Source organism: Nipponia nippon, unplaced genomic scaffold (assembly GCF_047370975.1).
Source record: "Nipponia nippon isolate SJK-2023a ecotype South Korea unplaced genomic scaffold, ASM4737097v1 scaffold_21, whole genome shotgun sequence".
Taxonomy (NCBI): Eukaryota; Metazoa; Chordata; class Aves; order Pelecaniformes; family Threskiornithidae; genus Nipponia; species Nipponia nippon.
Window position 1 is genome coordinate 2,566,649 of NW_028262338.1, and position 121,896 is coordinate 2,688,544.

The following is a 121,896-nucleotide window of genomic DNA, read 5'->3' on the forward strand; positions in this document are numbered from 1 at the left end:
TCAGGTCTCGCAGGCATACCTGAAGTAACCTCTGATGCTGGCTTGAGGCTACGCGGCAGCGTGTGCTCAGCGCTGGCTGCGGAGCCTGCCTTAGGTGGTCGGTGCTGCACCTCATATCAAGGCACAAGTCAACAACCTTAGCATCAGCTCATATGTGTCTTTGAAAAGTACCTAAAGTCTTTCAACAGTGCAGTTATCCTCAGGGATGTATCTTGTGAGGGTGAAGGAGTGGTGAAAGCCTCCACAGAGGTCTCTGGGGTGCATAGCCCCGTGCAGTCCCATGTTCTGCACCGTTCTGGGCTCTCCTGTGCTGCAAACCGGCCTCGCTGGCAGCGCTTCACACCCACCCAGGCATTGCTGCTCCTAAAGTCATAGCAGTTTCCAAGCTGAGAGATGAGAAAGCTGCCATGTGCTGGGGTGACTGCCCCCCAGAAAACCCTGCAGTCCCTCTGTTTTTGGAAATGGCATACCCATCTGGCTTCACTCTGCCAGCGGGGTGCTGAGCATGCAGCCCTCCAGCAAACCCCGGCTCCGAAAGCAGAGGGGCTCAGTGCAGCTCGGGCTGTCCCCAGCCAAATCAAGTCCCTTGGAAGAGGAAAAACATGCAAGTGCCTGTGCAGCATCTCTTTCTGGACCTATTGTAAATGTCACAGCAGTGTCTATAAGTGGCCTAACATATAAAAGATCAGGCAGCAAGGGGAGGGAAGATGACCTTTTGCATTTTGCCCAGAGCAGGCAAGGGTAATGTAATTATAATTTCATGTAATTCATCTCCTGACACTGTGTAATAGCTGAACTTCACTTGGCCAAGCCAGGGATGGACCGGAGAAAGACAGGAGGAGGGGAGCACCTCAGCCCCCAGCTGGGACAGCCGCTCCCGGGCAGAGCCCCCCACCCTTGCACGGCTCATCTGCCGCTGCGAGGGTCCTTGGGCTGGCCCGGGTGCAGATGGAGCCTCTCCTCCTCGCGGGAGGCTGCCAGGGCCGTTAGCTCAAAGCTGCTGTGTTTGGAGGCCAGCAGCTAAAATGCTTCCCAGCCCGCGGGAGCATCTGGCGCGGCCGGGGCCGCTTACTCTGCCAGCCTCAATCTGCTCCTCTCTGCGGTTTAAGCTCTCCTCCTTCCCCTCCCCACGTTGTTTCCTGGGGTTCTGCTTTTCAAATCGCACCAAGCATGAAACCTCTTTCTGGCGGCAGGGGGAGGCGAGGGGCTGTGCCCCCCAATCCCAGAGCCGAGGATGGAGCAAATCCACCCCCAACAAAAAACAGTCCTACCGGTTTTACCATTAAATAAGGCTTTTCTCTTGTCCAAGCACGCTGTACCTAAAGCCCGCATAGTGCCAGACTACTGTTAATTAGTTCCTTGTTAATTTGCTCTGCTGTCCCTGGGCTGAGGTCTGCTCTGGCTTGTCCACAGGGAATGGAGTGGTGGACCAGAGCACTCGCAACCCCTCTGGGCCGGTAACGGGGAACGCCATGCCCGCTGCACGTAGTGCGGGTTTGGGCAGGTCGTGCCTGCGGGATGGTTTATTAGCAGAGCAGATATCATGTTTTTAGAAAGAAAGTTACACCTATTTAAAAGCTGCCGCCACCTGAAATTTATTTTTCGTCACTAACTGATTAAATTCTGCTAGTCGGAGATTTTATCCCGGAGAAATCCTCCAGGAAGCTCTAATAGCAGAGTCAATCTTTATAACATCGGGAACAATAAAACAAGAGACCTCATTTTGCTGCCGGTTTTATCTGTGGGTGCGTGGCTCCGCATGCCTACCAGCCCCATTATCATCCCAGCACCCAATAGGAGTCATTAAATATTTATTTAAAAGGTTTTCATTCCTGAACGGCAAAATAGAAACCAGCAAAGATTAAATGGTTTTGTTAAGATAAACAGTCTGGAGGAGAGAGCACCATGTTGCATGGCTCAGGGGACCAGGCAGCGGGATGCAGGGGCTGGGTCTGGATGCTGCGTGCTCCTGCACTGCTCTGGGGAAGATCCCGAGGCAGAGTTTTGTTACCGGATGAATACGGTGTTGGGTGATGCTGAGCCCAGAGGAGCTGTGAGATCTCCATGAGCTGATGTGGGGACCTGGCGCCCAGCGCTTGCAGCATGATGGCCACGGTTTGCCGTGGTGGTTTGCCACTGGAGGAAGAAGCAGGGATACTGGTTAGGGGGTTTTATCATAAAATCTGCTGCACTCTGGACTCTCAAAGCCCAGAAAAATGCCCCAAGTCCAGCTACTGCAAGAGAAATGCCTTCATCAGCATTGGGCTGTATGGGCAGTGCTGCTCTCCACAAAGGCTCCATCAGTGAAAACAGTCTCACCAATATCAGCCTCTAATTCATCTCCCCCATCTCGCCCCACGTGCCTCCTGCAGATCCATTATGGCAGTCATCTTGAAGCCCTCAGTAAATTTACTTTTTCTTACTAAAAATTACCCTGATCTCGGTTAGATGAGAGAGATCTGTCAGCGTTTCCCACCCTTCGTGTGCTCTGGGTTTGCCTTCCTGGTGGCAGGACATTCCCATCTTTCAAGTTCTCTGTTCCCCGCATTAAAAAGTCTTTTGTGGTTTCTCTGCCTCTTAAAAAAAGACACTTACGGGCTCCCCTCCTCCAGCTTTCCTGTAACAGCAGCTCCGACAGGCAGCAGACCCACGCGGGTGGAACGGCAGTGCCTCGGCATTGGGATTTGGCACCATTGGTGCCGTTAAAGGAATTCGGTTTCCATCAGGAGGCTGGAAAGTGCACACCACATCCTTTCTGCCAGGAGGAGCTTCTGAGTTACATCCCAGCCCATTTGAACATGTAGAAAAGCATGCTGGTGTTGGGGTGGGGGACACGAGCAGCTTCAGCACTGGCGAGGCAGGAGCCAGCCCCACGCTGTTTGCACCCCCTGAGCCCTTTTTAGTGCAGAAAGAAAAACTCATGTTTTCCACCTGGCTGCTGACAGCCAAACTGATTTGCCTTTCCAAATCTATATCAACACCTAAGGCTTTTATCAGGATTATTTTTTTTTTTGAGCAGGCTAAAGGGGAAAGCATAGCGGTTGAAACAACACGGCACCTCCCATCTATGGATTGAATGTAATACTTACCCTGTTATTTTATAACATTAAAAAAGGAAGCGTCCTACTTATTTCTGAAGCATAGATTTTTCTGCATGATGAACGGGAAGGAGTTTTTTTGGTCAATGCAATTTAATTATGCTACAAAGCATTGAAGGCCCGCGCTGCCCTCCCCTGCCTCCCACCCCCCTCAGCTCGCTGGGGAGGACGGGGGCACACCGGCCAGTTTGGCATCATCCTACAAACTTCTCTCCTCCTGCTTGGATTCCTCCAATTTTCTTCATCGTTGCATTCTAGAAGATGGTTTACCAAATGCCCTTGATCTGCCCTGAATCGAGAACTTCCATGTCACACAGAGCCGATCCTGTCCCGCATGGGCATTCGCTCCTCATCGCAGCCACCGTATCTGCGGCAATTTGGGTGGCCAGGTCCCGTGCAGGTGGGACTCCCCAGCTCCATCCCAAGCTGATCCAAATGTCCATTCAATGTAGGAGCCTGGCCCCCTCGTCCCAGTGAGATGTTGGTCCCAGCTGGCCTGGACCGTGAAGTCCCCGAAGCCTGTTTAACCTCCAGCAGAACTGGCAGCGCTGGCATGAGCAATGTGCACGCCAAAATCAAAGGGCGCTTTGAATGCTACGGAGCATTTACATTCAAAAGTCTTTGAAAGGTTTGGGATTTATCTCCATCCTGGGAGGGAGCCTTATTAGTGGCCTTTGGGTACACCGCTCCTGAATAATGAGGACAATCCTGTCTCAGGAAGATAAATCCCAATATAATGATGCCATTGTCTTTCCTTATTGTAACTCTCCGTCAGCCCCTCATTTAACTGCTGTTTTACCCAAAGATTTTGACAGCCTGTTGTAGCACAGGAAGGATAATACAATGCTTTTTAATTGCCACCCAATCTAAAATTAGCCCTTTCTTCTGTGGCTAATGAGCCACCGCGCAGTCCTTTGGGGACGATGGTTTGAGCGTGGCCGGTTACGTCTCCTCATCCTCATGCTGGATTTCCCACTGCTTTTCCATGTCCTGATGGGTCCGGCACATCACCCGACCCCCCCACAGCAGTGGATGCTCTCTGCTCAAATCCCTCATTTCCTACGCCTGCCCGCTTTGCATGGGAAGAGCAATCAATGGGGAAAGGTTTTTGCAGCTTTGCAAATTCTCCTACAATTATCGCATGAGAGAGAGTGGCTGAGAGAAACAACCTCGGTACAGAAATACTGCTTGGAAATAAATTTGTGAGAATATATTTCTGCCGTGACAGGTACAGGGAGCACCAGAGCTGGACTAAGCAGGCGGGCGGCTCATAGGTCATTACGAGTTTGAATCAGTTACCAGGGGGATGCGAAGGGAGCTGGAGATGGATGTATTGTAAGAAAGTTTTCTAGAGAGTATTTGAGCAATTCAACTAGATGCCATGGTTGGGATTGGCCTGGAAGTTTCCTAATGAATTTCTTTGTCAGGAGGAAATTGGGCTGTTGAGTGGAGGAATGCACAGAATAGAAAAGCAGGCTCTTTCTGTTGAAAATCCACCAGTGAAAAATCCCCATAAAGCTAAAATTTCTTAACCTTTTGGTGTGGATTCCCCCAGGAGCCGTAGTGTGCCATCTTTGTGTCTGTAATTCTCCTTGGGCGCTCGAGGCAGCAGCAGGAGCATCCCTGCTCTGCAGAGGAGCAGTGCAGTGCGGGGGCAGAGACCTGGCCCAGCTCAGTGCAGTGGTGTGGAGGGAGTTGGGTCTGGAAACCGCTGCCATGCTGGGATGTGCAGGAGCTTTCCTTCACATGGGGCATCCCCAAGACCTTTATTCCTAGGCTAACAGACCTGTGACACACATGTACCAGGCAGCAGCATCCCTGAGTCGAGGGCTCACAGCTCCCAGGCACTGTGCTGCAGTGCTCACCTTGCTGCCAAAAAGCTGTGTGTCCCCTAGGAAATTTTGGAGAGCAATTTCTTGGTATAAATTTTCCAGCGGTTTGCAATCAGCAGTAGACAGAAGCCTCTGCCTTGCACGCTGTCCCTGTGGGGCCAGCAGGGAGGAGCACTCACAGATGCTGGACCAGTATCTGGAAAGGGTACAAACGCTGGGGCGTGTAGCTGTTTTCCTCCACTCTAATTTGCTGTGCTGATTAATTTTGCTTTTTCCCCAGAGATTGGTGTCCCAATAGAGGAAATTCAGAGCAGCCTTGCAAGGATTCACACCGTTCCCAGGAGTGTGTCTTGGACTCATCAACAAGGTACATCCCCCGAAATCAAATGATAGTAGTGCTGCAGTTATTTCTGTTATCTGTGTAAATGTCCTGGTCTTGCAGGAAGAAAAGGTCCTCAGCCATTACGTGGCTTCTTGGTGTTGGGGTCCAAAACCTGCTGAACCTTTGGAAAGGGTTGTGTAGGCTTTGTGTGCTTTGGGCTGAGACAGTAGTTGGTTAAAGGAAGATCCCTCAGGACTCTGAGCTGCCTTTGGTATTTATTGTAGCTCTAGTGCTTTCAAATTACTCCAAAGGTCTAATTTTCCTGCTTGTGTCTCCATGATCCAAATGTAGCAGGGACGGGGTGATCAGCAAATAGCCACAAGTGATGACACGTGCCTAGCGATGGCTTTGCTGTGTAGGTACTCACAGGGTAGGTGTTTGTGGTACCTGACTGGTACAACGGACCCACAAACCAGTTCAAGTAGTGAGATAATCTCCGTAGCTCGGGGCACAAGATAATGGAGCAAATGGTGAATCCAGATGCCTGCCCTGCTGGGGATGCCATTAGCCAGTGCAGGATTTGTTGCTGCTGTGGGAAGGTTGGGATGGACCCCGCAATCCTGTGCCTGGCTCTGTTTGCACCCGTTTTGCTCTGTCTGTGCCATGAGCACCGACCGTGCCATGCTCTGCCGTGACCAGGTGTGACACCTTTGATACCAGCTGGTGTCTGGACATACAGGACAACATTTCTGTTGAAATGGACTGCCTGTGTCCTCCTCACCCGTTTCAAAGTTAGAGCAGAGTAACTCGTGCTGAAGCTGCTGGCGGCTGTGGCGTTACCCAGAGCTGGATGCTGCAGTGCTCCCTCTCAATTAGCATGGCCATTGAACCAAAGGCTGGGCTGTGCAGCCACCTACAAGCCCGCAGAGCAGCAGGATGTGCAGTGGGATGCATGGTGACAGCGGGGGTTTGGCTGGTGGGGCCTGTGGCCAGTAAAGAGGGTTTGCAAAGGAGCTGGCTACTGCAGCTCTGCTGGCCCGCAGTGATCCTGCCGGGGCTGGGTCTGCCAGCAAGTGCTGGAGGACACGTTGTGCCCATTCCTACACAGCCCCCATGACATTTGCTGCCTGTGGTGGCCACCCCGTCACTGGAGCAAGCGGGACACAGTAGTGATGTGGTTTTCCTAATTCCCGGTAACCTGCAGGTGGGGATGCTGGTACCCAGGGTCTGCTTTTCAGCTTGCCCCTCTATCGAAGAAGCCATAACCTGTGGTTCTCATGACCCCACGGTGGCATTGATTTGCCGCCAGTTTCCACTGGAGCAGGCACACGGCACTGCTGGAGATCTCTGCTCAGGGTAACACGGTGGAGGGATGCTGCAGGAGGGTGAGGAGCAGCCACGGACCCGCAGGCACAACCTCCTCTCCCTGTCCTGCTCGCTGGCTGCAGGCACAGACTGAAGGACTACAGCAAGGCGTAGTTTTGCACGAAGCTGCCCTGCTGCCAGCGCAGGCAGGACGGGTTCATGTCAAGGAGCCAGCAGCTTGGAGAAGTTTGTCCTTAGGATGCAGGAGCAGCCTGGAGGCTCCTCCTGACTCTTTTCCCCTGTAATGTGATGCTCTATGAATATTGTAAGAATGAATATAGTTATGCCCTGAAAAAAGAAAACTCATTTATTTATGAGGCTATTTGATTTCCTCTGAAATGCCTCATCTAGCAGCCTCCCTCCATTAGAAACCCTCCGAAGCTATGCAAGAAAAAGCCATATGTTATTATTTAAATTAATAAACCAGCTGCAAATTTTTGCTTCATTTTACAATATGTCTATAGAAAATATCCTTCCATGGACCATTTTTCCTGTGATTTTCTTCCTGAATATTCCTAATTATGGCCATAATTAATTTTAACGAGTCACCCACCATCAATTCCACAGTCATTTGTAAGTGTCCCGCAGCTGACTTAAAAAAAAAAATTCAAAATGATGCCTTCCTCTGGCTGCCTCTTTAATGAAACCTGGAATTACTTAAAGAATTGGCACTTGGCCCCAGCGACGCAAAATTGCCTGGTCCTCAGTCAGAGCCGATGCTGTCTGCCCGTTGATGGATGGCATCATTCAGTGCTTTTATAGGCACAGCGAAAGAGGCCAATCTGTCCGGACTGATAAATCTAAATCTTTTATAATATTTCATAGTTCTACCAGACATATGTATGAAGCCAACGTGATGCTTCATTTTCCCAGGGCAAACAGCTCCTCCGAGGCCAGTGGTCAACACCAAAGTTCTTGGATAAACTTTGGCCTCTGGAGAAGGAGGTTGGGAAGGTCTAGGAGGGAGGTTGGGAAGGTCTGGGAAGGAGGCTGGAAAGTCTGGATGGAGGTTGGGAAGGAGGCTGGGAAGGTCTGGATAGAGGTGGGGAAGGAGGTTGGGAAGGTCTGGATGGAGGAGGTGGGTGGAGAAAGGAGGGACAATAACTGCTGTGGAGTCTTTTCTCCATCTCCCGCACTGGGATAACATCAGATATCTCTACAAGAAGAGATTTCAGCTGCTTGTAGACACCCAAGAGCGTGGGAACCCTCAGAGGGCACCTCAGACTAAACTTCGCCATGTTATTCTCATAAGAGCAAGGAAATTAGGTGAAATACCAAGTCAACAGAATTAAGAGCAGGGCTGGCAGGTGGGATAAAAGGGGAGAGAGAGAGGGAGGGAGGGAGGGATTGATCTGCAGAGCAATCCTGCATCTTTGCAAGGATGGTTGCATACAGAGACCCCCCATTACGGCACCCACCTCCCTGGCACCACCCTCTGCCGGGACTCTGGCTCACCGTTCACTCGCCAGCAAGCACAGCGTGGGCTGGGCAGCAGCATGCTGCCTTCAGTCATTTGTTTTAATAAAGAGCGTCACTGATGTCCTCATTAGAGCCTCGCAGCTGAAAAGCGAAGGCTGGAGGCCAGCAAGCGGCTGCGTGCTCACAGGGGCTTGCTGCTGACATTTCGGAGCTAATCAGGCCTGCCACAGCCAGCCAGGGGTTTGACATGGAAGATAAAAAAAACAGGTAGCAACAAGATCCTCTGTATTATGGCATGGCTGATAGCCAGGTCTCTCCTTTAATTCCTGTACGAGTATATTACTGGCATTCCCCTCCTTTGACTTGCCTTGGCTTTGCAAGTACGTCCGGAGCCAGTGCAGGTGGTCGTGGGCTTTGGGGTTGTGGCAGCAGAATTTGGGATGTGTTCGTGTCTACTCCCACGAGTCCATGGGCTATTGCAACTGTATGCCGCTGCTGGGAAAATGAATTTTTCCTGCTGGGGTGCTGCTGTGACCCTCCTGCAGCACATCCCCTCGTTTCACTCCCCCAGCTAAGCTGGCGGTGACCCCAGGTCTGGGTGCAGGAGCGGAGCTGTGTTGGTAGAGCTGTGCAGTGCTGCAGGAAGGTGGAGTTGGGAGGTGCGTAGAAAATCCTGACCTCTTACGGCAGCTATGCCAACCATCCTTGTTACAGCTCCTGGAAAAGCATTTATCGCTGGGCCTTAATCTGCAGTAGCTACAAAAGGGATAATACGTCTGTCTGGGGAGTGCCGGGAGGCTTATCAATGTTTATAAAGAGCAGCATGGAGACGGACAGGGTTCAGAAAGCCCGAGTCTGTCCCCAGCGTTCAAAGAACTGGCTCAAAAATTGTGAAAATATTGAAATATGATCTATTTTTTATCTCCTGGTCCTGCGCTGCTGACTGCACAGGTTATGTTTACAGAGCACTGTGCACAACCAAAACGTTCCTGGCTGTTTCTGAATGATGTGCTGAGGTTTCTCTGCACCCGCGGCTGGCGTCCTGGGGGAACACCCGTCTCTCCTCTTGGGCTATGCATCTGATACAGGCACCTTGGGATGGCAACAGTCCCTAAAGGAGAAATACCCAGGTTAACGTTAGGAAATTAGAAGTAAAAGGAGACCCAGAGCCATGATTTCGCTTTAAATGCTTAATTTTCATTGCATTTGATGGGCATCAGAGGCCCAAGCAGACATCTCGGTGGCAGCGTGCCTGACTCCTGAGCACGGGGATGCGTGCGCATTAGCATCGCGAGCAAGGGAAGCGGGGAAGGGAGTGTATTAAAAGCATTCAATTGACTGAAAAGCCCATGAGGATGTAAAAGACGCTCACTCTTTACACATGCAAGGTTTAGCAATGATGGCATGAAACCGTGAAAAAAATGTTTCCTCTTTACTGCAACTTGAAATGGTGAAATACGGGCTGACCAGCAGCTACGGCAACCGTTTTATCCTCCAATTTACTGCTCTCACTTCTAGCCTGGCCCCGAGAGCCCGGCTCCCTTTGTACCGTTTTTCTATTAGTGGGTTTTATTTGCGGCTGGGAGTTTTGTACTCGCAGAGCAAAACCCGTCTTTGCTCCTAAACCATCCTGCCTGGGCACCGCTCCAGGCCCCTGGACTGAGGTTGGGAAGAGCTGCTGTACCTGGCTGGGTAGTGCCGGACGGTGCAACCGCTGGGGTTCTGCCAGATTGTAGTGCCAGGAGCAGGGGTTGAGCAATGGGACGCTTTACATGGCACAGCCATACCAAGAACAGGTCAAGGAGAGCAACTGGGTCCAGTGGTGCCTCAGTTTCCCCATCCTGTTTCCTCCCAGGGGGTATCACAGGTTGAGGAGGGGTATGAGAAACTCAAAGACCCCATGCTCTGGCACGGGCACCCAGAAGGCACACCACCAGCCCCGGGGGACCCTGGGGACACCTGGGGCTGCCCACCAGAGCAGGGAGCAGTCCTGGTTTTCGGACAAGATCAGTTTTCCAGCAGACTCCATTGAGATCTGCTGAAGGTGCCGAACCTACCTCTAAGCATCACTTTCCAGCCTCTGCGCAGCCGGGGTCTTCTGTGGCTTTATCTGGCCTCATTCCCCATCCTCCCCATCCCCAAAGAACAAACCCAGTTGAAGTTGCCTTGTGCTTGGCTGAAGGCATTTAATCACTGTCTCAGTGTGATGGAAATACGAGCTACTCCTGTGCCAGTCAGGACACGCTCTTCTTGCACGGCCGAAGATGAGCAAGGAGCCATTCGAGCATGAAATAGTTGTCAGGCTTCCAGAGGGTCACAAGATATATGGATTATGAAGTAGAGACTCCCACAGATCTCAGATTATCAAATATAAAGACTGAAGGAGAAGATTGCTTCAACGTGTTAGATCACAGGAGCACTGGTCCTGAATTCAGAGCTGGGCTGAAGCACCAGCCCAAAGGCTGGCTGAGTCCATGGGACTCATGTTCATAAGCTTTGAGTTCACCCCAAATTTAGCCATCCCTGCCCATCCCTGACCCCTTGGTCATCAGAATTATCTTGTGCCTGTTTCTATGTCCAGCTCACAGGAACGGGCAGGTTTTATGCCCGGGTGTATTATGTGGAGCAGAAGCCATCTAAAGGTTAAAGCGCTTGAAGGACTGGAGATCAGGATTAAACAGGACACTTCAGGCAGGTTAAACAGAAACTAATAGGATTAGCGGCATTAGGTTTGACATCGGTGGGAGCTGTCTCCTGCGCGCAGATCAAGGGCCTTTAGAAGAACAGGCAGTCGCCGGGGGGAAGCCCAGCAGCGTGATGGCAAATCCCAAGGTGCCATCGGAGACAGGGAGCCCCTGCGTGCCTGAGATCCAAGGGGATGCTCTGCCTTTGAGCCTCTTTCCTAAGCCCCAGAGATAACAAGTAGCAATGCCATCATGGGTGTTAGTGCTCAGGGGCTGAGGGATCACTGGTATTTTGCCCGAGGTGGGTTTTAATCACTGCACTTGGCTCTGAGCTGTGACATGTAATGACCTCTCACAGGCGATCACTGCACCGTTCCCCTTTTCCAGGTTATAGGAGATGCAGTTGAGGGTCACCTCCCTGTTCCCATATCTTGGTGCCCCATCCGCATCACTGGCGGCCAAGAGCATGGCCCTGGCCAGGAAAGCCATGGCTCGCTGGACCACTTTCCACCAGGAGGAGCTGAGCCACTAACACAGATGATGCCTGTGAGATGCCAGGGCTGCAAGAGCAGGGGATGGGCTTGGTGACCCAGGAGGTCCCTTCCAGCACAGAGTCCCCATGTCCCTGCTGGCCACATCCTGAGGTCGCCCTCAGGCAGTCCCTGTTCCAGATTTAGGGGAAATGGAGAAAAGGCTGTGTGTAAGCCCAGGAGCCAGCAGAGAGGTGCAGGCATGCCTCCCCCTCCGTGTCTCTGCTCTGCCTGTGCCCCCTCTCTTCATTCCTCCAGCCCCTCCAGCTGCCCCTAAAACTGGGGAGTTTCACTGATATATTCTTACAGGTCCTGAACAAGCCTGTTCATTAAACCCAGCCCTAATAGAGACCACGGCTACACACCACCCTCCAGCTCGGTACACGACTGCTTATTCTTTGCTTTCACTGCCGCCCACCAGTTATTCTTCCCCAAAGCCCAGGCTCAGCCCAATTTGAATTAATTGCAAGAGTCAGACATCAGCTGCTTTTATGTAACGCTCCTGTGTAATTCCATCTACTCGTTTCCGCTCCCCCACTAATTTATTCACTCCAGGTTTGTTTAAATCAGCCCAGCTCTTTTTTTTTTTTTTCTTTCCCCTCCACAAGGTCTCTTTGTAAACCGTGTTCCTAATCCAAGGACTTGGCACTCCCCAGGTAGCCGGGGTGAGCGGGAGCGAGCCCCAGGGGACCGTTACAGCGGGGCGAGAGCCTTCGCGTGGGTTGCGCTGTGCTGAGCGCTACTGATGACTTGCCTCCTTCCTTAATTATTTCTATTTTACTGCTTTCTTCTACTGCTTCAGCAAAGAGATAAGCTAGACTTCTGAAACAGACCCCCTTGCAGCATTAACATATATATTTTTTTTTATATTATATATATTCTGATACATATTGAGAATTTTTGGAGAAAAGCTTTTCTTTACAGTAAGATGAAGAATGATCTTATATACTTATTGATCTCCAGGAAGCCTAATACTAATAAAAAATCCTGCTGGAGGAGTGGGAATTGCCCTTCCTCACCTCTCCCCGGCTCCACAATGCTGTGTGCCAAGAGGTGCTGGGACGCGCCGGCGGTGCAGGGCTGTAGCCCGTGGATGCACCAGCTTGCTGGCAGAGCTGCAGTGGCTGCAGAGCACGCTGGCCCCGCTAATAAGCTGCCTGGCTCCGCACGCTGAGAAGGGCCTACCTCTCTCTTACAGCACTCCTTCAAATAGAAAATGGCTCTTCATTTAGCTCTTGTGTTGACAGGGCTCAAATTAAGAGGCAATTCAGGCGGCTCTCAGAGGGAGATGCACGTGAGTCCTTCTGAGGAGGCAGTAGGGCTTGTAGGGAATCCAGTATCCCAAATTCCTGCAGAACTTAGTGGATAATTACCTTGGGCTTCATCTTCACATCACGGTTAACCCCATCTCATACTCATGACCTAATCTAACCCCATCTGCCAGCAAACAGCCTGAGCAGCGTTAGACACGGGCTATCCATCACAACGCTGTAAGAGTCTCCGAGTGGGTTTTGCAATACCTGGGCCCTGCAAGAAGAGCTATGGAGGTATTAGGACCAAAAAATCATCTTATTTGCTTATTGATTTCCAGTAAAATCTAATAATTAGAAAAATAGTCTTGCTGGCTTGTGTGTGCCATGCTTACAAAGGACGGAGGCAAAATCATTCAGAGGATGACAGTGCTTCAATACTCGCCCTGTAATTTCTCTGGGCAGACAGACAAGTCTCCCTGCAGCTGGCATTAGTCTGTGTCTCAAGGGAGAGAGCAGAGAACATAAGCGCCGGGAGGCCGGGGCGTCCCTGGAGCATGTGCAGGGCCAGGAAAGGACTTTTGTGAAGACAGGACTGCCATAGATGGGCCCACGAGGCCAGCGCTGTGGCGTGGGTACCAGTCCCCTGGGCTAGCTGCAGTGACATTACAAACCTGTACGTGATCCTGACAGAGAGCGGCCGCACCGTGCGCTCACCTCTGCCAGCATCACCCGCAGCTCCTGTTTGCACCGGCGGGGAGATGCTGCTGTGAAAATAGCTGGTGCCACGTCTCCGAGCATGTAGGGCGAGGCTGGTCCTGCTGGGAAAGGACCGTCCCTCCAGCGCCGACACAGCGGCGAAGGTGATGCTGCCGAGGATCAGATGTGCCTCCTATGTGAATAAACAGAATATTATGCTCTCCGCTGATTCCTAATATAGCGCCTTCTACCATCTGTAAATAGCACGCTTAAATAGCAGTTTATCAAAAACAAGTCTTGGGGAATTATTTGAAATCAGTCTGTGTAATGAAAGGCATGTGAGCTGGAGGGCTGCATCCTGCACGGGAGCCTGAGAGCTGAAAAATAACAGCAGCATAGAAGTCAAAACACATTTGCAGCACTTTGCTGTTGTTCTGCTACCCAGACTATGAGCAAAACACCCCTGCGCCCCTGGCATTACAGTGCCGGGCACAGTAATGTGCTGTAACCCACAGCTTTGTGCACTTTGCACATGATTGGCAAAGTAATCGGGAGGTTTTAGCAAGCGAGCTGATATTTTTACCTTTGGACAATCAAACTTTGAAACATTCTCATCCCAAACAGCTTGTCGTTTGCTTTCTTTCTGCTTCCCAGCCTTGCTTGCCCCTTCCTGCTGAACTGCACTACCTTTCCTCACGGCTGCTCTGTTGCACTTTGTCCGTTGACTCTTTGCTCCTCTATGTCCAAGAAAGCTAAAGAGGCGTTAATTGCTGGAGTGCATTGCACTTGCTGGAGATTGCAGGAATCTCCCGGGGCTGGCACCCCAGCACGGGCCTGCAGAAAGCGCAGGGCTCCATGCACCACGCGTTAGCCCAGGCAGGGCGGTCATCGCCACCTCCAGCAATGATGGGCACCATCCTTGGCCTCCAGAAACCACCTGTCCTGTTTGGTAAGAAGGGCAAAGAGATAAAGCATCATGGCTAAATAACAGACAGATGGGTTCTCAGTCTCCAGCTTGCGACCGTTCCCACAGTGGTTTCACGCTGCAGGACAAGGACCACGTCTCATTCAGCGTGTGTGCCATGCTCAGCCCCAGCCAGCGGTCCCCAGTATTTATCAGAGGAGCAATAATGGGGGAAGGAACTGGAAGGAACTGCCTGGCATCCAGGCATGCTCCGGGGTAGCAGCAGAGTCATTTGGAGAGAGACAGGCTCTGTGCACAGAAAACACCGGGGAAGGGAGGCTCCTCTCCTTTTGGCTTGAGTTAACTCTTGTTTGGGTCAGGAGCGATAACTTCATCTTGCCAAGTCTTGCCGATTAGCATTCTGCTCCAGTCTGGGTTTCATAAGCTGGTCTGACTTCGTAAGATAAAAAAGCAATAACACTGCCCTCTATTATTTATTAGCAGCCTTTATGTCTCCCGGCAAAAAAAGTCCTTCCTCCTCCCTGGCTTCCTTGCTGGGTTGCTCCGAACAAGGTGCGATGCTGTCGCTCCACAGGCCCTGTCACCCAGGATTTCACAAGGCTCCAGAAAACCCGTCTCATGGCTCCGGACTGATATTCCAGACATGACAGGCACTTGTTCGGCTCCTGTTCTGCCTGCCTGGATGCCCAGGGTGGCCTTGTGCTCCGGCTGCAGGCAGCCTGGAGCAATTCCCCACACCCGTCGGGGGAAAGCATGGCAATTGGGGTACGGCTGGGTGGGGTCCCTACGAGAGCACTTGCCTTTTGCCCCATTTTCAGGGCTATTAAGCTCTTGGATTTAAAATTATTTTGCCTTCAAACTCTAAAATTCCTACTCCAAACAAAGCATGCATTCATTGTTCGACCTGGGAGTCTCAGATGAAGCTGGCTGCTGGATCTGTGCTGGATCCTTTGGGGTCCTGTGGATGTTTTTTGAGTAGATAGGAGTCCCTGGTGTCCCAGCCAAGTTTTTCAGGGGTGTTTGTCCTGCCTGGGAGCTGTGCAGAGTGTCCCCCTCTCTGTGCTCAGCCCGGGCGACTTGAGCTACCCAGCGCGGCACCAGTGTCCCTGCATTGCCCATGGTTTGTGTTGACTGTATCGACTGAATTAATTACAGCTGAGGTTCAATATTGAAATTACTCAGAACTCCGGAGAGCCAAGCTGAATCAATTAGTTTATTAGTGAGAGCCAAAGCCAGCTGAACAGTGAAGGGCCATTGCACCTGCAGAGAGGAGGTAAAGCAGCCACACTTCGTCAGAGATTGGCCCCACGATGCACTTTTAAAGCAACCGTTGTGGTTTTGCCCGACACCATATCTTTGTTTTAGCCCTAATACCCCAAACCTGGCAAGTACATAATTTAGCCTGTTTGCTGAGGCTGAGCTGGCTCCTTGGACAGCCCGGCAGCAGCAGCACTCAGCACCCTCACGTACAGCAGTGCGCTGGGGGTGCCACGGAACTCCAACAGAAGGGAGGCCTTGATGCCTGTGACTCACGTAGGTGATATTTCTAAGCCCCAGATATGGATGTGAATAACAGAAATAAAAATATATCACTAACTAATATAAAGATGTAGGACTCGGGTTAACGTATGGATATGCGCCGTTGACATGCTTCATCAAGCATCCTGGGATTTCCATCAAGACAAGACTCTCTCTAACATGTGAATGCTATATTCATCTTGCTTACTGCAGCATACCCTGGCCATGACACCGGGAATTAAACAACTATTTCCAATTCTCTTCAACTCCAGGTATGTCTCTGCCAGGAGGTATCAGGTAGGAGACTGGCTCTGCTTGCAGTGTGCTTGGTGCACAGCCCATAGATGTGCTAAATCTACCAGCTTTAAAATCCATCACGTTTTCACCGTGACTGTTCTAGCTGTAGACACAGCAGCACCTTTGCACATGCAAGCATCCGGCTGGAGATTCACTGGGTTTTTGCTGGAGAAGCACCTGGAGGGCTGGCTTTGCTGGGGCGTAGCTGGCTCCTTGCAGGTGGCTGGGGGTGTCATTGCTGTAGCAATCGTCACCTGGGAAATGGAGAGGTATAGAAATGTCAGAGCAACGGTATTCTCTCACATTTCTTGAGTAGGTTGGCTCAGTTTGGCATCCAGCCCTGACGTGGAAACCCAGAGTAGAGCCCAAAAGTAGACCCATCTCCAGCCCCATCCTTGCAGTTGGCCATGGCATATGGATGGCACAAGTCACCCTGTGGCAGATGGCCACCATGGCCCATCAGATGTCTCTTGGAGGCATAGAAGAGGCTCAGACCAAATGGGATGGGCTATGCCTGAGGAAAGAGATCCCAAAATGGAGAAGGCTGAGCCCCGCTGAGGTCAAGACTTCAGCTCCTTTCCAAGCAGAGCCTCCTGCTTTGAACCAAAAAGCCTCTTTCCTCCTCCTGAAACCTCCGGGAGCAGAAATTTCCCAACCTGCACGGGATCAGCTCCTAAGCTGTCAACATGTGTCTCACTTAAGTAAGATCTTCACAGGGATGCTCTTTGGATCCTTGCAATTTTGTTTATTTAGTTAGTTTAGTTTAAGATTAATCAGAAATGGGGAAAGAGCCTGAGACACAGAAAAGAGGCCCTAAATAATTCTGAGTGATTGAGAGCACCGTGATTAATGGGATCTGCCGATGCCATTCGGGTGGAAGCAGCCTTCCGAAAAATAGATTTATGTTAAATGGAAAAATACAATAATGTCATTCACAACAGGAGAAAACATGCAGTGGAAGAACCTGCCTTGAACCGTCGTCACATATAATTCAGGCTCACAATGAACAAAACCTAACTTCTCTAAGCTCTGTGTGTTCTGATTCTATATTCATTCATTATATTTGATTATCTTCAGTCCTCCCCAAGTGTAATATATTATTTCTTACAGAATTCACCATGCTTCATATCAGGCATGCTTTAATATTTCATACAGTTCATTAAATAACACATTCAGTTCAGCTCACAATGCCTTATTCATAATCCCATATACATCCCTGTGAAACCACAGAGAAACAAAAAAAAATTGATGTATGGAGAAACAGAAGAGCAAAGTGAAATGGTTCTGTAAAAGGACCCTTTGCAACCCCACCAATTAAAGTAGCTTTGCAAAAAGAGAGAGAGAGAGAAGATGGTCCTGGGTCCCTGTCTGCTGCGTGGGCGGGAGAAGCAGTGATGGGAAGCGTGGCCGTGGGGCATGACGGCTCGGAAGAGGACGTCTGGATTTTCCTTTTGGTCTGGTCACGCTGAGCAGGCTTATGCTTCCTCCCTCCTTCTGCACTCCGGGCATGAAACGGAGAGAGCTGCCTCTCATCTAGTGCTGACCTTGCAGATTTGATTAAAGCAGTAAATACGTATTGCCCTCTCGCTAGAAGCAAGCTAGGAAGATGGTGAACTGATATCCAAGCTTGCTCTGGAGATGTGGACAGCGAAGGCTTCTTACAGGCTCTGGGTGTTTTTAGGCACCTGATTTTATTTAGTTTGGGGTATCTGACTGAACTGACCTCAGCAAGCCATACCACCACAAGGCACTCTGTCTGCCTTCATCAACACGCCGGGTTTGCATCCCGCTTCCATGGATGACAGCTCATCCACAGCTTCGCACCGGGAGCGTGTTATTGCACGGCACCCTCATGCGATACAGGGAGCACAGGTGGCCCCCGCGGAGCGGGTGGGAGTGGGACTGTCGGCTGTGCTGATGCAAGATTTGGCTTGGTGGTTTGCTCTCTAAAGCTCACGTGTGGACCAATCTGAAACTGCAAAGCAAATTTAAAGGCTTTCTTGCAGGCTTCCACGCAGCGAGTAGCATCTTCTCCTAAAGGCGGTTTCCTTGATTTCAGGACAGGACTTTGACAGGAGGAGACCAAGGGGAAATAATTCACTCCAAGCACAAGAAACTACTTTTGGCAGGAAGTTAGAAATACCCAGCAGTGAGTGGAAACTCCTTTCCTCCTCCAGAACATGGCAAAATATTGCAAATATCTCCGAGGAGGGTGAATCTAGCCATTGCATCCATAAGGACACTCTGTCTGACGGGCAAGGGCTAGTGTGCGGCCGAGTCTATTATTTCTTCATGTGATTAAAATTAATAATTTATATAAGGACGAAGTGACTTCCTCATAATTTCTTGTGAGCCGTGATTCCTTCTCGGCAGCACCGGGGATGTTGGAGGAGACACGAGGAAGAAATAATGGGAATGGATGAAGATGCCCCTGTGAAGGGCAGAATGAGAAGCCCTTGTTCTCCTGCTACGCGTGGCGTCTGCTGCCCCATGAATGTCCGAGCTCCGTGCTGGGAGCAGACAGTCGCCCCAGCAATAAATATCCCTAGCTAAACCATGCATACCAAATGAAGATATACATTATACCCAGTCCTCAAGAGCTGCAAATATCATCCACTGTTCCCTACCAGGATTGTTCTGTCCTTGTCAGGAGGACCCCGTGGAGTGCCTGAGCTTAGAAAGGAGGACCTCAGGGGATGCATTATTCAAAGGCCAGGAAACAGCAGTGCACCAGGCTCGGACTGTCCGTGCCACTGATCGGTGTATGTTCTTGGGCATGTCTCCACTCCTGCGTCTCTTTTTTTTCCTCCAAGACCTGCTTTCGCTATTTATGCACAAGCTGTCAAGGCAGGGATGGTCTTGTTCGTTGTGTCGCACCCAGCAGAAGGGGAGCCTGAATCTCTGGAGGCCTCTGGAGGCCTCCGGTTCCCGCTCCCCTGAGATCCTTCCTGATGACAACACGCTAACCTGCCAGCAGCAGATAAGCTGAATCCTGCAAAAATGCTGGTTTGAGCTGTTTGCTTATATACATGTTTATGCTCAATTTTTTTTCTCCCTTTGCAAAGGGAACCTGTGTTCACTGATAATGCAGAAATAGTCGTGAGCGGCTGTGTTTAGACATCAGAGCCTGTCTGCAAAAATCATGCCAGCTCTCCAGGTAGAAGGGCAGAGACAACATCACGCAACGGAGTCGGCCAGTTGCAGATAACTATTAGCAGAAGCAACAGTTTTGTTAACATCTCACCGGCCCAAATCCTCTCCTCGCTCCCGCCTGGTGCTCCATCTGCCGCAGTGGCGGCGGTTTCACTCCGCATTAACGCACTCCCACAAGCAGCTGCTTTGCGGTGGCTCGCCAGCGTGCGGCAGGACCAGTGCAAGGCACTGTGCACGTACAAGCCGGGCAGACGCGGTGGCCCCAGCGGCATGGATGCAGGTGATGCTCCTCGCCTGTGCCACCCTGGCTGGTGACAAGTCCCCAGGGTGCACCCTACGTGTCCTTGTCCTCATTAGCGCCACTTTGCACAAGTGTTTCCTTTGCACAAGTGTTTCCTTGCTCTCGTCATTCTGTCTTTCTGGATCTCTCTGTTCTTTTCAGCCATCCGTTGCCCTGATCCCAAATGCCAGAAAGTGTTTGGTGTTGGGTCTCCCTCTATACAGATGAAAACTTCCCCTGGTGTCTGGCGTACCCAAGAGTTAGGGCTGGGAAGAAGAATTTGGAATGAGTGTTTCAAATGGTGGTGGGTGGGTTTAGCTCCAAACTCTCTTGCTTTCTTTTTTCTTTCCAGTGCAATAATCCTGCCTCCATCAGTGGGCTGGATTTTCTGCCTTTTTTCCTTTTCCTCCTCCCACCAGATTTGCTAGCACAGAAGAATTACAAGAACAGAAGTTGAAGCTAGATCTTCCTCCTTTATTTTTATTTTATATTTTTTTGGCATCCGTCCCTTGCTCTTTTGCCAAGCTGCTCCAATTCCTCTTCCCCAGCGCCCACACTGCCTGCCCAGCCTGCCCTGCGTGGGGGACACACAGCGCCCGTGGAGGACGGTGCCGTGCGTGGTGGCCATCAGCTCCTCCGCAGCAAGAAGAGGGGGCAGCAGAAATACCAACCCAAAACCCAGGGAAAGCACCTGTGTGGGCTTGAATCACCCCCTGATGAGGAGCCACTGAGTCAGGGGCTGAGCTGTGGCCACCAGCTGTCCCCCAGCAGGTGGGAAAGGCTTGTCGTCATGGGTAGAGGACCATGGGGGAGCTCCAGCATTGCAGCTCCCCACCTGTGTACTCATTCCCTGCCCAAAAGCCATTCAGCACATTTAATCATCCTTCCCACCTTTCTTCGAAGCCTTCCCAGCTCTACTACATCCCTTTCCACCTGTGTGGTGTTCAACGTGTAGGTGCACGGGGGATTTATACAGTGACGGCATGATTTTTTTTGTTTTGCTCTCTGTTCTTCTCTGAGTAATCCCTAACATTCAAGATGCTTTTTTTTTTTTGATCTCTCCTGAGCAATGAGCTGATGTTTTCAGAGAACTATCTATTATAACCCCAAGATCGTGTTCCTGAGAGTTAATAGTCAGCTCAGAGCCCATCCTTTTATTTCTGAAGTTGGGAATGGTTTCTCCCACGTGCACCACTATTTATCCACACTGAATTTCTCCTGTCATTTTCTTGGCCAGTCACTCATCACAAGGTCCTTCTGCAGTTTCTCACAGTCAGCCCCTGTCCTTAATATCCTAAATAATTCAGGAGCATCAACAAAAGCTGTCATTTCACTCTCCAGTCCCTTCCTCTCCTGTTCCAGTGAGCCTCCATGTAGGTTCTAGGAGAAATTTTGGGGAAACCTGTGGACCCACGGGAAAACTGTGACCCACGGAAGGGATGAGAGAGAAGAGCCCCTGCGGCTGCCCATGGTCCCAGTGGGCATCAAGCAGTGGGAGCAGTGGGGATAGGCTCCAGGCAATCCAAGCAACAGATATCTGCAGGGACAACTTGTTTTGATACATTGCCCCCAGGATTTATCAGGAAATGGGATTGAAGGGCCTTTAATGACCATAAGGAGTGAAAACTTCCAGTGGAGGAATGGCCATGGTTTTCCTGCACAAGCAGATGCTCGGCAGAATCAATACTCTCCAGGGGATTGTTCCAGAAGATGGATGGAATAAAGTGATTCACAGTATTAAAAAAATAAAATAAAAAGAGAGACATCAGAGCTTCTGGAAGCTGTTCAGTTGGCATCATGAGGTCTGCGAATAACAGACGCCCAAGGGAACTAATGTTTTAAGCCAAAGCAATTTGGGTAACAGGACAGGCCTGTGGGGGGAAAACCCATGGTGCCAGATTTTGGATTATGCTACACATCAATGCTAAAAAAGAAGACACACATGTTGCGAATGTACAGCCGAGGAACACATTTTATAAGCATATTCCTAATGTGGCATGTGCTCTGCTTCTTATTGATAATAGCTAACTATAGCTTCTCCTCTAGCTCTTCCTCCTGCTCTTTGCTGTTTGACTGTGATTTAACAGGCCAGTGAAAATGTGTGGTCCAGGTTCTGTTAAACAGCTTAAAAAATTTCCAGGTGAACATATTGGCTATTTTGAGGGTCTGCCTTGAACTTGCAAGGCTTGCATTGCAGAGCAGTTGTGTGCAGGGCGGAATCAACCCATTCGTTTCCTATATTGGCATCCAAAAGGGAGGGCTGGAGAAGCATCTTCCATCCAAGCAGCCCAGGCATCAGCTTTATTTGATCAATAAGGCTGTGTGGCAAGAATGGCAGGATTCAATCTGTCCAGAAGCACTTCTCTTAAAAATGTCAGATGATGGTTTGAGCCCCTGCAGAGCTGAGAGTGTGTGTTTTCCTTCTGCAAACCAAAATCAAACCTCTCTGTTCCCCTTTATCCTCACTAATAAGCCCAGAGGAATCACTGGGAACCTGGTGATAAATCACCTTTTCTCCCGGAGGGGAGGAAGAAATCTTCTTCTTCTTCCTCCCTGCCAAATCCAGCCTCTGTGCTCTCCGCATTTCTGTCTATGTAACATGACGAGGGGTATGTCACTGCTCCAACAGCCTGCTTCAGCAGGGCCAGCAGAGCAACCCTGGACAAAAACTTGGGAAGTTTTGTACATCTAGCCAACCTTTTGTGTTGTGTCTGCTGGGAGTGAAGCAGTACAAAATGACTGACACCTGCCAGCGTGTCCCGTGATCCTTTATGACTATGCTGGTCTCAATTGAGTGCAACAGTTTTTCACGTGGGTAGTAATACCCTCCATGACTTTTCTGTATCTGACCCCGGTTCTATCTGAAACTTCTAAAAATTCATTTTATTAAAGATTTCGGGGAGGTCTATCAGGCTGGTAAAACAACTCCATCTATGTCTGAAACTCATGTCCCAGCCCTGGGGGACCTGGGAGATCGCTGCCTGAAATGCAGACAGTGTGTCACCACAGGGAAAGCCCATGTTAGTCCCGTTGCCACCAGGCTGTGCCTCCCCCGAGAGCTGCTGTAGCACCGTTCCCTGGGGCGATCCGGTGCTGGAGCAGGCTGCTCCTCTTCACTGACGAGCTGTCCGCAGGCAGGTCTCAGTGCAAACCACTCCTTGGGGGTTCCCAGTGTCGTCGCTGCCGGTTGCATCCTCGGGTTATTGATAACAGGTGGTTCTTGTAGCTCATGTGGTGTTTCTCCTGGAGCTTTCACACACGAACATCTCCCTTCTTTTCACATTTACAGCAGTCCCCCTCTGCTATGGACCTCTGCAGCATCACAGACCCAGTGCTCTGTTAGTGTCAGCCTTGAAGGGCAACAATAAATCAGGTATCTCTGCATCTGCCCATTTCCACTTGGAGCCCAGGGATGTGCTGGGTGATTTGCAGACTAAACCGAAGGGGTTTGGTGGTTCTGGTCCCTAAGAGCTGAAGCATGAGCCATTAGCTAGTGGGATGGTGAGAGCACCCCGAGGAGCAGGCCTTTGGCTGACCACGGGCAAGGTTTTGCAGGTAGGATGATGAGTTTCTGTGGGAACTGGCTTGGCCATGAGCTGTGGGGTTCCCATGTGATGGGGAGGAAAGGTGCCTGGGGGGAGATGGAGCAGAGCAACGGGGACAGAGCAGCTCCAAGCTGAGTGTCCATGGTGGACGGCAAAACCACCATCAGATTTCAGATTCTGCCCCAAATCTCCAGTTCTTCCATTTTTCAGCACCCTATGCCACATTAGGCCACCTATCTCCACTGCCACAGCCAGATGGGGCCGGACACCACTCTTGAGAAGTGCAGCTCCTCCTAACACCGTAGGAAGGCAGCCTGGGCAGCCAGCTCATCCCTCTCCCCAGTACATCCCGGGAGGGAGGCGAGGAGCCGGGCTGGAGCTGGGTGCCAAGTGGGGGGTGGCACGGGGGGACGGCAGCGCGGCTCACCCCCATCCCCTGACTCACGGCAGGTCCCCGCGATGCCGTGGGGCTCAGCGTGACAGCTCGGCTGCCTGCGGTCGTCTATAGCAACTGAACCACCTTGGAAGGCTGCGCTGCGTGTGTGGGCTTGAAATTATGTGGTTGTTTTTGTTCCCTCTCGGAAAAAAAAGACAATCTGATTTGTATGTAACTCTGAATAAATTCCTTGTTAACCTTTACAGCCATCTGGAGGGAGAGTCGCTCCTTGCTGCAGAGCGCACCGCGGCTGTAGGAGGGAGCGATGCTTCTGCCGGCAGATTTTGCAGGAGCTGGCGTGGAGGTAGCTGGAGGCACCACGCCGGGCGGGAGCCAGGAGCCCCGACTCAGCTGGAGCCAGGAGGTGGAGGATGTTGGGATTCAGAGTGTCCTGGGGTTGCCAGGAGCCAGCTGGTGTGTTGGTCTGCCCCTTTCACTCCTAGCCCTGGGCACAGAGGAAGGGGAATAGCTTCTCGTTGCTTCTCTTAGGTAGGAACAGAGATGGAAAACCCCTTTCTGAGAAGCCCTGGGCTGACAGCGTACTGGGGGTCTCCATTCACTGTTTGGGTCATGCTGCCCCAATGCCACACTTGCTGCGCGCCCCTAGCCCTGCTGAAGACCTGAGCTTTGGGGTTTGCATTTGAGGGTTAAGGGTTCAGGTCTGCTCCAGGTACTCTGAGAGTCTCTCATGTCACATGGGAAGAGCTGGATCAGACCTGAAGGTCCATCTGATCCATCCACGGTCCCCAGGAGCATGATTCAGCTTGCCAAAGACATCTCCCTCCTTCAACCTCTCTGCCTTGGAGCAGTCCCCTGGTAAGCCTGCTTTGAACCTGCAGGGCATTCATTCACCTCCAAGTGCTTCTTGCAGAGTCTCATCTCTACTGGCACTGTGCCTGGCAGTCATCACCTGCCATCCTTCTGTTGACTTTCTGGACTGACAAGACTGGAAAGTTCATCACCTCTCAGATGTAACTGGAGCATCCAGCCAGGTAGTGACTTTCTGTGTGAGACTGGTGCATCCCTTGCTAAGTGTGTTTGGTGCCATCTCCTCCCGCAGTTGGCTCAGCACCCACATTTTCCCCCCGTGTAGGTGACAGCTCTTGAAATCCTTCATGCGGATTCCTCCTGGCTGGGCTTGCATCCTGGGTGCAGCATTGTCCCGGGGACACAGGGTGAACCAGCAGCTCCTAACCATGACACTACAGCAGAAGTCCCACAGGACCCACCAGTGTCTGGATGTAGACACTTTCTGTCCATTTCTATAGCTCCCGAAGCTTTCTTGGTTATTTAGATCCAACTATGTCAGGCAAGAGGAAAAGACTGCTCCTCCCAGGCATTTTGGGGTAGCAAGGGGCTGGGAGGGGAGCAGAGGACCCTATGGAGGAAAGCTGCCCATGCCATTGCTATGGGGGATTGGATTCTGTGGTACGGGGATTTCCAGCAGATGCTCTGGGATGTATGTGCATTGGGTTGGATTCATGTCTGCCCAAAGACCTCAAAGCACTTCCCAAAGCAACACAGTCACAATGACCCCCTTTAAAGAAGACCCCCAAGCTGTGGGTCAGTGGGCACACGGGCCTCTGATCCTTGGTGTGGGGCCCTTCCCCTCAGGCAGGTTCCCTTACCCCGGTACAGCACCTCACGCTTGGCTGTATCCCCAGCACTGCTGGGCAGGGAGGGATGAGCGGAGGGGAGAGGGGACGCTGGGCATCCATCCGCTGGTCGAAGGTAGCCCCGTGGCAGCCCGGACAATAGGATGAATTATAGTTCCCGCAGATGAGAAAGAGAAGGGTGAGCGCTAGCCAAATAAACACAATGCAACTTTATTTTCTTTCTTTCTCTGCTCCTTTTAAAATCCATAAATATTTTGAAAACTTTCCAAAGGGAGGGAAAAAACAGCAAGTTGCACATCAGTGACTCAATGCAGTGTCACTCTGTTCATTAAGACAGAAGGAAATCAAATCATTACCGGAATTAATAAAGAAGAATTTCTTGGTTGACTAGGAGAGGAGGAGGGGGATGCACTTTAAATGGGTCGGATATAACAACACCATGGCTGGTTTCCAGCCATACTGAGCTCTGTCTGAAGGTCTTAATTATAAGCAGCTCAAGAATAGCCAACGAGAAAAGGAATTTAGAACACAAAAGAAATAAATTAGATCTCAGATGCCTCTATACATATTTAATCGTTGGGATGCTGATGAAGAGGAATCTTTAATATTAGCTGCCATGATCCAGTTTTGCTTGGGGAGGGCTCTGTGGTGGGCGCTGTGCCCGGCTGCCGGCAGATTTGGCCAGGGGAGAGGATGCTGCCGTGCGTGCGGCTCTCGAGGCACAGCCGCCAGCCGGCAGCCAGAGAGGAGAAAAACATGACCTTTGGGTCTGGGAACTCAGCTGGAACAACGGCAGGATCGGGCACCTCCTTGGAGCACTCTCCAAGCATGATGACTTGGCCTTCAGAGATGCTGAAGGTCAGCGAGCTGCTCACTAAGTCCAAGAGCATCTAAAGCCATGCAGGCAGGGCACCCAAAAACTCTGGCTGAGGCCTCAGCTGCCGCGAAGCACAATGGATGATTGCAAGCAACCCTCTTTCATTTTTAAGCCAGTTTCACTAAGCCCTCTCTGAACTCATTTAATTCATTTTGCCATCTTAGCTCAAATAACCGCAAAGATTATTCGCCTTTACCCCACAGCAAATTCTGACTCTCCTGAACCTTCTTCTCATTTATTGATCTCTCGCAACCTTCTGGGTAACCATTTCCACTGCATCTTTTTAAGGCTCGGTTTAGATATTATCTCTCCTTGCTTCTGTTTGTGTTTGCATAGTGCATCCTCATTAATTAGGATGTCTTGTCCGACAGAGTGTAGTCTTCAGGGAGTTCCTCTAGTGATTTGTTTACAGATGTCAGGTTAGCAATAAATTGGGGAAAATAATTGACCTTTCCTGTAAGACTTTGCTAATCCTCTTTCTTCTTAACCATTTCCAATTTTTAGTGTACTGCGGTGGTTTTCTTAATCAATTGTTCAGACTGTGAGAACATTAAGGGAGATGCGATCAGGAACACGTCGAGGTGATGCAATTTTAATGATTCATTCTCTGTTTCTCATTAATTCATTGCATTTCATGTTTCTTCAAGTGCTGACTTTGGAAGTTTTAAAGACTTTAAATAGGTTTTTTTTTCTTTAAACAATTACAGTAGCCTTCTTGGTATGAGTTGTGTTGCTGTAGCAGGCTGTGGGCAGAATCTGCTCGGCAAGCACGAGGCAGGCACAGAGCAAGGAGCTCGTCCCAGCCTCCAGGACCTGACACTGTGCCGAAACAGATTACAGCTAACGTGCAAGGAGAACAGTCAGCAGAACATTTCTATTAAAAACTGTTACTTTTAAACAAGTTCATTTCCCCCATGAATCAAGCCCCTGTAAAGAGAAATCCTGAGTGGAAGGCTAAGCGTAATTGTGATACTCTCATTAGAAGTGGTCAGACTGAATTTTTGTGTATTTTTTTTAACTGAAGACCTCAAACTTTTGGAAGTTAAATGACTTGGAAGAGATAAAGCTTTTGTTTTAAAGGAAATTGTTCCCTTGTTATATTGCATTTCAGAAATTATGAAAATGTTTCAGATTTTGAAAACAAAATCCAAGGAAACAGAACGTTGCATTTCATGAAAAAGAGAAAATATTGGGGCATTTCCATATCAATTATTTTAAGAGAGCAATAACATCCTTGTTAAACCAGCTACACTAGCATCTAATGCTGCTACTAATATGCAACTGCAGGTCCTTACTCCTGATCCTTGACAATTAGCAAAACAACAATTAAGTGTTCTGCAAGGCAATCCTTTCTCCAACTAATCCCCTAATTAGAAATTCAGAGATTGACTTAAACTTATCAGATACAGTCAATTCAATGCAAAACCGTCTCTCCTATCAACAGCGATAACCCAGAGCCAAGCGGTTTCTGCTGCGGCGCCAGCAGACCTGACGTGAGATCAGCCCCAGGTAACGTGTACCCCTAATCTGCCTTTACACAGGCTTTTATGTCACGTTAAAAACACTGTTCAACCCATCAGTTTATAAATCACACGTTCATTAGTACAAGCTGTTATCTTGTTTCACACAAAGCTGTCAACCTAAAGCAACATTGCAAATTACGTGTTATCTGCGGGCTGTAATTGCCTTCGGGATGCTCTGCGTTATCATTTCTTGGGGTGTGAGACACCAGCAGTGTCCTCTGCCAGGAGCACTGGAATGAGGAGGTGTGATGAATTTTCCAGTCCCACCATTCAATCAGCACCAGTGATTTCAAGCATCCTGGGTGCAGCTTTTCCGGGAGCAGAAAGACACATCTGCATCTAAATCATTTAGTCTTTTTAACCTAAGTATGTCCTCCATGAGAAATATTTAAATGAAAAGCCAAGCCAGTGGAGTAAGACACAGCATCTGTCATTCATCAGGTGGAAGGAGACTCTGGATGTTTAGTTTAGAATTAAAAAATCATGTTTATAATTTAAAAAAAAAGAAGCAAAAAACCTCCAGGCATTTCAGGCAGCCTTTTACCAAAGGCACTCTTGTCCTGTTGGGTTTTCAAGCAAGCCTTGGGAAGATGAGTTGGTGGCTGAGCCTTTGTAGCCAGGAGGTAAATCTACTTGTCTTGCTCTCATTCAGGAGTTTTGGGCTTGTGGGGCGCAATTTTTTGAGCGCTGGTCCCCAGAGCACAGCAGGGAGCAGGCTGAGATGTCCAGCGTGCAAAGCCCCTCGCTTTGGACTCACTTCCCAAAGCAGTTCGTTAACTGGTCTGCACTGGACAGCAGTGCGGGTCTGTGTGTCTGTTTGCAAGCTCCCAGTGCATAGAAAGCCAGTCTCAAGGGCGCTGAGCACCAGATCGCTCCCGTGCCCAGGCAGACACTGCTCACCATGCCGCATCCTGCAGGCAGCAATCCCTCCAGCTATGGCTTTAGTTACGTACTCAGGAGGAGACAGATGCTAATCAGCTAATCTTGCTTTGCTGGGCCTTCTATTATTTTATTTTATTTTATTTTATTTTATTTTATTTTATTTTATTTTATTTTATTTTATTTTATTTTATTTTCCTTTTTCCTTTTTTTTCCCCTTTTCTCTTTTTTGTTTGAGACATGCCTCTATCCCACATAGCATGGGTTTTTCCATGCCACATGCATGCAAAGCCAGGGCACTGATGGCACCTCCGCGGTGGCTGTGCCCCGTCCCCAAGGGCAAGGCAGCCTTCTGGGAGATGGCAGGGCAGCTCTTCCAGTAGTCCTTGTACACCAGCAATGGTTACCTTACTCTGTCCTGGGAAAACCTTCTAATGTGGGAATATTTCTTGCCCGTTCAGGTCTGCTGTCACCGCGTGTGATAGCACTCTCTCTGTCCAAAATCACCGTGGGGAGGGATAGACAGAGAGACACCACTGCATATGTACTCAGAGGGACAGATGGCATCATCGCCACAGAGATTTATGCTCCTTAGGACAAAAAAAAAAGCTAACCATGTTTAAAATGAGGCCATTTCCAGCTGTCAGGATAATGGAGCGTGCCAGGAGGACTGCGAATGCCTCTGCCTTTCTTCAGTTGCTCATGGCTTCGTCACGCTGCTCCCTTTCAGCAGGAACAAAACTCCTCCTCGCCAGCAAACAGCCTGGAAAGGATCTCCTGCTCCCTCCCCAATTAAAAAGTGTGCTCTCACTCCCATCCAAGAGGGTGAGTTTAATTATAGACTAAAAACAGACCCATCTGGTTGGGTGGGCGGGGTTTTTTTTTCCCAAACTAATGGGTTTTGGTCATTTTTCTCTTAGTGATAGGCAGTGACATCTCTTCTGCTTTGGAGGTACAAAGCAAAAGAAAAGGGTAATGAAACCCCAGTCCCACGTCTCCACCCTTTCCCCGGTGTTAATTCTCACCCTTCCATCACGGTGTCACGGTGAGCTGTCAGGTTCCCACGGGCTTTGCCTGGAGGAGCACAGTGCGAGCCGTCCCCCTTTCGTTTTGGGTTCATTCAGGGTTATTTTTATACATTTCAAGTTCATGCCTGTTTATGGGTTACAGTCTCCCCTCTCCCACTGGTCTATGCAGTTAGTTGTGCCATGATTATTATGGTTTGTTTGAACTTTTATCTGTATGATATGAGTTCTTTAATGGAGGGGAAAATCATGCAATTGCACAAAGCTAAGCAAAATGTAAGCTAAAAGAAGTCGGTAATAATATAACTTAAACCAAACCCAAAACGACAGGATAGAGAGCAGACATCTGACTGCTTTACAGCTTGGACAAGCTGTGCGAGTCATCTGATCCCAGAGAAAGTTGCAGTTATAGCAAAAGGTACTTAATTTTTGCAAAAATTATTAAGGCTAAAATATGTATGTTTTAAGCTAAAATATGTTCAAAACCAGACAAGACCTGAAAACTCCTGAAGCTGGTGTCGCTAATTACTAAAGATGCTTGGCAACACCAAACTGTCTGGGGCACGGGGCTGCACTTCTTGGGGAGGTACAGTGAGATATTTGCCACCACCATGCAAGAGCAAAAAGCCCCAAATAGGAGCGTGGCAGAGAAGCAAAGGGGTTCAGGCCCAAACAATGCAAATAGAAATGAGAATATTTAATGGCAAAAGCCTTTATTCACAGGGCTGCATGCATCTTCCCCATGTATGTATCTGAGGTCTCAGGTATACCCAGCTGTTTTCACTGCTGGGCAACTCCTTCATGATCTCTCAGGTTCTACTCCTATAGCATTATTATTCCTGCATGAGGACCCTAGTGCCTACTTGCCAGCCAAAAAAAGAGTTTCCAGGACTCTTGAGGAGGAGGATTTTGACTGAAGAAGGCCATTAAGCACTTCAGGCGGAGGGGTCGTCCACCCATCCCTGGCTCCCCAGCAGGACTGACTGCGCTGTTACATGGTGGAGGACCGCGATCTCTGCATAGCTTTAACCGCCTGACAAATGGACGACCTGAGTTAAAGTATCTGAGTTTAGAGCTTGTTTTATGAGATTGACCATATTATAAATCTAATAGTGCTGAGCTCAGCAGCCTTCCCCAAGCAACTGCAACTAATGACTACCTCCAGAATTGATACAAGTGCAGCACGGTGCAATGTCTGTGAGGCTGTAAAAACAGAAATCTGCAGATGTAAAAACTGCAGCGAGCCAGCGGTGGGAGCCAGCTCTTTGCCAAGAACCGTTAGCAGACCTGGGAAAAGTTCCTGAAACTTTGAGGCATGCATGGTCAAACAGAGAAAGGCGGATGGGCCATCCTGGGTGACGTTCAACTGAAAAGCCAGACCTGCATCCTCCCAGCTCTTCCTGGCCATTTCCATCGGAGAGGATGGTGTGTGGAACCAGGGCCCTTCCCAGCAGCAGTGACACTGTGACGGTCTCCACGCAGTGTTTAAAACCAGACCGCCTCCAGTGCTTTGGGCTGCAGCCTCCCTTTAGGATGATCAGAGCCCAAGCGCAGAGCCCTTGGAGGAGGGGCTTTTTCTTGTTGGGTTGCCATGATGCAGCTACAACAGGTAGGAAAGGACAGAGGAAAGGACAGCCCTGCTGCATTGCCTTTGCCTTGGGAAAACAGCCAAGAAACACCAGCCCCAAGCCACAGCTCCTCCAACCCCCAACCCCCCAACCCTGTTGCATGGTGAAGGCTGTATCCTCCATTCAAGCAGTCTGCTGTCCCACGGATGGACCTGAGGGGACCACAGCATCTGTGCTGGCTCTGCTCCTACACGTCATGGTGAAAATCAAGCCTAGGCACATCATAGCTTGTTTTTTCTGCTTCCTTAGAGCCCAGCAAAGTCTTGGGTTGACTCAGTAGTGTTTGGGGTATCCACCAAAGTAGATACCAAACACTCAGTAGTGTTTGGGGAGGACAGCTCTGTCCTTGTGATGCCTGTGCTCCACAGCTCCTGCTACCCAGCCAGCCCCATCTGAGAGGTGATCTGAGCTTGACCTCCTTGTGGATCTTCTGCTGATTGGAACTAGCTTTGTCTACTGGTAGTGGTGGTGGCAGGAAATGTACTGAACCCCTCCCATCTCAAAATGTCAACAGGCCTTTGGTGGGCGTTGGGGGTGGCGAGTCCCGTGAGCAGTGTCTGGTATGCACATGGCAATGGGCACCTTCTGCATCCTGTAATTGGCTTTCAGTTGTTTACCTCTTCCCCTGTCACTATTAGCATTTGTAGTATAACAGAATGTGAAAAAAATTGGGGAGATTTCTGCTCTAATCCTGTCTCCACTGCTGATCCTGTGTGTGGGTTTGGACACCTCTCCGTCTCTTCTGCTCCCACAAGCTTGCACCCCCCCAGTAACCTCTAACGTCTGTGGGTTTGCAGTGAATGACGTTACAGAAGCAATCAAACAGCATGCTCCAGGGCCCAAGTTAATCTCCTCTTTCCCCTCGGAGGAAGGCCTTGCACAGCTGCCATGTGCGCCAACGGAGACCTGCACTTCTCAGGAGCCCGGGTGGACCATTGCCCAAGACCAGACACTCACTTGGTAAACCAGTGCCCTCACCCTGCACGGCAGCAATTCCTGAGCTGTAACGTTATGGTGAGTGAGGCCTGGCCAAAGAAATGGAGAATCCCTAGGGCAGAAACAAATTACGAAAACCCAGCTACACTCCATGCACAAGCGGAGGGCACAGCACGCCTCCTCCCTGGCTCAGGTACAGCTTCTTCATTAAGGAAAACCAGCTAAAACTCACATAGTATCTACCAAGATACTATGATATCTATATTCAAGATCTAACAGGCTTCCTCTTCCTTTCCAATCTAAATTTGCTCATTTATTCATCTTCTGAGTGCTGACAATCCCTTGTGCCAGTTACTCGTGTTGGAGGAGAACAAGTCCATCCAGCACTGCTAGTCCTCGGCCAGAAGCCCTGACCCCGCAGAAATAAGAGAATTTGTGCTTCTTTGATTTGAGCTGTGCCTGGCTGGGAGATGCTCCCGCCATCCCTCTGTGTCATGGGCAGAAATAGTAATTGGGCGGTTGGCAGGCAATCATCATGTATTTCACATTTTTAATAAGCACTTGTGAGAGAAATGATCCGTTCATCTTCTCAAGCTTTCCATGAGGACACATAAAGCTGTAGAAAGCCTGCAAGCCCCTCCAGCCAAATGCCTGAGCACCAACACTGCACAGAGTGGGCCTCCTTCGCCGGTGGGTCGGAGGAACCAAACCGAAACGGTACAGGGATCGGTTCAGTGCAGTGTCCAGAAGCAAATACTGGAGTGAGCTCATCAGCTCTTGCCCACGTAAGTGTTACTGAAAGGATGATTTGGGCAATTGTGTCTTAAAAAGCAAGATAATACTGAGTCTGTTTTTAAGAACAGTCAGCAATAATCGTATTAACAGAATAGGTGCTGATGATTTCCCAGAAGATGTGAAAAACCCTGTTTTAGGGTCATGGCATATTGGGTCTTCAGTGTTGAGAGCGTGTAGCTGCAGGCCATGTTCATTTTCTGTGGGCATGGTAGGACCACTCCAGGGATGTTTTGATTTAGCTGTCAGAGAAGCACTGTGATTTCCAAAGGTCCTTGATTACATCCACCTCAAAGCCAAGACTCTTTCCAGCTCCTCCTTCTCATGTGCTTTGCTACCTTTGCAGGGCATTCCTGGCTGGTGGATGACCACAATGCCAGCTCCATGGCACAAGTTGAACTCTAAGCTATCATGACACTAAGAAAAAAGAATTTTTTTCCTAAAAGTCATGTGTAACCTTTGAGAGGTGTCTTGGCTTTTGGACTGCATCTGCCCCTCCATTCCCTGGTGTAACAGTGCATGAAAATTAGAAGTTGAAGACATAAGCAAAGTTGAAGTACAGAAGTAGAGCTGAACTCTGAATCATGCAGAGTCATTCAGACACAGCTTTTCTCTGTGCCCTCTGCATGGTACTACCTTCTCATCTTGCTTATCCTCACAGCAAAAATGAAAACTAGGGCACATTTTTATTATCCTATCTCATCTCATGCACTGCACAGAGCTTTGGCAGAAGCGGCAAATGGGTCTTCTCATACAAGGCTGGATCTGAGATTGCCGGGAGCATTGCCGTGTGTGGCTTGCTTTCCTTACCTGTTCTCCCAGCTTTTGTTTTTCTCTGAAGGCTCACCCCAGCCCTTCGGTGAGCTTGTCCTGTTTGCCCAGGAGAGGACCAGAGAAGTGGAGTGGAATTTGTGGTTCCAAACAGTGTGACTCGGAGTGGGAGATCTGCCTGCCCCTGCCCCTGCCCCTGCCCCTGCCCCTGCCCCTGCCCCTGCCCCTGCCCCTGCCGCTTTCCTTCTCCCTCTGAGCTCCCCTCTGAGCTGCTGAAGACCTGGCCACAAGTCCCTGGCATACCACAAGACCTCAAAACCAGCTTGGAAAACCACTGAAAACCAGTATTACATCCATACACACATACGCACACCGCTGAGTGAACAAGGGACGTTCAGACTCAAGCCTAGTTTTATTTGCTTATAAATGGAGACGGTCATGGCCACGCTGCTTGAGGTGCTTCACGGCTTTTCATTCAAAAACATGAAAAAGCACTTGAAGGAGAAGGGATGTGACACAGCCACTGAAAGCAGGGCATGTGGTCTAGGAAACAAAAAACAATTACAAATAATTTGGAGCTCCCCACACATTTGGCCACAGTTCCCTGGGGAAGGAAAGGCGTCTTTCTCCAGCAAACATGCACAGGATGACAGATAAGCAGTGGTGTTTTCAGAAATCCTTAGGCAGGAGTGATGGCACATAAAGCTGGTGGACCAGGGGGCATCTCTGCAGCGGAGCATTGCTCTGAGAGCAGAGCGGGCTACGGTGCTGCTCGCGCTGATGAAAATTAGCTTGCGAGGAAGGAACTGCAGCAAAGATGTGGCCACAGGGACTTTGCAGTGCTCTGGCAAGGACAGCGCGTCTCCGGGGTACTCGGAAGAGTTTCCACCTGATGTGCCAATGCTCAGTGAAGCCTCTGCGCTCCTCTTCCCTGCTCGTGGTATTCTGCTAGCATAGCTCAGCAAGCACAGGCATCTAGCATGCCTTGTCATCAGATCTTTACTTGCTGTGTAGGTACGGCCATGTACCTAACAACACACTTAAACAGGCACGAAACGTGAGTAGAGAGCAGTGGCAAGTAGCACTTCAAAGGTTAGGTGGCCAATTTTGTTTGCTTGTGAAGTCTCAATATCTATTTACACCTTTTCACTGGAATACAGTGGTCCTACATCTGCAGGAGTAATACATAGGCACAAAGGGACCCGAAACCCTTTTTTTTTTTTTTTTCATCGTACAAATCAAGAGTGACATAAAAAATGCAGAAGGAGACAAAACACTGGGCAGGTCCTAAGATTTTGGGGCAGTATTTTCAAAAGAGCCTCATGGAGCTGCAATGCCATGCACTACTGGCACATATGCCCCCGGGCATGCTTTAAAATCCTGGCCTTAAAACTCAGCTTGAACAAAGTGCTGCAGTTCGTACTTTTAGTAACAGCAATAAAGATTTTTTTTTATTGTTGTTTCATATAGGAATTTCACAGCATGTCCCTATTGTTATTTTGAGGTCACTCCTCAGACCCAGCAGCTACAGCTGCACTAATTGAAGAGGCCAACGCCAAACGTGTTCTGCCCAGCATCGGGATGGGCTGTAGCCGTCTATGAAAAGCTCTGCTGGAGCGGAGAAGGATGCTCATATTCCCTTGACGTGGAAGCAGTGGGAGCGCCTGTGGCTGCTTCCAGAAGAGGACTGAGCTCTTGGGAAAGAGCTACAAGGCTTCATGCAGTGATTTCTCTAAGAGGGAGCCAGGAGCATAGAGATGCGTGGCAATACCTGTGCTCCCAGTCAGCTCCCAGTCCCCGCCGAGCCCCCTGACTGTCCCGCAGTGGCACGGGGAGCTGACAGTGGCTTTGCAGCCTTCATCCCGCCTGGGCGTTCAGCACCTCGGCTCCTTCACCAGAGGAGTTGGGGCACTGCATGAGCTGCTGTTTTAACATTCCTGAACATAAATCCTCCCTCTAATACACTGACAATTGATGTGCACGCTGTTCCTCTTGTAGATCTGCAACGACGCCCATCTGCCAGGGTGGCACCGTGCCCACGAGGGTGTAACGCCAGTAACACGGCTGAGGTGCCAGCTAAACAAGCGCGGAGGGGAACAGCCTGTGCAACACAGAGAGCCAACAGATCCTCCTGTTTGCAAACAGTGCCAACTTTGGGCACCTCGCTTCACTGCAGAGCGTGCATCTGGAGCGGCTCGCGGGCACTGCACCCCTGGCACGCGCCTCGGCGGTGCCACTCTTCTGTCCGGTTGCCTCCGTGCCTGCATTTCTGCACGTGGGCAGTGAGCTGGGAAGGGAAAAATATGTTGTTCGCTTTTCAGACCAAGGGCAAATGATAACTCATTGGAGCAGAGCTTCTCAGGCAGTTTTTGCCAAGAGCTGGCTTGCCAGATGTTCCCAGTGCTTTTCCTCCCTCGTTTCCAGCTGTTAAGCTGCCCATTCTTAGTATTCGCTTTCACCGTGAGTTTTTCATGCCTGGGAAAGGGGAAAGATAGTCCCCACAGTTGCAGAAGGTGGATTTGTTGCCCGTCATACAGGCTTTGCACTAAAACGTGGTCTTCACCAGGAGGCACATATGGAAACCGCTACCTTTAAAATATAAGCCTTGATAGGAAAGTTGCTCGGGTGCTCATGCCGAGAGCAGCCACCTGCCCACAGCTAGGGCAGTTTCGAGATCAGAAGGGGTGGCAGAGATGGCTGATGCTATTTCAGGGGAGACTTGAGTTTCCCAGTGTGCAGATACCCTCTGCCAGACCTTTTCAGTTCCAGATAATTGGAAGGGATCATCTTGCTAACGGTGCTCATTCATGGCCTGGTGCTCTTCACTGGCAACCGGAGATGGTAAGAGTCAGAGCAAGGTTTTGTTTGATATTAGGTATCTGTCCCAAATCATTATTTTCTGCATTTGCACTAATCGTGACTTCTCAGAAAGAGGTAACGCTATGCAGACATAACGATGTTCAGATCATAGCTGGACTTGGGGAAATACTTGTCATCATGAAATCTATTTGATACGGGTACCAGTTAGCCTGGTCTTGTAGCTGAAAGGCATGAAGGATGAGTAGGAAAGCAACTGTGACTAATGGAAGCTTTTCTCAAATGTATGTAGTCATAGGAGTTAATGAAAAGAGGAAAAAGAGCTGGCTCTTGAACTCTCCATCAGGAGAAGTGAAGTGTAACGCTATGCAGAAAAAGAAGCTATCATTTTCAGATTCCTTTCCAGCAATTATTTTGTATTTTCAAGTCTCTCTCAGCTCCCAGATCAGCTTAGGAAACTGTATTTTCTGAATATTTCCTGGAAAGACCCAACACTGCTTTACGAAATCCTGCTCTTGCCACGTTCCTACTCTTCCCTGCAGAAGCAGCAAGTGCAGGGGAGGATTAGCAAACTCCTGTCCTGCTGGATGCTTATCCCAAATGAACTATTTTATCACCCTAAGCCTGGCTCTTGCACCTCTCCCCGCAGTATCTGGCTGCCACTCATGCAATAAGCAGCTCAGCTACCAATTCAAGCTACCCTTCTTTATTGCATTCAGGAGCGTAAGTCCTAGCGGCTTTATTGCATTAGGAAAGCTTGAGGGAAAGGCTCCTCTATGAAAGCAAACGGGAAAGCAAGCAGCACCGCAGCACCAAAAAAACTCTTGGTTTATGTGAAAAGTTAGAGCTGGATTAATTATTTCTGGCTCTTTGTAAGAGATGACTACATGTTGTACAGTGGATTTTGAGGTCTTGTGAAGAAGAGCTCCCTTCCTACTCTTCTAGTCCAGGCAGCAAGTTTGAAGAATTACTTTTTCTACATCCATGGATTAATCAGCACTTAATCAAGGCTCTGTCCTCAGCAGGTCGCTTGGCACATGGACCGAGCACACAGCTCGCAGCCTGGGAGTCTCTCCACTGCTTCCCGTATCCTCTAGACCCAGACCATGTTGCTCATGTCATACTGATCATTTAGTTAGCATCTGTTTCAGACATTTAAATGGAAAATGCCTCACATGATGCATTTATTTGATTAATGCAAAATCTGTCCTCCAAATCCTGAATTCAAACATCCCAACTGGAGCTTTGCAGCAACCCCCCGTGTCAACATAAACGTGCTTTCCCAGGCTAGGAGGCAAAGCACGGTTTTCTCTGGTCTGGAGGGAGAGAAGCACTTAACCCGCTCAGCACCTGGGGTGGGCTGTGCACCCCACAAGCCCAAAACCCCAGGGCTGCCACCAGCTGGGGAACCGCAGCGCAAGCAGAGCTCTTGGCACATCCAAGCCCTCCAGTCTGTGGCAGGGCAAGGATAAAAGGAGCTTTCTTGAATTTGGCTCTTTTATTCCAGTTACATAAAGCTGTTACCCAACTTCAAGAGAGCTGGCCTATACCCTGCTGGCTTCGGCTTGCATCTACCCTGACAGATAAGAGCCAAGCTGCCTGCTTCTGTCAGACAGCAAACAATCTGAGTATAGTAGGTGCTTAAAATATCTGCAGGAAGAAAAATCAATTAAAGAAATGAAGGGCTTCTGGGGGAGGCCAGGTGGTTAAGGACTGGGGGAGGGCGAGGACAGGAGCTGGAAGGGCTTTTATGGGTGGAGGATGCTTGGGTAGGGCAGAAAGGAATGGGCTGGGGGGGGGAAGAGGGAGAGGGAGAGGGAGAGGGAGAGTATGGGGTGATGCTGTGCTTTGGGGTTGCTGGCTCTGCATGAGGGAACCATCTCCCTGCTCCTATGTGTAAGCTGAGCCCCTGGGCTCTCTCTCTGTCCCTTTTATCTTGCCTTGATCCCCATTTCAGGTCTGTAAGGCAGTGTGTTTATAATCTGACTGCCTGGGTTGCTGGTGTGGGAGTAGGGATATCTACAAGGACTTTCTACCTGTGTTAATTAAGCTGGTTTTTAACAGGAAATCTCCTTGGGTAAAATCTAGCCCTGGTAATAGTTAATAGCAAAACTTTATTGACTATAGGGGAGCTAGGATGGTCCCTAATTAGTCTTTGATAAGCCTGTTATTTTTTTCCTGGCTCTCTGGACCCAAGGGCTCTGACAGTGGAACAGGGCTCACTCTGATCCTTGGTACAAGATTTGCTGTACCTTTGCTGGGGCTGCATGGTGCTGGGGCTGCACAGACCGGTGTCCTGTCCCCACGCCGTGGCAAGCACACGGTACAAGCCCTTGAGAGGCTGGGTCTCTGCTGTCCTCCCTGAGTTGCCACATGTGCCTGGGAAATCCCTGCGGATGTGCCGGGGCGGTGCGTGCCAGGGAGAACTGTGTGCCGTCAGCTCTGCAGCGAAGGCGCGTCCAAGCTGTGTGAGATCTCTGTAACAAGTAACTGCTTGAAGCCACCCCTTGTGCTTCTATCTTCTTTGCCAATATGGTGTTTCACCTGCCCCCTTGTTTGGGGTTTCAGCCTTAAAATCAAGATTACCACTGGCTCGGAGGCAAGTGGCAGCAGGAGCTACAGGAAAGTGATGGGTGAGGCGGTTTTGGGGACGGGCAGGGCTCCAGCAGTGCCCTGGTTTTATTTCATATTCCTTTGCTTCCTCTTTTTTAGTGCTGGTGAAAGAGCCAGGCTGAATGAGGTTGGGGTTTTACTGTTGAGGTTTTTTTAATGCTTCTTCCTTTTTCCTTTTTTATCAATAAGCCAACTTTGAACCAGAGGCAGTGAGTTTCCCAGCTGGTTTCTTTGGCGGATCTCAGTGACCGCAATAGCTGTCAGACACTTATACAGTCCTGCATTTTGTACAACTGAGCCTACATCCCAGTGTATTTACTAGAAAGTGTGTTAGATTCTGGCTGTATATGTTATATTCTGTCTGTTCCTTGTTTTCTAGCTTTCCGACTTGTTGGAGATGACCATTGAAATAAATAGCAGCATTGACAATGGTTTTGCTGTGGATTTCATGGTTTTGGTATTTCAGTAAAGCTCAGAGTGTATTTGTGGACACAGCTGAGGACATGCACCCTGGGGTGTGTAGCTGGCTGTTGGGGGGACCCAGGGCACCCTAAAAGTGCAGGGGGCACCTCCACGTCTGTGGGACCTTTAGGCAAATGAGTCAAAGCCTAAAGGCACTGTGGGCTTGATGCTTCCCACATGCATCTCCTGTAAATTACGGTCTGGAAAGCAGCAGGGTACCTTTGTGGATCTCAATGTGAAAATCTCAGTTGGCATTGGAGGAAAAAAAAATCTGCAAAACCGTACTAGCCCCTAAAATTAAGGGGGAAATCCTGGCAATGTAACCTCCCTGGGGTTCAGAGTTGGTGAATGTGACCCAGCATTTATTCAGGTTTAAACCCTCTGATATTTGAGACCCTCATTTTTGGGGCGAGCTGGCTGCTCATTATTGGATGCTTGGAGTCAGATGTTGCCACCAAAAGCCTTGGTCTCCCTGGACCACTGGTGGAAGTGGGTTGGCCAGGGCTGTGCTTCTTGCCTGCCCTCTGCCATAGGCAGATATTTACTCCAAGACAAAGTGGGGTAAGTTAAGCCCCATGTGAGCTGTGTTGGTTTAAATGACTCTGCAGAGATGCAAAGTAGTTGCTGGTCCATGGGCCCTCTCCATCAATAGCTGTGTCCGTCCCTGTGCCACTGTCTCTCTGGGTGGTTCCGAACTGGGGTATCAGTCCTGCGGTTTGGGTGGTGATGGCCCTGGGGAGGCATCCAGCACAGGGCGATGAGTTTGAAGAGCTTGCTTTTGCATGGAGCTGCCGGTTGTTCAGAATGATGCTGACAACCTGCTACAGCCTGCCCAGCGGCACACCCAGTGGATTTATAATGACCAGGAATAAACATTTTGGTAAAATGCTGGGGCGAGCCTTAAGGACATTTCAGCCCTTTCCCCTCAGGAGATATTAAGCAAACTGTTTGCTCAGGCAGCTTTTGATGCTGTGTTGGCCTGGCTAAACAAACAGCTGAATCCAGTCCAGACCTTCACAAAACCATCCACGTCTTTTTTTAAATCTCTGCACTTTCTCCGTGCATTGCAGCAATGCTCGTGCACCTTGGGGCAGGCAGCACACCCAGGGCAGCCAGGCTCCAGACCACGTGGTGAGGGACATCTGAAGCAAGACCCTGCCTGCTGGCTTCATGCAGAGCCAGACTTCAGCCCACCAAGCACCAGGTGAGATTTGTCGCCTTTACTTTCCAGCAGTGCAGATCAGTCTGAGTAGTGCCCAGAGGGGTTTGCTCCCGAGTCCTAGCAGGGTGTTTTGCTGGGGGCTTTCCCCTGTGGAGGAGGGCTTACTGCTCATCGCAGCATCACCTGCATTAGGTCATGCCCTCGTTGGGACCTCGTGTGCCCAGGACAATGCCCAGAGCTCACTGGTCAGCCCCATTTGTTTAGGGAGCAATCCCAGCACGCTCCTCTCCCTGCCAGGCAGGCCCCCCAGCACTCTTGTCAGCTCTCCAGAGATGATTAATGAATTCACTCCAGAATTTATCTCGCTTTCACATCTGCACGTTCTTGCTAAAATAACTTCATTTCAGCAGGTCTGGGATATCCTGCTGAAGGCTGAGATGGGCTGCAGGAGCTGAGCCTGGCCAACCTGAACCAAGCTCTGGGGTGCTCCCTTCGGCTGCTCGGTGCAGGGGAGGCAGGGGCTGGAGAGAGCAGTGAAACAGCATCGTCCTCCTCCTAACGAAGGGGTTAGCCCACAGTCTCACTGACCAGCTGCTGTGTTGCACTCCTTGCTGAGTGTCCTGCAGCTGTTTTGCTGCTGATTTCAGACCGATCTCAAAGTCGGAGACCCCCAAGTTGGTCTGACTCTCTGCTGCGGTGCAGGGCAGCACAGGGGATCCTCCAGAGCTGTCTGCTGGGATGGGACCCGCTTCAGGCTGCAGTGCTGGGAGGGTGAAGGCTGCGTGTTAACAGCAGGACTTCAACGGGACATCTCTCATGAGCCACTGAAGTATCTTCTGGCTGTTCTCAGGACCTCTCTGGAGTGGAAGAATGAGGATGCCCAAACCCTCCACTATCATCAGGTGCCTCTGAAACACATGAAGATGTGTCCTTCATTGACAGACCTATGGCAGTCTGGCTGGGAGAGTGAGACCAGGACATCCCCATGCCACCTCCTCTGCAGCCCGGCCAGCGCGGATAGGTGCTGGACACCCTCTTGCTGTGCTCTGCTCTGTCTCCAGGCTTTCTTTGCAAGTCACCTTTAGACATTTCCATCCAGATGTGCTTCTGACAGTCTCATCCAACATGCTGTAGCTGAAGCACAACGTTTTTGCCATCAGCCATGGATCTGCAGGTCCCCGATGTCCCCTGTGCCTCTTGCCCATCAGAGGCAGCTGTTTTGGCATCTGGCTCTTGGGGCTGCTGGTGGCTGAGCTGCGATGAGCTGTGGCATGTGGGCTCTAGGTGAAGGAGATCACAGCAATTGCGATGGCCTGGAGAGCAGAGCAGCCTCCTGTCCTGCCCTCGCTCCCTGTGCTGGTAGGGCGAGGGAGTGGGTCAATGGGCTGGTCACTTCGGGAGAGCCCATAACAAAGTGAGAAAAACTTCCTTTCCAGTGTCTCGTTGAATTTTTAGGGTTTGAATAAGGGCTCTCCCTGAAGCAGACAGGGACATCAGAGGCATCTTCAAAAGCAGAAAAATAGATGTTACCTGCTGTTATGCTTAAGAGAAAAAATGATGGATCCCAAAGACTCCTAATGCTCACTCTGGCCGCTTTAAAGCCTCTGAGATGGCAATGTCATTAGCTACACAGCAGGACGAGCATTATCTCTGCCTTCCAGTTTCCCCAGTCAAGTCATCCAAAACCACAGAAGCACCAGGAGATGACCCTGGGAGGGTATTTCTGTCGCTGATCCCTGCAGCAGGAGACGGTGGGCACAGTTCGCTGGGGCATGGGCTTTCCGTGTCCCACTCTCGTCGCCAGCCCAGAGCATGAAGGACACTAATGCTCTGTAGTTACAAGAATTATTTCTGGTTTTTTCCCAAATTGAAAAGCATTTCAGACTTTTTCAACTGCAAATCTCAATCATATTAAGGATTGTTTTTCATCAGTACCTGCACAGACTGTTTTGGAGGCTTACAGCATCTAAACCAACAGGCTGCCTGGGAGAATGTACCCTGCAATTTTGGGATCTGGTGTGCAGGAGTACAGTAAATATTTAAAGCCATCAGACTGAGGTTTCCAAAGGACTCTAAAGAGATTGATTTTCCCCAAACCCCTGCGACTGCAAATGGAAATTTCGTGCCAGCTTCCTTTCAGCCAGCATTTCCCAGAGAGTCTAAATGTAGACCTCAGATGTACTTGACGAAGTCGGGACTCGCAGTTCCCCCATTAGCCGCTGTGCCGAGATCCCTCTCCTTCTTAGCAGTAGCTGAAGTATGCGGGCTGCTAGCAACGACATGCTGTTCTGCTCAGACATGCCATGCTGTAGTTTTTCTTGTGATTCAGGATGTCTGATCATGTTATTCCTATTGGCTCCCTCTGTGCATCCTCCATATCTTATTTTTTTTCTTTTTGACTGAGGGTAAAATCTGGCATCCCCAGCCAAGCTCAGAAGTGCCGGGATCTGGGGTAGGACGAGGCTCCAGCTCCGTTTGGCAGGCTTACAGGAGGATGCGCTTGGCAGCCAGGATTACACAGCATGGTGGTGGAGCTCTCCTTCTTTAGAGCCTCTACCTCCAGGCACAGCGCCAAGTTGTGCACAACACCATAACCAGCACAACGCCAAGGCTCAGCTGGTGAGTGTCTGGCGCCAGAGCAAAGCCCAGCACAGGGATACGTGGCCACGGTCCTTCCCTGCAGCCAGCAGTGGCCACACAACCCCGTCTTCACACCCTCATGACACTCCATCAATTCACATGCACTGGGGTGATGTGACGGGGCGTCTTGCTGCTGCTTTTCGGAGCTTCTTGCAGGGCTGCACCTTGGGTGGTGGCACCAGGAGTTTGTGCTCTTGCTGCCAAGGTCCCTCTTCCCCTCAGGATGTTCCCAGGCTTTATGTGATGGCTGGTATGTCCCAGGCAGTGGTCAGTCTGTCTCCATCCCCAGCAGGTCACCAGCAAGGGAACAGTCCATGATGAGAACTGTTAATTGGGCAGACAATGCACCGGGCAGGGATTTGGGGAACCTACGTGTTTTTTCCCCGCTTGAGCACTGACCTGATACCTGCATTACTCCTAGTGTCTCCCTCCTGCTCTGGTTTGTCACATCCTTGTGTGTCTCTGCCCAGACAACTTGTGCTATGTGTAACTATGGTGTTTTTCCAGGGCTGGATGTTAACATTAGCGAGGAAGGACCTGATGCCAGGGAGCTCGTCGGGCTTCCTAAGCACATTCAGCAGGTGAGGACCAGAAGGACAGACACCCTGGAGCCTTTGGGTGGCATCCCTGCCCACCCACCCTTGACTCGCCAGCCCTGGTACCTACCCAGAGGCGAGCAGCCAGGTCAGACGAGATGATCACAGCACGTGAACCACCCCATGGCTGGCCATGGAAGGGCCATGGCCATGGAAGTGGTGGATGCCCCGGTGTGTGCAGCAGGGGGGAGCACCAGTGACCTCCGCCAACTGACCCGAGCAACCAACTCAGCTTTAAGCCAAAGAAATGGGAATTTGGATCCTCCTTGTGATGACAGCAACCGTTCCTGTCTCATGGCAGTGAACTTCAATAATAGTGATAGTCTTTTACCTCCTCAGATGCCAGAGCAGACAGGCACTGTTATCTTGGCGTTGGCAGTGGGGAAATGGGGGCAGAGAGAAGGTGCTGACTCGGTACCGGCTGGTGCAAGGCTACAGGCAGCTCTCCCGCTCCCAGCCAGGACGTGGCCCCTGCAGCCAGCAGCCGCTCCTGTTACGGACTTGGGAACGTTTCCCCAGCTCAGCCCAGAAACGCTAAAACAGGCTCTGCCTGTGCTTGCCCGAGGCAAGCGTGCGCGCATGAGCAGTCCCACGCCACGGAAGGCAAACTCTGCAGAATAAGGCCAAAGAGCACTGTCCCCGAACCACGTCAGGGAACATTGAAACAGCGCTGGCTCTAAAGAAAATCGGGCAGGATGAAAAGAAGAAACATAACAATGTCGATGCAAATTCAGTCTGAAATGATGTGAGTGAAATCCCCAAAGATGCAACGCCAAGAAAAATAAAACCCAACAGAACGTCAGAAAACCAAATTGCAACAAATAACATAAGGGGATGGGGAGGGGGAAAGAAGAAGAAAAGGACTAATAATGTGGAACAGGCAGAATAAAATGCAGGCGATCGGCAGAGGCAAGTGGCATCAAACCAGGCGGTGCAAATCCCAACGCCAGCCGGTCACCAGGAAAAACCCAGCGGGCGAGCGAGCGATGCGAGGCAGAACCAGGGCAGAGCGACGCTGCGCAGAGCAGAGACGGGGCCACGTGGAGGCACAACGGGCTGGCAGTAACTTGCAAACCAAACAGTGATTCAAGGGCAGGAATAAACTCGTCTGAAGAGCAGAAGGTAAACTGCAAAGCAGAGTGATGTCATGCCGAGCGCAAACAGCCAGGGCTCCTGGAAATGCAGCTGTTTGAGGCGGATTGACGCTCGGTGACAAAGAAAGCAGAGCTGGGACGAGCGCTGGGGATAGGGACCTGGCTCTGTGCACGCTGAGGCAACTGACTCCCAGGACAGGACTTGCGAGGTGCCTTTGCCATGGGGCTGCCAAACACTGCGCTCGCTGCAGCCACCCCCTTCTGCAGATGGGAAAACTGAGTCACAGGGAGAGCAGGCAGCACAACATGTCCCTGCTTTCAGGTGCCCTCCCTGATGTTCTCCCAACCCTGCTGTCATCCCAGGGCCAGGATGGGAGTGGGAGCATCGCTCAGACAGAGCCCTAACGCCACTGTCCTGTCCCTGCTGCCCCGCTCCCTCGGCTCTCCTCTAAACCTCCGCTTGCCTTTTACTACAACTGAAAAGCAAATTATAGAGCAAACCTTGATTTCTGCATTTTCCCTGGTGAAAGCATCAGTAAGGACCTGGCCCAAGGTCAGGCAGCGCTGGGGAGGTGGGAAGGGCAGCGTGGATGCCGGAGCTGGCTCCAACCGCTCCTTCCCGCAGTGCTCGTGTGGTGCAGGCAGCCCTCCCCGGCACAAAGCCCTCGATGTTAAATTCATGCTGCATGCCTTACAATAAATGGAGCTGCGGAGACAATAGCAACCCTGGTACATTTAGTACATAAATAACTTTAAAATATCAGTATTGTGGAAGGGAAATCTCTGTCATTTCACTGCAGTACTTTTCCATCAACGCCACGCGCTGCCTGCCCCGCGTTTCACGGCTGGGCAGGGAGGGATGTGCAGGCAGGAGAGAAGCAGAGCTTGCACAGGTAGGGCCAGGCTGTTTGTGTGCAACTGGGGCAGCCAGGGGTGATGTGGCTTCATCTTCCAACAGCTTCATCCAACCTTTTGTGTTTGGGTTTATGCTGGGTTAATTTTGACTATCACCCTGTAACGAGATGGGGAGAAACCCTCATCCCACCAGTGAGAGGGAATTTGGGCTTTAATGAGGCCCTGGCTTGAAGTGGCAAATATACCAGTTTTCCTTTTATTTTCATCAGGAAACCTTTGCTCTTGAAGGCTGAGTGACAGCGTGAAAGCTGAGAAGTCACCTGCGAGGGATCTGAACCGATACAGGCAAAGGCCAAGGGAAGCCTCTCCTGTCCCTTTTCTTCCTATGCTCTCAGCAGCCTGTTCCTGGGGACTTGGGGCCAAGGACAGCCCGAAACCACCCTGTCCCCATCCCATCCCCTGCCTCTCGACCTCCTCACAGTGGGGACAGCCTCAAAATAGTGCTACCAAAGCCATTAGTCATGCGAGGAACGTCACCCTGCAGCGGGATTCATCCCTCCTCTGTAAATAACTCCTTCCTGCAGCCTGAGTTGGAGGATTATTTATATCTGGCATAAATCGTCCCCAGCAGGAGAGTGATGGGAGGCCACGATGCTCTGGAGAACACCTCAGCATGGGGGACATTGTTCTCCATGGGGAGATGTGATGGGGTGGCTCTGGGCTGGAAACCCCCTGGGCCAGCCCTTGGGTCCAGGGTCTCAGGCACCGGGGCTGAGCCCGCCTGGGATTGATGCTCTAAAGGAAAAGCCTCTTGCACTGCCAGGCTTCCTGGAGCCCCAAACCTGAGTTAAAGCTGGGTTTGGGGACTGGCAGCTCCCAGCCCTGCCTGGGCTTGGGGGCACATGAACATGCCGAAGAATCCCTCCAGTGCCAGCACTGCTGGGTCCCCACCACTGCATGCTGTTCAGGGGCTGCTGCTTGGGTCTCCGCTGGGGTTCAGAGCCAGCGCTGCCTCTCAGAGCCAGGAGTTTTATCCCCATGGGTCCCTTTGCGCCCTAATATGTTGCTCTTTAGGGCACTGTAGGAGATGTAGCTGTTACACCAGCCAGGGAGGGGGTCCGGTGGGGCAGCGTTTACCAGCTAGAAATTACTTCCCTTCCTTTTAAATGTTGTGCATTGAAGCTTTTATACACCGGTGCCTTCTGCAAATTAAAAAAAATAAGCGTGAGAAAAGGAATAAATATTTAAACGGTAAGAAGGCCATTTAGCCTCTCACAAACATCTATATCCCGGAGCAGTTTCTTGGCGAGCAATTTGCGTTTCATTATGGGGAGAGTGGACATGTGCTAGCAAAATTCATCCTTTGTTTATACCTCCAGTGACCGAGGCGCTAAGCAGCCTTCCTATCTTTTTACAGCAGCCTCCCAGCAAATCAACCCGCTCCATGGCCCATTAAAGCCTTTAATCAGCCACCTCGGTGACTCGCAGCAGCCGAAACACAAACAAACCCCACCGCGGCGTTAGGAGGACCCAGCGCTGGGCTTTTGGGAGTGAATCCTGCTTTCAGTGGGGGCTCGGTGTGATGGGGGTCCCAGCAGTGTCTCGGTGCCTCCAGGTGCTGCCTCGTCTCTGCGTGCGGGGATGAAGATGCTCCCCAAGCACTCAGCTGGCGAGGCAGGAGGGCATGTCCTCTGCGGAGCTCCGCTGGGACCAGGTATGGGAGGGGCCATGGACACACTTCTCCGCTAGGAGCAAAGCCCATGGCGCGGGGCTTGGGTATGTCCCATTGGTGGCAACTGGAAGTGATGGAGGGCGAGCAGGAGTGGGCAGTTTCATGGGGCTGTATCCCATGGGGTTTTGGACCTGCCCTTCTCCTGGCTTCCCAGCTCCCCAGTGGAGAGGCTCAGGCTGGCAGGGATGGGACCCAGCCCAAATCCTGCCCAAGCCCCGGCCACTATGGGGGAAGCAGGAGCTTGACCCTGTTTATCTTCTGTAGCGAGGATGGGAGAGGTGGGAGCAGCAGCGTGGCTGGTCCCCAACCCAGCCATGGCTGGACTTGTCCCCAGCCAACCGCCCGTGCCCCAGCAGAGCAGCAGGCAAGCAAGTAAAAGCCAGCTCACACCTATGCTTTAAGCCGTGCTGTTTTCCAGAGCCCAGACCCTCTGCCCCGAACGAGCAGTCTAATGAGAGCCTGTGATACAAGGACTGCCCACGTGCAGCTACAGACCCGAGGAGGGGACGGCTGGGTTTAATCAGCCCTCCATGCTGAAGGATTAACAGCAGCAATCTTGTTTCCAGCCAACCTCCAGATGATACAACATAATAAGACATATAACAGCCTCTTGGAAAAAAGAAAGTTATAGTTCCCACAGCAACCGTAACTCAGCCATATTACACATATATATATATATTAAGGCATAAATTTAACAACATATATTTTAATGCAAAATACCAGCAATGCACATAGGGACAAATAACAGTGGTTGAGGGATCCATAACACTTGGCTCTCCCCGCTTCCTACTGCTTGAATCTCACCAGCAGCGGCATAGCGAGGAAGATGAAGCCAGCCCAGTTGTGGACCCTCTTCCTCCTGCTCCCACATTTTGGCACGGGGCACGGCGCAGGGACACGCACACGGACCTGTCTGAGTGCACAGACATCCCCATCCGTGCACCTATAGGTGGTCATCCACGTGCGCAGACGTGGCGCGATGTATGGAAAAGCTATATAGCGTAATAGCCTCTCTCACGGGGCACTGACAAATGCGCTTGGATGCGGCAAGGATTTCTCCTGTTGCTCATCAGGCTGAATGCAGCATGAGATCCTTTCAACAGATTTCTGTTTTTTTTTTTTCAACTATCTATCTGGTGGAATTGCACAACGGGGATATAATTCTGCATTACATTTTATGATATGGCTCAAACCCATGTCATTTTAGCTCATTTTGCCAGCCATCTTCTGAATGCCAGCAGCAAAGCATGCGCGGTGCTTTCCCTGCTAATGCCACACAAGTTGCTCCTGACGACTTCCAGGGGATAATTGCAGCTGCCGTAACAGAAAACGTTGCGTGGGCAAGCTCCGATCTGGTTGCTGCCTCCCAGGTCCCTTGCAAATGGAGGTCCGCTACTCAATGACATTCCCTGCAAATGGAGTGGTGTGGCCAGCGGCACGCATCCTGCCCACACCATCGCTGCTTTCCCTCCCAGCCACCCAAAACCCATCCTGGAGGAAACAATTCCAGCTGGGGAAGGAGGGGGAATTAATGCCATAAAAGTACCTGAGAGGCTCTGAGCATCAGGGTCCTGATGTGGCACAGCTGTGCCCAGGACTCCTGCTGCTGGGGCAGGTGGGTGCTAAGGAGGTGGGAGCAGCCTCACTGGGCACCTTCCCCCTTAGCTTGGGAGATGCATTTAAGCTGAGCCCCTTCTCCTTGCTTGAGCTGTGGGGTGGCTTTGCTAGGTGCCTCACCAGCCCTGCTCTGTGAGCATGGTCCCCAGGCTTGTCTGTTGTTCTGCTCTGTTGCTGTGGCCTGGTGATCCCCAGGCTGTGGCCAGTGCTATCAGCGGGCTGGCTCTGCTCACCTCTCACAGGTACCATGGGTCTGGACCCTGGGGGGGCTCTGCTGCTGCGTGGGGGGCCCTGAAGCAGGGACGTGCCTGCTTCCTCTGCCTGTAGCTTTTCGTGCCTATGTCTTAGCTCTACGTGGCTTTATATCATCTTGGTACTGCAATAATGGGAGCTGAACTACTGGCTGCAGTTACGGCTGATGTTGCCTGAGTCTCTCTGATATAAGCACCTATATTTGCACTTACATTAGTTTGCTTAATTGCATTGTCCCATATACGGCTGCATTATGGGGAGGGCTGGTCTGTGCTATGATGCCTTGCTGCACTGCCATGGCCCCTCTCCCGAGATCCAGCGAGGAGGCAGGGCCAGGATCTCTGCAAGTCTGAATTTTGCACTGCCTGATTTAAAAAGATATAGATATATATGTATGCATGTGCACTGTTTACAAAGCAATCCCAGCTAATCTCTCTGTCTAGCCAGGGCTTTAGGATGTCCTTTCAGCAGGGATTTGTAGAGTTTGCTACAGTTATTTCCTAAGAATGCATTACCCAGGGTTTTGGATGAATAATGTAGGTCCTTGTTCAGCAAGTTACTTACAAGTGTCGAACCTTAAACCGCTGAAGTCAATGGATCTACTTGTGTACTTAAAGTTAGGCACAGGCTTAAGTGCTCCAGTAAATCAGGGCCTTATAGCCTAATCTGGCACTCCTAATAAGGTCTGCTGATATAAATAGCAAACGGTATTGACCCAAGGGTATGTTTGCCTTGGTCAGTGCTGCATCCTGCAAGACAAACGCTGATGGTGGCGGCAATGAGACCGAAATGTCCATGTGGCTTTGCTCCGGGTGTCCTCAGCGGATACGTGGCACAACCCCCCCTTACAACAAACACCGGGTAAACTCAAAATTACCGATGCTCCTGGCCATGGGTCTGTGCTTTGCAATCTTGGAGGGCTTTTGATTTTAAATCCCCGCTCTCAGGAGGGGCAGGCAGTCCCTTCCTCCCTGGAGGTGACAGATACGAGTGCCAAGTGCCCTTCCAGGAGCAGCTGAGCTGACCTAAGGGTTTGCTGCTGCCGGGAAGGAGAGGGGAAAGCCTGAGCACAAATGCTCCAGCTGGCACTGCTGGCTGCCCAGGGCCAGGAGCTGGCTGTCCCCAGGGTCCCCTGGGAGGTCCCTCTGTGCTGTGCACTGCTGTTCCTCTACCACAGGGGAGGACAGGGCTCCCCGGGAAGGGTTTCAGAGCTGGAGCTGGGCAGAGGTGCTGCAGAGCCCTTTGGCAAAGCTTGCAGGAGTAAAATCCCAGCTCTGCTCCCTGCAAAACCCCAAGGCGAGTGTGGCCCGGCAGGTGGGTCCTGCCGACCTCCACTGGCCCTGCTTTGGCTGTCACTGGAGAAGTGGGTCGCCGGGCTCGCTCTAACGTGTGCGGAGCCATCCCGACCACCCGGGCAGCTTCGCCCCCGAAGGCTGAGCTGAATAAATGGGAAGCGCAATAGATCTCCCTTGGCTGTTCTTGGTACAGTGCCCTCGGTGGAGCCACGGCTGCGGCTCTGCCCAAGTCAGTGGGAGCACGTGAAATACTTTGATCTTGTCAAAAGTGATTTTTGATTTTTATTAATTGATTTTGGCTCATGTGTCTGCACAGGCAGAGGGACCCCTCAGAGCAGGAGGGACCCATCTTGGAGCACAGCCCACGGGCACAGAGCAGAGGTGGTGTCCTGGTTTCGGCTGGGAGAGTTAATTTTCTTCCTAGTAGCTGGTATAGTGCTGTGTTTTGGATTTAGGATGAGAATAATGTTGATAACACACTGATGTTTTAGTTGTTGCTAAGTATTTCTTATACTAAATCAAGGACTTTCTAGCTTCCCATGCTCTGCCAGGTGCACAAGAAGCTGGGAGCGGGCACAACCAGTCCAGCTGGCCCAGGCTGGCCCAAGGGCTGGTCCAAACCATATGATGTCATGCCCAGTATAGAAACTGGGGGAGTTGGCTGGGGGGCAGCGATTGCTGCTTGGGGACAGGCTGGGCATCGGTCAGCGGGTGGTAAGCGGTTGCATCACTTGTTTTTTCCTGGGTTTTGTTCCTCTCTTTTTTTTGTTGTTGTTGTTTTCCTTTTCACTACAATTTTTTTTTCAGTTATTAAATTGTTCTTATCTCGACCCATGAGTTTTCTTACTTTTGCCCTTCCAATTCTCTCCCCCATCCCACTGGGGCAGCGGGGAGGGCGAGCGAGCGGCTGTGTGGTGCTTGGTTGCCGGCTGGGGTTAAAGCATGACAGGCAGTGTTTCAGCAGAGATCTAATTAGTGGTTCCAATTAGCCCTGATTTCCTCGTCACCTGCAGGTCTCAGCTACTGCTCAGGCTGCATTGCAGAGCTAAAACATCAAGGGCTACATATGGGCAAGGATCCCCCACAGTAAAAGCACCCTGGGATGGCGCAGCCCTCCTCACCTCTCTGTTTCCACGTCCCCTGCTCGTCCAGCCCGGCTGCAGGGATACCAGTGGGCACGGGGGAGCAGGCGGGGAGGGAGAGGAGTGCTAATTAAACTCTTCTCTAACCTCTGCTGTGCTTTGGCTGGCAGGGAGCTGCTCCAAGGGGAACAGAGTCATGGTAGAGTAGAAAAATGAGGACATGGGGTAGAGGGGCAATAAGGCATAAAATCACAGCTGGGCAAAAGAGGATGGAAAACACTTCCCAACTGTGAGCTTTGCTCTCTACTTTTTTTCTTCCCTGAGCAGCCCTGGGAAGTGATGGTCCCAGGCCACAGCCAGCCCGGCCTTCCTGGCACAACTTGTCCCATACAAGAAGCAAGAACCAAAGTCACGTCTTTATCTCAGACCTGTTAGGAAGTGGCTGGGAGAAGCAGCGTGGTGGTTGGGTTGCCCTTTGGACAACGTAGAGTGGGATAAAGCAAAGCCAAGCTTAAAGCACATAAACCCATGGTTATCCTGGTGAAGAGGGAGTCACAGGTGCGGTGCAAAGTAGAGGGAGAGACCGTGCTCCCTTGGAGAGGTGGGTGGGCTCTGGCCGTGGCACTGGGCGCCTACAGGCAAAAGTCTTCATCCCCTTTCACGCTTCCTTCCCTGTTCTCCAGAAAAGCTCATGCTTCCCATGATTGCTTGGACAAATTCTTGTGAGCGAGCCAGCATCTCTCCTCTTGTCTCTTGTAATTACTGTCCCAGCGTTCTCCTTGAGAGAAACCATCTGCTACTTCTCCGTCACCAGTCATCTTCCCATCTCCCTGCCCTAGCCCTTTCCCCAGAGAACATGGCTAATCATGCTGATAGTCCATCTCCCGAGGTCCCGCGCTGCTCGTTATGCTCAATCAGATCAAAGGCGGCTGCTCCAGGGGCTGATGCACCAGCCATGTGCTCAGGGGGCTCTGCTGGCTCCCCCCAGCCTCGGACACACTGGCCAAGAAATGAAAAGCCAGGCTGGTGCTCCTCGCTATGGGCAATGGGAGCTGGTGACCCCGTAAACCCTTGCTCCCCTCTCTTCATGCCTTGCTCTGCTGAGCAGACCAAGGCTGTGGCTGTAGGGGAACCCCAGGACCTTTTTGGAAGTCAGCTGGGGGTGGTGGGTTGCCGCCGGGGAGCAGGGGCTGGGTGAGGATGGGCAGCCCGTGGCAGATATAGGGGGGCCAGCCCAGCGCAGGACAGCCGGGAGCACTGGGGTGACACTGGCTGCTGTTTGGGGGTGTAACAGCCAAAACAAACGGTTTTGGGGTCAGAAACGATGCATTTTGGAGACCTTTGGGCTCCCAGGAGCAGCAGGGCTGGGCTTTGAGTCGATGCCGTGGCAGCGGCGCAGGCGGAAAGCAGCACAGCACTCGGCTGCACCACAGTGCCCGGTGTTATTAGTCTCTTTCTTTTAATCAACAGCAAATGAGTTTCTGGGGGCTATTCCCTCGCTGCAGGATACCAGAAACTTTCATTGAAGTCAATAGAAGTTACTTGTACCCTTAGGCAGAAGGCTGTGGTCCTGGGAAGCTGCTAGGGAGCCGTGATTTATGCTGCGTGTCGCAGACTCAACCAAAGCAAGCACCTGCCTCTTGGTATAATTCAAAACTAAATGTACATTTATATAAAAAAATACAGTAAAACCATCATATTTTATTAGGGGAGGGCGTGCGATAAATTTTTACGTCAAAGCTTCCAGCAGCCAAAGATGAAAAGCGTCTTCAGGAAAATCACTGCCACAGAGATAGGCTTTCATTGTGCCGTATCAGGTAGCTCGTTTGTATTTTTAAGGAATCTCATTAGAGCATTAAATGATCTGTAAAGGGTAAAACACCATTTTTTTTCCAGTAGCTCTCGTGCTGGCCAAGCTTGGAGTCACCATGGAGCAGGGGGTGGTGGACACGCGGCCCTGGGCACACGCTGAGCCCGTTGAGGCTCGCTCTGCCCCGCAGCCCCGTTCCCGGCCTGTCCTCTGAGCCAGGCGAGAACGCTTGTTGTTTATTCATGCTGGCAAACATCCTCCTAAAAGCCCCTATAAAATTAATTTTCTGACTGTTAATCAAAAATTATTGTCTACAAAAATATACGTACACCTCCTCCAGAATTTATCCCAAGGCTTTATTTGTATCCCTGTGCCTGAGCCAGGTGCCGCCTGCAAGTCTCCTCCGGCCGGCTCCTCCGTGGCTTTGCATTTGCATGTAAGCGGTCCTGTTTGCCAAGCACCACGTGCCGACTCCTTGCAGGCAGCCTCCAACCCTACGGGCTGGGAAACCCGGCTCCTGGCTTTTGCTCCTGCGTTCTCCCCCCAGTCCTGCTGTCCTCGCTTCATTTGCTTTCGTCCAAGAGCTCGCGCCGCTCTCCCCTCGTGAAAGCGTCTGCTTGCCCATCTGCGAGGCTTTGAGAAGGGCTTCCCAGGCTCTGAGCGGCCCTTCTGCTCCAGCTCCTGCTCTCCCCTCCCAAATCCCACACTGTGACTTTGTAAGGCAGCTGTATGCTGCAAATGAATGATTTTTTTAAAGACAACCAAGCACGTAACATCAGAAATTCTTAAACTGTTCCAAGGCCAGAAATAAAATCTACACCTGAAGTCATGGAAGTATTGCAATGCAGTGTTTCAGGGTTAAAACTGCTTGAGAGTTGGCGAGGATGGTTTAAGCATTTACAAGCTATGAGGCTCACTGTATGAAGGAAGAAATAAAATGGTCAGGACAGCAAGGCATGAGTGGTTTTGCAGACGTTTGTCCCTCTAGCAGCATTTCAAGGACATCTGGCACCACCTAGACTTGAGCAGCTCAGCGAGTGCAGCAGCTCTGCGGAGAAGCCAGGGGACCCGCAGCAAGACGATGCGCCGAGGGGACAGGTCTGCAGCAGGGATCAGCCCTCGTGCGAGGAAACCCTTTGCAGTGAGCTCCAAAAGCTCCCGTTCGTCCCAGTCCGGAGTGTGCGGTTGCTGCATCTCCAGCAACGCAGGGCCACCTGCAAGAACCAGCCCGGTGGGCCAGGAGAGGCGCGGGGAGGGAGCCGATCTGCAAACCTCTGCCATCTCTCTGTTATCCTGCGTGTACCGGTTCCCAGCAGCACACCGTTAATTCCCCTGAAAGCTTGCAATTCATTATTTTATAAGAAGATTGGTTTTCACAAATGAGCAGCTTTTAAAAACATCTAAATGTACGTAATCAGAGGCTTCTGAACTTAGCCAAGGTTGGACATAAAATAAAGGTGTGCGGTTGCTTTGCTTGCATGCATACTACATTTTTGAAAAATGAGTAATTCACAGAAAATTATCCCCATCCCTGCACAAGAAGGACTTGCAAAATTTGTGAAGTGCTCAATATTTTTTATGAAGTGTTTCTAACCCTCTTTTTTTGTGAAGAAAAGCTTGGCAGGGGAGAGGCTTACCTGCTCATAAATTAGCAGGCAAATTAAAGAGGATGTAGAGTCTTTTTTTTTTTTTTTCTCACTACGTTTAACCCAGCTCATGCTTTTAAAATATTTGGGGGTGGTAGTGCTGCGATGGTGCTCCAGGAGGGAAGATTTGGGTGCCAGGCATGAGGCTGGGACTGGCCAAGGAGTAAACCTGGCTACGCCCGACTTGCCTCCATCGCATCGCTTGGGTCCCTGCCCTGCATTTACAACCGGGAAAGGAGAAGCGTCGCTGTGTCATTAGCTGCTAAAGTGCTGACTGATGGAGCCTGGGAGCATGTACCAAGGGCAGGATCATTTTATACGTGGCCTGGATCCTATATTTTTCTGCTGGCTTTTGCTCCCAGGCTCCGTGACACTTGGCTGGGCCGTGAGCAGCTCAGCTTTGGCAGCCTTTGCCCTCCAAACGTGCTCCTGCGTCTCGCGCCGTGTGGCTGCTGGCGCTGCCCATTGCAAAGCTCCGTTAACCGGTGTTTCGGCCTCTCATTAAAAAGGGGGAGGAGGCTGGAAAAAGGAACCTCAATTAAGGGAGGTGAAAGTTAAAACATCAAGAAAAGCTTTTAATTGAAGAGCAGCCCTGCAGGGAAATGCAAAAGTGAGTCGCTTGTTTGGCAGTTTTACAGATGGTGATAATGTCACACTTTTTGGAGAAAGGAGAGGGAAAAAGAAAAGCTAGCTGGGGTGGTCAAGAGCATTGAAGAAGAAGTAGGGCGCGCACAAAAGCAACGAGAAGGGAGAGAGAAAGTGCCGCTGAGTGTTGGCTACTGGCTCCCCATCGCAGATGGCCTTGTCCCTGGGACCCGGCACCCCAGCCCCGGGGTGCAGCCGTGCTCCTCGGAGTCTCCCACAGAGAAGCCCCATTTGCCTGACCGAGTGTGTGCGACTCCCCAGGCTATGGAAAAGTTTGCACTATTTAACCCAAAACGTTAAGGAAAAATACAGTTTCCTATTAATCGTATCACGGGTCTCACGCAGCATCAGCGCAGCAACCCCAGCCGGTTTGCTGTGTCTGCCCGGATCCTGCCTTGGCAGCAGGGACCCGAGGGAGCAGGACTTCTGCTACAGCCCTACAGTTCTCTATTTTCATTTGACTTTGTTTATTCTCCTCTTTCCACTCTTTCCTCACTTTTATAATTCTAGCTGCATTTTTTTTTGTTGACCCTGTTCCCCCATCCTGTCCCTGGGGGCTCGGCCCAAGTGAGGAGACGCAGCCAGCAGCGGCGTTTTGCACAGAAACATATTCCACATCTCTGTAGTTTATGACCTGGAGGAACAATTAAAGGGAGGTTTGAATCCCCCCTCTACATCCTTAGAGAAACCATCCCCAAAGCTCCTTCCCTTTGCAAATGGGGTGGGAATAACTTAGGTAATTCCATATTTTGCCATTGCTGGATTTTGGTGAGCTCAGATTTTTGCTTGCAAGGTTTTGCCACTAATAATTCCTGGTGGGCTCTCAGCGTTTGCTCTCTGACATCCCAAACCCCTGATTGCCACTCCCAGGAGACGTTGCCCTTCACGGGACAGGGTTGCGATGGCTCTTGCCCATGAACTCACAGCTCCCAGGAAGCAATCAACATTTTATTTTCTTTTTTAGGATATGGTCACCAGGGCTGAATTTCTCTGGTTACGAGCACACCATCACTACTCCGTCCCTGTGCTCGCTCACGCACAGAGCACAAAGCCAGCACAGGCTCGCTGGTGGAAAGCACCTTGAGGAGTGCAAGGTATGGCTCAACCCCAGCTTAATCGGTCTCAAGAACGTAAATATTCTTGGAGGAGGGAGTCACAGACGTGGAGGTCGCATAGCTCTTGAGGTTCACCTCGGTTTTATCTCAGCTCCAAATTAGTGGGAAGGGTCAGCTGCCGTTCTCGTTAGAAGGATGCTTCTCTGAAGGGCACCTCGCAGCGAGGAGGTGGAAACCTTGGAGCTGCTGAAATGGAGGGGTGTGCTCCCTTTGGCAGCACCCGTGCCCAGGGCTGAGTTTTCATTAATATCCCAGTGAACTGGTTTGCAGACAGGAGCGTTAATAAAAACAGGACGTTTTTACCAATCTGATCCTGCACTGAGAACCACGAGATCGGTGGAGGATCATGAAGAATAACACTGAAATTACAGAAATCTCAGGGCAGGCTGGGAGCCAAATCCAATGCCAGATTTGTGGCAAGCCAAATTTTAAGTCATCTTTTCCCTAAAAGCCTTTTCTTGGTTTCATGCTTACTAAATCAAGGAAGGAGACCTCCACATCCGACCAAAACTAACCCGTCCGGCTCAATTCTCAAATTCTGGCTGGCACACGCTTACAATGAGATGCTGAGGAACAATCTGCAGCTGGGGAGTTATTAGCAAAAATTATTCAGTGAGTGGTTTGGAACAAGGAATAAACTTGAGAAACTTCAGCACTTATTGGCTGATCACAGGGAAAAGAGAGAGAACTCGGTGCCTGAATTATTTGTGATGAGTTAATTACGCCAGCAAAGGATGATGGAAGATAGGAACAGCAGTCAAAATTTTCTGCCTTTTTCCACCTACGCAGTTTTCTTAGATCCACTCAAAATTAATGTGGTGTTCAATATCAGACCCTCTCAAGTGCCGGGTGACTCTGAGCCTAACCATTTTTTGATTTACTACTCTGTCCAGTAGTACTGTGCCTTATTCTTTTGGATCTCTCCAAGATGTAAATCAGGTGGGAAGTGAAAGGCTTTGATAATCCAAGGTCCTGCTTCTGCAGGGGAGGTGACAGCCCTCCCTAGATGACCCTAAACACTTCAAGATGGGACAGAGCTTTCACCCAGTAAGACCAGCCTAGAAATAATGCAGTCATACAAAACCAGAAAGCACAATGCAAAGCCCGGGAGGTGGTGGGAGAAGAAGATGAGGCTGAAAGACCATGAGCTGAGAGCTCCTGGGGACATTTGGGGCTGGGAGACATGAGGCCAGGAGGAGCATCTCCCATCAGGGTTGAGCTTGGTGAACCGAACCTCCCCGCAGCCCTGAGCAGGTTTGTCCATGCTCAGCCCCTTGGGACTGGCACTGGGGAGGGTCTCTTCCCAGGTACTTGCAGGATTTACACCGCTCTAATTTTCCATCCCACTAAAAACTGCAGATCTCATGGCAAAGCTGTTTTCCCATGAGACTTCCACTGAATCTTGCACATCCCAGGGGGCTGCAGAGCACCCAGCAAGCTCTGGTGTGTGTAGGCTAAGCTAAATCCAGAAGCACACAGGGTATTCCCCACGGGGGGTGCATTACCTGCTCTGGCACACACAGCAGCTACCGTCTGAGCAGAGATGAAAACCCTGCTGGGATCAGCGCACCTTTAATTAATGGCAATTTTGCAGAAAATACTCTATGTCCACAATGACCCTGTGAAGACTTGAGGCACGCTCTCTCGCTCTGTGTTTTTTTAATCACATGCACTGGGATTTATTGAGACATCCAGGCTGTTTTCTGAGCTTTAGGAGGCTCTTTCTATTACAAATCCATGGATTTTTATGCATTCGGTAATGGATTTCTGATGGAATTTTGAAACTAGAAAGAAGCCACTAGCGGGGACTCTTCAGGGCATCGCTCTTGGCACCTAAAGAAGAAAAAAAATAGAGAGGGAAAAACTTAATGAAAATATATATTTGTATAAACAATCAATGAAGATCGTGTTTGTGTGTTAAACAACCACCTTGAAATTGGTCTGTCTCAAAGGACTGAGCAATTGCAGACTACCTTAGCATGAATGATTTATGACATTCATGAACTTGGCAACTGCATCAGTTTTCCTAAACCTGGCAGCAAACACCACCTGCATATTAAGTGAAGATTTATGATTTATAAAACTCACCTCATTATGCAGAGGAACATGAATTGTCTTATGTGTGCAGTCTATAACTCCCGGGACAGATGAAAAGGCAGCTATGACACACAATTTATGTGTTCTTGCTGCTGAAGTCGGTGAGGGAAAAACAGGGAGAATAACTAGGTCTTTGAGTCGGGTATCTTCAAAGCTGTCTGTGTCCCTCTCCCTCCCCCCAGAACGATGCTGTGGCTAAAATTGCCTGCTCTCTTGGAGGGAAGGAAAAAAAAAAAAAAAAGTCTTGCAAAGATTAATGGTGGAGGTCATTTGAATCAATGTGCTAAATGATGCCCTCCCTCCAAAAAACACAGGGACAGGAAGTATCTGAGATGCCTCCATGGAAATAACACGCCTGGTGTTGAGCTCATTGCTCGTATTTTTCCCCACCCTGTCCTTTTCTGATCTTTCTCACCCAAGGACGCAGGTTCCCAGCTCCGAGGAGTGAAGAGTTTTGGTCTCGAGGAGACCAAAATGTGGCATGCGGTTAGGTGTGGAGCTCACGTCCCCCAGAAAGGACTGAAGCAGAAAGCATGTGAGCCCAGGGTACAGCTGGTTCCCCTCATTTTGGGCCAGGAGAGCGTTTGAGAGGCTTGAAAACAGACAGGGCTGATGGACTGAAAAACAAGTGACATGATCCAAGGAGGAAACGCCCCAGGGCAGAATTCACCCCTGATCTACCACGTGAGTTTGAGTGAATTGTGATTTGTGTGTCTCGTTTCCTCATTTGCCCAAAAAAAAAAAAAAAAATGCCCAGAGAGCAGATGCTGGTACAGTTTGATAAGTAGTGCTGTTGGGGGACTGTCAGAGGGCCCTGGAGCTCTCTGGTTACTGCTGAGAGGAGGAGAAATCCCAGCCCAGGGGTTCCCCTGCGTGCCTGGGGCACCAACGGGCACGGACAGCCCCTCCTTTGCTGCCTCGGCTTGGGTAGGGCTCCCACAGACTGGACAGGAGCGTCTGTGCTGTCCCCAGGCTCCTGGATGTGTGCCCGTGGAGCGGTTGCTGCAGCAGGGCTGGAACACCCGTGGGGACGGCAGTGCAGGGACATTGCTGCTGGGGGCCAAGGCGCGATGCCCGCTTGCCCCACCAGCCTCAGCTTGCCCCAGCCTTGCTTCTGGGCCTGGCCAGTGGCTCGCAGGCAGGACACAGGGGTGCAACGGGCTCCCTCTGCACCTCCTGCTACACAGCAGGGCAGCCACGTGTGGGTATATCTGATCTGGCCAGGCAGCACCTTCCCTGCATCCTCGCCAGAACTGCGTCCTTTTGAAGGAAGGGATGTGACCTGCGAGCGGCAGTTTAGAGCACGGTTGTCTGAGCTGGCCCCTCAGCCGTGCAGCGTGTGGCTAATTACACCCAGGGGTTTTGGCTTCTCCTGCAGGAGAAAAACATGTGCGAAGACTTTGGGTTCGTAATTGGCTGCAGTGCTACTTAAATCAATTTAAGCCACCTCCATGCCTGGTCTGGCTGCTTGTGTCCAACCTGTGCTGCAGTTGTCTGTGCAGGGAATCGGCTTGGGGAAGTGAGCTGGGGAAAGCCAGCCTGGTGAAAGGCGAAGGGGCAGAGAGCCCTCCGGCAGCCCGGGTTCCCACAGCCCGCCAGCCGAGCACCCCCTGCCCCCAGGCAAGCAGGAGCTCCCTCCCAGAGATCCAGACGTGGGGGTCTTGGAGGTGTCCTCCTTCAGCAACCAAGGGGTTGGCTTGTGCCAAACGTGTCTGTACCCTGGCATGATGAGAAGGCTTGGCTGAGCGGGAAGGCTCAGCAGGAGGTGGGGAGCCGAGGCTGGAGGCGGTCTGGATGTGTTCTCCTGCTGCTGCCTGGGGGGGACACAATTCACTGTTTATTTTCTGCAGTAAAAACCTGCACTGAAGCTCTTCAAAATATATGTTGGTGCTACTCGAAAGGAGGGAGTCAGGAACGTGAATGATTTTATGTTTTCTTCCCTCCTTGTCTTATTGCCAAGGTAGCAGGGAAGGAGCATTTCTTCTGTCTAAGCGCAAATCAGGCATTTTTCTCCTCCAAACGTTACCCTTTTGTTTCTCCCCTGTCTCATGAGGCTGATTTCAAAATGAAATTGCTGTAACTGTGCGTATTAAATAAACTGCAGGCTCTACCTGGGCTGGGTGTGTTGGCAGCGGCTGATCCACCAGGAGCTTCCTGGCACAGGCCCTGCCAGGCAGGGAAGAGTCTTTCTCTCCTGGCTCCGTATTCAGACAGTCAGCACAAAGCAACGCGCGTTGGCACAGAGGAGCTGCACAAGGTTCACGGCATTGTAGCTTACAAAGGAAAGGACGTGTCTTTGGGAAGTAACAAAGGAAATAGCAAGTATGTATCAATGGAGTGATTTATATTGTTTTCAGAATAAGAAGCTGTATTCTTTCTCAAAAGACAAAGATGCTGCCTCAGGACTTATGCACTGGCTGGGGAGTTTTGCATCCTCCGAGCTGCATTGGGAATGGGAAGCGATGGTTCTCGGCTGGTGGGTACAAATCCAGACAGCAGGTTAAGCTAGCACGGGTAAAAGGACAGCGGGCAACGGGTGCTGCGAGGAACCGACTCAGAGGGAATAGTGCGGTAACGCACCCTCGTGATGGCCTGGAGGAGGGAGTACAGAGCACTCCAAGTTCCCGTGGCTGCAAATTTGGTGACTCTGCAAATACCAGAGAGGGCAAAAAGAGCAGAGAGGCTGGGGAGGACGGGAAGCTAGCGGTGAGGGAGAGATTGATGCCAGCAGAGGCATGCGTGTTGCAGGGGACTGATCCTTCCAAAGCCATTTAATGAGGGAGAAATTAGGGAAGCGGACATGGGGAAACATGTTTGGGTCTCGCGCTGGGATGCTGGAGGGTACGTGGGAGAGCGGATGAGCCTATTCCGAGACACCAGGCCAGAGCAGAGGACTGGCGTGTGCTGGAGAACCCCATCGCGAGCCAGGGTGAGAGGATGAATACAGCCCTGCTCAGCAAAGGGCAGAGAGGAGACTTGTGCCAATGCACATACAAGGTGAACCCTTAACAGAGGGGTCCCCAGGGGCTTCCCCTGCCTGTGAGGTCGGTGGGCTGAGCCCCGTCAGCCTCCCGCTGTGGCACGGCTTGGCTACAGGTGACCTTCAAGCCAGCTTGTCCTCTCAGCAGGGCTGAGACCAGCCTTCAGAGCCGCAGCATCCTTCCCAAAACCACTCTCTCTTTGTACCTCAGCCGCTTCAGATCAGGGTAAAAAAATCTGCAGAGTACAGCATTTGGAACTTTTCATTTGTAACACACTAATTGCCCTCATTATTATGGTTCCTGGAGGCACCTCAGATCCTTATTACGGCATCTGCAATCATGTAGGGGTGAGATGCGGTTTGCTGCTCCCTCCGGTCACCTGCGTCCTCGGCTGAGTGACAGGTCTCTGCCACATGCACTGTAGGAAGAAGGTCTGGTGAGCTGCTGGCAGACTCGCAGGCAGCCTTCACAACCGTCTTGTTGCTGGCTTGTTGCTTCTGTGTTGCTTTCTGATTTATTTTGTGATGCTCTACAGGCTGATGCTTGTTGCCAGCCCCACTGGAATCATGGGGATGGAACCAGGGAAGCCTGGAAGGATGCTGCGGGGTTGACCAGCTCTGTGCTGAATGCCCACCCCAAGCCCTCATGTCCCTGCTGCAATCCCCCCGAGATGATTACCTAGCCAAGCATCTGGCTGGAAGTTCATTACAACACTGGTGCATACGAACTGTTAAATACCCAAGCCGAAGAGAAACGCCTGCATCCCTTCCGCCCCTGCAGCTGGGAGGGTTTACTGTTGCACTGCTGCCCCCTTCTCGTTGCTCCTGTATGGTCGCCCTCCTTTCCCCCAGGCAGCCCCTCGCTAAACATTTGGGGATAACCCTGAATTCAAACGTGACTTTCTCCTCCTGCGCACCGAGCGTGGTGGGACTTGGTTTGTGATTCACCCTGACTCAGGGTGCAGACTGATGCCACGCTGTGCTTGATCCATCACTGCTTCTTCTATTGGACTTCATTTCAGTGAGCAGGAAGGCGACTGAAGTGCGGCTGTTTTGGCAGCTTCCTCAACGAGCCTTTTCACACCGGGTCACCTAAAGCTGTGCCATCATCACTCAGGGTAAATCCAATGCACCTAGGGGCCAGAGAGCAGGAGCTGCCCTCAAATCCCTGCCGGTGGGAAATAATGAAGGTGGAGAAGTTAATGCAGAGCTCCCCACAGGCCTTGTCACGCTGCCAGCAGCCCCGGCCTGCCTCAGCGCTGGCAGATGCCTCTGATGTGCTTCTCCCACTGAAAACTCCGTGTAACCTCCTTGCATTTTTGTCATTTACAGTGACATCCTTCTGAGACAGATGCCTACGGAGCTGACAAACACAGTCAAGTAGCTCGAGGCTTTGTAGGAAAGGAGTTACAGCCCCGCTCTGCTCCCACGGGAATCGGGCAAATGCTCCGCTGCTGATCTCTGCGGGAGCGGGGACAGGACATCCACGTGGAGCCCTGCGTTTGCAGCTGCCAAAGGGCTGCCCTGCTGCGAGACCAGCCTCTATGGTGCTTCAAAGCAGCCTCGCGTCTGGCAACAGTTAACAGGAAGGAAATTAATTGGGTCCCCACAGGGCAGCTCCTTCGCACCAATTCTGTGTCGCTGTGTTGTGGGCAGCTGGTGCCTGGTCCTCGCTGCAGATTGAGAGGAACCGTATCACCCTGCCGTGCAGTCCCCTCCCTGCCAGCCCCTCGCAGTTTTTCTCCTTTCCCTAGGAAGGCTGAAGGGCAGGGAAGCGCAGGCTCAGGGGCCAATCCTGCCTGAGGCAGAGCGTCCTCTGGGTCACCTGAAGCCAGCAAGCTGGAAGCTCGGGATCTCTTGCAGGGGGTGCTGTGTGTGTCAGCCCGCTGCCTGAGCACCAAGGGGTATGGCTGTGCGTTTTGCCAGCACGATTTAGGGAGCAGAGGGGAACACGAGGCAGATCCCCTCTGAGGGACCGGTGTGTGTGGGAGGAGGGGGGAGCAGAAGGCGCAAAGGACACTGCAAACAGTGCAACTACAGGCAATTTGAAGCCCAAAGCTGTGGCTCTTAGTGAGCAGAAGGTGAATGCTTCTCGCATTTCAGGAGTGGAGACTGAGCTTGCCAGCTGGCCTTTCGCGGCGGGGGGAGGCTCTGAGGGCCCTCGCTGCCTGGAGTCTGCTGTGCCTAGAAGGCGATGCTCTGGCACTGACACCCAAAGCCAGCTGGACCCCACAGTGCTGCAGGTCACAGCTGTCTCCTCACAAGCAGCCGGAGAGGGGATTTTGAGACCTCCAGAGCAGGAGGATTTCTTCTTTCTCTGACTTTTAGCACCTCTGCAGAGACTGCTGGAACAGATCTGCCTGTTGCGCTAGCAGTACCTGTCCGAGGGGCTCCCGCTGCGGCCCAGGGCGAAGGGCTCGCTTGCGGCGGGATGGGACAGCCTGCCCTTCTCCCCGGGGAGACGGGAGGGGAGCGGGGCAGACGGAGCTCCCGCAGAGCCGCTCGAGTGCCTTAGCGTTTTAACTGCAGCCTTGCCAACACTTGGGGGTTGCCAGCGATGTGAATTAAGCTGTCACTCTCCCCGGCTGATGACTCACAGGAGCAGCCCAAAGCAGCGCTAGCGCGGCTGGCTGCTGCCCCTTCCTGGCGACGGGGGAGGCTGACACCCGCGTCCCCGTCCCGGGCAGGCGGCGGCCCGCCCCAGGGCTCCGTGTTTACAGGAGCAACGGGGCCTGAGCGGTGAAGGCAGGCTTTTGTGAGCCACGCAGGAACGATCCGACTGAGGGATCCCGACCGAGGCCGGGCTCCCGCTCTCCGCTGTCGGAGGCGCTCAGCTGGGCCCGCCTTTGGGAACGGGGCGTAAACCCGCCGGGCCGCGCTGCCGCCGGAGGGGCCCGGTACGCCCGGGCACCGGCGTCCCTGGCAGCTGCCTGCGAGCTGGGGCCCGGTGCTGGCGGGCCCGGGCTCGCCCCCGCCTGCCGGGGAAGCTTCGGGCCGGGCCCCGGGGCCGCCGGGCCGCTGTCGGCCCGCGCCCGGCCCCGCGCAGCCGCGGTAGCAGCAGCAGGGCCCCGCGCATGCGGCGTCCCGGAGCCTTCTGCGCGTGCGCGCCGCGCGCCCTGACGCAAGGCCGCTGCAATCGCCCTGCGCTTTATCCTGTCCGACCTTGAGTGCGCGGCCGCCCGCAGGACCCGGGCTGTCCCCGGCCGTGCCGGTGTGCAGCGTGCCGCTTTGGCGCCCGTGCCTCGCCCCAGCCCGCGCCGGCCGGCGTAGCGCGCTCTCTCGCCGTCTCAGAAAGGCAACGCGCAGCCGTGCCCGGGCGCCGGTGTCCGAGCGGAGCGCCGAGAGCGCGCGGAAGCATCAGGCGATCAGTGGGACAGCCCGCGCCGGGGGTCCTGCATTGCGCTCTTCCCTCCCCCCCCGCGGCCCACGTGGGTGGAGGTTTCCAGAAGAGCCGCGGCCCCGCGCGCCCGCCGTTCCCGCCGCCCCGCTCCGCCGCCGCCCCGCCATGCTCCGCGCCAGCCGCGCCGCCGCGCGCCTCCTGCCGCGCGCCGCTCCCGCCCCGGCGCCCCCCGGGCTGGCCCAGGTCCGCGGCGGGTCGGGGGGGACGGACCGGGCGGGGGAGGGGGCCCGGGGGGGGGGGGGGGGGCGCTGTCAGCCTGCGAGCGCCGGCCCCGGCGGGGACGGGCCCGGGCCGCCGCCCCCTTGGGCCGCCGCCGGTGCTGAGTGGGTTCTGTTGAGAAAAGCGTCAGGCGGGCGGGGGGGCGGGAGCGCGTTCCGTAAGCCCAGGCCTGCTCCCAGGGCAGCTCGCAGCCCGAGCGCCCGGTGGCTCGGGGAGGGCCTGCTCCCCGCCCGGTCTCAAAACCGGAAAAAGGCTGGCGCTTTCGCAGCCCTCCGGGAGACCGATTTGCACGTGCAGAGTCACGGCCGCGGCAGAAAAAAACTTAGAAGAGCTGCTGCAAAATCCGGCCGGCGGGCTCTGCCAGGGGTGCGGCCGGGCGCGTGTGGTGGCCGCGCGTAAAGCCGCGGGAAAGGCATCGGGAATAGCGTGGGCAGCAGGAGCGGGGAGGTGGTAGTGCCCCTGTACTCGGCACTGGTGAGGCCGCACCTCGAGTGCTGTGTTCAGTGTTGGGCCCCTCACCACAAGAAGGACATCGAGGTGCTGGAGCGTGGCCAGAGGAGGGCAACGAAGCTGGTGAAGGGTCTGGAGCACAAGGCTTATGAGGAGCGGCTGGGGGAGCTGGGGTTGTTTAGCCTGGAGAAGAGGAGGCTGAGGGGAGACCGTATCACTCTCTGCAACTGCCTGAAAGGAGGCTGTAGCAAGGTGGGGGTCGGCCTCTTCTCCCAAGTCACAAGTGACAGGACGAGAGGAAACGGCCTCAAGCTGCGCCAGGGGAGGTTTAGGTTGGATATTAGGAAGAACTTCTTCACCAAAAGGGCAGTCAGGCCCTGGCACAGGCTGCCCAGGGAAGTGGTTGAGTCCCCATCCCTGGAGGTATTTAAAAGCCAGGTAGATGTGGTGCTTGAGGTTTAGTGGTGGACTTGGCAGTGCTAGGTTAACAGTTGGACTTGATGATCTTAAGGGTCTTTTCCAACCTTAATGATTCTATGAGACGTGGGGTTAATGTTTACCTGCTGCTGTTCACTGAAAGCTGAAGGTTCAGAGTTAATTTACTGAAATGTCTTTTGCCTGGCAGCATGTTCGTAGGCTGTTTTGTATGAGGGAGATAGCTCAGTTCTGGTAACACAAATCGGGGTTATGCCAGACGATTAAGTATAGTAATTGGGGTTTTTGTTATGGCAGTCTGAATATTTCTCAAATTCTTCCTTAGCTTGGACTTAAGTTTTTAAAAATGAAACGTTGTAGTAGGACCGTGTCGCTTCAGAAGTTGTCTGCCTTTGAAAATCTTGGCTTGAAGATCACTTCATGTTTAAAACTAGATTTTCATTGGAAGTCTTTGTTTTGTAGACATTCTGGAATGGCCTCAGTCAAAATGTTCTCAGAGCAGCATCAAGCAGAAAATATGCGTAAGTATTTCCTCGTTTTTTCATGTTTGGCTGTTTGATATTTAGATTTACCTTGATACCAGAACTCATAATTGTTACTGCAGAGATGGAGTAACAGAGTAAAACCAGCAAGATAAAATTAGAACCTATGTGTATAACTTTTTTAAGGCTTTTTCTCTATCTCCTGTCCTTTTCCAGGGGAACTTTAAGAATTGTTCTTCCCGCCTTCTCCCACCACCAGCAGCATCCACAAAATGTGGATTATTGAGATTTGTTTGATTTTAAAAAAACAAACAAATAACCATGTAAAAAAATACCCCAAATATTGATGGAACAAATTGTTTAACACTGGCATGAAACAAGAGTGATGCCTGGCTCCATTTCACTACAGATAAAGTTTATTTCAAACAGCTCATGCATTTCAATCACTTGTTTTTCTTGTTGCAAGATAATGGGAAAAGAGTAGCAGTTAGTTGTATAACTTAGTCAGATGTTTTGTGGCTGATGCTGATTCAGGACATGGAATGGGAAAGCTGTTTGTGTTAGGAAAACTGCCCAGTTCTGGCTAGTACAGAGAAACCGAGGAGTTGCACATCTCCAAGATCACTGCTTTATGTTATTTGCGCTGGAGTTAATGCGACTTAGCATCCTGGGGAGCGAGAAGGTGATATCCTGGTAGTAAACATGGTCCTGCTCTGCCTTCAGTGTGCTTTCTCCATCCCAGAACATGGCTTTGTTTATAAGGGAAAACTATGATTCAGGAGTTTTCTCTCTAGCCTTGAAAAAGGGGCAATGCACTCTTCCTAGAAAGGAGGAAGAGGTTCAGATTTGTCTTGTGTAAGAACCACTCCCATTTTTCAGAATTAAATTAATTTGTTGCTCCTCAGGATCAAAAAGATCGGTTATCTTTGGCTCTGGCTCAGAGAACCCTGCATGGGTTGAGTAATTTGTTATCTTTGTGTGTTCTTCTCTTCATGCTAAGCAATGATAAATAAACCAATGCAATTTATTATTAGCATTTTGACTCCAGGTGGATGTTTTCAAACAAGTTGGAACATCAGAAGTATCCCAAAACGAGTCCTGCCTGTGCAGGGACAGAATTAGTTACGACTTTGGTTTATGTTGAAATCTTAAGGGATGTTGAGAATATACGTAGTAAAGATTATTGTGGTGAAGAATAATATTTTTTGTTTAATTAAACAAGCGAGGGTTTACCTATAAGTGATCTGACTGAAAACAGAGGCACAAGGTTAAATTCCTGTGTAAGAGTCAGAGAACACCTTAGGTCGGAATACAATGTGTATTTGCTTCAACACCTAGTGACAAATGACTTTGTCCCGTCTTCAGGGTAGAAAGCTTTTTTGCTATCTAGTTATTTTCCTTTAGTAGTCATTTTATTTTTCCCATAATATGCTTTACAGCTCAGAAGCAATTAAAGGTGCCGTTATTGGAATTGATTTGGGTACAACAAACTCCTGCGTGGCAGTTATGGAAGGAAAGCAAGCGAAAGTAAGTAAAAAAAAAAAAAAAATAATGAATACCAGCTTGCAGTAACATCATTAGAAGTTGAATGTCCCAATGTCTCAGAGGCAATGTTTTTTGATGGCACCCTGTTGTTTTTACATAGGTGCTGGAAAACTCCGAAGGTGCCAGGACAACGCCTTCAGTTGTTGCGTTCACGGCTGATGGCGAACGCTTGGTTGGAATGCCAGCAAAGCGGCAGGCGGTAACGAACCCACACAACACCTTCTACGCTACCAAGCGTCTCATTGGGCGGCGCTTCGATGACTCTGAAGTGAAGAAGGATATGTAAGTGAGGGTGGAGAGCAATTCTGCTACCGGCAGGAATGCATAAAATACAATGTTGTATAACATGACATGTTACGTGTTAAAATGTAGAGCTTTTTTGGGTAAAGTAGTTATGCCCTCATGTCTCAAAGTTTCCTTGCTTATATTCTGAGGGCCAAGCTGTATTTTGCTACGTTAGTTGCTGATCATCTTAAGGTTTTCAGAGAAGGAGAAATCAGCCTTGCTGATGCTGTGCAGAACGGTCAGCATCTACCGTTGCATGAAGACTTTTCTCATTCTTGAGGGCGTTCACAATCAAAGCTGCGTGATCGTACCGAAGGCTTGTGATTAAATGATGTAGCTGATTTAAAAACATTGGTAGGATATCGGTACTTCTGGGACTCCCTGGATCTGACGCTGCTGTTGGCAAGTTCGGTATTGTCTAGAACTTGTACATGTTCATCTGCTGGTACTCATTGTAGGGGTTTTGTGCTGTATGCTGATACAGAAACTGAGCGTGGAATTCTTCTGTTTTTTAGTAAGAACGTTCCATTTAAAATTGTCCGTGCCTCCAACGGTGACGCCTGGGTAGAGGCTCATGGGAAACTCTATTCTCCAAGCCAGATCGGTGCCTTTGTACTAATGAAGATGAAGGAAACTGCAGGTTGGTACAGTTTGTTCTTTGCCGTCTGCGTGCACAAGCGTGACCGTGGTGCTGGGCCATGGTAAATGGAAGGGCAGCAGCCATAAAGGTCCTTTGTTGGTATGGGAATCCTTGTATAGCCCCTAGTGTGGGGCAGATCGTGGAAGGGTGCAGCGATGGGCTGCTACGAAGCCTCAAGAAAGATCAGTCTCTGATCAAAGGTCAGTCTCTGAGCTTTGGCAAGATATTAGTGCTTTACTTAAAACATACTCTTATCAAAATTGGATACCAATTGAGTTGATACTCAATTGCATTGAATGCACACGTACTCAGAAGGGGGAGCTCCTTTTCCTTGTAAGCTGCAGTCCTTGTGCCTCTGAGGCTGCAGCTGAGCACGGCCTGTGGCAGCCAGGGTTTTGAGTGGCTCTGTTCTTATGCAACTGCTAGATATGTAGCAAGAAAGGGAGTGTTCAAGGGATCCGATTTTTGGACTGAATGAATAGCTTCTTAGCCAGTAGCGACTTTAAATCTTCACGAGGGGAAAATACCCATTGGCCTGGAGAAATTTTTTTCTCCTTTTCAATTCCTAGTGTGGTTTCTGGTGAACCTGAGTATAATACACAGGGATAATAGTCAGTAGCTGCCTTCCACAGCCTTGTTTGGTAAACATTGTGCATCCAGTGATAAGTGTTTGGAGGGCAGGACTAAAGGTTGTTACTGAAGCTCCATCCAAAGAGGATTTTTTTTTTTTCATTGTTAGGTCCTGGACACTTGCTAAAGCTCCATCCATGAGTAAAATACGAGTATGTGGTATGTGAGCATCTAGGTGTGATGAATTTGACCTACTCTGCGGACGGTGTTCCTCTGTCTTAAGCAAGGGTCTGCTTCCTGTAGGTCTATTGGGTTTTGCCCTGGATGCTACATGAATTCAACTATGGAATGATGTGGCTTTGCAAGCAACACAGAATAATGCAGCGTGTAAGGTCTGTGCAGGGCTAATGCATAGGCGTAAATCCTGTCTGTGCATTCTCACTGCATCATGCGCATTCTTATTTTTTAGCAGGTCTAAATCTGTATTTGTTTACATCCTTCCCTTTTTGTTGAGAGAAGTTTGTGACCTTAAATTAGGGTGTAATACATATTTTTCCTGACTTGCTGCCTCAAAAGCTTGTAGAGGTGGTGTATTTACATTATTTGTACCATACAAATGTTTCCTACGGCAGACTCTGTAAACAGACAAAAATGAGTTAGGCGCATCACACCTTGAACACTCCAAAGAAATGGAAAACAACTTCAGTCTCGCACACTAAAAAGACTAGTTAAGCTCTCGGATGAATTCTCACTCACTAGCGGCATCAGTTACTGACTGAATCGTGGAGGTGCTTTGCTGTTCTGTCAGAAGTCTACAAACTGTTCCATCTTATGTGGAAGGACTTGATTTCTGCACAGCTCCCTCTGCATCTTCCCAGAAAGCAGCAGGTTCTTGACCAGCAAACCTGTCTTCGGTTCTCAGTTCAGGAAAATTATTTCAAACTACATAGTAATAACTTGGTGGTATTCTTATCTCATAAGGATAACTTTCTGTTTTGTCTCATTTTTCCTCCAGAAAATTACCTGGGACATTCAGCAAAGAATGCTGTGATCACAGTCCCTGCTTACTTCAATGATTCTCAGAGACAGGTATTCACCAAGCTGTAAGATTTTTGGGCTTATAAATTGCGTTTAGTTTCTCTCAGTAGTCAGCACTCTTCCTCTTTTTTCCCCCTCAGGCTACAAAAGATGCTGGGCAGATCGCTGGCTTGAACGTTTTGAGAGTGATTAATGAGCCAACAGCAGCTGCACTTGCCTATGGTCTGGACAAGTCTGAAGACAAAGTGTAAGTGCCTGTTCATAACACCTACTCTCTCTCTTAAATAAGCATGCTGTAATTTGCTTTGTAAATGCATCTTCTGCTTTCTGTTTTTTTAAAATCACTGGTTGGAATTCTGCCAAAGTAGACTCCCAGCCTTGAGTCAGTGCTCTGTAATGTCACCTCTGCTCTATGCCAGCCATACTTGTTAAAGAAAGTGAGTTCATAACTTGCAGCTGCAACTAAATTATCAAAGTTGAGTGTCAATTTAATTATCTTACCTACTGGTAGCAGTGGTAGGTGTGGCTAAGGACAGCTGGGTGAGAGGCTGTCACCATTGGTGTTGAAGCGTAGCACAAGAGGTACGCTGAGGTTTGGTGCCTGGGGCCCGCAGCTTGCATCTTCTTCCCTGACTGCATTCAGCCTTCTGTCACTGCCGAGGTGGCTATATAAATGCAGGGGGTTTGTTACAGATTTTGTAAATCTGATGTAGCTTATAGTGCTGTAAAAGCCTCGCATTTTGAAAAACATGTTTCATAATGGTTCTGGTGTCCCTGCCCTTGTCATTGGATGCGAGTGTGTATTTATTTGAAGAAGGAACTGCCCTCTTTGAAATAACAGACAAGGTTAAGCATCGTGCAGCAGATATTTTAGAGAAGACTTCCACATGGACTCAGAGCGCTCAAGGAGTGTGTACGCTGTGTAATTTGTTTACTGCTGTCTTTAGAGAGGCTTTTAACTTTTATGGACAGCCACGTGAATTCTGCACACCTCATCTCCTGAGGAGAATGATTTTTGAGCCACACAACTGACTAGAAAGTAATGTGTTTCTGCATCTGTTCTTGTAGTATTGCAGTCTACGATTTGGGTGGTGGCACTTTCGATATTTCCATTTTGGAAATCCAGAAGGGAGTCTTTGAGGTGAAGTCTACCAATGGTGACACTTTCTTAGGTGGAGAAGATTTTGACCAGGCTTTGCTACAGTATATTGTTAAAGAGTTCAAGAGAGAGGTAAGGTGTCTCATCAGAATTCAATCTTGTGTTTTGCTGTTTTTCAACCTCGCTTAACTTCTGTGGAAGAATGGGAATTTTCTTAAATTATTAGGGCTTGGTTTGTAGTCTATGGCACAGTTGAAATTTGAGTATTAAAGACACCTGTCGGTCTGGCTTCCAGTTCTTACACGTGTTTTCTTGAGGTGGAATATTCCTCTCCTGGAAGACAGAATAGCAGGACTTCTGCCTTTATTTCCTCTAGTGTAGCAGGACTATCCTATACATAGTCTGCTTGCTTTTTACAATAAAAATCTGCGGTCCAATTGAACGTGTCAGCACAGATGCATGCAATACAGGGTTGGCTGTAGGAAACTGCAGTGTAATTCCAACGCCTTTGCTACTTCAGTCTTGCCTTTATATTCTGTGATGCAGCAGCTTTTCCAGGCTTTAATCTGTAACTTACTGCATAATGACTTCCAGAGCAGAGAGGGCTAGCAGATGTTTTTGAAATGCTAAATGCTTTGCCAGAAGTGAGAGAGATCGGCAGAAGTGCATGTACCGGGCTGTATTTCTACGAACACCTTTACAGTCAAGAGTGATAAGAAGGTGAACTGCAATGAAGAAGGGCTCTCCATGACTCCTGTGCAAAAGCTGAGAGTCTGTTAACCCATCTTGTTTGTCGTTTAGATGGGTGTTGACCTGACTAAAGACAACATGGCCCTTCAGAGGGTGAGAGAAGCGTCGGAGAAAGCAAAGTGTGAGCTTTCGTCATCTGTGCAGGTAGGTGGCTGGGTTCAAAGCAGTCCAGTAAAACATCTTTTGTAGCCTGAGGGGGAAAAAAAATGGAGTTTTCCGTTATTTTTGTTTACAAAGCTCTGAAATTGCTGCACTTTTTTCTTGTGGTGGCAGAACAAGCTTCTGTGTAACCAAATAACATCACTTTAACGGAAAGTCCTTTAGCAGGGTAGACTATTGAGGAGCACAATTAGTTGTCGGAAGCTGAGAAAGCAGGTGCTGGGTTTTGCCTTTCTTCTGGCACCATGTTTTCTCATCTTGCAGGGAATGTGACCTTGTCCCCAACTTATTCTGTATTTCAGAAATATGGTGGGCATCAGGGAGTTTAGCTTCAGCTAGTACTGCTGGATTACTGGAAGCACTTGCGGCTTTGTGCAAGCTGTTCCAAAACCTTGGTGCTACTCATTCCACTGAAACAGCTAATTTGTCTAATAACAAGAACTAATTTCTATACAGAATCTTTATTTATTTGCCTATAGAAGAGTTGTCTAGATAATGGGCACCATACCCCTTTTATTTTTTCCACCTGCTTTGTGTATTAATGCATTCAAGCGTGTCCTTTATTCACTACTGAATAAGGAGCTGGAGAAGCAGCAAGTTGGGGGTGTAATAGTCTTGCCTAAGTGAAATTAAGGTCAATTATATAGTAATTGAAATGGGGTCTCTGCCAGTTTCTAGGTTCTGAATAAACTTTTTTTTTGATGGTGGTCTTTTTGTTGGCCAGTGGGGAGCTCATAGCAAGGAGTTTAGGCCAGTCACAATGGATGCATAGTTCTGCCAGAGACATAGCAGGCTCTGTTTTACTAGCTCAAGAGTTGGCAATACAGTCTGTTCATACCAGGAAAAACTGAATTCCTTAACTCTTTAGCAGTGAAGGGAAAACAACTTGCTTTTGGTCCCATTTTCCCCTAGTATTTCTGACCATGCTATGTATAAAGTGAATGCACACCTCTAGTCAGTAATGTGGGTTTAGTTCTTGTTGTGTAAACTTAATCTGTAGAGCTTAAAGCATTAATGTTTTTAATTGCTTTGATTTGTAGTATCTTTTGATGTCAGCATGACTCAGCACTTGAACAAGATGGTTTCAGTATAAGATTTGCTTTAAAAATCCAGCGTGTGAATTTGTAAGATCAATCACAAATAGCCGTGAAAAGTGGGGATTATGGTCCCTGGCACTGATGGACTTTGTGTTAAACGGCAACAGACTGGCTGTTGAACATGAATCATTTGCATTTAGAAAACAGTCATGAGTTATTTTCCTCAAGTAGCTTACCTTCTATGAAATCGGCAAAATCTTTTGGAACTCTGAAGATGGGCTTTCTTCTGTGCTGTACTAAAGGAAGAGGATTAAGGTTGTCACTTCTAATGTTTCAGCTCTTACCTCCTGGCTATGATAGAAATTAAATTGTTTTTCTTAACAGCAAAAGACCTCAAAATAACAGAATATTAAAATTGGAACTTAACAGTTGTAACCATGAAGTGTGTAACAAAATAATTTTCCTATCGCTTATCTGAAATGTCAAACATAAAAGTATGCCTGCTGCCACTTAGAGACTGGGCTGCAGAGTGAACAGGCACGTAGACGTTTCAGTACAGGCAGAGCAGAACCTGTAACTTGATCTAAAACCTGCATGTAGCTGCCTTATTTTCCATTCCTGTTTTTCACTCCGTGTCTGTTTCTGTGCTGCAGACTGATATTAACTTGCCATACCTTACTATGGATGCCTCTGGACCAAAGCACTTGAACATGAAGCTGAGTCGCTCGCAGTTTGAGGGTATTGTAGCTGATCTGATCAAAAGGACGGTAGCGCCATGCCAGAAAGCCATGCAGGATGCTGAAGTCAGCAAGAGTGACATTGGTGAAGTCATCCTCGTCGGTGGCATGACCAGAATGCCAAAGGTATGAGATGTGTCTCTCTTATGGGCAGAGCTGGCACAGCTAGCCAGCGCTTACTGTTAAGGCTGATCTGTAACAGAAAAGTTGGGAGTCTGGCAACTTCAAAGCTCCAGCAGCTGAAGGCCCCCAGGAGCAGAACAGACATGTTAAGTAGCTGCATGAGAACAGCGGCAAGGGACTCTCATCCTGTTTAATTAGCTCAGTGTGGATCTGGGGGCTGTAGCCAAGCTGCACTTCACAAAAACAAGTGGGAGTTATCAGGACTTGAAAATTCAACTTGACTTTCTGATGTGGACCAAATATAAGCAGCGTTGTTCAGATACACAGCGTGTTTTCTCTTGTTATGGACTTCAGTGTGTGATAGAGGTACACTTCAATGACAATAACCTATCAGTAATCTTTGCCTTCCGGTGGATTTCTTCCCCTGTGCAGAGCACTTACAGCTAGCTGTGAAGAAACCGCCCAAGCAGAACGGTTCTGTTACCCGCTGGTTGCATATATTTGGCTACCTGTGTGAGGCTTTGTGCTGTCAAGCATATTTAACTGGCTGTTCCAAACACTCGTTACCTAATACCTGGCCCTTGCGTTCTGTGGTGATAAGCACCAGCAGGTAACTTAGAAGCTTGCTCTGCTGACATGCACAATCTTGCAGATAAGGCACTGTCTGCTGGTGATTTACTATTCTTGTTCATAGCATTGCAGACTGCTGCTTAGCTCCCCTGAAGTCAGAGCTGAACATGTATGTACGCTGCTCTCTTCAAGGGTACAGCTTGTCCTTTTCACAGAGATCATCAAAATCTCATTCCATAAGGATCAGTCAGGCTTGGACTATTTGTTTGCTGTTAAGATTTGGGATTCGTAGGTCCTTTCTAGGATAATAGGTTTGTACGTGGTCCTGCTTGGGATTTATTTGGGGTTTGGTGATGGTTTGGGTTTTTTTCTTCCCTAAGTATTAAATGAGCCTGGTGGCTGGAGGTGATAGTGGTGTGTGCAGAAGGTCAGCCAGGCAGGGGAACCAGAGCAACAAGATAAACAGAAGCTGCTGCTCTGGCCAGAGCTCGAGTGGAGTAACTGTGCTATACCTTCGCAAAATCCCTGCTGTTCCAGCTGGATAAAGGAAAGATGGTGTGGTTAGCTAGGTATAAAGTGATGAAAAATGCTTCTAGAAGTGGGGAAGCCCTTCCTGAAACATTATATATCCTTTGGGGGTGGGAGACAGTGCTTAAATATTGATTTCATTTTTATTATTGTTATTTTAATGTCATATTTATAACCCCCAACATCTGTGGCTTTGAGCTTATGTAATGCTTTCCTGAGTGCCGGTAATTACAGCTCTGGCTCCAAGATCGGTGCCCATATGTTGCGCACAGCACAGAGCCTTCTCTCGTGTACGTTGTTGTGTTCATTTCACCCTGCTAGGAGGGAACGTGCGTTCTTTGGAGCGCTCATGCGGACAGTGCTCCAGGAAACGTACAGTGGGTGGTTAGAAGTAATGTTTCTTTTGTACTGTAAAATATGCCTCCAGAGGGAAAGACTTGCACATAATTATATGCTTGTACATAAAGTGTCTTCCTCTGTAACGAACACTCCCAGCAGATGTCTCTTGGCTTAAGTGTAGAGGAGTTGGACATTTGCTTACAGCACAGTTTTCCAGGCACCTCACGCTCACCTGTGCCGCTGTGTGCCTAACGAGTGTACTTGGGAGGGGGGAAGCTGCCAGTGGGAGCGAAGTCCCACACCCTTCTCTTGCAAGGTGGAGGAGTGGGCTACTGAGCTGTGCCCTGGTGCAGACACCTTATTGCATTCCCATCTGGATACTTCAGCAATAAATCTGTTGTAATCATGAGCACATCCTTCCGAAAGGGCAGAGCAGTGAAAAGCTAATAATGCAGCTCAGACTGTCTGCTGACATGGCAAATCTACTTCTCTGGTGAAACAGCCCATTAAATAAAGAATTTGAAAATACTGTCCTTCATACCATTTCCTTTCCCCCCCCCCCCTTATTACACACAAACAAGATGAACTGTCCTTCTGCTCTGCATTTTTTTTACCTTCCCTGCACTCTGTGTCCACAGCTGTACCGTCCTTGACAGCTGTGTTCTGCCCAGTGTTGGCTTGTACCCATTCCTGGGGAGCAGTCCTTGACTCCTGCTTGATAAGCACAGAGTGATCCCTTCTGAATACAGCTGGGCTACGTGAAAGGACTGATGTAGGTTGACTTTGCAGCTGGCAAACTTGATGGCAAGAAAGTCTCCAGAGAAGGGGTTGTCTAGACTGAAATGAGTGCATTTAACAGGGTACGTGGAAGATGGGAAATTAGGGAGCAGTCACAAGCCTGAAGCTTAATATTTCTATCGTGCCACAGGGTTATGTGGCAGCAGGAGCATAAAGATAGAAACCTTTAGCCACGGCTGGCATGTTCTTGTGGCCGCAGCACTGGGTGGTAATGGTTCACTCTGCATATGAGCTGTGCTTTCTCTCCATTCAGGTGCAGCAGACTGTACAGGATTTGTTTGGCCGTGCTCCTAGCAAAGCAGTTAATCCTGACGAAGCCGTTGCTATTGGTGCAGCTATTCAAGGTGGCGTGTTAGCTGGTGACGTTACTGATGTCCTGCTGTTGGACGTAACTCCCCTCTCCTTGGGGATTGAGACACTGGGAGGTGTCTTCACAAAGCTCATCAACAGGAATACTACCATACCAACTAAGAAGAGCCAGGTACACATTGACCCCAGACGGGTGGGTCTTTTGTGGTGGTATCAAATACCCAGTGAGGGCTACCCAGAGCATCCCAGTAGATAGTCTTGTCTCCTCCTCGTCTGGCAAGGAGAAGCAGCGTAGGAATCAGATTTCATGCCAGCCACTGAGTATCTCTGTTGATTATTAGTGTGGCCAAGAGGGGAGGTAAGTTGAGTTAATGTGTACCAAGATACCCTAGGGTGTTTGTGGCCTGGTCATGATTGCAGTGTGTGTGCCGTGATGTAACTGTCAACACATCATTCTGAAGAAGAATTGTGTGGAGACCTTCTGTAACTGAGCACCACACCTGTTTGAGACCACCTTTCTTGGGTGGCATACCTCAGAAGGGGTTATTTTTTTTCCTGTGTTGTAAGGCCCTCATAGACTTGGGTGTGATCCTTTCTTCCACTTTGCCTTGTCTGGGTTTGCTAGTGTGTGCTCTTACTGATAACACTTGCTCTCTCTGGGGCGTGGGCTTGGGGCAGGAGCCCTGCTGCTTCAAGAGGAAATATTCTGGTAATGTGGCTGGTTGGCAATGGAGCCTGCTGCTGGCATGGCATTGCCAGTTTTTGTATGCTCAAATGCACATAGGACAAGATGCCAGTGAGCTTGGTTGTTGCTTGTCTCGGTGGTTTGTAAGAGGAACAGGGGAATGACAAGCATTTAATAATTCTTTATCTCTTCAAAGTAGCTTGTCTGTATTCCTTTATTGTTTAGTCAGCTTGTCACTGCATCCATTCATGTGTTGCAATTTACTAGCTATCCAGTAACTTTCTGTTCTGTTCCACAGGTGTTTTCTACAGCTGCTGATGGGCAGACTCAAGTGGAGATTAAAGTATGCCAGGGAGAGAGAGAGATGGCTAGTGACAACAAACTTCTTGGCCAGTTCACACTGGTATGTTGGCTACTCAGTATTCATGACCTTAGACTTGACCTTCTTTGAGAAATTCAAAGCCTTCTCCATTTCAGTTGACCCCTGAAGGTAGTGGTGGGGAGGAGTCATCTTACAGAAGACATCTGACCCTATTTGTCATAAAAAAGCAGTTTCTAAAGACACAGCCTGATTCTGGGACAGCCTTTCAGCGGCAGGGGAGCAACTAGTGTTTAAGATGGAGCTCAGAGTTTCTAAGCAGTCTTAAGTGGCACAGGGGCTGCTGTAGCTTTGGGGCTTGGTCCCCTAGAAGGGCCCTCTCCACTTCTGGGCACAAAGAGCAAAAAGAGCTCTGTAGTACCGGGCCTGTGCAACCTGAATGCGAGCCTTTCCTCTGGGGTTGCAAAGACAAGGCTTTGGAGCAGGCTCCATGTTAACCTGCACTCCCTAGGGTAACCCATTTCTAGCGCAGTACTGCTTTTCTGTGAAAGCCTGTGGAACTGCCCTGCTGACTGGAGAACAGATGTGCCCCAGGGATTCGTGTGCAGTGTGTGTGGCGGACTGACCAGCTCCCTGTGCAGAATTGGTTTGGTCAGTGTTGGCAAAGTTTGACACTGTTAAAACTGTTTGCCCGAACTTGCTGTTGCTAGGAAGAGCCATCCTTTTGAAGGAAGCTGTACTGCCTGTCTCTCTTTTAATATGGTAACCTCAGAGGTAGTCAGTGAAGTCCAGTCATGTCCAGAACTGAAGAAACAGAGCATCCTGCCCATGTCCTCGAAGGGAAGAGTGGCTTGTTTAGCAATAAAGCAGAACCTGTGTCACCTCCAAACCAAACCTGGGGGTTACCTCTTGTGGTTTCTGTGCACTTGTTCTGGATAGAAATCTGTATCCTGTTAAGTCTAGATACTGCTAATTCACCACGTGATGCCAACAGACATCTAGAGGACTCAGCTCTGAGGGTTAGTTAATAGTTGATTTGACTGACAGATCACCAAGATAACGTGCCCAATACTGGAGCCTCATACCCTGAGCTTGTGTCCGTGTGGGAGCTAATGGCTAAGCATTTCTCGTTCTCAGGTTGGGATTCCTCCAGCGCCGCGTGGAGTGCCCCAGATTGAGGTCACTTTTGACATTGATGCTAACGGTATCGTTCACGTGTCAGCCAAGGATAAAGGCACCGGGCGTGAACAGCAAAGTAAGTGCTCTGGGATGCTGCCCAGGGAGGAGGAGAAAGGGTGTGGAGCAGTGAAGGCGCCACAGCACGCTGGGCACTGAGGGTAACGCTGGGTGACTCCACAGGTAATGGAGTGCTGCCTTGATGAGCATCCCGCAGTCCAGGGGTGGGGACTGTGGTGCATGTTACGTGATTGAGAGTAAGGATGACACAAGCAGTCTGTTGCCTGTGCGGCACAGATGCAGTTGAAGTCATCTTGGCTTAAGTATCTCCTCTGGAAAGGAGGACAGAGGGTTACTGCAGAATGAAATAGGGAAAGGAAGAAGTGACAACTGACCTGTAGTTTCATTTAAGGAACTAAAGCCTCTATAAACACACAGCACTCTGTTGCACCCTCTGTTAGCCTACTGACAGATTGCCACCAATGGATGCTCTCCTTGCACATTAGGCAGAGATGAAGCATCTGCCTATACCAAGGTTAAGGAAGCCCTCACTGGCATGGTTTTACCACGTTCCAAGTCATTTTGCACTGTATGACAGTCCATCCTTGGTCTTGCAGTCTGCTGTGATCGCTATAGCAGTGTTTCAGCAGAGTGCAACTGTTTCCCAGGGTTTTCTGTATGTATCAGCTGTGCCTCGGTCCCCAGAGAGGCACTGGGCATGCAGGTTGGTGAACTCAGGGCTCACAGGTGTTTGTGGAGCAGTGCTCCTGCTGCTTACAGGGGTGTCCTGTGTCACTGAGGAGCTTGGAGCGGTGACATTCTGCCCTGAAGGGACGGAAATCTGGGTTTGGGAGTCCAGCACCTTGTATGACTTGTTCTTGAGCTGTGCTCCTGGGCGTGCTGTTCCTTTGGGAGTGTCCTCTGCTAACACATGAAGAGATGCTGTCTGAGGCTGCCTGCATGAAGGTGCCGGCTTTTAAGGGAGAAATCGAACTGGGAAGATCTCTGTTGAATCCAGGGCATGTCAAGTACAGCTGAACAGGTCAGCCCTGCGCTGAGAACCTGTTTTGTTTCTAATGACTCCATTACAAAGGTCTTGAAATTCAGGTATTTTGAAGCAGCAGGTATTTTGCATAACCACATTGTTTGTTTTCATCCATTTAAGCAGGAAACATCTCTAAATGGCAGGAGGCTTGGGGACTTCAAGCTGTCAATACATTTTGCTCTGTAGTGCAATGAAATGTTAGGCCTGATGTTCTGGGGTAATTAACAGGGCGGTTGACATTTTCTAAAGTTCTGTTGTGGGCTCAGAAAATTAATTTGAAGCATTTGTAGATTCCCCTGATACAAAATAGATTGCTTTTGTGCCTCTAACTGGGAAGCCTCTATACTGCCCTTCAGTTGTTTCTTGGAGGCATCCACTTGAGCAATCGAATGCATGCTCCAGTTAAGAAAGATATTGTTAACTCTGTATTGGCAACTTGAAGGTATATGCTCTTGTTATCATGCTGCTTGGCTTCTGGCAGAAATTTGTTACCAAAAACACACCGCTTGTTACTTTGATTTCCTGTAGATTTTTGGTGTGTGGTAGCCTTCTACCTCTGGATAGCCGTCTCCTGATAATAGGCAACCAGAATTTTTTAGCTGCCTGTCTGTATGCAAACGTGATGCTAATTATAAAGCTGAACTGCCTATCCCACATCTGCATCCAAAGGATGTGTGTGTGTGTATTTGTTCAGGGTTTTGTACCATTGACAAATACTATGTAGAAAACTTATTTCTAATGAGGATCTTGGTATACCGTTGTTTGGACTTTGTGATATCCTAGATGTTGGACCTCTTTTTCCCAATGAAAATATGCTTTACCGCAGAAATTAGCTTCAGTTTACTTTTGGCACTATTGGAGGAAAAAAAAAAAAGGGGAGGACCTTTAAGAGCCTGCCCATAGAATCACACTATGTTCGCTCATTAAGGGCAGCACGAGGAGCTGGGTGGGGAATGTTGTCTTATCCTGCTACCAGCCTGGGCTGCTTTCCAACAGTGAAAGGAATCTCTGTGCCCTGGTAAAACAATTCCTTCTGTTAGATTTTTTTTTTTTGGTTGGTTGTTTTTTTTGCCGTTGTGGGGGTTTTTTTGGTTTTGTTTAGTTCTGTGATTTTAACCTGCTAGAATGCCCCTTTGGTTTGGGGGCTTTGTGTGCACACTCACTTTCCAGGAGGAGTAATGGAAGAACGGTCAAAGTGACTTACAGGCCAGCGGACAGGAAGCGTCTGGCAGAGCTGGGGAGTTCACAGATCTAAGATGTCAGGCTTTTATCTTGCCAGCAGCATTGCTGCCTCTTCAAAGACTGGCTGTCTTTGTACTGCCCACGGGGTCTTCACAGTGCAGAGACCCTGAGCAAGTCTGCTGCCATTGAGAGGGTTTGGGAAATAATACTCTCCTTTCCTCAAAGATGAGACCACATTCTTTATTCATGCTTCTTCTCCAATGCAGTTGTTATCCAGTCTTCTGGTGGCCTTAGCAAAGATGAAATTGAGAACATGGTGAAGAATGCAGAGAAATATGCAGAGGAAGACAGGCGAAGAAAGGTAATGTGATCGTTACGGTGTCTTCCAGCTAGTAGTGTACCTGCTGGTTATTGCCGTTCTGTGCGATTAACTGTGCCCACCTTGAAGGAGCTGTAGGTTCTCGTCTGCATAGTCTTGAGCTGTTTGCTTGTGCAGTTACCCAAATATCTGCTTGCTTCCTTCTATTCAGTTTACATTTCAAAGTTGCAAGAAGATGTATGCAGAGGCATTCGGATCTTGGGTTTGGGTTGGGTAACTTGCCCTGTGACACTAGCATTTTAATTCCTCCCTGAAGAACTACTGGGATGTGGAGGCAGCAGTAAGCAAAGTCACCTGCCTGTTACTCATGAGTAAACAGCTTTGCAGCTCTAGTTATGCTTTTTGTCATCAGCGCTCTTTACTGTCCACCTGCCTGTTATCTTGGCTGTTTATTTAAAGCTGGCCTACTACAGCTGGGTTTTCACTGTGATGTTGCATTTAAATGGAAGCAGTACAGGGATGCTTAAGCTACTTTCTCAGAGTTTATTTTAAAGCTTAAATTATAGAACCTGCCAAGCAAAGCTGTGCCTCAGCCCCTTCCTTCCTAAGTGGGAAGTTGCTTTCCATAGTGCTTAAAATCTCACTGTGGCACCTTGAATGCTGTATTCCTCTGAGCACAGTATTTGCCCTCAGCGCAGGTGAAGCCATCAGGAGATGTTTGAAAGCCTCACTGACTTTGTCAAGAAAAGACTGACACTTGCCATGGTTGAGTGACTGAATCTGTGATATTCATAGGATTAATGGTTGGAACTAATTGGTTTAATGAGGGTAGTACTAATGAATTATGCTACTAAATATAGAGCATTGATTTTTAAGCAGGCACAGCGAAGGCCTACTCTGGAATATGGCACCAGCATGTAGTTAGCGATTGCTGAGACTGGCACACTGGATTTATCTTCTTTGTGTTCTCCTAGTCTGTAGGTGATTAGATTGCTTTCTTAAATAACATTTCTCTGTCTCTTTACTTGACCTGCATAACTGTAATTGTTGAAACTCCCTCGTTACACCTTTCTGATCGTGGTTTTACTGCCATGGAAGTATCATGAATGCATAAACAGAGTTATCACTCTGCTGGACTTGGCATCCTGCTGTGAACTTTGACAACCTACAAAGAGTGAAGACATAGTGTAGAAATGAAATTATTTTTCATCAGCTTTCCACTCTAAGTGGTTAGCCTCCTGAGAACATTATCACACCCCTGTTTAGGTAGACTGTTCTTCCCGATGGAGAGGGCCAGGTGTCCCAGAGACCATTGCTGGTGAAATAGTTCGTGTTGACAGTGGGACTGAATCTTGTCTCAGCAGGACTACTGCTCCCCTGTACTTACAGCCTGCTCTGTCCCCTGTTGGTTGCCTTTGCAACAGTGACGTTAGGAACGGGTATGTCTTACCTAGCACAGTGGAGTTTTCCCACTGTTGAGATGCTACAAGCATTTGTAATTAAGGGGATGTGAGTAAAACAACCCAGCATTTTAGTTGTCTCTGGTGCCCTTGTTGCTGAAGAAGCTTGAGAATATTTTCTGAAAGTTCTGTTGCTTTCCCAAGGAGTGGAGCAGAGAGCTGCCCTGTCTCTGCAGTTGCTGGCTCTTGCAGTGTGCCAGGAGTGGTGCTACATTAGTTGCTTCTGCTTCCAGGGAAGTGGGATTTGCTGAGTGTGAAAGCTTGAGGGCCGCCTTCCATAGACTGATTGTTTGGGCTTTCTGGTGCCAGAATGCACCTAGAAATGGTTTGCTTGCATTTCTTCTTCCCCCTTTGCTGTTAAGAAGGACCCTGGGTGGGAGCTAGAGTGGAATTTGGCAGTTTGGGGAAAGAAATGTCAGCTGCTAGTTCATAGGTACACAACTCGTAGTGCCAGTGATGTATGCAGTAGGCCCTTATGAGCTCTCTTACCCAGGAACGTGTGGAAGCTGTAAACATGGCCGAAGGCATCATCCATGATACAGAGTCTAAGATGGAGGAGTTCAAGGATCAGCTGCCAGCAGACGAGGTAGGTAGTTTCTGATCCCGTAACAGTAAAGGAGGTAAGATTCCTTACTCTATCTTTGCTCAAATTCTCACTTAACTCATAGCTGGCTCTGGCCAGTGGCACCGACTCTGTGTGTATTTCCATGCTGTGGAAAGATGGCGCAGTCATGGACTCCTCTGGTTTTTGCACCAGAGCGTGGGGTGAGCGTGGCTGATGGGAGGATGTAAGGACATACTTAGAAGAACTTGGCGTGGATAATAGCAAATATCCTACTTCAAAGTGCGAGTTCAGTGTCACTGAAGATCTGAGAGCCTGGGAAGCTGTTAATGAAAGGTTTCTGCATTAATTACGTCCTTGGCTTGGCCTTGTGGTGGTTTGATAAGAACTGTACTGTGGCCTGTGTGAGAGGAGACTTTTGCTCAAAAGCTAGAGATGACTGGTAGGCACTGTTCGTGTACTAGCAGAGGGACAGAGGCAAAGCTGCTGTGCAGTCCCGGCAGCCTCGGTAGCACAAATACAGCGCTCAAGAACTTGGAGGCAATGAAAATTACTGTATCCACTTAACTCCAATTTTTCTTCTATCTTTGGAGTGAAGTGGATATTTAGTATCAAAAGAGTGCTTTTCATACCGTTCTAAGTGACAGTTTAATTTCTGCACTATGAATTTCGAAAGCCAAGTTTTAAACAGATTGCACAATCTTCAAGCTAACAACTCTTGGAAGCAGAATAAAAGGGCTCCTAGGGGCCCCATGAGGCATTTGAGGGAACAAGATTATAGTTTACTGGTAAGTAGCCTCTGATCAGTTTAAATGCTGTTTTTCAGCCCAGCTCCTCTCTCTAGGATGGATATTGGCTGACTCTGTGTTTGGGATTATGAACACTGGAGTTTTCTCCCACAGGAGCACAGAGCCTAAGTCCTTGTTCCTTGCAAGGACTGTTGTTCCCTGTTATGTCTTTTGGGGAATACCAGGGGAAAGTGGGTAGCACAGCTTGGAAGAAACCCTGTGCTGTCTGGGCGGAGACGGTGGCCTGACACAGGCGGCGGCGATCACCCTCCCCTTCCCGTGGGCCTGAACGAGAACTCTGCCCACATTTTGACTGCGAGCGCTGCTGAGCGAGCGCTGCTGGCACAGCTGTCCCCCAGTAACCTCGCTTCTCCGGGCCTGCCTCTCCAGCAGCGTGCCAGTCTGACAGAGAAATGCCAGACTGCGTGGAGGGTTTGACAGATGGCGACAGGGGCTGGGATGAGACCGTGTTGCTTTTGTTTGCCTCTCTGCTCCTTCTCCCACGTGCAACAAAGGGATTAAACAGGGCGGTGAACAGCCTTACTCGTTGGCTTTCTGACATGCCTTAAATATAGATGAAAACCAGCTTTCTTTTCCCTTCACCCTGGCTGCTGGGGTGACTGACTCACGGGTGAGGTGTGCCAGGGAGAGCAGCTCTCATCCTTGGCGGGCCGTTCAGTCTCTGCAGGGCTTTCTGTCCTTGGCGCCTCTGCTGAGATGGCAAACAAGGGGACCGATTAATGCCAACTGTGGCACATTTAGTGAAGTGGCCAGGTGCCCATTGGGAACTGAGCACAGTCCTAGTCTCTGCAGACTGTATGGCTCAGTTTGAGGCTTAACTTCATGGATTCTGGCAAAAAAAAGATAGTTTTGCTGTGGCCAATAGGTGGGTGAAATGATAGGAATGAGACTCTTGGTGAATGAAGTGCAGGATTTCATCGTGTTCGTTTGTGACTTATTTGCAGTGCAACAAATTAAAGGAAGAAATTGCTAAAATGAGGGAACTTCTGGCTCGTAAAGATACGGAAACAGGAGAAAACATCAGGCAGGCAGCAACCAGCCTGCAGCAGGCTTCCCTGAAACTCTTTGAAATGGCATACAAGAAGGTAAGTTCACAGTCACTTCCATTTTATAGCCCTCAGATGGGGAGGGGTGAGTCGGGACACGAAACGTTTAGGTAAGAGCTGTGCTTGGAGGTGGCGCTGAGCCTCAGTGCAGCTCCCTCTGAGTGACACTTGCTGTAGAAAGTCGGGTAGAGTTGCAGGCCTGAAATCTTGGCCATCCTGCCGTAGGTAACCTGCCTCCCAGGCAGCCTGTTATATTTCTGTACAGTCTTGTATGAAAAAGTACTGGAAGCTCTTAATAAGCAGCATCAAGAAGAGCCCAGGCAGGGCTTTCCCCTAGGTGTGTAGAGTGCCTAAAGAAGTAATGTAAGGTTTGGATTTATTTTAAGGATGATTGTATAACAGGCTTCCTGTTCAGTCTGCCTAAAACTACAGTAGTAAGGCCATCGGGACTTTCTTCTCGATCTCCTTCCCAGTGGAAGGCCCACCCATTCGAGCCCTGGGAGATGCGTACTTCACCTGTCCAGGGAAGTCTCCCTGGATGGAAGTGGCACGCTCTGCCCAGGTGATCTTGGTGGTGCTAAGCTCTCCTTACTGTGGAAAACTGCTTTTCTGATGTCAAACTGAAAGCATTCAGTGCTGCAGTGTAAGCTTGTTACGTCCACTGGGAAAGCATAAAGACCGGGAAGATAATTTCCTCCCTCTTAGTGGCAGTCATGCAGAGATGAAGATTGTTTCCATTCTCCAGTGGACAATTACCCTTTTCACTGAGGGAAGGGTTTCTTCAGTCTAGAAGTAACCTAAGCAGGTAGCTAGGGAAAAAAAAAAAATGTCTAGGAGAAGCATTTTGTTGTTACTACAACTAATAAGCCAACTCTTTCACAGATGGCCTCCGAACGAGAGGGTTCTGGAAGTCCAGGGGATCAGAAGGAAGAGAAGCAATAAGAAGTCTCTGTCTTGCCTTGACTAGAGTATGAAGAAGAGGTCGACTTTCTTGATGCTTGGGAGAGAAGGGACCTTCCTGAGCAGCAATGGGCAGAATTCAGACTTACTGTGTTTTTGCAGTATTCTATATATAAAATTCTTTAATGTATAAACTTAGTGATGTGTCTGCTAGATAAATTGTCACTTGATGAAAGTTAATTCATGCCAGACGAAATTCTAAGTGTTTGGCCCCGTGATATTCAACTGAGGCATCTGGGGACTCGCTGATCACTTATTTCTGATACTTGACACAATGGTGTACTAAATCTGATATCGAAGTTTGGAAACCATGTCACTAAATTGAAGGGTGGAGATGAAAGTCCTGCTGGAACTGGGAGGAGAATAACACCTGTACGGACCCTCCTTGTGGATCTGAGTACTTGTGAGCGGGTAATAAAACCTGTGAACAGCAATGAGGAGGCTGGTTACCTTGCTAGAGAACATTTGGATCTGCAGCTAGGTTAGTACCCTTGCTCTCAAGGAGGGGGGTTACTTCAAATTTAGCTGTAACATTATTTCTTACAAAAGAGGCTATGTGGAAGTTAAATACTTTGCTTGTCTGAGCCTTCTGCTCCATCCTGTGTCTGTTCTCTGCTTATGGTAAAACAATTCCCTTGATAATAAAACTGTTATTGGATCCATTCTGGATTTTTTTAAAATAAAAGCAGAAAAGTGTCCAACATAGAGTTCTTGGTATCCTGGCCTTTGATGGAGAACGCGGTTGCGTTAACCGCATGTGAGAGCTCCTGGGGTGGAACAGTCAGCCAGCTGTAGTGGCAGCAGCTTTGTGGAATTTGTGCTTCATTCACATGCAAAAAGAAGGTATCTGGTGTCAGCTTAGGGTCGGTCCCTGCTGAGAGCATCCCTGCTGCACTCACGCAGATGCCTGGAAGTCCTGCTGTGGTCTGCAGTAGCCGTGGGACTTCACCTCTGGGCACAACCTTCTGAAACAGGCTGTAGGCTCAGAGCAGCAGTTGCCCACTGCTGCTTCTAGCAGCCAAGTCTTCCAAGGAGGTGCAGTCTCCTTGCCACCCTATGTTTATCTGTTTCTCCTTTTTCCTGTCTGTTGCTCTGTGTGTGTGGTCAGCGGGAAAGAAAAAGCAAACGTCACAGCTGCCTTGCCTGGACAGCTCAGATATTTAGGGGGGAGAAAAGGATTCTTTTTTTCCTGGAACTCTATAGACAGTCTCTTAATTCTGAGAAGCTATGAGGGAAGGCCACAAGTCTTCATCCTGTGAACTTCCCTTTAAGTTGGGGACTGGAAGGGACCAAGACTGCTTCAGACACTGAGCTCTCTCCTAGCAAGAAAGACTGGAAGTGGCTTCCACTTCAGAGTAAATCAGCCTGGCCTGTTGAAGTGGAAAGGGGGGTAAAAAAAAAAACAACAACTTTTTAAAGAGTTGTGAGTGATCCAATTGTAAAGTGAGAGGGAGCTTGCAGCATTTTGGCCTGGGCATAAAAGAAGGTGAGGGGCCTGGTGCAGCCACAGGGGGAGAGAAGAGGCAATGCCTTGTGTGCGTGGGCTGCAGCGTGCTCGGTGTGCCGTGGGGGGAGGCGGGTGTGCGGCGGGCCTCTTGACAGCGATTTGGAGCGCTGAGCTGCCGGACTTCAGCTGGACGGAGGAGTTCTAACCCAAAATTCAGTGTTTTGCTTTCAGCAGGGATGTTCATTGCCTCTGGGGAGGTGCTGTGGCTGTTGGTGGGGAGGCGAGCGGAGTACAGTGCAGCGGGCCAGCCTGCAGGACTTCCAGCTGGCTGGTTGTGTGGACAGGTCTTCCACAAGCGGCCAAGTGGTTACAAATTCATCGTGCGTGGGTCCGGGTCCTGTTTTGTTGGGTTTTTTTTTTAAGTGACAGCGTTTTTATTTGTCACAGGCAGGTGATGGCAGGCTGAGATGTACTTAGATCGTGTGACCGGCGTGGTTCCCTGGAAGTTTTGAGGAACGCGCGTGGCGAAGGACGTGCACGTTCACAGCAACTGCTGCTCCCAGGAGCTGCTTGTGCCACCTAGGTGTGCAGCTGTGTGTGTCTTACGTGTGAAACTGTGCTTCCTTCTGTCACAGTGTAACCCCACGCCTGTCCTACACATGGAGTAAGGACAGGTAATGGTAATGGCAGGGAGCGCTTGGCTGCGCGTCTCCTGAGAACAATCTCCTTTACAAAACTCGATCGCAGCTGACTTTTCTCCTGAATTTTGCTCTGCTGCTGCTGTTCCTGCAAAAGTGATCCCCTGTATAAAGCTGCAGTCTGAAAAAGAGGAATTCTCCAGCAAAGCGAGTTGGGTATTTCAGGTGCTGAAAGGAAACATCCCTAAGTGAAACAGTTTAAAAACCATCCTCTGTGGAAGCTTCTCCTGCTGCCTCCCTGAAGCTGCAGCTAGATGCTCCTGCAGCAGAGCCTGGGGCAGCCCAGGACAACGCTGCTGCCGCCGGGGCTGCCACTCGCACGCTCTTCCCTCTCGTCTGGGCCTGTAGTGCCATCGGGGCAAAGGCGATGGATCCCCATCTCGTGGCCTCCAGGGTCCTGAATCAGTGATCGGGGTTGGCCTTTACTTCTTGAATGAATTATTTTCCCTGTCACAGTTTAAAGCCATCTTTCACAGACGTTCTTTATTTTTTAATGCACTCTTCTTAGCTTTTCCTTTATAAGCTAAATTATTCAATCGTGGAGGGAAAAGTGAAATCAGGTGATATGTGGCACGCTGAGAACTGTTTCTTGCTGTGAAAAACTGCCCGGAAGGCAGGAGATGCAGCAAGTGGGCTGTTATCGCTCATGAAAAGGAGCAACTTCTGTCCTGAGGAGGCAACTGCTGCCGTCCCGCCGCTGGGGAGGTGTCTGTCAGCACAGGGGAAAGGGTCTTCGGGGTTCATTGCCCGCTGTCATTTTCCTTGTAGGCTGATACGCGTCTTAGGAAGCCTGTAGCCCCAGCAGTGCTGCAACTCTGGAGTAAACTACTGGTCTGAGTATGGGAGTATCGAAGAAAAGTTTTGCGCGTGTTCTCTGAGGAAAACAGGTGACTGCGCGATGTTTGTGCTGCATGCTTCCACCCGCGTGCATCCTCTGTGGCGGGAGCAGGTCGGCGCAAGGCACAGCCTCCTCGGGCTCTGCAAGTCAGACCGCCTTAAAATAATAGCGTTCAGTAACACGAACAGGACTGGGACGGTAGATTCCAGCGTCACAGCTCCTGCCTGACTTTAATAGGGGAGGCTGAGATTTCCACTAGGTGCAGGGTATCTCCGCTTGCCTGCAGTGGCTTCTTTTCCTTTCCTGAAAACATTTTCCCCCTGCTGAGGCCAGCTGCAGCGTGCCGTGTTTGGGGAGCATGCCTGGGGAGGACAAGGACCTGCTGGGTTGCCTGTACAGGCAGGAGATGCTCGGCTTCCTTGGGGATTGCAGGAGGAAAGCGAGATGGAGTCTCTCCTCCGCAAGACAGCAGCTGCCAGTGCGCTGTGAAGGCACGGCTCCTTTTTTTAAAAACCTCTCTAAATAGTGCAGCCGTTTATTGAAAAAGTTCTCCGTAATTCAGCGGCTCTGCCCCCGTTGCTGCTCTCGGCTCCCTCCTCGTTCCCGCAGAGCTGTGCCGGCTGTCGGAGACAGGCGCTGCTCGGCATCTGTGTCAGCCAGCCGGCGGGAGAGCTGCGGGGTGAACCGATGGCAGCGTCTGTCGCCTCGGGAAGGCTGGAGCAGAAAGTGCCACGGCAAAGTGGGCGCATCGGGCTGCGAGGTGGCAACTGCGATGCTCAGCGGGCGCTTTTTGGAGTAGAGTCCCTGGATTGAATTAGAAGGGCAGGATTGCCAGGGAAGCACAGGGTAAGCTGTTGTCCACCTGTCCATCTGTGTACACCGTCCCTGTCATATCGGGCGCAGAAACTTCCATCTCAGCAGATCATCTCCTAAAGCCAGGCATAATCCTCCTGTTTCGAGGAGGATTATAAATAAAGGGCTGTGTGGGACCAGATGCACATGGAAAAAAATACCTGTAAGGGTTGAAATTGATACTTGCTCAGCCCCAGAAGAGGAACAGGACTTTAAATCCAACCAGGTAGTTCAGAAATTCACAGTGTCTCCCTGGCATGGCCCTGTTGGTAGAACAACCCAGCTCCAGGCTCAGTCCCAGATGGGTCTCTGCTCAGGTGACCCTGCTCCCAGCTGTGCCCAGTGCCCAGCCCCCGGCAGGGCTTCAGTGGTGCCTTTACCGCTGGGCCGGGAAGGCAGTGCAGGAGGGAGGGAGGCTGCAGCGGGCCCAGGCTATGGCAGCACTTGCCGTCCCGGGAGCATGATCCCCCCGTGGCACGGCATGGCACGGAGGCCAGACTGTCCCCAGGCAGAGGTGGTGACCAGGCTGATGGCAAATGCCAGAGCCGGGCTGTCCTAGGGAGGCAGATTGGGGGTGGAGGGACCCCACGGCCATGACCCCCCCAGCACCCAGCTGTCGGTGCCTGCTCCGCATCACCAGGAGAGCATCACCCCCGGGGGGGCAGCAGGGGAGCAGCCTCTCTGCTACCGCTTAATAAAAGAAACAAGTAAATGACTTCAGCGTCATTTCATCACTACGTTCCCGTTTTGGGCTGTCCCGGAGGCATTGCTGGCAGGCGCTCCCCAGGCTGCGGCACTCCCATGGGAGCAAACCCACTGCCCGGTGTCTTCGGGGCAAAACAGGCAGGTTGTGGGTTTGCAAACAGGGCACCGAGGCTGCGTTTTTGTTTAGGTGTGGTTCTTGGACGTGCTCAGACAGGCAGAGGCGGATGGGCTCCCCACGGCCCCGCTGTCCTCGCCAGCAGCGGCGCAGAGCAGGCGCGCCGCCTCGTCCCGCCACGTGCTCTGCGAGGCCCGGCACCGCCAGCCCGAACCCCCTCCATTACGCCTTCGCGCGTGCGGCCGCCCCGGCCCGTGGGTGCCGCAGGGGCACGCGGGGAGCCCCACTGCCGCCGCGGGGCCGGGCTGCCCTGAGCCCCCCGCTCCTCGGGGAGCCAGAGGGGGGCTCCGCAGCGGGACGGGCCAGGGCCAGGCCGCGGGGCAGGGAGGCCCGCAGCCCTCGCCGGGGACGCCGGGCAGCCCGGTGCTTATCGTCCCCGCGCAGGACAGGGCTGCGGGGGCACGGTTCCCCCCGCCGGCCGCCGCCACCCCGCCCTGGGCTCTCCTTCCCCAGCCTCTGCCGGGCTTCCCCGGACGTTCACCCTTTCGGCGGTGCCCTGAGCCGAGGCCTCTGCGGCCATCGCACGTCGCTCCCGCCGGCCCCCCGCTAAGGGCAGCGGACGGGTGGCATCCCCAGGGGAAGGAGGAACGGAGACAGATAACCCCGGGGCTCCGTAAAGCGCCTCCCCGTCCCCTTTCCCCGTGCCTCCTGCCCCGCCCGGCCCCCTCCAGACGCTGAGGGCGGGTCGGGAGGGACCAGGCTGCTCTGGAACCGCAGCAGGGAGAGAAACCCCCGGCCGTGCGGGGCGGCCGCGGCCCCCCAGGAGCAGCGGCACCAGGCCCGGGGGACGCACGCTCCGCTCCCCGGCCGGGCGGGCAGTCAGGGGGCACGGAGCGGGGCACGGGGGGACACCGCCCCGGGGGGACACAGGCGGCCCCGGGGGGACGGGGCACAGGGCCCAGGTAGGGCGGCCCAGGCCGGGGGTGCCGGAGCGGGGACCCTCCCCCGGCCACGCCGCTCCGCCCGGCGCGGCCCCTTTAAGCGCGCCCGGGGTCGGCGGCGCAGCTCTCGCGAGACCCGCCGTTGCGCCCCGCCCCGCCGGACGCCGCGGCCGGGCCGGGGCGGGCCGCGGACTACGTGCCCCACAGTGCCTTGCGCCGAGCGGCGGCCAATGGCTGCGCGGGCGGGGGGCGGGGGCGGGCGGGCGGGCGACCTATGGCGTGGCGCCCCGCTCCCGCGCGGGCGGGGCGGGTGTCCGCCCCCCGCCCCGGTCCCCCGGAAGTGATGTCACAAGCCCCATGTGAGCCGATTGCAACACATGCAGCGCGGAGAGGGGGAGCGCGAGCAGCCGGTGTCCGACGTCAGCGCCGCCGCCAGCCGCGCGCCGCCGGGGGGGACCGGGCCTGAGGTGAGGGTGCGGCGGGCGGGCGGCGGCGGCGGGGCCGGGCCGGGCCGGGGCCGGGGCCGGCGCCGGCGCCGGGGCCGGGGTCGGGTCTAACCGCTGTGTCTGTGCGCCGGCCTGCCGCAGGCCTCAGCCGCCGCCGCCGCAGCAGGAGGAGGAGGAGGAGGAGGGAGAAGATGGCGGACGATCCCAGCGCTGCCGACCGCAACGTGGAGATCTGGAAGATCAAGAAGCTCATCAAGAGCCTGGAGGCGGCCCGCGGGTGAGCGGCGGGGCCTGCGCCGCCTCGGGGGCGGCCGCGGCGGGAGGGGCGGCCGCGGGGCGGGCCGGCGGGCGGCGGGGTCGGCTGCCCCGGGGACGGGGAGGGGGGCGGTCCCGGCCGGAGCGGGAACCGGAGCGAGGGGGCCGCTGCCCGGCCCGCCCAGCCCCGGGCCCGCCGCCGCGGGGGCGGGAGGAGGGCGCGGCGCAGCCCCGGCCCGGCGGCCCCTTCCCGGGCCCCGGTGCGCTTTTGTCTCGCCGCGTGGTGAAGCGGCCGGGTCCCTGCGGCCGCTCGGGGGCTCGGGCTTGGAGAGAAAAGCGAGTCTGGGGCCCGGCGAACAGGGCCGGGGGCGCCGTGTGCTCCCCCGGGGACACCGGGGGAGGCTCCGTCGCCCAAAGGAAGCGTAACCGTGTTTCCCGCACGGGAAGAGGGCAGCGCCTGCCGCTCGGCTCCCGCTGGCCTCGGCCTGGCCGTGGCTCGTCAGCTGCTTCCCCCCCTCCACCCCCTGTAAGCGGATGAGCTCCCTCCGGCCGCCCCTGCGGGGGTGTCACAGGTGGCCGTGCCGGCCCCGGCCCCGCCGCGCCGGGCGGAGGAGAGGGGACGCGGGGCCGGTGCTGGCTGCCCAGCTCCACGTCGCGTCCGGCCTCGCCGCGTCCCCTGGCTGCCCCGTGCCAGCTGGCACCGGGGAACGGCGGATTCCAGCTGGAGTCGACAGCTCCTCTGGCCCCCGAGCAGGCTTGGGCTCCTCCCAAGGGACCAGCTGGCCCGGGGACGGCAGGAGGGTAAGGGCAGGCAGGCAGGGGCCCAGGCAGCCCTTACTTTATTACTTCTCTTACTGACACTGATTTGATCTTTCTCACTCCTTCATGTTCCAGTGAAAGCGCTTAGCTCCATTTCCCCAAAAGCAAGCTCTTCCAAAGTCTGGATAGCGTTAAAGTCTCTAATCTCACTTACATCATCCTTGCACTTTGATTTCTTTTTTCCCCACCAGACATAAAATAGATGGATGTTCTTACAGCCTGTCCCATGCCAGAGGTGACACGGTGGCGGTTTCTGTGGGTAACTCAGCAGTGGCTTGTTGCATGGGTTGGGAAGCCACTTGGCCTTGAGTAATTGTAAGAACTATAGGTATTGGAGCTGTAAAATAGCAAAGAAAGTGTGTCTCTCTGTACACAGTACAATAAAATAGAAATGAAGGGTGACTCGTTAGCCACCCTTGTGTCTCCAGTTTCCATAGGCTCATCTGAACCGGTGTTAATCTAGCTGGGGCACTGCTGGCATCGTACTGCGGCCGCCCAAAAGGCAGGTTGCCTTTGGACAGCTCGCGTAAGCCGAGACACCATCTTGTTCTTTCCTTAGTGCTGGCGTTTGTTCTTGTGTGTAGAGTAGGCCAGGGGAATCATTCAGCTGAAAACTAACACAGGCAGGAGGGGAGAGGGGAGGAGAACCCAATCCACAGGTCTCCCTAAGTTGTTTTTTTATCTGATTTATGATGTAGCTGTGCAAGGGATGGGGGTGTGGGAAAAGGGAGTGTGGAGCTAGGTTTTTCCTTCCCTGCAGCAGAATGGACTTTGGCTGCTGAAGATGATCGTTCAGCTGTGCCTTTGCATGGTGTTGACAGCATGCGTTGCACTCACGGGGAGGTCCCAGCAAGCACGGGAGCATGTAAACCGCTTCAGCCATGAAGTTGAAAGGGCTTGGGGAGCTATGGGCATCTGCTGCAGCTTGTGAAAACAGCTGTCGGTCCCTGCAGCAGCGCTGAGGGAGGCTGCGGCGTGTTTTGGAAATAATACAGTTAGCATTTTGGCTCTCCCTGATTCAAAATGTGATAGCATAAGCATGTCTACCTTTAGCGGCAGCTCTCGTGTTGTTTGGAACAGATGAATGTTGCAGAGAACAAGATTAAAACTGGTATCGGAGAGCTCTTGGGAGAGGTGAGGCTGAAGGGCTAGCTTGGAGTGGGTGGCTGTAACCTTCTTGGGGCCACAGCCCAGGTGTCTTCCCTCTTCCCCATCAGTAATCCCTGGCACATCTCTACTTCATGGTAAAGATGCTGCAAGTGCTATAAAATGCGTGTAGGAGGTTTAGCTGAGCCCTCTGGATCCAGCATATCTCCTAGATGTCATGATACTGCTGTTCCTCAATTTAATACGTGTGCTAGCTGCTAAACCGCCACCTGATGAAGGCTGCTGATGCTAGCAATCCTTCTATAAGCAAGGTTATGCTGCTTATGTGTAAACGCGTATCGTGCTTCCAGGGAGTCCTAGCTAAAATTATCCTAGTCTGTTTGGGTCCAGTGAGGGGAAGAGATGCCGTGACTTTTGCCACCAGAAGCGTTAGGCTCCCCAGCACAGGAGGTGTGAGGCAGTGGAACAGGCTTTTCCGGCCTTCAGGAGCGTCGCTTCCTCTTCCTGTGAAGTAGGAAGACCTGTTCTGGGGTGGGCTAGGGGGCAAGGCCTGTAAATAGGGTGATGTGGAGGGCCAGGGACTCCTTGATGTTTCCACCTTCCCTTACTCATGTACTCCTAATAGTGACCCAGCAGCAGTGTCCCAGTTTCATGTGCTGGTTGTTCCTGCAGTGGATCAAAGGGACGGGAAATGGAGGAAGCTGGAGCTAGACGTTCAATTCGCATGTGGCAGCTGGGGCACCTCTGCTGTTATCCAGCTATTTTGGTAAAATCTCAATGAAATCTGCAGAACGTTATCAAAACGTTAAGTGAGCATAAGAGCAAGGACGTGCTTTTATCATGTCTGGGATAGTTGAGGTAAGTGGCAGTATTTGGTCAGAAAACCAAGGGAGAAGATCAGAGCTTCAGCTTTGCCAGAAGCTGATCAGCTGGAGGCCAGCAAGGGTAAGACTGCTTCTCAAACTTTAAGGTAACGTCCTGGCAAGAAGGTCCTGTGTTATTTTTCCAGCCCTGCTTAGGAAAGCTGGCTTTCTCACTGATCGCTGGATAGCAAGAATCTGGCAAATCAAAACAATGAAAAATAATTTTTAAAACCTCCAAACCCTCCCCAAAACCTTATCTCTGCTGGCAGGGAGTAGAAGGAGCTTTTGTCTGTATCTTGCTTCCTAAGACAGAAGTGTTTATTTCCTCCTAGCTCTTCCAAAGTTGAGTTGCAAACTGTCTGAGCCTGTACAAAGTTAATGATTTGATCTTTCTGATTTGGCGAGAAGGGAAGGGGGAGTAGCTGGTTTCTGCAGAGTGTGTATGAGTGGCAGCAAATGAGGCTCGAGTTCTGCGCTGCAGGCAATTAACCTTTCTAGCCAGAAGAAGATGAGGGTAAAAGGCTGGTGGTGAGCAAGTGATGCCCTTGTGAGAAGTCTAGCCTTATCATTCATCTCTGGGAGCTTGGAGTGCTCAGACTTTCATCAAGCATCTTTGCTTCTCCCCTACAAAGGGATTCTGCTTTCAGTCCACAGTTACTTTTTGTAAAACAGAATCTTGGTGAAAGACTCTGCCCCACAGAAGTTGCAGCCGTGTCGTTGCATGTGGATGTTGCAGGAGCTCAAGTTGAAGTGGTACTAGCCGCTATGTTTTTCCCTTATCCTCTCTCTCCGGGCTTTGTTGCTGTAGTTTTGTGCAGTTTTCCAGTGTCAGTGTTAAACTGACAATCACTCTTTGTTCCTTTGGTCTTTGCAGTTCTGAATAGTTAGCAGAGCTATGGTCAGGTTTTTTTTCTGCTAATCTAAGCTGTAAATGCTATGCAAAATCAAGTATCGGCAACAACTAGCGGTCTCCTTGCAGGCTGAGGCCTGAGATGTCATATCTGAATCACATTTGGATAACTTCTCAAAGTCTTAGAAATGAGGGCTTTCTTCTTGCAAACAGCTCTGCTCAGAAACAGCCTACTAACACCTCCGCTGGGCAGGTGGACTTTCTGACCCTGAGCGAGAGCGCAGCAGGGTGTGGAGTTGGATTATAAAGGTGAAACCTTCAGGAACCTGCTGCCTTGAACTTCAAGGCAGGGCTAGACTTCTGTTAAGAGCAGTAGCCCTTATGAGTTATTTAACTGGAACAGGGAAAGAGGAGGGATAGAGAACGGTGTCTTTGAAGGCTCTGTCTGCAAGCACAACTAAGGTTGACAGAGTGTGTCGAAGAACATTGTTCCAAATTAAGTGTTCTGGAAGGTGGGGGGAACAGGGCGTATGCAGGCTTCCAAGCAAATGCAGAAACTAAGTCTGAACAAGTAACTTATTCTGGTTGTAACTGGAAGAAATGTATCGAGGCAGGAGAATGGAGAAATGGCAAGAGAAGGGGAAGTCTTGGTGTCTCCAGAGCCATGGGACAGCAAAGCGATGCAGTTTCCTGCTAGGGTTTGGATTCTGCCAAGTTGAGACTTCCATCTCCTGTATGGGAGAAACCAAACGTGAGACAAAAAGTCACCAGGAAGGACAGAGGTCTGAAAATGTGTGGGAATTCCTGTGAAGTGAAACATATACTAGTTCTGTTTGAGGGTGGAAAAGCTGACCTGTCGCTTAGACATAAACGATTTGCCCAACTGGTGTTGCAGAAAGCATCATTTGCAGTCCTTCTGGAGCCTGGCTGGTCCTGATGGAAGGGCCCAACCTTGGAATTAGCCTCAAGCTGCTGCTGTTGCCCAGCCTTGTGCGACAGGGACGGGAGGCTGCTTGGGAGAAGGTGGGTGGTAGGCTGTGCATCTCCGCACCTTGTTCTGGGGCATCCTGGGATGATGCCACTTTTGTGACCAGGCAAGCTGGCAAGGCTGAGACCTGTTTGGACAACCTGGTGGTTCTGGAGAACGAGATAGTCTTGGCCTGTTCCACTGTTAGAATGGTGGGCCTTTCCAAAAGTGACCCGAAAGCCCACCTTCTTGTGAGGTAACACTGCAGCTGTGACTACTGCAGCAGTGCTAGCTGCTGGGATGCATTTAGGGAATAACTGGGGTCAGTTGCAAGTAGATGTCCTGTACAGGTTTGCCTTGTTCCTGATTTGTTTTGAACAAAGTGCTGGGAAACTGGTGGTGCTGGGGTTATATCGTGCAGCACTGGTGAGCTGTATTTCTGTCCTGAGGTAGGCAGTGCAAATACTTGGTCGCTCCTGGGAGCATCTGCAGCGCTTGACTGTAGATGGCTCGTTTTGCTGATAGCAGGTGCTGTACAGCTTCACTGCACTGAAGTTGCAACTGTGCTGGAATAACTCTTGAGTAGTTGAATGTGCTAGAATAGTTGATTCTCTGCTCCGGTGTGAACTGCTCTACTGCACTGTATATGCATCTAAGATACAGTACACCATCTATAGTGGTGTACTGTATCTTATGTGATTGTAACAATGCCGCCATGTCTAGGCAAGTACCAGTATAACTACCTTGTCTTTAAGTGATGTCATACATCAGAAGGAGGATTCGGTGTGGTCTTTCATTGCTGTGACTGGTTTCTGGCCACGCTGCCAGAGACGTGTCAGTTCAGAGGCTCCCTCCCCTGCTCCCAGGCTGGCAGCAGGTCTCTTTCCCTACCTTCTTTATCGGGATCTGTTTGTCGTTGTGGCTGTGCCTCGGGTCTGGGCTCTGAGAAACAGTTTAACCGTTGATACAGGATCTGTTTCTGCAGAGCTGAAGCTTTCACCTTAGGAGGCGGAGTATGATGGAGACCTTGAACCGAGCCTGGGTGAGCTGGTCGATCTGTGAAGGGCAGTGCTGTGGCAAGGTACTACTTGGCTTTCCAACTTGTGCTGTGTTAATTAGGTGGCAGTGCTGATACGTCATGCTAGTGCCGGTCACGGGATAGCCTTCAGGATCTCCCTGCAGCAAGCTGATGTCTCCAATGGACCTACCTTTGCTAAAAGTCTTTTGCTTCTGCGGGAATCTGGGCTTGGGGTAAATGGCTGTCTTTCACTCTCTGGGGAATGTGAAACAGATGAGTGGGGCAAGGACTGGAAGAGTAGCGTCTCCGGGGTGGCACGTGGAATTTATCTTTACCGACAATGAGTTTTCGGCTTTGGCTTTATGATCCGTCATTAAAGTGTGGAGTGTTTAGGGAAGAGGTTATGATTTAAGTTCTTACCGAAGCTGAACTGCTTCCTTGAAGTAGTGCTTTCTCAGCCCACTTGTCTTAAGGGTAGTTTCTAAAGGAGGTCACGTTTCTCTTACAGAGGTAAAGGCTGTAATATTAATACTGCCTTTTGCTTCTGGTAGTGTGAGGAGAAGGAGGAGACATTTGCAGAGAGGCCGGAATAGAAACAGTCCAGGGCAGAAGTGATACCTGAGGGCTCTGTGGCAAGCAGTCGCGCAGGATGTACGGCAGCTGCGGACACGCTGTTTCCCTGCTTGGACTGTCTCAGTCTCCTCAGGCTGCCAGTCTCCATAGTGCTGGGGTTAGAAGCTGAATGTGGATTTCATGTGAGCGGGGCTGATCACACCTCTCAGGGCTAAGGCAGTGTCTCAAGAGCTTGTGTTTCGGTGGTGTCGAGGGTGGGTGGTCTGAGAAAGCTGCCCTCTCCCTGTGCCAGGTGAGAAGGCAGCTGAAGCCAGGGAGAATGTCCAAAGGGTTGTTGACACCCTGCTGGTCGCCTGTGTCTAATTGTTGTAAAACATTTCCTGGGCTTTCTCATCTGCCAGCTCTACCTGTTCTTGTGAATTATAGCAACAATTAGGAAGTGCTGTTTTGAGAGTACACACTAGCAAGTGGCAGAAAATGACCTGATCTGGGAGAATGGTTACGTGTCGGACAAGAATTCTAGTAAGTGTTTTATAGCCTTTGGTAGTTCGGCAGCCAGATACCTTCTTTTTACAACTTCGTGAATCATTAGTGAACAGTGTGATTCATACACAGATCATCATTCACATAGAGCTAATGAATGAGACCCTGACTGCTGAAGACAAATGACGTGGCAGAAGATGGGAATTAGCACCTCAAAAGAGGACAGACTTTTTTGGCTTTGTGGCAACTGCATTTTTTTTCCCCCCCTCTGTTAGTTCCTTATTCCCATGTAGCTCTGAGGCATTAACATATTAACAAGCAAATCTGGATTTGTTGCTTCAGTCCCTCTGTGTACATCTTGTACCCAACTGGCCCATCAGCATAATGCAACAAGTCTTTTAAACTCGGAGCATTAATAATTGGAGAGGGAGGAGGGAGAGCAGGGGAGCTGTGGCAAAACCGAGCCTCCCAGTGAGTCACACAAATGTCTGAAGTGCAGAAATGTCTGTTCCACTTACCAGTAATTGGGCATCCGGGCTTTCTGTATGAGGTCAGACGCAGCCAATAAGGCCTATTCAAAACATGCCTGTGCAATTATGTTTTGTGATGTGTTGCCTTTGATCCAAGGATTTCAGAGTGGCATTGATTCACCTTCCCTGTGGGGTGTGCAGTATCCACTTGCGCTGATTCAGTGCTCTTTGGCGATACGGGATGAAGTCAGGATCTGCTCCTGGAGCTGCAGAACTGATTCGGGATCTGGGTACTGGTGGCTGCCTGAGCAGCAGCCGCAGTGTCGGAGCTGGCTCCAGTTGGGGACGGGAGGAAGCTCGGAGCATGGAGCTGCTTATATTGACCTCTGTGCAGGTGGTGCATGGTGGACCCATGGGCAAGGGCTCACCGTTACCTGCTACCTGTGCAGCCTTCGGACACGTGATACTTGGCCAAATTCTCTGCTATGTGGAGAAATAGAGGTCTGTGACCTGGTTCTTCTTTCACCTCCTTTCTGTCCCTGGGGAGTGATGCATGCTGAGCTCAGGAGGCAGATCCTGGCAGCAGGCCAGCGACTGCTGAGGGGGGGAGAGCACTACCTTGCCTGACCCTTGGTGAGACACTAGCCAGTCTTGCCTCGGCTCCTTTGCTGAAGCAGCCATCTGCTGCCTCCCTGTGGGAAGCTTTCCCTTGCTGCCAAAGCAGGGGGTGCACCGAGGAGAGCAGGCTCACTTCTCTTCTTCAGGGTGGGTTCTGGCTTGGTGCTTTGCTCCCTAGCTTGCACTCAGTAAGCTTGCTTGGCATCTGGGGGCTTTTCTTCTTCGAGAAGGTCAGTGGATTAGGGTAAGAGGGCAGAATACCTTTTCAGGACAGTCTTAATGTTTGTGTTCAAGCTGTTTGTGGTTACACGGGCTGGTTTTTGTATATCATCTTCCTGTAACGCTGGCAGATGCCATAGAAAATTCCTGTCTAGGGCTCTGGGACAGAACTACAGCTCAAGAGCTTGGCATTGTGTGAGCCATGGTGGCAATAGCTGCATGGCCTCGTGCTGTGCTGCTAAGTGATTTTCCTTTGTCCAGGAAGGTGGCATTCAAAGACTGACTGGGGAATTTGCTATCTGGAGTGTTTCTTCGACTCAGGGGAGGAGGGCTCACTTTCTCCAATTAATGCTTATGCTGAACAGTACTCTTGAGGAAAGAATGACTTGGTCCCCTGGCTCTGCGATCCTCCCCTCATATCCACCCTCCTCCCATCTTGTGCTTTTTCTGTGCTTATGAGATAGCACTGGATCCAGAGAAGTCATCTCTGCCTTACTTTTGGTTGGGAACTGGTCTCTTCCATATCTTCATACCCTTCTTTGGATGGCCTGGAAACCTTTGAGGAACAACTTGTATTGATGACACCTTTTAGTAGATGATCCAGAGTTCTGCTGTATGCTGTGGTGAAATGCAGAATGCCTCTGAGGTGGGGGTTGCGAGGTTCTTGCTGAAATGATGCTGTAAAAAGTACTTCCAACAGTATGGCTTGCAGCTCAACTTTACATTAAACTTCCAAGGAGCTAATGGTAGGTCCCACTGTCAGCTAACCAGCGGTGTGCTCTCTGTCTCGGTATCCGCGCAGCATTTGTCTCCTGCTCGAGCTGTGCTTTTTGCTCATCACCTGAACAGGGAGAGGAATTTCATCTATTTCTGATGGAGACATCACAAAAAGCTGTTGCTTCTCAAGCAGTAGTTAGATTGAGGCATGTTGGCTGTGTTTGTTGCAAAGCATTCACCGATGTTCTCACAGGCAATGCATCTTTGGGTAAGCTTCCAGATGACGTTACCCCTGAAGCACTGAAGGGGTCCTCGGCTCTTAAGATTGTCTCTGCTCTTTCCTAGCAGGCTGACAGGATTTCTAGGAAAAGTTACGTAGCTCTTGCATCTGCTGTCGTCTCTCTAGATTTGTCATCTGAGGTGGACTTGAGCCACTTCCTATTTGATGATGGCTTTGTCGTATTAAAAGACATTAAGTCTTTAAAGGGCACAGCTATGACCTGTTTATGTACTTCACAGTCATAATTCATAAGTTGTAAGAGCATATGCGTAGAACTTCCCTACAGCAAGGTCAGTGCTGTTGCATATAAGCCCTATAAGCAACAGCCTATGAACAGGGAGTGTCTAATGGCCTATGTTTTTTAAGAGAACCCAAACCAGCAATTTTGTACTTGCCTATACCAAAGGATACTTAATTTTTATAGCATCTTCATTCAACATCTCTGCTCAGATACAGGATCAAAAAACCCTCAAATATTCTTTACTTTCATTACGGCTTGTGTGGAGTGTGCTCTCAACTTAGTCCTTCACTGAAGTATCATGTGCCTGCAGTGCTATGTGGGTATTTTTTCAGAAGTAGCACTCTTCTCTTGGACCTGTGGTATGCGCCTGATGAAGTTCTGCCTTGTATTACATAGACGGCATCAGTCTTGCAGCTGGCTGTGGATGTGTCAGTGACGGAACTGGTCTAGCCACCGTATAACTTCAGTAGCCTTGGCTGTCCAGGCAGCTTGGGCTCCTTAATACACGTGATGCCTGCCCAGTAATCCGCAGTCCTCTTGGATGGAGACCAACAGATGTTACCTTGGGAAGGTAACATTGCTTGAAGCAGTATGTGGCAACAGTTATTTCATAGAAAGCTTCCTAGCTGTGGTATGTGGTTAAGATTGGATCATCTGAAAGCTGTTTGCTCCACACTCCTGCCAGTCTCTGGCAGTCACATATAGGCCTCGTGCTGCCCTTGGTTCCTGGGGAAAGCAAAACAGTCATGAAGCTGGTACCCTGTAAAAATAAGCTCATTTTGAGTCCCAGGGAATGACTGACCTTCCTTGTCTCCGTATGTCCATGTTACACTGTGTGCTATAAGTGTAAAATGTTTAATTGTGGAACAGCTACAGCTCAGCTGCTGTTTGTCAAGTCTCCTCTGATGCCACAGGACAGGCCAGTAACTGCTATTTATATAGCACGTCTGTTAAATTAATGCTCTCCCTTGCCAGCACATATCCCAAATTCCAGAAGACAGGTTGAGTGACTGTTCCTCCTCGGACTTCTGGTTGGGATTGCTCTTGTCTGCCAAGTCGAGGGTAGCTACAGTCGGTGCTTGCTGGTTTGGTTTTTGTGTGGTATGCAGCCATGCAGGTAGCCATTTTCCTGATAGAACACTGTGTAAGATGGTAGGACTCTTCTAGAAAACCACTAGACCAGTTTCTAGTTTCAGCTGAAAGCTGAAGGCCTAAGGATCTGCTCAGCTGTTCCTTCTGACGGGCGAAAGAGTAGAAACCGAATCCCTGTAGATGAAGATGGCCACCCAGAACAGGAGGCTCAACTGCCAGCTGTAATGAAAACCTTCCATGGGGTATACTTGGCAGCTTATTTCAAATGTGATACACTGCTCGCTTTGTGCGCTTGCCTTCTGTTGTGGTGGCTTCCTCATGCTGAACCATAAAACGCGTACACAGTGGGCACCGCTCCTGGTGCCAAACGTGGCCTGGGAGTCGGCACGGCCATCCAGCTGGCGTAAGTGTCTTCTGTGAAATCCCTGCCCTTGCCTCTGGGAAGAACCCAATGGTTTTCTTCTTGGTCTGCCATACCGCAGCTGTCGTAAGGCACGGTGAGATGCCGTCGGATGATACCTCTTAGTGCAGGAAGGTCTTGCAGGGAAAACGAGCTGCTTGGATGCCGTAGTACCTGCTTGCAGGAATATTGGCAAAACTTTTCCCTTCAGCTTTTTGGGGCTAGGTTAGCGATGATTCAGCACTGCGCACACTGCTGCTCGCTGTGATAACTTGTTAACATTTGCTCTTAGGCCTCTCTGTGACTGGGAAAGCTGTTTGTTTTGTGGTACAGTTGTCTGAAATTCAAACTGTAGTAACATTGAAGTTTTAATAATAGAACAGGCTGTCCTATCCACAAACATCAATTTTCTAAAGAACTTGCTGTCCTGAGAGAGCAAAGTGTGCTTGGTTTTGCTTCCCCCTTTCCCCCCAGCAGTTCTCTGGCATGCTGTAGGAGCAAGGCTGGAGCCCACCTGCAGTGATTTAGGAGCAAGGTTGGAGCCCTGATCATCATCATCATCATCTATCCTAGAGATACCTGATGCTGGTACCTCCGAGGCCATGCTACATCTGAGCTAATTGCCAATTACTGGCAGGGCTGGCGCAGTGTGAGGAGTAACCATAGTGCCCAGACAGTGAAGTGTTTCTACCTTTCCAGAGGTTGGCACTTAATTGCTCCTTGGTTTCTTTGTAGTATGTGGACACACTTTTAATTGTTTTCTCCTCTCTGGTCCCTTGTGCAGCAGCGGCACAGGCTGTGCTCTCCTGTGGCCCGGGATGCTGGTTTCTTACAAAGCAAACATCTCGGAGCATTTTGGGTCTTGATGCACATACTTGCATTACAATGGCAGCTATTTGGCTGCTGTGCAGGCACTCCTTAGCCCAGAATAGGGACAGCAACTGTCTCTAGCTGCTTAAAACTTCCTGGCTCAGTTCAGTCTGAAAGCATTAGCTTCCAGCTGATCTAGTGTAATTTGTCTTGGGTGCACTAAAACCAGGGGGGGGAACCTCTTAGCAATGCTGCATTTTGAACTCGGGATCCTGCTGAGCGGGATATAATCTGGGGTCCCTCCTTCCTGCGGGAGCGCTGGGGATGGGGCAGGGAAGAACCAGCTCATTGCGCGTTTGATCCCGAGCTGCCAGTATGAGCGCTGCCCTTAATCTAGATTGATTACTTAATTGTTCGCTGTAACAATTCTGTAATGAAGTTCTGTCTGGGAGGGTGCTCGCCGGGGGATTCGTGGTTGGCAATGGCCTGCCAGGCAGCAAACGTCCCATGTGCTTCATGCGCAGCGGAGGCTGTGGTTTTGGAGGTCTGCTGTTTGGAAAGGCCCCTTTCGGGAGGTCGTAGTCAGCATGATTTCCCCTCCCTCATTCCCAGAGTAAATGTGCTCTAGAACCTGGGGCGCAGCTCATCTGGCAGCTGCAGAGGAGGAGGAGGCATGGGATTTTGCAGAAATACCTGTTGTCTTGTTCAGGTGCAGTGGCTGCAAAGGCTGATAGGAAACCTGGAAATTGTATTACTATGCAGAATAACCTACTTTTTTTCTAAGTGTCTTTGAACAGCAGCTTTCTTAGAAAATCTTTATTACATTTTGTCTCATTGTGGTGAATTTAGCAGATGCAACCACTTTTTTTTTTATTTTAGACCTTGCTATCCTGCATTAAGGTCACATACGGGTACAAGCTTGCTTTGAGAGGGGAAAACCACTCTTCTGTGGTGGGATAACAAGGTGTTAAGTGGTGTGTGAAGGAGTTCTGCAGCCATCCTGGCCACTTGTGTCCAGATCTGCTTCAGCTGGTGTCTTGCTGGTCTCAACCTCTCTGGGACATGATTTAATTTAGTGATCGGATCCTGACCGTGTGCTTGTTTGAGGCAGAGGGAGATGAGCCGGGGGTGCTGACTGTTACTTTCAATTAGCTGGCTGCCTAATGAACTACGTGGTTGGGTGGATTAGCTGTACCTGGCAGGCAGCAGCAGCATGCTGGCAGGGGCTGCCCCCCTTGGGGTGCTGGGTGCCCAGGGACACGGGGTGACAAGCCGGCTGACTCCCTGTGCTCCAGGCTCCAGCAGCCTGGGATGCTGTGAGGTGCTCCGGCTGCTCCCGTGGCGAGCTGCACGCCTGCTGTTTCGCTGGATTCTGCAGGAATCGGTTAGTGCCTGAAATAGCTTTGGCTGAGTAAACAGTAGCAAAAGCACATCAAACCCAAGAAATGCACTTGATGTTGGTAATGGAAGGTGCTTTTGGATATAAATCCAGGCCGGAATTTGCTGAAGGCCTGGACCAAGCGCAGTACTGTGCTGTGTTAAACTAGTTTGAGACTTAAATGAGGGAGAATGCATCATCTAAGAGACCCTTTTCATTTATTTGTTTGCAGTAATAAATAACGAGGGCTTGTGAAGTCCACTGTATGACCTCAGGTAGGGTGCTTTGGGCAGGGTGTTCCTAAGGAACAGTGGTTTGACTGACACACGTGACTGCCTTACAGATAAGATGCTGTGTGTAACATAAAAAATCACCGTTATGGTGGCCCTTTCAAGGTGTGGGTTCGGTGCAATCCGGCTGGCTCACAGTGCGCAGAGCTGCGCTCAGGCCAGCAGCTCTGCTAATGCCGATGTTTCTGGGGCAGTGGAACATAACATGAGGTCAGGGACTGGGATTTGAGGGGTGGCTTGCATTTGAAAACTGAAGGTAGCTTTACAAGTGCTTTTTTTACTGAAGAATTGGTCTTGGGAGGGCACACCCGGTCTTCCTCCTTGCTATTCCCACCTGCTCCCCTAGCTCACTGTCCGCTCTTTCCCCTCTGTCCTCAATACCGGAAAAATTGCATGAAATCTCTTCCTAGCAGGAGAGCCATGGAGTGCCCAAGGGGCATAATGGTCCCATCTCCTAGCTGCCACATCGGGATGCCCTTCCTTCGTGCAGCACGTTAGGCGTGATGTGCGGGGCTTTCTAATCTCTGGGAAGCCTGAGAATCTCTGCTTTCAGAGGAAGAAATGAACTGCGTGAGCTTGCCTCAAGAGTGCTACTTTCAGAAAAGTCAGGAAGAGTTGCTTTCATTCTGCTCAGCCTCTTACTCAAAGGAGCCTGCTGGGAATGATAGGCCATTATATCTCCCCTAAGGCTTGTGCCATTCACTGGGGTAGCTAACTGCTTTAATTGAGTGGTATATGGAGTATTCTGGGCTGGTGTGACCTGGAAGTCTGATAGCTGTCAGCATGGCTCAAAGCTCCTTCTGGGAATAATGTGTGCAAGTGTCTCTCTGCGACTTTCTTGATTAGTGTGTATGGGGATCTTGGATATTAAAACCAATTAGTTGTCTTTAAGGTCAGGGACTTATTTGACCTACCAGCATCCGTTTCAACTTGGCCTGAATTGAAGATCTTTGGAAGAGGGCTGTACAACTTTTGTAAAGAGGCTAATGAAGTGATGCTTTTTAAAGCACTTCCCTGCTGTCTCTGTAGCCCAAACACTTCAGGCAGGACGCTAGTGCATGACAATCTGAAACAGCAGCAGGCAGGTACTGCGGTAGTCTTGTCCTACCATAAGAAATCTAAAAGAGGAAAACCCATTTTTATTTCATGGCTGAAAAGCGCTTTGGTGCTCTGACTCAGAATCCCAAGTAGAGTTTTTTTTTTTCCACAGAGCTTAGCTGATTTGCCCTTGAGAGGGCTAGAGGACATGATGAGGCATTTGATTTTTATGCCATTACTCTAATGTGAAGCATGAGGTCTGGGTTAAATTTGAGACAATGCAGAAGCAGCACTTCAGACATCTGGGATACTTCAGTGGCAAATGGGAGGTACCCGCTGGAAGGCGGACAGGAACTTCCCCAATTTTGTTTTGGCTTTGGATGGATTTGAACCATGAGGCTGCTTTGGGGATTAAGACCTCTGCAGGATCCACCCCAAAGCCATAGGAAAAATGACTATCAAACTTGCCTTTTTTTTTTTTTTAATTTAATTTAAGCCAGTTCTGTGATTTGTGGGGTCTTACCTCCTGACTACATGCCTGGGGTTGGTGCTTCTGAGTTAGCAGTCATGTACTTAAGCGTGCTTTACTTAAAGCAGCTGCCAGAGTTGGTGAGCTTCTCTATCAAGCAAAGTGCTAGTGGGAAAGTAGAAAAGACTCCAAGTACAACTACAGTATCCTTCCAGTTCAGTTTTCTGTCCTAATCTGAGGAAAACAAACTGTTAAAACTGTGCTTGGGCTGGCTAGTGCTCCAGCTGTCTGAGAACAAATGGAATGGGCTTAAAAATGTCCTTAAAGTATGTGGCTGCATTGTTTTAAATAATCTCTGCTGGGGACTGCTTACATGCCTTTAGCTTGCAGCCCTTAGCCTGTACATGTATTCTTTTTTCCAGAGTAGTATCCCAGCTTAAACGAGCAGCTTTTGGAGGACTTGCTTGGTAGTGGCTAACCTGAACACTTGGTTATGGAGTCAAATCCACTGAAGAGCCTGTTTTGTTTTCTTTTCTCTCCCATTATTGTCCAGCAGAAGGGGAGTTACACCGATAACAGTGAAGTGAAGCATCCTTGGCAGGGGGGAGGGAGGCGAGACAGCTGTGTGCATGGAATATGATATGAATACGCTTGTTGCTTTGGTTGGTGGCTGCTCACAACCCCTCTTTTTTCCTTTTTCAGCAATGGTACCAGCATGATATCGTTGATCATTCCCCCCAAAGACCAGATTTCACGAGTGGCAAAAATGTTAGCGGACGAGTTTGGCACCGCCTCCAACATTAAGTCTCGAGTGAATCGCCTTTCAGTACTGGGAGCCATTACATCTGTACAGCAAAGACTGAAACTCTATAACAAAGGTAACTTCTAGCTTGTATGGATGCTGGCAAACTTCCCTCGCTTGGAAGCAGCCTTAAGTTCCTGCGTTATGCAGTTTTCTGCTAATCAAATCTGTTGGCCTGTGCTGCTGTTTTGCAGTGATGTTCCAGGTATGTTGCCCATGGATGACTACTTCAAGGGTAGACCTTAAGACTAGACTAAGCAGGATGGCCCTTGTCTTTGATAAGCAGGCTCATGATTCTGTCCTTAGCAGTGCTAACTCTTCTAAACTTGGCCAGCCTTAAGAGCTGTTCTACAGTAATTCATTTGCATTAAACTAGTGGTTTTCCATCAAGCAGAAACATATGTATGCCATATGCATGCCACTGTGCAACTACCATCATTTTGGGAGGAAATAGACCCAGGCCATCTAAAATGAGTACTGGAAAAGTGTTCATTACTACTGTCTTGACACTGGCAAGTGGCCTTCACTGAGATGGTCAGTCTATAAATCGCTCTGTAAGAGCTAGGAAAGCTTCACGGGAATGTTGAGCCTTTTTCTGGGTTTTATGAGCTTGCAAGCTTATGGGTTTAACAGACAGGTACATATTCTTGCAGCTTTGTTGCAAGTCTTTCCATCAGTGTTACCTTTAGCTTCCTGCTCTAAGCTGTTCAGTATAGGTGCACTAAATTAGTTTGTTTTCCATTGTAGAGATCTGGGGAGGGAGTGAGGTGGGGGAAATGGAGAGTAAAAAAACTTTGGAATTTCAGTTTCCACTCTGCCTTTAGTCTCAAGGCCTAGTAGTTAGTTTCTGATGGGCACAGCTTGCAGTATTTCTTAGTGATCTAAAATTGCATTGTGTCCTTTGTAGTACCTCCAAATGGTCTGGTTGTTTACTGTGGAACAATTGTGACAGAAGAAGGAAAAGAGAAGAAAGTCAACATTGACTTTGAACCTTTCAAACCAATCAATACGTCGTTGTATTTGTGTGACAACAAATTCCACACAGAGGTAAGAAGTCTCCTATTGCCTGCTGGTCTTGCAGTAGTCAAAGTCAGACTGCTTTGCTAGACTCACTGGAACAATCCTTGGTGTGCTTGAGTCCACACTCTGTAGAACAGCAGGCTTTAATTAAGACATCCTGCTGGTGAAGCCACTGGATGGCTTGTGACTGGCTAGTGTTCAGAAATGTGTGATATTTGCTGAAAGCAGCTGAGAGATTGTCCAGCCTATACTACAGCTGACTTTATGGCCCAGCTAGTAACTGCTGAGTTTGTGTAACCCACAGAAATAAGCTTTTCTCTGTAGCTGGAGGCAGGCTTTTTTTTCTTCACCTTAGAGGCCCATAGATCTTATTCCAAGCCAGGCCTTAAAGTAATGCCAAGATAATATTAGTGTTGCCAGTCTTGATATCAGATGTGTTAACTGAGACCCTTGATGGAGAACTGGCGTGTGCCTAATCTGTCTGGTGTAGAGTGGGATTATTTTTATCCAACATCTACTTATCTTATTTACATGAATGGTTTGAAGCGTATTTAAAGTAATGTGGATTACGCTAGTCTTGACTGCATGAAGTCAGTTTATTGTGTCTAAGTCTGTTTTGGCTCTGTTGGCAGTTGCAGAGGTCTCAATATTTGTAGTAGATGACTGACTGCCTTTCACATCCATGGTATTCACCACAATAAATGTGTGGACTGAGACTTAATTGCCTGCCATCAAACCCATATGACATGGGCTTGACAGGCCCTTCAGTGATGTAGTTCTGCTTGTTTGCTTGGGTTTTTGGAGTTCTGATCCGTGATTGGGTTTCAAAGGGTAGGGGGAGTACAGGAAGGAAAGCTATGCTTGTTGTGCAGGTGAGGTACATCCGTATTATTGTGCCTCCCCACCAAGGATGAAATCCCAATACATCTTTGACCTACCAGGAATAACAAAACTGCACAGGTACAGCTCTTGAGTTCCGCTGAGCCCACACATCCGTAGGCAACTGAAAGCACGAGGTGAATAAGAGAATTCAGGAGATAGCCAGAGGTGCAAAGCCAAGGGAGATATTTGTCCCTGCAGTTGTTGACAGTGGTGGGTTGCCTTCTGCCCTATGAGGAAAGGGATTAATTTGGTCTTGGCTGCAGCTGCTGCCTCGGGGCACTGATTCAATACAAAAAAAGTAGCTGCTGCCCAGTGGGCTGTTCCCAGGAGGCAGCTGTAAATACACTCTTGTTGGTGTGTAGCATTGCTCAGCAAGAGAGTGGCAATAACTTGTGAGGAATTTGTGGTAATTGCTACTACTGATGATGTGATTACTAACGACACCTTTTTCCACGGGCTGTTTGCTCTCCTGTGTCTTTTGAGTATGTGACTATTTTACTTGGTATTGTCTGCACTGCAGAATCAAACCTAGCTGTAAAAGCCTACTGTATGCTCTCTTGAGCAACGGGATGATGTTAGCACTGAAGTCCCGATTTGTCTATCTCATTCGGTTGTAGAGCCGTGCTTTTAACTCAGTGGTTCCCCCAACATGCAACTAGAACTCAACAGATAGGGCATCTGGCTCAGGGCATCAACAGCTTTCCTGTGAAAGTGAGGACATGTCAAGGAGCAGAAAAAGGATGTGATCTCACCTTCAGGCTGAAGCTGCAAAGGGGAAACTCGGCCCAGGCTGAAGGAACAGAATAAAAGCAATAGTCCCTATTTTGTGCTTGATAGGTCAAACAGTGGAATCGCTGACGTGGAACTAATAAAGGGGAAACTGGGGGAATCACTGATCATTGGATACTTTATTAAAATAAGAGGGAATCAAGAACATCAGAGCTGTAGTCATCTGCTGCCTGGCAAGAGTATCTGATAAGATTTCCTCTAGATAGTTTATTGCCTGTGTGAAACTGAAGTAACCTCCCAAGAGGGATATGAACCCTGATGTGTGTCTGAAGGGTAGGATTTACAATGACTTATTTTGATACCTTGGCTGGAGCATTCATTCCAGTCACACGATTTGCTTGGCTCTGTCCCAGTTAAATAGATTGCAATGTAATATGCCACTTCCTCCTCTCATTCATCCCACTGCTGGGGAATTAATACAGAATATTTATTTTGGCCAGTAGATTCCATTAAACCTTAGTGTCTGTTTCTTTTAAGCTTGAAAGCTGTAGACTTGGTTGTGTGGATTTTGGATAAAGATGACTGATGGTTTTTATTCTTTCCGTTCAGCCCAATAATCAAGCTGGCAGGCATGCAGGCAGTTAAAGGTCCTGTGCAGTAAACCAACACCATCGCTCTTTCAGTATTAAACTGGTGACTTAAAACAATCTGGAATTTGACAAGTTCTCCATCCTGCTGATGTGTTTTTGCCAGCCAGAAAGGGGATTCTCGCTATTACATTTATTGGGCACGTATAAGTGAACAGAAGTGTGTGTGTGTGCTGAACCTGCTCAGGCTGCCCTTGGAGGAACAGTAGCTGACAGATCCTCTCAAAGGAGCGTGGAGTTTGGGTAGTTGTGGATGTCCTACACCACCAGAACCAGGAAATTTGATAAAAGTAACTCAAAAGCCCTGATACTAAGCAGTGCTTTAGTTGTTAGTCAACTTAAATGACCTTACAGGATGAATTTTGTTGCCTTCTTTAAAGGGAAGAAAATTGAAGGATAACTTCATTTTCCAGCAAATATTATGGCTGTCTTCTATGTAGCCAGTTATGCACAGAATAATTACTGCTGCTGTTACTTTATTCTGCTTTGTAAGGCTGAATTTGTCATAGCCGCTGTAGGTTTCATCATTCTACCTTTGGGACTTTTTGAAGTCAACAGGTGCAGCAAACCAGTATTTGTGGTAGTTGGCGAGTTGAAAGTCTGTATCGGTGCTTTGTAGTATAAAACTAGATTGACAAATAGCCCGATCAGTGAACTAAACAAGTTCTGCTTTCTTGTCTGGAATGCTAGGAGAATTAGTCTTCCAGTTTTGCCAACCGGAGAGGTGATGCAGCCTCGTAGAGGTGTGATCCATTTCACTTAGCACTTTCCAGAGCTAATCTTTAGGGTTTTGCTGTTACACCTGCCTGCCGTGTCATGTGATGAACTGGTAATGCTGTGAAAATAGTTATCAAGTTTAAACATTAGTGTTCTTTCTGCTCTTGGCAGCATTGTGTGAGATAGTAATCTGGGCTAGTCTCACCTCCTGAATCTGCTGCTCTTCCTCTGGTTTATTTGTAAAAAATAGCAATAACCACCTACAGAACTAAAATTTATTGAGGTGTATTGTTTCTGGTAGCCTTTCTGAAGCAGGGTCCTTAATAACTGGTGCTTACTGCTGACAACATCGTTTTCTGTTCAGGCTCTTACAGCGCTGCTTTCCGACGACAGCAAGTTTGGCTTTATTGTAATAGATGGTAGCGGTGCACTCTTTGGAACTCTTCAAGGAAACACAAGAGAAGTCCTGCACAAATTCACTGTGGATCTTCCAAAGAAGCATGGTAACGCACTAGTCTCTCTCTAGACTGTTTGCAGCAGAATATCACGGGGTGGGATGTGAGGGTAGGAGCAGGAAACGTGGCCTGTAGGTTTTTAGCTCTACTCAATTCTTTGCTCCCCTGAAATCTGACAGCAAAGCCTCTGGTCTGAGCCTTCTGTCAAAATTAATGAATCACTGTAATATGCAGTTGATCTTAAAGTGATGCTTTTTATTTCTTGGTGCATTTGACCCTTTACTTGGTTTTGGGACAGTCTTAACTAAATATTACTAGCACAAGTAGTAATACCGCTTGGTAGTGTCTTTAAAGTTTGCATGTGATGGTGTTGCATGCAAACAACAGTGAAAAGCAAGAAGCTGTTCCTTGCAAGAAGCACAGAAGCCTAATGGAGCAAGCAAAACTCTAGTTCCACTGTACGATGCTGTATTGTGGTGAGCCACTGATGAATTCAGCAAATTGTCTGTTAGCTACTCCTGGTTTACTGTCCTTCTCTGTAGATTAGGATGGGACAAAATGAGATAGAAATGTCTCCCCCAGTAAGTTTCTGCAGCAGAGACTGCTGGGATGCATTGCATCAGCAAGAAAGGTCTGTGAGGCAGCGTGACAAAGGAAATGGCTTTTAATGAAGGTACAGGACATAGAAAATATGCACAGATGTTCAAAATTTCTATAGAGAGTTGCGAGTCCATATAAAAAGAAAAAAAAAACAAACTCAACATATTTTCCTCTGTGGGATATGTGGAGAAAAATCTCTTGCTGTGAATGAACGCTCTTTATTCACTTGCTGTTTCAATGAGCGCCCCTGGCTCTGCTTGTGGCAAACTAATTCCAAAGGCTGCATCTGCCCTTGGCTTCAGTTATTCAGGGCCCGGTTGGGACCATGTACTAATAACCTTCCTGAAATGAAATGACTTCCAAATTGCTACCTCACTTCTGTTCTCTCGTAAAGGTAGAGGAGGTCAGTCTGCCTTGCGTTTTGCTCGTTTGAGAATGGAAAAACGACACAACTATGTAAGGAAGGTAGCAGAGACGGCTGTGCAACTGTTCATTTCTGGCGACAAGGTGAACGTGGCTGGTCTCGTTTTAGCTGGATCAGCTGACTTCAAAACTGAATTAAGTCAATCTGACATGTTTGATCAGGTGAGTGGCCTTCTCTGAGCAAAGCCCAAATGTTAAGCTGTCAGTAGTAACATCGTGATATTAGTAGTAGCTCTGGTATAAGATCCATCTCAGGAGGAATGTAACTTTGGTGTCTTAAATGATGTGATCAAAACTAAAAATCTGATGTATCCTAGCGAGATCTCCCTTTCCTAATACCTCCTGCAAGGAGGCAGGATCTCCTTTTCTTAGTAACAGTGCTAATAAGAAATCCGTCTTCCCCGGTTCGGAACCGGTGTTCGTGTTCTTTGTGTTCCCAAATCTAAAGTAGAAGCATTACTGGAATTAAACTCCACTAAACCTAATCTCTGTGGCCCTGTTGCCTGAAAATTGTGCTTCAGTATTAAGCATTCAGAGGTCCCTCCGACTCAGAACCTCGCTTGCAAGTGAAGCAAAATAGATTAGTGCTGTGACTCTTGCCAGGTACTTATTCTTGTGGCATTATGAAGTAGTCTTATGGCAGCGCTGTGTAATAAGACTCTCTTTCATGTCTCCTCTTTTTCTCGTTTAGCGGTTGCAATCCAAAGTGCTCAAACTAGTTGACATTTCATACGGAGGAGAAAATGGATTCAATCAAGCAATTGAGTTGTCAACTGAGGTCCTCTCCAATGTGAAATTCATTCAAGAGAAGAAACTAATAGGTATGTGACTACATGCTCAGCCTTCTGCTGAGCCAGATATGCTTGATTGAATGTGCTGATCTTGCTTAAGACCTCCTGGTAATGCCTTTGTGTGCTGCCTCAGCCCTGCAATGCTTTGAGTTGAGCAGAGCATGACTTGTAGTGATTCTTTGTTACCTGGACACCTTCTCAAATGCTGCAGGACTTAATGAGACTTTAAGGAGTGGGGTGTTTTGTTATTTATTTTTTTCCCCCCCACCAAACCTCTCAGATCTTCTCTGTTTATCTTTTCATCAGAGATTGCCTTAGTTTCAGGCCTTCTGGTGACATTTGGGTGGGAGGGGAAAAAATATCTCCTCAGACTGTTTGCCTCTTCAGCAAGATGAGAGTTAAGATTTATTTTGTTTTAAGATAGCAGTAGAAGTGATCCCTTGTTTGACTGTCTGCAGACACACGTTGCTAATTTGAAAGCACAAGAGGGCAATAGTAACAGCTACCTTACGCTGAAAAGAGTGAAGTTAAATAGTGCCTGCTGGTGGGTTAATCCAATTGATTGTTTCATAGCGAAGGTAAGCCTTTCAAGGGAGTGAGATTCCTGATGGGGCAGTGTTCGATGGAGCTGACTTTCTGCCAGTGAATGTTCTAAATTACGTGCTTTGACGTGTTATCATATCTCTTGCTTCCTTCAGCAGCATTGCAGTCTCCTTTTCCAGTTTCTTCTTGAGTTCAAATCAGGCTTGTTTAAAAATCCACGTGGCATGATCAGTGTTTGTGACAATCTCTTTCTTTGTATCCTGGCTGCAGGACGATACTTCGATGAAATCAGTCAGGACACGGGGAAGTACTGTTTTGGCGTTGAAGATACACTAAAAGCTTTGGAAATGGGAGCAGTAGAGATACTGATAGTCTATGAAAATCTGGATATAATGAGATACGTTCTGCACTGCCAAGGCACGGAGGGTAGGTGGCGCTTCCGTGAGACCAAAAGGTCCATCAGGGTTTAAGGCCTAAGCCCTCTCACTTGGATTAAGGACTTGATCAAGGGGATGTTGTGTAGGCAGGTCGCTAACTTGCAGCTTCCCAGCTACTCTGGGGGGGAAAAGTCTGAAACTAGCAAGCTTCCACTGTGGAGAAAGAATTGCAGTGCTGGGGTGGCAGCTTGCCATGGAGCTAGCATGAAACCTGCCTCTCAGTCGTGTAAGTATAAACGTGATATCACTGCATTATAGAGGGGAGACTGACTTGACCGTTATGGCCAGAAACACAGTTCTTACTGACTATAGACAAACCGTACACCTACAGCAGGACCTCTGCCTGTTTTGGTTTTGGCACTACAGTTATCCTCTACTGGTTTGCCCTGTTTGGTTTCCCGTAGAGCTTCAACTAGAAAGAAAGGTAGTGTCAATGACCAAACCCTCTGTGTTGCAGTTGCTGGCTGTTGTGAGTTTCTTGCTGTCTTTAACCTGCATCTGGTAGTCTTATCCAACCTAATAATTTTTTTTCTCTCCCTCTCAGAGGAGAAGATCCTGTATTTGACACCAGAGCAAGAGAAGGATAAATCCCACTTCACAGATAAAGAGGTATTTCAGCTTTCGGGCTTGTAGATTTATTTTCAGTGTACTGGTGCAGCTTTCTGAATACCTGAGCTTAGTTTGTCGCCAGCATGTGAGCATGGGGGCATTTCTGGCACTCAGGTGAGACTTCAAGAGGGTAGCCTGTGGCTCTTCCTGTTCACCTTCAGTGTAACCCCTGGATTCTAGACTTGCTTTTCTCCAATCTTTCCTGTTGCCAATTCCAAGGTTATGTAAATGAGTTGAAGTGACCACCATCAAACCATCTGCTAGAAGAGTTTGGTAGCCACCACGCAATGTGCAGGCTAAGGTCCCAAACCATTACTCCCTGCTTATTGCACACTGATTTGGTCAATACAAAACAACTGTGAGGCTAGAAACTATGACGTAGATTTAAGTGCAAGGGAGTGTTTGCTTCTAGATATATTTGACATGTGGATCTGTCGTTCACTGCCTGTGAGTTTCTTGCCTGTACAGGTCAAAAAGCCCCGATGGGGCTGTATTACTGTGCAGAGTAAGCTGGGCAAAAAAGTCTGTCCCTTGCACAAAGGGTGGTCATCTCTGTCTCGCATTAGGACTGCCAGGGTAGCCCTTTCCAGCTGCTTTCCCTCCTGGTGGGGTAACTGCTAATTCCTTCTGTGCACGGAAGGTTTACAATGTTATCTGCAATGATGTAGTGTTTCTATGCCAATAATCACTTGACCTTCTACTTATAAAACTGTGCTTTTTGCCTCTGTATTTGCCTAGATCAGTATTTCCTAGAGTAAACAGTTCCTGGTTAGATGAGTGGCGATGAACCGTTTGTGGGGTATAAAGCAAATCTAAAGAAAGAGTGAAAACTAAGTGTGTAGCATGAGGGGACAGTTGAGCAGAATAAACAAGGCATTTTCTCTCCCACTTCTGCACTAACTTCTGTAGTATGGAGGCCCAAAACAAGGCCTGTCAGTATTTAATTTCTTAGCACCAGGAGCCTTCTGCTTGTGCCAGCACTTGTCTGAAACACACGCGTCGGGAATGCCTACCACCCGGACCCTGGCAAGTGTGGGGGGCTGCTCCAGCCTGCGGAGCAGGAAGGCTGGTGTGTCTGTCTTAAGACTGAAAAGGCAGGGGTTATGTTTAAGCCAAAGACAACTTTTGGTGTGAATTTTCTCAATACCTAACATGCAGTGACTGTATCTTTTTTTTTTTTTTTTCTCCTCAAATGTCTACATAGACTGGCCAGGAACATGAACTGATAGAAAGTATGCCCCTTCTGGAGTGGTTTGCAAACAACTACAAGAAATTTGGAGCAACATTGGAAATTGTTACAGACAAATCACAGGAAGGATCCCAATTTGTGAAAGGATTTGGAGGAATTGGAGGTAAACTGCAAGAGAAGAATGTGTAGTTTGTTTTTGGTTTTTTTTATAGTGGTTGATTTGATAATCTGGTGCCAACACCAGAAGTGGAAAACTAAACAGATTAATCTTACTTCTATTAGTCACGATACCAGTTTAAGAAACAGTCATGTTCATCAGGGGTCTCCAGGTGAATTCATTCTGTATTCAGCAATATGATGCTGCATGGGCTGTCACTTTCAGACCGTGTTCCTCAGGTCCCTTTGTCCTTCAGAGTGCTCGGAGGGTGGACTGTCCTTCTTTCCGGCTGCTGAATTTCGGAAGGGCCACGAACTGCTTCGCTCTGTATCTGCACAGTTGTTGTTTTGTGGCAGACCATGCCCTGCTGTGTAGAAGTGGTGTATGACAAACACCAGCCTAGTTTCTGAAGCAGTTGGATATCTGCTTCAGAACTTCCCTGTACTTTGCTCCCCAGTCTTCCTCTTCTTTTCAAAATAAAAATATTTTTAGCCCAACTTCATGGAGAAATGAGACTTCTGAAATCCTTCAGTCCTTCTCTTGAACTCACTGACCAGTTTCAGCTAAGTCTGGCAGAGGTGCTCATGTGCTTCATTCTGACAAAAATCATTAGCAAAAACACCTGCCATGCACCTTGTTCTCTCCAGACCAGTGATTCCAGGACAAAGCTCTTGCTTATTTGCTGATAAGCCAGCTGTTGCCAGTTACTGTGTTCAGGTTGATGGATGTACAATAGAGATGAGTGTATTTTAAAGAGGAATTTCTAGGGGCGAAAGAACACCAGTCAGAAGGAAGCAAGCTTGAATTGTTTGGTTACCTAAGGAGCAAAAAGTTTCAAAGTTTTCAGGGTTTATAATTCCAGGAGTCCTTCCCATCCTGCCAGATCCAGCCTCTTTGCATGGTGGGATACTCTTTGCTACCATGCCTCAGTCCCTGCAGACTTGAAAGGAAATATTCCTTGAATACCCTTCACCTAAGTAAATGTTTCCAGGGATACAGGCTTCCCAGAAAGCCAGGTTGGTGTTTGGGGTGGGAAGAGTCCAGGAAGACAGCCACTAAATACTGCTCTTACTCCATTGTAAAAGTTACTCCAGTGCCAGCTGCCTTCTGAATTTAACTGATAGGCCTTTGAGCAGTTATAATAGGACAAATAATCTGTTACTGGTGTGGGGTTTTTTGGGGGGGGAGATACAGTCCTCCTAGAATAGGCTTGGCTTTTCCAGAAGAAAGCCGGTCTGTGCTGAGCAGGTAGGTATTTCTTCCTTTTGGCAACAAATTACATCAGGCTGTAAGATGGATGTGGCGTTTTCACTCTAGCCGCGTGTCTGCTGTCAGTCATGAGTCTGAGCCTATCTTGCAATACAAGTGCTACGTCAGCTTCTGAAAATTTAATTGAGAAACTCTTGACGTGCAGACAGGGCTCAGTAAGCTGCGTAAAATGCTCTTTGAATTTTGAAGAAGCTAAAGCGTGTTGTTTTTACCAGGTATCTTGCGGTACCGAGTGGACTTCCAGGGAATGGAATACCAAGGAGGAGACGATGAATTTTTTGACCTTGATGACTACTAGGTAGTCGACCTGGGTCCGGCAAAACGTGCCTCGCCCCTCCAGCATCCAACCCAAGGAGCAAACTCATGGTGGAAAACACAACAGATCCCTGCCTTAGAATTGGAACATTTCCAGAACTTGATCCACAAGCATTGGATTTAAAAAAGCAAAACCCTACACTTTGATTTGTCATAGTGTCAGTACAGCAGCAAACTACTAAGTTCCTATATGCCACTTTGGACTAATTTAAAAAGAATCCCAGTTTTTACTTTTACTCAATGGTGAAATTGGTTGCTCTTGTATTTTATGAAAATGATTTTTTTAACCTTCATGATACATTAACTGCTGTAAACCTCTTCCTTCAAAAATTAATAGAAGTAAGATCCTACTGGTTTGTTTCTTTTTACTTTTGATTGGAGAAATCAATCGCTGCATTTTGCAGCAATGTGACCCATTTACATGGCATTCTCAGCTTAGACTGCAGAAGAAGAAATGTAATGAAATTGAAGCCATTCATTCTCTTCAAAAGAATGAGAAGGCACTTACCTGGAGTGCTAGCTTATAATGTGTGGCTTGCAAATTCAGATGGTTTGGGGAGGCTTACCAGCCAAACGTGCTTTAATCTATTTGCAGAAGCACTGCTCTTACAAACTAGGAAATGCACTTCATTGATTGCGAAGAAAATGCTGCTGAAGTCTTGGGCTTAATTTGGATTTGAGCAGTGCAGCCTTCAGGATTTTTTTTTTTTTTTCAGTCTTGACAAAAATAAACATGATTTAAGTGAAGTAAGGTACACTTTGCTTTGTTTTGTTCCTCAGTTAGTTTTTCTTTTTGCTTTAGGACTGCGTAAGGTTTCCTTGATTATGTGAATTTGAACCCACAGGTCTTTAATGGAAGCGGGTAATTTACAGGAATAATTAGTAAGTGGAGTCCTTGACCGAAACCTTAGTACTGGTGCATTTGGAGCATTTGATACAAAGACGTTGAACGTTAGCACAACCCACTGGGGTCATCCATCTCCCAGCACTAAGGCAGTCCGGCTTGGCTCACGAGTGTCCTGTAAATCTGATGCTGATCTCTAATGCGCCCTTAATGGGTTAAAACTTCTGGTTGCATCAAGACTCAAGAAAGCTTTGCGTCATGCCTGCTATATAGAATGCATTTCAACCTACTAGAAATGGCTAAGGGTTTTTCAGCCGGTCTTGCAGGCAGAGGGTGAAGTGAATCGTTGGCACGAGGTAATGCACAAGGCTTGCTTCTTTTTGGGGGTTGCTGGGTTCTCTGACGGGCACTCTGACATCGCGGTGCCTGGCAGCTCTGTTCTTCACTGGCTCTGTCACTCCTGGTGCATCGGTCAAAAGCAGCTTCTGTTCCAAGTTGCATACCTGCCTATTTTTCCGATAATCCTGTTTCACTTGAATGGAGGGGGAGCTTGTCTTAAAATTTCTGCCACACTGTTCTTTGAGGTCCAAAATGACTGTCGTTGTGAGCAATACAGTTTGTAACCCTGGTTTCTAACCTGGCAGATGGCTTTGCTGTCGTTTTCACATCAAAGCTGGAATCTCTCACGGAAGGTGTGACTGGGTCCGCCGTAGATCTGCGCAAACCCAGGTTTGAGCACATTTGCGGTCTCCACAGCGGTATGTTCTGGATTTTGCCATTGTAAATGGGTCTAATGTGACATGACAAGACCAGAAAAATTGGATGTAAATTTACATTTTTGAATATACTGCTTGTTGTTTCACATGATACATTAGGGTATGCAGCTCCTTTTTGTAGTTTTTATTTTTACTATTTAAGTTTGGAAATGATGCCAAATTTTTGTATTTCTTTAATCAATGTGTTCTCTTCAGTGATATATATTGCATTATATATTGATGTGTATATCAATATATACTGATATGTATTACACTTACACATACAAACACATTAAACGGGGGTGAAAAATCCTAGCCTTCGCATACTATATAGCCTCTGCAGAGAGATCCCAAGCAGTGATATCTTGGTGTTGTGATGTACAGAAATGGAGAAGAGTATTAAACCATATTTAAGAATATAGTACGGACTCCTGATTTATTTCCTCTAGTCCAGGAAACACCGGCTTTACTCTGTTTGGTGCCAGATTCAGGTCAGTACTTGAGTTTCGAGGTAGCTGCTTCATAGCTGGGCTTGAACATCGTGTTTCTTCATCATACCGAGTTGCTCTTTTAAGCTGTAGCAGAAATCAAACTTCAGAAGGGAAGGAAAAAACGCAAGTTCAAAGCAAGTTGTGCTGTGAGCGTTACCTGAGGTGGTCTTCTGAACAACGGAGGCAGATGAAAAATACCCTGCGGATGCAGAAACCTGCCTTTAATATTCCAGTCA

At 49.7% G+C, this 121,896-nt stretch overlaps 2 protein-coding genes and 1 non-coding gene across 3 annotated transcripts; all 3 read left to right on the top strand.

Moving 5' to 3' along the window:
- Positions 1–65,335: 65,335 nt before the first annotated feature.
- On the top strand, positions 65,336–87,693 carry HSPA9 (heat shock protein family A (Hsp70) member 9). The gene is made up of 17 exons (XM_087759998.1): positions 65,336–65,493; positions 66,877–66,935; positions 68,336–68,423; positions 68,542–68,723; positions 69,242–69,366; positions 70,952–71,025; positions 71,115–71,221; positions 72,043–72,205; positions 72,875–72,967; positions 74,673–74,882; positions 77,368–77,595; positions 78,407–78,511; positions 79,565–79,682; positions 82,097–82,191; positions 84,103–84,195; positions 85,925–86,065; positions 86,909–87,693. Exons 1-17 carry the CDS (start codon positions 65,416–65,418, stop codon positions 86,966–86,968), a joined length of 2,019 nt encoding a protein of 672 aa, XP_087616124.1. The 5' UTR covers positions 65,336–65,415; the 3' UTR covers positions 86,969–87,693.
- LOC148055530 (small nucleolar RNA SNORD63) lies at positions 77,849–77,919 on the top strand. The gene has a single exon (XR_015705333.1). It is a non-coding gene; the product is annotated as a small nucleolar RNA SNORD63 (small nucleolar RNA).
- Positions 87,694–92,900: 5,207 nt separating the features above from the next.
- On the top strand, positions 92,901–121,588 carry ETF1 (eukaryotic translation termination factor 1). The gene is made up of 11 exons (XM_087760173.1): positions 92,901–93,049; positions 93,170–93,305; positions 108,688–108,863; positions 109,695–109,834; positions 113,147–113,285; positions 114,232–114,422; positions 114,952–115,081; positions 115,865–116,020; positions 116,576–116,640; positions 117,845–117,992; positions 119,471–121,588. The coding sequence occupies exons 2-11, from the start codon at positions 93,220–93,222 to the stop codon at positions 119,551–119,553; spliced, it is 1,314 nt and encodes a 437-aa protein (XP_087616299.1). The 5' UTR covers positions 92,901–93,049; positions 93,170–93,219; the 3' UTR covers positions 119,554–121,588.
- Positions 121,589–121,896: the final 308 nt, after the last annotated feature.

Bases quoted from the DNA above. Each gene is read 5' to 3' on its own strand.
- ETF1 (XM_087760173.1), top strand. From the start codon at position 93,220: ATGGCGGACGATCCCAGCGCTGCCGACCGCAACGTGGAGATCTGGAAG. The intron at 109,835-113,146 runs GTAAGAAGTCTC...TTTTCTGTTCAG, and splicing joins ACAACAAATTCCACACAGAG to GCTCTTACAGCGCTGCTTTC. The intron at 114,423-114,951 runs GTGAGTGGCCTT...TTTCTCGTTTAG, and splicing joins AATCTGACATGTTTGATCAG to CGGTTGCAATCCAAAGTGCT.
- HSPA9 (XM_087759998.1), top strand. From the start codon at position 65,416: ATGCTCCGCGCCAGCCGCGCCGCCGCGCGCCTCCTGCCGCGCGCCGCT. The intron at 65,494-66,876 runs GTCCGCGGCGGG...TTTGTTTTGTAG, and splicing joins CGCCCCCCGGGCTGGCCCAG to ACATTCTGGAATGGCCTCAG. The intron at 69,367-70,951 runs GTTGGTACAGTT...TTTTTCCTCCAG, and splicing joins GAAGATGAAGGAAACTGCAG to AAAATTACCTGGGACATTCA.